The 136,408-nt window shown below is 57.1% G+C and overlaps 12 protein-coding genes across 17 annotated transcripts in view; 4 read left to right on the top strand and 8 right to left on the bottom strand.

The window, feature by feature from the left end:
* Positions 1 to 2,283, bottom strand: part of LOC309678609 (acyl-CoA dehydrogenase family member 11-like) — an 18,111-nt gene extending 15,828 nt beyond the window's left edge. For 3 of the 4 annotated variants that reach the window (XM_082491693.1, XM_082491694.1, XM_082491695.1), the window contains exon 1: positions 1,881 to 2,282. In XM_082491693.1, the coding sequence (XP_082347819.1) occupies positions 1,881 to 2,180 (300 nt within the window). In that variant the 5' untranslated portion in view covers positions 2,181 to 2,282. Of the gene's footprint in view, positions 1 to 1,880 lie in introns of all 4 variants that reach the window. The other variant, XM_082491692.1, reaches the window with a different exon arrangement.
* An 875-nt stretch (positions 2,284 to 3,158) lies between these two features.
* Positions 3,159 to 28,040, top strand: HORMAD2 (HORMA domain containing 2; the record flags this gene model as incomplete). Its single annotated transcript, XM_082491906.1, has 13 exons — positions 3,159 to 3,196; positions 3,764 to 3,836; positions 6,553 to 6,697; positions 8,065 to 8,128; positions 9,151 to 9,187; positions 10,483 to 10,503; positions 11,243 to 11,269; positions 12,640 to 12,707; positions 15,635 to 15,789; positions 16,379 to 16,632; positions 17,500 to 17,608; positions 18,674 to 18,738; positions 27,936 to 28,040. 13 exons carry the CDS (start codon positions 3,159 to 3,161, stop codon positions 28,038 to 28,040), a joined length of 1,161 nt encoding a protein of 386 aa, XP_082348032.1.
* Positions 28,041 to 49,656: 21,616 nt separating this feature from the next.
* Positions 49,657 to 52,325, bottom strand: LOC309678633 (leukemia inhibitory factor-like; the record flags this gene model as incomplete). The annotated part of the gene is made up of 3 exons (XM_082491737.1): positions 49,657 to 50,160; positions 50,316 to 50,494; positions 52,307 to 52,325. 3 exons carry the CDS (start codon positions 52,323 to 52,325, stop codon positions 49,726 to 49,728), a joined length of 633 nt encoding a protein of 210 aa, XP_082347863.1. The 3' UTR covers positions 49,657 to 49,725.
* A 6,141-nt stretch (positions 52,326 to 58,466) lies between these two features.
* OSM (oncostatin M) lies at positions 58,467 to 60,202 on the bottom strand (the record flags this gene model as incomplete). Its single annotated transcript, XM_082491663.1, has 3 exons — positions 58,467 to 58,931; positions 59,061 to 59,197; positions 60,166 to 60,202. The coding sequence occupies 3 exons, from the start codon at positions 60,200 to 60,202 to the stop codon at positions 58,467 to 58,469; spliced, it is 639 nt and encodes a 212-aa protein (XP_082347789.1).
* A 3,537-nt stretch (positions 60,203 to 63,739) lies between these two features.
* CASTOR1 (cytosolic arginine sensor for mTORC1 subunit 1) lies at positions 63,740 to 69,308 on the bottom strand. 2 transcript variants are annotated; one of them, XM_082491451.1, is made up of 9 exons: positions 69,069 to 69,308; positions 68,872 to 68,942; positions 66,132 to 66,325; positions 65,862 to 65,994; positions 65,519 to 65,642; positions 64,717 to 64,830; positions 64,524 to 64,606; positions 64,189 to 64,279; positions 63,740 to 64,084 (listed from the first exon to the last, which is right to left on the bottom strand). In XM_082491451.1, the coding sequence occupies exons 1-9, from the start codon at positions 69,179 to 69,181 to the stop codon at positions 63,877 to 63,879; spliced, it is 1,131 nt and encodes a 376-aa protein (XP_082347577.1). In that variant the 5' UTR covers positions 69,182 to 69,308; the 3' UTR covers positions 63,740 to 63,876. The 2 variants fall into 2 exon arrangements, with proteins under 2 accessions (XP_082347577.1, XP_082347576.1); XM_082491450.1 differs by having other exon boundaries at positions 63,874 to 64,084; positions 64,185 to 64,279.
* A 2,736-nt stretch (positions 69,309 to 72,044) lies between these two features.
* TBC1D10A (TBC1 domain family member 10A) lies at positions 72,045 to 81,679 on the bottom strand. Of its 2 annotated transcripts, none has more exons than XM_082491440.1 (9): positions 81,415 to 81,679; positions 78,336 to 78,435; positions 75,223 to 75,330; positions 74,822 to 74,928; positions 74,120 to 74,234; positions 73,811 to 73,876; positions 73,273 to 73,462; positions 72,788 to 72,942; positions 72,045 to 72,537 (listed from the first exon to the last, which is right to left on the bottom strand). In XM_082491440.1, the coding sequence occupies exons 1-9, from the start codon at positions 81,621 to 81,623 to the stop codon at positions 72,142 to 72,144; spliced, it is 1,446 nt and encodes a 481-aa protein (XP_082347566.1). In that variant the 5' UTR covers positions 81,624 to 81,679; the 3' UTR covers positions 72,045 to 72,141. The 2 variants fall into 2 exon arrangements, with proteins under 2 accessions (XP_082347566.1, XP_082347567.1); XM_082491441.1 differs by having other exon boundaries at positions 74,120 to 74,159; positions 74,915 to 74,928.
* A 2,397-nt stretch (positions 81,680 to 84,076) lies between these two features.
* Positions 84,077 to 98,277, bottom strand: SF3A1 (splicing factor 3a subunit 1). Its single transcript, XM_082491736.1, has 16 exons — positions 98,118 to 98,277; positions 96,272 to 96,384; positions 94,301 to 94,505; positions 93,221 to 93,478; positions 92,716 to 92,790; positions 91,852 to 92,002; positions 91,177 to 91,370; positions 90,406 to 90,523; positions 90,109 to 90,294; positions 89,634 to 89,755; positions 89,213 to 89,455; positions 88,339 to 88,549; positions 87,394 to 87,548; positions 86,043 to 86,144; positions 85,742 to 85,813; positions 84,077 to 84,810 (listed from the first exon to the last, which is right to left on the bottom strand). Exons 1-16 carry the CDS (start codon positions 98,181 to 98,183, stop codon positions 84,709 to 84,711), a joined length of 2,373 nt encoding a protein of 790 aa, XP_082347862.1. The 5' UTR covers positions 98,184 to 98,277; the 3' UTR covers positions 84,077 to 84,708.
* A 458-nt stretch (positions 98,278 to 98,735) lies between these two features.
* Positions 98,736 to 104,797, top strand: CCDC157 (coiled-coil domain containing 157; the record flags this gene model as incomplete). The annotated part of the gene is made up of 10 exons (XM_082491795.1): positions 98,736 to 98,983; positions 99,829 to 100,000; positions 100,944 to 101,649; positions 101,977 to 102,054; positions 102,388 to 102,578; positions 102,729 to 102,896; positions 103,181 to 103,349; positions 103,812 to 103,951; positions 104,433 to 104,482; positions 104,560 to 104,797. The coding sequence occupies 10 exons, from the start codon at positions 98,736 to 98,738 to the stop codon at positions 104,795 to 104,797; spliced, it is 2,160 nt and encodes a 719-aa protein (XP_082347921.1).
* Positions 104,798 to 106,259: 1,462 nt separating this feature from the next.
* RNF215 (ring finger protein 215) lies at positions 106,260 to 110,776 on the bottom strand (the record flags this gene model as incomplete). The annotated part of the gene is made up of 10 exons (XM_082491439.1): positions 106,260 to 106,484; positions 106,598 to 106,700; positions 106,960 to 107,097; positions 107,175 to 107,291; positions 107,442 to 107,546; positions 107,858 to 107,912; positions 108,573 to 108,658; positions 108,736 to 108,807; positions 109,141 to 109,269; positions 110,468 to 110,776. The coding sequence occupies 10 exons, from the start codon at positions 110,774 to 110,776 to the stop codon at positions 106,462 to 106,464; spliced, it is 1,137 nt and encodes a 378-aa protein (XP_082347565.1). The 3' UTR covers positions 106,260 to 106,461.
* Positions 110,777 to 116,633: 5,857 nt separating this feature from the next.
* SEC14L2 (SEC14 like lipid binding 2) lies at positions 116,634 to 121,559 on the top strand. The gene is made up of 12 exons (XM_082491849.1): positions 116,634 to 116,702; positions 118,070 to 118,145; positions 118,278 to 118,321; positions 118,538 to 118,597; positions 118,703 to 118,891; positions 119,653 to 119,748; positions 120,011 to 120,071; positions 120,156 to 120,239; positions 120,412 to 120,518; positions 120,611 to 120,750; positions 120,837 to 121,006; positions 121,118 to 121,559. The coding sequence occupies exons 1-12, from the start codon at positions 116,649 to 116,651 to the stop codon at positions 121,267 to 121,269; spliced, it is 1,233 nt and encodes a 410-aa protein (XP_082347975.1). The 5' UTR covers positions 116,634 to 116,648; the 3' UTR covers positions 121,270 to 121,559.
* A 654-nt stretch (positions 121,560 to 122,213) lies between these two features.
* Positions 122,214 to 123,998, top strand: MTFP1 (mitochondrial fission process 1). Its single transcript, XM_082491764.1, has 4 exons — positions 122,214 to 122,313; positions 122,825 to 122,952; positions 123,039 to 123,271; positions 123,795 to 123,998. The coding sequence occupies exons 1-4, from the start codon at positions 122,262 to 122,264 to the stop codon at positions 123,868 to 123,870; spliced, it is 489 nt and encodes a 162-aa protein (XP_082347890.1). The 5' UTR covers positions 122,214 to 122,261; the 3' UTR covers positions 123,871 to 123,998.
* A 6,535-nt stretch (positions 123,999 to 130,533) lies between these two features.
* On the bottom strand, positions 130,534 to 133,234 carry GAL3ST1 (galactose-3-O-sulfotransferase 1; the record flags this gene model as incomplete). The annotated part of the gene is made up of 2 exons (XM_082491735.1): positions 130,534 to 131,683; positions 133,110 to 133,234. The coding sequence occupies 2 exons, from the start codon at positions 133,232 to 133,234 to the stop codon at positions 130,534 to 130,536; spliced, it is 1,275 nt and encodes a 424-aa protein (XP_082347861.1).
* Between the last annotated feature and the right edge of the window lie 3,174 nt (positions 133,235 to 136,408).

The following is a 136,408-nucleotide window of genomic DNA, read 5'->3' as shown; positions in this document are numbered from 1 at the left end:
AAAAAAACAACCCCAAACCCCAACTGCTTAGCTGTGAGCTCATGCCCTGACCACAGGCAGCCTTACAAACCACCGTGTGTGCCCAAGTGAACGTGTTTATTTCCAAGGTAAAAGAACAAAATCAGAGCTCCTACGTTTCTGACTGCTGAATGTAACAGACATCAGCCTGCACGCTCCAAAAAAGATACACCAAGCGATGGAGGGGGCAGCTGTAAACCATCAGGGGCAGGGCTGAAGTCGCAACCCAGCAGTATCTGCCGGGTGGTCTCATTCACCCTAATAAGTCCTTTGATTCTCCACGGATGAATCTATTGGAAATGTGCAAATTATTGCACATTAAGAGTGCAAACAGATGGTCCTTTATATTAAAGGACATATTTTCGGGGGGATCAAAGACCAACAGATACCTCTCCACAATGGTGCCCAGAAAAAACAGGTGCTTTCTTCTGTGTTCTCTGCAGAAATCACCTTCAAACAAAGAAACCTTTTGCCCCATTCCAGGAAAATCTTTGTGTTCACCACTGAACACGGGGTGAATAGTACAACAGGAATGAACCTCCAGCATGGTGTCCACTTCAGTGGGACACACACAGCTTCATCTGCTGCTGCTCTCCTGGAGAGGAAGGTGTTCATATGGAGAGCCAGCTCTCGGGCTGCAGACAAGCGGGTGCTGCCTGAAGCAGCCAGCAGACTGGGCTCTCCCTTTCAGCGGTGAGGCAACACTGCCCCGCTGGGACCAAGCACAGAAACGTAAGGGAGATGCTGCTGATTCTCTGGTAGATTTCGCAGCCGCTTTGTCTCTTTTGGGAAGGAGTGGGGAGCAGCGCTCAGCCTTGGTGAAAGACACCACTGATCTTTTTATTCTTCCAGAGATCTGAATTGTGCTTCTTCCAAAGGTGCAGATTAGGAGCAAGGTCTTCATGGATGCCTTCTCCCCCATCTTCTCTTCTGGCAGCAAGGCCACAGTGGTGTTTAGGGAGGCTTCATTCCCATCTTTTGGGATGGCGGTGACAAAAGCAACCACGCTCTTACTACCCCATGTCTGCAAGGCTTCACAGACCTGGAGAGCAAGCAGTGGCGGGAAGAGCATCACCAAAAGCCAGGTTCTGCCCCTCTGCTCACCCAGTGACTTTATAGGTCATTGCATTGCTTCTGCTAGAATAACTTGGGGAGAGAGGTCACACTCTGCTCCACGAGACCCGGTCCTTGAAAAGTGGGAAACAGTTGAGGTCCTTGGGGTGACAGCAGAGGACAATGAGATGAGCTGCCTCCTCCCAGGGGTTGCTGTAGGACTGGACCTCATGGAACAGAGACGCACAGCTCAGGGTCTTACCCCACCTCTCTGCACCCCTGCGTCCGTACAGAGCCTTGCCCGTCTGAAAATCAACCCAGAAAAGCCAACAACCCGTGCTGAGAACAAGCAAACCCCAAAGGGCCTTTGCATCCTCATGACTGCTCAGCTGAGAGCAGCCCCGCTCCTTTGGAAAGGAATTTCCTTAAAAGCCCCTCTTTCCCAGGTGGAAAGAAGTGGAAAAGCACAGCAGAATTTGGAAGCACCTTAGTTTTTTCCCTTTTTGTGAAATTTCTTACTCTGGATGACCAGACAACAAATGCCCAGCTGACAATCCCAAAACAACAATCGTGTTGCAACACCCAGGGGTCTACCAAGCCCTTTCTATTTCTGTTTATGTCCTGGCAGTATTTTTCAACCCTGCACTGATTCAAAGAAAACAAGTTTTAAGAACACAGATAAATTCCCCCCAGTTAAACGCCTGAAGGCACAAAAGGGCTCAGAGAAATGTTCAATTCACAGTCTTAAAAGAGTGACCTAGCCAGAATTGGAGTGTGTACACACAGAAAGACAAAGATGCACACCAGACCTTGGGAGGAAGGTGCGTTTTCAGGTAACTCTGAAGCAAAGCATCTTCCAGATACTGGTTCCCAGTCTCGGGCTGCTCTTGGAAGAGGGTCTCAGTTTCTCTCCTTGCAAGAGGCATTTCCAGATCTTCTAATACGTGTTTCTCCTGCGCGCCGACCTGTTGCCCCTGCCCCGCGGTTGTGTTGATCCCTTTGCCACTCGGCGGTTGGCACCTCTCCCAGACGCGGGGCAGAAAGCGACCCGACTGCCACGGCTTGCAGGTAGCACTGGATCTCCACCAAGGCAGGCGACAGGTAAACATGATCCCGCAAAGCCCTTTAGTGTGTCACGCCAACGGCTCTCACCTCCAGACCCTTCCTTGGTTGACAGCAGCACCAATCCCGTTTTGTTCTAATGTTGTGAAGTTATTCTTGAAAAAAAAAAAAAAAAAAAATCAATGCTGTCTTCTCTCCTCCCTCGGGGAGGAGCTTTCCAGCAGCTGTTGTCAACTGAACTAGGGAAAAGGTCTTTGGAAAGAGATCAAAAAACGGCCTGGAAAAACACAAGGGCTCGGAAAACACTGTGTCTTCCCCTACCAGTCAGGCAAACCATCGTAACCAGCCAGACCGACATTTCCAGTACTGGGGGAGCTTGGGGGGGTACGTGCTCCCACCAGCATCCCCCTGAATGGCCTGGGATGGTAATGGGGTAGAGATGAGAAGGTAAAAACCCAACATTTCCTCATCTGCAGAATGACAAAATGCCTGGAAATGGGAAGGAATGGTTTGGGGGGGTTATTCTGTACATAAGGTACTGGTGAAATAGGGACCTCATCCTCCTTGCCTGCGTTGTGACGCTAGCTGCGGAATAATCTGCTGCTTATGAAGTCCCTGATGCCTTTGAGTTGGGACGATACTAAAACTCTCCCTTTCCCCAGGGAAGTACCAGAATATTCCGAAAACGTGCCTTCTGGCTTTGAGTAATTTACAACCTGTACCTAATTTTGGGCCATATGCTGCTAATAAAAACAGTATTTTACTTTAAAGCCGTTTTAAACGGACATGACACCACACCACCACCCCCGGCTATGACCGCACTGCTATTTCTCCCTTGGGGTCACCTTGTTCGGCCTGAACTGGTGAGGTGTGCGCCATTAAACCACAGGGCAGGGCCCGGGAACACCCCACCGGGGCCGGGCAGGGGGTGCACCGACCCTGAGAATCACCGGCAGCCCCGTCTCAGCGCTGCCGGCCGGGAGCCGCTGCCCCCCGCCTCCCGCTTCTCCTCAGGCGGGACCGCCATGGCGGAGGCCTCGGCGGGAAGCGGGGGAGGGGGGAGGTGAAGCCTCCGCCTCGCAGCGCCGCTGCCACCGGGCCGCCCCCGCCCTCCGCCCGCCCCCAGCGCCGCGCAGGCCCGGGGGGACCGAGGCACCGTGCCCAGCCGAGCTCAGGGCGGCGGGGGGAGCCCGTGGGGACGGGGACAGCGGTGCAGGTACTCCAACAGGGCGGAGGCTGCGCCTCAGGGACCCCCCTGCCTCGGGGGACACCCCCCTCCGCCTCAAGGACCCCCTGCACCTCAGGGACCCCCCGCCTCAGGGGACCCTCCCCCGCCTCAAGGACCCCCTGCACCTCAGAGACCCCCCGCCTCAGGGGACCCCCTGCCTCAAGGACCCCCTGTCTCAGGAACACCCTGCCTCCGGGGACCCCTCCTCTGCCTCAGGGGACCCGACATCTTCAGGGACACCCCCCCCCGCCTCAGGGACCTTCTGCCCCTTAGGCACCCCCCTGCCTCAGGGGACCCCTCCGCCGCTCAGGGGACCACCCGCCTCAGGGACATCCCCCTGTCTCAAGGACCCCCTGCGCCTCAGGATACCCCGTGCTGGCTCAGGGACCCTCCACCCCTCAGGGACACCCCTGGCCACAGGGACGCCCCCGGCCTCAAGGGACCCCCCACCTCAGGGGGCAGCGGGTGCCACCAGGTGAGGGGCAGGTTGCACCTGCTCCGGGCTTAATCTTCAACTCTTAAAAAAAAAAAAAAAAAAGAAAGAAAAACAAACAAAAAAGGCTTTTAAAAGGACATGTGGCACCAGGGCTGCCTTTTTTTAGGGCCTGCTGTTGCCTCACATCGCCCGAAGTCGGGCGCGGGGCTGGGGGGTGAAATCCCAGGGGGAGGTGGAGGTTGCAAGAGGTTTGTTTTCTACCGGTTCGTCCTAATTTGCCGATAGTGGGTAATTAATTGGCTTGAGGGCGGGTGGTCTCGGGGCTGGGGGAGGGGGGAGCTAGGGCACCTTCCTTCTCCCTCAGAGTGCGGGTTTGGCCCAGGTGATGGTGGAGCTCTGGAGGACCCCCCATACCCACCACCCGGGGCCCAGGAGAGGAGCTCGGTGTAACTGGTGCTTCCTTTGCACACTAAATCAATTATAGATGTAGCATGTTAGAGAAAACATGTCTTCTTATCTCTCTGGCGCGCTTAAATCAGCTTTATTTAGCTAATAACCTCACGTTGGAACAATGCCTTTGTCTGCTTTAATCACATTCTGGTCCTGTTCACAGTGCTTCGCCAATCGTGAGTGAAAAAAAAAAAACAACCTTTCCTAAAATATTTAACATATTAAAAATTTTGCAGGTGTATATTTGTTTAAATACGCTTTTATAGCTGTAATCTGTCCTCATTACTAAATGAAGTGCTAAATTTAGCATAAAAGCTGTCAACATGTTCCAATCAACATGTCTTAATGACTGCCAACAAATGGAAATGAGGCTTTCATGGAAAAAAGCTGAAAAGGTACAAATGCAGAACAAGATTAGATCAACTGTTTTGATAAAAGTCCCCCGCTGGCTGCTTTAGGTCACGATTTTAAATCAACCTACCGTGTTTGCGCTATTATTTTAATTGTTAATAGAAATATTGACTAGCTGCGGACAAAGCACCGCTGTTCGGGGGACCTGTTTGTGGGGTTTCCTTTCATTAACGTCTCCCTGTTAGCTGCTGCGCGTTGGGATCTCCCAGGCAAGCCGTTCTTCAAACTGGTTAATGCGTTCCTTGTTAATTCCATCTAATGGAAGTTTTTAATCAAGGTGTCAGACGGTGCTAAATCAAGCACCTCACCAAAGTGTGATACATGTAATGTCCCTATTATTGCCTTTATCACTCAGCTTTCCATTCTTGTAAAGATTTTCCTCTTTCATCCAGGTTTGTCTAACAAGGCCCACTTTCACTGAAGCAATGTGGATTTCTCTCCACTCCCCCCCCCCCCCTTCTTTTTTTTAATTTCAAGGTATCCCAGAAGAATCATTCCTTTATTCAGGCCAAGATTGATGTTGGTGCACTTCCTGCTTACCCTTGCTAAAATACTGGCTGCTGTTGGCAGACTTCCAGTTCTTTCACATTCCCCCTTCACACTTTTTAATGGTTGTAGGAATTAACGTTTGTGGTTTGGAATATGAGAAATGCACTTTGAAGTGACCAGCTGACAGCAGGTACGGTTGTGGCCCTGAATTTCAAATACTATTGATCATTTACTGGTGAATAAGGAGTTTTCTTGCCCTGCAAACTCCCAGACAGTGCCATGGAATATTCTTGGTTTGCTTTGCTTTAGCTGTCCTGACTGGCAATTAGCTTTTAGACCTGAAAAAGGCTGAAGAATCTCATTCTCAGCTTAAGGAAGATAAGAAATAGCAATGACTGTGTATTTTCCAGGTGTTTCATGTCTTTTTTTTTTTTTTTTCCCCAGGTTTTAATTGCAAGTGGAAAGCAGGTCTTTGAAATACAGGATGGCTACTACTCATCAGCTTTTACAGACTAGGCAAAAGAAAAAGTCCTCCAAGGTAAAAACCTTGAAATGTGATGGCACTGGCAATCTTAGCTCTCAGTTTTGGACCTGGCACGTCTGTGGCTGCTGAGGTGGGAGCACTTTCTGTTGTCTGCACTCTTCTCGGTTGGATCATTTCCACTTTAGTGAGTCCAGGAAAATACGGCATGGGGCTTTGACATGTGACTAAATAAATGTAGGCTCATTAGGTGTGCACAGAGCTTTATAAGCAGGAGGAAAAGCGACAAACTGATAGAGAAACTAAATTTAGTATACTTTCCGTTGAGATTGTTCATGTTAAAATCACACTGTGTTCGGTATTTACATTAGCTCCAATGGTAGATATGTACTGTTTACAGCTCCACGGTTAAATCACTCTGAAAACTTAAGTCTGCGTACAGTGTTGACAGGTTCAGTCAAAAGCTGTGGCAGGCAGTGAACTTTGGTACGGCAGTGAACGCCACACCAGCACTGGCACTGGTTTGACTCCACAATTAACTCTGTAGAGCTAAACTGGCAGAAAACTATATGCCTTTTTTTTTTTTTTTTTTTTTTTTTTTAGGGGTGGTTCTCTTTTAAGTGTCAGCATTGCACCGGTGCAGTGGACGGGGTGGGAACGTTTAGCTGTGATAAAAGGGAAGGGAATGACCAATGGAGTCTGCTTCTGAGTAAATCATGCCAGATCTAACAATAACTATCCTTAAAACATTTAATCCCACCCATGTAAGACATTAGCCTTCTTTGTGTAGCATGAAGACCAGAGAAATGTTAAAATTACATTTCTAAGTTACCTTCTTTTCCCACCTGCTGAGAGTTGTTTCTAAATATAATTCCTGTGTTACCCTAAAGTGGTGCTATTTTGGGCTCTGCCCTTCTTTTTCAGGAATCGGTGTTGTTCCCCAACCAAATTGCTACTGAGCAGCAGTCTGTGGTGCTGGTGAAAAGACTTCTGGCCATCTCTGTGTCCTGTATAACATACATGAGAGGGCTGTTCCCAGAGAGCTCGTACGGAACTCGCTATTTAGATGGTAACACATTCGAACTGTGCTGAATTCTTATTTCTGCTTGCTATATTTTAGCTACAATCTGCTTTACGTGGTAGCTTCCAGCTGCTCCTATTTGTATGAGTTCAGTTTATTAGGAAGTTAGCTAACAGGCCTTCTCACGTCTGGGTGCAGACAGAGCTTCTGTGTCAGACAGAGAGTGAGCGTAGAAGACAACCTAGTGCTGTTGGCTACTCATGGCTTTTCTCTTAGTGTTTCTTTTGGTTTATAAACATTCCTTGGCGTGGGCAGCCCCATGAATCAGGTCTCACAGTCAGGAGATTGACTTAAAAATCAGTACGTTTTAAAAAATTAACTCTGCCTGGTGTGTTTTATTTTCCTTTGGATTTTTGAGCCCTTACGTTCACAATTGCAGCTTTCCTTGTGAGATTGAAAGTAGATTTGTTAGTTTCTTTTAGTTTTGTTTGGGTATTTTTTTTTCTGTGAAAAGTATCTCCCATAACAGCACGGGCTTGGGAATCGGAACTTTAAGAAAAAGAAGAACTTTAAGAATCAAAGTCTTGTCATAGGATCACAAGAATTAGTGATGCTTTGTTCCAGCAAGGTCTTCGTGTTCATTTGAGATGTGTTAGTAGGGTGTGAAATGTCTCCATGCATTCCAGTCTGTTTCCGTGTTTTCACTTGGGCAGTTAGTTGTCCTGAAACAGGGTCACATGCACCTTGTGGACTTGGTTGAGGGCACAGGAAATCCCAAATTGGGTCTTGATCACCTAACCCTGAAAAGCCACGAGTCTTTCTAATCAAACGTCAGGTCTTTTAAGTGCCTTTTTGATTAAGAATGTTAATGTCTGGCCTGCTCATGCCTTTGAGGGCTCCTTGGTTGAAACCAAAGGCGTTATTAATTCACCTCTTCATTTGCAGGATGGTTTCCTCCTGCCATTCTGAATGCCTGAAAACAGAGGGAGAAGGGACTGTGTAGAAAAGCTTAACAGAAACAGTTTATTCTGAGCACAGTCGTTTACCTCATGTGGGTGTCGCTGAAGTCTGAATGCAGAAGTGAAGGTGTTGTTAGGGAATGGCAGAATAGATGGGAGTGGAGAAGAGGAGGGAGGAGAGGACAGAAGCTGCTGGTGTTTCAAAATTAAGCTATAACTCTAGTACTTTGTCTGGGAGAGCCCAGACCATCTGAGGAAAGTCTTGACATTTGAAAATGCAGCAATAAGCTTGTGTCAGCCCACCTGGGACTCAGTGGAAAACCAACATTTCCGCTCAGGAAGGACCTCCAGATAACACATTTTATCCAAAAAAAGGGAGGGTGACAGGCTTAGTTTCAGTGTTTGCCCAACAGCTGTGATAAGGGTTGTAACTATGCGCTAAATCTGGTTTTGCAGACCTCTGTCTAAAAATTCTCCGAGAAGATAAAAGCTGTCTGGGATCATTGCAGATAGTCAAGTGGTAAGTGAGTAACAGCGAAACTAAGACAAGATTGTGCTGAATAGCAAGACATCTACCCCTCACATTCTTCTTCTTCCTGCGTTTGAAAATATTGTGCCCAGTAGCGCTACTGACTGTGCCAGTGCAACTCCCACTGCCGCAGCGGGTGTGCTTGGCCCTGTGTGTAAGCGAGACAGAATTAGCTGACCAGAATCATGTGAGTTCAAGGTCTGTCGAAGAGTTGACTGCGGTGAGGTCATGGTCAGGCCCCAGAGCACACACATGGGCAGCGTAGGGACGGAGAGAGGGTAAAGAAAATCATGGGATTGATTCTGTTGTTGTTTCGTCTTTTCTACTTTCACTTTTATAGGGATTCTTGTAGCTTGTTTTTTAGTATGCACATTATTTTATCTCCCTGGATATTGTTTGTCTAACTACTCTGCAACTTTAGGATGTATTTCAGAGTTGGCATGTTCCCAACAAGCAGGGAGTTTGACTTTGATGTGCTAAGGAGATACCTAGCTGCACGTCCTTTGACTCAAAGAGTAAATATCTGACCATTGCTACCTCAAATAATATTTACTGCTTTGAGAAAGTCCATAACTGTAAACTATGCATCAGATAACAAAAAATTTACAAGACTAGACATGTCAGGCCATGTTTCAGATTGCAGTTTCAGCCGAGCTCTGTACACTGCCAGTGGGAAAAGAGCCACTGGAGAGCAAGCTGGGGAGCCAAAATAGAGCACTGAGCAGACAACCACGCACAGCCAGCCTTAGGCCTCGAATCTTTGCCAGGGTTTAAGTGGGCTCTAGGCTGACGGGATATGGCCCTAGAATTATAAACAATGCGCAAATGCAGAAGGGAGGACAGCGCCTTTGTGATGGTTGACCTGAAAAGGACTTTACAAGCTCAAAATGTTGCTAGCTGTGTTTTCTTAATTCCAGAAAAAAGATGCACTTTAAACTGTATCTAATGAGTATGTGTTTACAGATCAGGAGATAAGTACTGCTGGTTAGTATTAACGTGTTTTTCCCTGGCAGGATTCAAGGTTGTTTTGATGCTTTGGAGAGGCAGTATGTAAGTTTTTTTCACGTTTTTTAATGGAGTTTCCTATTTCTTCATCACGTATGGGCAAAACTATCTTTCCATTCCTGCTTTATAGTTTTGTAGTGATCTTGCATGCGTACAACACACATTCACAGCGGTGGGATAGGGGGAACACCCTGCCCTGAGTATATACATGGGAGACATGGGATTTTATTCCTTGGGCCCAACTGTTGACCGCTGTTGCTCTCTAAACTTGCCTGTACATGGTGTGTGAACTAATTTGCAGCCTGAGAGGGATTTCCCTTAGTTCTGTGTTCTATGTTGGCGTTCTCCAATATCTGGAGAGAGACACTGCCAGTCAGAACTCAGATCTTGACCTCCATGCCTGTTTTCCTGACAAAGGTTAGTTTGTGCTTCTGCTTTCCTTGACCTTTTCCCTAGTCTTTTCCCTTCTTCTCATCTTCTCTAAGCCTCCTAGCTTTTCTTTTGGCTTCAGAATTTAATACTTCTTTTTTGTTTGGAAATTAATTCCTCAATTAAGGTATATAACTGGTTCCAGGACAAAATCAGCTAGTAAGTAATCATATTCCTTGCTGATTCTCACACAAAAACTGCTTTGCACAGGAAAAAGCACCAACTGCTGTCATCTCTGTCAGCACTGTTCATCAAACCACCTCTCATCTAGATCAGATGAAGTGGTGTTAGTTTCGGCACTGATGATCAGATGGGCTCTTATACATCAGTACAACTGTTGGTGCGCATAAGATAATTCAAAATGTTGTGAACTCAGTTTATTGCTTGCTGACAGTTCTAGGAGGTATTTAGTTCTCTGCTGTTTATGAGAGATATAAATTAATTGTTGTTTGACAAGGATTAAGGAAAAAACAGAGACATTTAAAGCATGTTCTAGGATTGTTTTCAAGAGTAGTCCATGTATGTTTTCTTGCTATAGCATAAATTAAATACCTTTGGGGAGTTTCGTAGCATAGAGCAAATATTAGTGTTCAGAAGCTATGGGTGCTCTTGTAGAAGAGTTTTAAGTCGGCATAGCCTTTGGAGGTTTGTTTAGGGAGAGTCTCGAGAGAGAAGTCTGAGCATGCAGTTGTTTTCTTGGGAAACTGCAAGTAAAGCCAAGCAAGCTGGCCACTAGGTGTTGCTGATGCTGTGCTGTGAAGAGTCTGCATAGAGGTTTTTAACTCGCTGTTTGTTAAACGTATCTATTCCTTCACTGCATGTAGGCAGTTAGATTTTGATAGGTCTTTCTTTTCCTTGCCCACTAAGATTAGATTTTGATTTTGTGTTTTGTTTTGTTTTTCCCTCTTTAGTTACACATTGCTGTCCTCGCAGTAAGTAAATTAATGTAAGGCGTTTTTCTTCCCTCACCCTGCTTGAAAGAGAGATGGAGTCAAGGTTGTGTCAACCCATTTATGCCTTTTTTAAGGGGAAGTCAAAATGTATGTGTTTTTTAATAGAGCAGTGACCTTTCTGAAATATGGTAAATACGAACTTCCTAGGCTGCGTGGGAATATTTTGCTCTTGTGTCAGACTTCTGACTCTGAGGCCTTACATGGATCCTTAAACTCCTAGAAGCACTTTCATGTGCTTCATATCGTTGCTTCCTTTAAACTCTTACCTCCGCCCTTGGAAGCTGCTGTGTCTTCTCCATTTCCCCCTGCGGAAGACTCCTCCTTATTAGTCTGATATTGAAGAAACCACACACCAGCGGTTACATAGCAAGTCTTTTGCACTGGTCCTTTGTAAAGCACCAAGAGCTATGCTATGCATCTATTCCGTGCATCATCTGAGTAGTTAAATCTCAGGCATCAATAGTTGCCTGTGAGGGTTGGAATGGGAATTAACCTCATTCCTCCACAATTACACAGATGAGTGTCTTCTACCTGTCTTTGAAGTGGTAAGTATTGACTGCTGATAGAGGAAGGCTATTTCTCAGCCATTCCTTTCTCTGATCCCATGCTGAAGATAGTACAATCTCTTCTGTAAAATGAAAATATCATTGTTTAGTCACTTTTCACTGTTTCAAGTTATCCAAGAGGAGAATGCCCTCACTGTGTTTTCTTATAACAGATTTACACCAATCCCAAGGAACCGGAGGTAAGAAAGAGTCTTAATTAATCTTTGAGACAACTGAAGGCATGGGTGAGTAAATTTGTATTCAGAGTGGACTTGGAGGCTTCAGTTCTACCCTGACATAGCTGCTTGGTGACCCCGTTTCTCTTCTTCTGCCTTCACTCAAGAATGACAGCTCAGTGAGCTGGATTGTGATCAAACGCTCCTACCATGCGCTAGGCTGTGGGCCCATCTAGGGCCTCAGGCAGGGGTGTTAACAGGCAACTGATGGGCACGATGGCGATTTTGTTTTAGTTTTCCTGAGGAGAAGAAATGGGAAATTCAAAATAATTCTTTTACGAACCATCTTTTTAACAGCAATGTTGAAAAGAGAGCTGTTTTTTCATGCAGAGAGGTTGTGAATCTCTTCAGACCTGGGATGTGTGTGTCGCATAGTGCCTGTACTTATCATTTCAGCGTTCTCTGTTGCATTTCTATGTTGTCTACATTTAGCTGGTGGAGACAGACTGGGTAGCGTGATAAATAAGCGAGGTGCTGTATCCGTGCTGTCTCCGCAGAGTAGGTGCAGCGAACGGCTGCAGAATCTTTGCTCACCCGATTACAGTTCTGCTGCGTCACACCTCAGCATCTGGGGAGCGAGCAAGAGTTTCATCCGTACCAAGGCTGGGATTTGTAAGGAAGGCTCAGAGTTAAGGGCTCAGCTCAGCTCCTAATAAACGACCTCATTGCCTCTGGAAATAGTGAATTATAGGCATGGAATTGGACTACAATAGATCCTTTCTTTTGTGGTGAAGTAGTCTATTCTTCCTAATTATTTTATTCTCTAAAATCATGGCAAATCTGTTCCTTTAAAATGGAAAATCATCTAGTTTTTTTTTTATCTCCCTCAGAAAACTCTGAGAGCACTGAAATTCAGAAACTTTTGTCCATGCAGTATTGTTTGTATTTCCCAGTAGGAAGCATCCCTCAGGCTCTTGTCTCCATATGGAACTCTGGGCCAGGCTTCCTCATGACACTGCAACACCTGTGAAGGCTCACATTTTTCCTTTTAGTAAGGGAGGACGTACATATGTACGTTGTGGTGCAGGCTAGCCCCTGTGTTTCATTAGAGATTTAGGCTGGGGAGTCAGGCCCACAGAGGAAGTGGAAGGAGGAAGCAGGAAGTTTGTCATTTTTTTGTGATTCTTTCAGTGCTAGGTAAGCTGTGTTGCTAATAAAATTTGCCAAAGCCGGTGCAAGCAATAACAGAGTTAAAGCTGTCATCGTGTCATTAAATTAACGCTGTGCTCTGGCATAAAGTTGTGAAAGGACGCTGCTGACTTCAGTACACTTCTTTACCCTTGTTATTGAAAGAGAACTATTTCTTCTTTTCCCCTCTCTTGTTAAATATCTAGACAGTGACTGAACTGTATCAATTCAAATTCAAGTACAAAAAGGAGGTGCCCCAGATGGACATCATCAGGTAATGGTTTGGTTTTATTTCTCAGAATTACACTGTGAAAACTGTGTTCTTGAAGCATTAAGCAGAAACTGCACTTTATGATTAGAGCAGGTCTGGGTCGCTAAGCAGCTGTAAATATCATCAGAGATGAGGATATTCACCCTACAGGATATAAACTGCTGAGCTGATGAGTAGAAGTGTTGTTACGTAGCACAGTGAGGCGCTTAAAGTGCCCCAGAACTGAATTAAGGACGATTTATAGAAATGGTGCCTAATCAGGGTAGCGATGCAGAAACTGGCACCGTTGTTGAGCTTGCTACCGTCTCAACTAATAATGAGTGTTCTTCCACTTTCACAAGACAGCCTTGCGCTTTCAAATGAAGCTTTTTCAGGTCTGATCCCTTTCACCATGATCCTGCACCCGGGATATTTTTACCTTGGGCATTTGCATACATGTATTCTGCTTGACCGGTCTTGCGTGGGTGACCTGAGAGAACTTTCGCTTATGACGCCTGAGTTGATGCTGCAAAATGTGTGGCAGGAAGCAGCAGCTTTTTGCATCTTTTTGACTCTCTCTGTCTGTTAGATATTTTAAAGCTGTGTTTAGTAGGCCATAATCCTATGTAGTTTAAAATAAATACTATCACAGGCTGTTGGCTGTAACCAAAGCAAAACAAAAAAAAATTAACCTGGTTTTAGTTTGCTTCTGCAGTTGCCATTGATGAAAGATGGATCTTTGGGCCTTGGAACCTGCCTGAGCAGCAAGAGAGCTCTGCTGTCTCGTATGCTCCTCAGGAAACCCTTCTGCAGCGCTCCTGTAGTGTTCCATTTGCTGCTCTTTCTCTGAACACATCCAAATAATTTGTAGTACGTGGCAAAATGATTTTCTGTTGGGAAAATCTGAACTATGTCTGAGTCTAGAGTGTCCTGTTGACTGTACCCTCTGTTTCTGCTTTGAAGCTGATGTCTGTTGTCCTCACTACACTGAGGATAAGAGGAGACCTTTGGGATCTGAAAGATAATAGATAGCTCTTGAGTACTTTGATTTTTTAATCAGTCTTACTCAGATCAGTCATTAGTTCCTAGAAATAACAACAGTCCCCAAAAGGAACTCAGCATCCCTTGCTGTCCATCATACTGGCCGAGAAGAGCCTAAGTAATCTTGCTGTTGTGTTTATATTTGCTCTGTTGAAATCTCATCACTGCTCTGAGGCTTCAAAGCCCGTGGCATCAGATTCCTGGGCTCTGTTCTCTTTCCTCAGTGACTGACACTGCTATCGCAGGATCATGTTTGTACCTGCAGTCGTTAGTAAACTGACGTTCTGGCATTGATCAGAGTATTGCGTCATCTTTGCTGTCAGCTCCTTCAGCTGATAAAACTGCTTTTATACACCTGCAAGGTTTATTGTCATGTGCAAACTCTGAGTTAATCATTCCGTGGGAGATGTTTTGTAGGTCTACATCATCGTATCTAAGTGATATAGGGAAACTTTCTCCTAAATGGTCTCCACCTTATTTTAGATGAATTTTGGAGGATTCCTTGCTGAGGACTCCTGTTCTTCAGAGAGGTTCAGTTCCTCAGCTTCTACCTTTTGACACATTCCTGCATCAAATTCACAATGTTATTCCCATATTGAACCAGTATTTGACTTGTTAATTCCTACCGAAGTCTCATCTCTTTTTTTTTTGCTTGTACTCTTCCCCTTACTGTTTCTGTTCCGCTAATCCCAAGACTTGTAAAGGTGATGTGTAAGAGAAGGCCTCCCTTCTCTTCGCTCCACCTTAGGCACTACCAGCATTTGTCTTCTCACTTGATGTATGTTTCGAAACATACAGGATTTAATCTGATAGCACTGTTGGTAGTTTGGAGCCCAGCAAACCATACCCTATATAGGAATATTCCCATACCCTGGGAATTCAAGCTGTTCGACAGCCACTCAGTTTTCATGAGGAGCCAAGACGCTTCAACTGGAAGGGGAAATGAGTCTTGATGAAGCTGTTCCTCCCAGTGGTTTTGTCAGTCAAATTCAGTCCTGGGTTTCTCTCCGCTCTCTTAGGTTACTTACTGCTTTTTGCAGTAATTTGGGATAATTGTGTTAGAGATGATCCAGCCTGTGTACAGTGTCATCCACATGCCGGTGGGATTCCAAAGACATAATTCTGTAATGGAGGAGCTACATTTTTTTAAGGCCCCTTCTCATTGAAAGCTGGGGAAGTTTAGGTTCCTTAGTCACATAGTGATTCATCTAGTCCATCTTCAACCGTCTAAAGTTAGCTGGCTGATCTAAGCTGCTCGTCTCATCTACCTCTGTAGTCAAGAGAAACAAACTCCTCCAGAGGGCGATTCATCCCACTTCTGTTAGACGTTTATCTCAGTCTAGACTGCTTGCTTAGCTAGCCAGATGACATTTGGATGGGTGAAGGAGGTGAGAGGAATGCCCCTTAGTCACTTTTGAAAAATGTGCTTCTGAGCTAGTTTTTCTTACATGGAATTGAAGTGAGAACATGCAATTCACTTCTCTTCAAACTGCAAAATAGACTTGAAAATAGCCCCTGTGATGAATCGACTTTATATGGGATTCTTACCTCATTCCTCTCATTCCTGAAATTGCTTAGGTGAAAGGCACTTGCTTTATGCTCCTTTGATCCGATTTAATCATGTTCAAACAAGTGAGTCATGACATTTGTATAATGGGGTCCCTTGCCCCAGCTACAAAGTCTGTTCAAATGTAAATGGCGTGCCTCTTAGTTTAGAGCTGTTGTTTTGCTGATGCCACCCCATCCCTGGAGTCTGTTTCACTTCCCTGCTTATCTGGAAATGACATAAAGGCATTGTAGCTTTGTTGCTGCTGGTTTCAGACAAGTCAGTGGGTGCACTGTATTTGTAATTAGATCGTGAATATTCATGACTGAGGAAAACAAATCTGTTATTCTTCTTCCAATTGTAGCAACCAAATGAAGTTTGTGAATGGAGTGTGCAGCAAGGAGGACATTAAACAGGCCAGCAGGCTCCTGATCCGTAAACTGTACCTGTTAATGCAAAACCTCGGGCCGCTTCCCAATGACATTACCCTGACCATGAAACTCCTTTACTACAATGATGGTAGGTGGAGAACAGTGTGTGCTGTCAGGGAAAATTCCCTTTCCATCAGTTCCTATGCTAATGGTGGGCCCCTGGAAAGTAAAAAAAAGGTGAAATGGTATAAGCTGTTAACTGATAACAGTGAGAAATGGTGTAAAACATAGTAAAAGCCTGAGAAGGCTTTTACTATGGCACTCGGGGATGGCAGACGCTTTTTAAGAAAAGATGGAACATCCATGTAAGAAGTACAGCCATGCAGTGTGAAAGGAGACATCCTTCTCCTTCATGTTTGTTTTATGTTTGTTTTTTTTTTAACGAACAGGCATCCTGCGTTTGTCAGGTTCTGCTCCAGAAAGTTGAGCTCATTAATGGTATCTCAGCATCCTAAAGTCATTATTTCTTTGAGCTCCCTGATAGCATTTGCTCAGCTCATTTTTTCCTTTGCATTCTCTCCCTTCTTCCTGAAAAAAAAAAACAAACCCCAACCAGAATATTTTTAGTAGTTGATGTTGTTACTTGAGGCTGGTGTACACTTGTTCTTTACAAATCAGATTAAGGAGAGATGGAATTTGATTTCTCTGACATCAGCAGGTTCTTTCTCCCTGTGTAGTAACTCCCAAAGATTACCAGCCTCCAGGCTTTAAGGAAGATGGCAGCCCTGGTGACCTGTTTTTTGATGGCGAACCTGTCAACCTGAGAGTAGGGTCAGTCTCCACTGGGTTTCACCTCATGAAAGTGAGAGTGACAACTGAAAAGAAAAGAATGAGGACAGTTGAAAGCAACCTGATCCAAGAGAATGGACCTACTGAGATCTCCCATCAAGGGTTAGACTGTGATGAAGAGGAAGAGGAGTGGAGCACAAAGGTATAGAAACAGCTCTATTTGGTTCTCGCTGAAGGAATGGAGGCTAACTAGCAAAACTCTCCTTCGAAAGCGTTTTCTTGGAATCCTAGTTTAATACAGGGTTCAGCTTGTGTAGGGCAGCGGTGCTACAGCAGATTGAATACTGAGGCTGGAATTCCATAGGTGTAAAGTGAATTTCACTCCGGCATATCCACTGACTTACTGAGGCTAGTATGTTCTCCCAGAAGAGGGCAGTGATTGTACAGAGACACACAGCACATGCGTGTGCACACACACAACACATGAGTGCGCACACACACACATGCTTATACACAGACGTGCACAAAATGGAGAAAATTGCAAAGAATTTTGCATTTCCGCTTGGCATTTCTCAAGACTAATCCATGTCCCCCTGTGTAATTAGGTGGGATTCTTCCCACTGGCCTCTAGCCATCTGAAAGTTGTATACTGTGTCTGTCTCTAGCTCCCCCTCTGCGCTTAGTGGAGAAGAAGGCATCTTTAGCAGGTGATTCAGATAATTTCCTTGGGCACCAAGGTTGGCTGGAATGAATGGTCCTCTGGTGGTGCCTCCCCAAAATGACAGAAGGGGCAGCCTGGACCGGTAGCTCAGACTTGACGATTTAACTTTAGGTGGTCAGTGTCAGGGAATAAACTCCAACGTACCTCCTGAAGACAGAAAGGCATTTAGGCTGGAATTCTGTCTTTTCTTAGAAAATTTCTCTCTTGAAAGACCTGTAGGCTTGGGAGAAGGAAGGCCTGGGCACTGAGGAGAAAATCTCATCCCTATTAGTGCTGGGTTTATGGATTTACCACCTGAGCATATTTTTTAGGTTATGCTATTAAGTCAAAGCATCATTTGCTTTACAGAATCACCCTGTCCCTGTCAGAGCAGATTCAAGTGAGTGTGGAGAGCACAGAAGTGACACCCATCCAGGCTTGAAAACGGAAGCACCTTCTTTTTACCTTCAAGATGCAGGTAAATGCCCAGTATCAAAACCAAAGGAGCTTGTGCTGGCATAATATTTAGGTTTTCTCACTTATGTGAAACGGATGAACAGAGTTTTTCAGGCTGTTTGAATTTTGTGTCAGATCAGATTAAACTGTAATAAGGGGCTTGTTGTATATGCTTGGTTTGTTGACAGAAACATTCAATTTTTTATCAATATCTTTCCACCTCTTTATTTCAGCAGTTTTTTTCAGATATGGAGGAAATACACAGTTCATGAATACCGAGTTACATTATCTACATTTTCACCAAAGCTCTTTTCTTTCAGCTGTTCCAGTTTGATTTTGCTAATGACTTCCATATGTGAAAACATACAGGAAAATACATGAGAAAAAAAGCCTTTTCTCACACTTCACTCAACCTAGCTTCTGATATACCATGCTGTATTTGACCTTTAAGGCTCTCAGCTATAGCCTGTGGAACAATACCATCTAGTGACAAAATGGTAAATAGCATTCCTGAGATCCCCAAGCAGTGGAATAAAGAGGCTTCTCTGCCTATGAAGTCACCTTTTCAGGTCTTTCTCCTGCAGATTCTCCGATGACTAATAAGGGGTGAACTCATACTGCCACCTTTTTCACTGTGGGGATATTAACAGGATCTTCCTCTTCTAACCAGTTACCTGTTTTGATGAACTGAGGTGCTTTGGGACCCCTCATCAAATTTTATTGAAACTGTCTAATAAGGTCAATAGTTATTAGTCGACTCTCCTCCTTCCCCATATACACACACTTGAACAGACCATTCGCAGGCGTAAGCTTTGTTTTCTTAGGAAACCAGGCTAAAATGGACTTTAAGTATAATTGATAGGAGCTGCTGCAAGTAGTTGCATTGCATGTTCAGATGACGCTTTATTCCAAAATCTGTTTCCAGGAATAAACGGCCAGTGTTGGCACTACCAAAGGTTACACAGTTTCAGATCAGGCATGGGATTTTGCTACAGTGGTTTAGTCAGGCTTCTGGATTATTTTTTTTTTAAATTAAATTTAGGGTTTTAACTTCGGAGCTAATTTTGATACGATGTTTGGATTGTAGGTGGAGAGAAGATGACAGGAATAAAGGAGACAGGCAGGATACCTTGCTCAAGGGCATCTCAGCAGGTGAGCAAATTTTAGTGGCTCTAAGATACACCAGGCAAGGTGGAATTTATTTCCACGGAATGTTATGTCATCTGGGATGGCACAAGATTTAACTAACATTGATGGATTGATTGTGTGGTATTGAAATACATAGAGGCTACAAAGTATTAGGGCATAGGGATATAAGCATGAAGGAAGAAACTTTCCGTGGTCAGCTTATTTCATACACCCAGTACAAGAATTTGTACTCTTCTCTGGATTTGGCACTCATGAATTACACACGCAGACTAAACTATCAGTGTCCCAACCAGGCTGGTTTACCTGTGTGTGTTTGTGGATTAAGGTTCTGAAATCACCACCCCGTGTTAGGTTTGAAGGGTGTGTTTGCCTGTTGCCTAAGATGGTCTTCACCTCTCCTTTCTTGCTTCCAGACTGTCTTTACACGTGAGTCACAGGTACTTACTGGATCCTATCCCTTTTTGGCTACCTCTCTAGGACAGGAAGAATTATCCCCTGGAGGTGCTGATCTCTTTTTCAGTGGTTGTTGGGGCAACTCGGAGAACTAGGGTAGACCAGACATGTAATTTTAGATAAGTAAAGTTATGTGAAATTAATTCCATCCTGAAGGCTGCCCAGGCCAAACCCTGAGTCAGAATCAGGACTCAAATTCATGGTCTTGTGCAGAGGATTTTTCAGTGACAGGGCAAATCTCTGAATACCACCAGATTTGCCATTTGATCTCCCTCCCATTCAAATTAGTTGAAAATCGTGTGAGCTTGAATGTTTAGGAATTGCATCTTTACAGGAGAAGTTAATGAGAGTAGGAAATTGCTACTAAAATTTTCCCCGCCTCTGTTGAAAAGAATCCTGGGGTGTCTAACCCAGACAGCAACTGGAGACTACAACTTAACGTGTCATTCAAAAGGCATCTGTGAAGTATTTGCCTTGACTCTGGATCTTAGAAGTGAACTTCTGTGCATAGGCTGGTATTTTTCAAACTTTAACCACATTTTTTTTTTTGTGTCACATCCTCCAGTTTCCTTCTGATCATTGTTTATTCTGTCGTCTGTGTGAAAACAGGAGCCTTTTTTGTTTGTAACTCGTGGTTGTCCTACTGATTCATGCTTTGACATTCCTTCGGGTCTGTCACGATTGTAAGCAGAACACCAGACACCTCTCTCTTGCAGCATGTGCATTTCATTAGAATACGGTAGCAATAGTGAGAGTGTCTGAAGGTGGTGGAAACAGCGTTAGTTGCTGAAAAATGGAAGAGTCACTTTATCCGTTGTATGCTTCCAAAGGCTTAAAAAAAAATAGTCTCAACTCTGCCTGGTAGATTCTGCATGGCAGAGGGTTTTTTTGCATGTATTCTTTGATACTATTTTTCAAACCATCCTAACTTAGAAGTTGGCTAATATTGCAGTCAGTTTAGGGAAAAACAAAGTCAAGTCACTAGTTAAAAAGTGCAGATCATCATTGTAAAGCCAGTGCTAATAAAAATTTGACACTATTTTCCATATGAGAGGGACTTTCCCTTCTTTTCTGAGGGAAGTGGTTAAGACAAATGACCATTGTGTATTCCACTTGAATCAGGAAGCCAAACTGGTGAGTGAAGTTTGTCTTAAAAAATGAGGACAAGCTTGGGTGGATGGGGAGTCTGAGTTAGGTATTATCTAACGGGGTCAAGTATAGGTAAGATGGGTAGGAGTAGTGCTGTTGGGGTGTGAATGCAAACACTTTGTTGCTATCCAGACTACAGTACAGTCAAGTAGTAGTGTTTTCCAACTGTTAGGTGTGTTTGGAGAAGCTCTCTGCTTTAAGGAGCTATAAGGTCTCATTGTGACCTTATTGTGACAGTGATTTATTTCCTCCTGGATTTTGTAGTTTAATCAGCTTGGTGTGGCCTTGGGGAACCACCTAGCCTGGGCCATGGAGGTCTGCTTTTGTTTCGCCAGACATGAGCCCTTAGACTCGCGGTGCTAGTGTGTGACTTCAAGTGTTAGGTTTCCACCAGAAGAAGATCCCCTTGAACTATCTGACAGAATGATTGCTCACATACCAGCGCTACCATAAGGGAGAGGGCAAGACTGGACAGCGAGGAATGGGCAAAGAGGGTCCAGGAAGGAGACCTGCCCTTCTGGTGGCAGCGCAGTGTTAGCTGGTCAGCTGTCCATGGAGCAGTGCTTCAGGATTTAAAGGTACTCTCTGTACAGTTAAACATTCAGACCCACATTTTCAGAACTAACTAAAACAATTTGAGGTGCCCCAGAATTTTATATCTGTACAAGAATTTGATATTCAAGAAGTGCTGAGTTCAAAAATGTGGTACCCACAGTCACGAGTTGCTTTTGGAAATGTGGACAACCCCATTACTGTTCTTCATCTGAAGTCAACTGCTTTATTCTTCCCGGTTCCTTTGGTTATCAGAAATAAAAACTGTGCTGTTGGAACTGAATTTATTGGTCATTATCTTCCTGACCTATAGCTCTTCAGGAAAACCAGGAATGAAAGTATTAAAGGCTTATTTTTATCTAATCGACATGGGAGAGGCAAAGGATGCAGAGCTGCCAAAAGAGCAGCAGCTATTCCTGTCCAGTTAGAACTGTCACTGCCCTTCAGTAATGGCCACAGAGCGCCTCTGACAGAGGGCTTTTCAGATTGGAGAAAAATTTACATGTACTCAACTGGCTTGTTATCTGCAATCTCATGATTGATGATACTTAGGATCAAATGAGAGATTGCCCTTTCCCAGCAAAGCATCTCTGTACTTAATCATCCCAAGTTAGACACCAGCATGTAAATTAGCCTACCTCTGCTGACTTCAGGAGAGTTTTTCTGATTGCATCAGCCAAGGATTTGGCCCAGTGTGCTATCTTTATGTGTCTTGCTACTTTCCACTGGCGCTCTAGGAGTTGTGAAGAGTTGGGTAAAATGGGGAGTTGCTGCCCATTGGTTTAGCTCATAGAAAACTGCTGATGAGAAGGGGGTCCTGCACTGAACTTAAGGTAACTTCTTGAATTCTTCAGCATACTCCTTGATCTTTTCGTGAATCCTTTAATGTTCTTGTCCTGCAAATTGATTTTGCTAAGCTTTGTCTTCGTGTAAGGAAACATGTTGCAGTGGAATGAGTTTGGAATGAAACAGAACTAGAAGATGAGTAAAATCTGACCATGTGGACGCCTCTGCAGGCTTTTATCTCCCATCAGGAAGCTGTGGGCTGAAGTTCTGGGGTGGTCCTTAGAGCACAGTCTCACTGCACAGTGAAGCAGCCGTGCAGAGAGCCCTGAATTGCCCCTGACCGAGCCTGCGCCAGAGCTGGAAATGGTGTGGCCGTATCAGCACAGCACAAGTCAGTTCTGCCTCCCAAGTTTCTGGCTTCATTAGCTACTACCAGACGCTGCTTATGCTACTAGACCGCTGTGGGACATGAGGAAGTGTGTTGACACTTGGCCTTGTGTGGACATAATCAGTTTGGATCAATAGTAGCTCAGGGGTCCCTGCACTGTGATTCGCTGCCTGCTGTAGGCATATTCCTGCCATGCAGATTAGCTCTCTTAACTGGAGCTGTCTGAAAGTTGGGTGTCTAGGGAGAGCTTCATACCTAAATGTTCTTAATCAGTGCTGTTTTAGACCTCAGAGGATAGCCTGTCTAGCCTCCAGCTGCTGCTCCCATGCAGAAGACTTGGCTACCTGGCCTCGTCCTAGCTCTCCAAGGGACTGTGTCAGCGGTGGAAGCCAGTGTGGACAGTCTTTCACGGATGACACATTATGAGTAATATCTGCCGGGTTTGCCAGTGATCAGTGTCTTGTTGGTGCCCAGGGCCATGGTCGTCCCGATTTGTGTGCCTTTGCTGAGCTTCCATGTTGTACGCAGCTTCTGTCTGAAAGTGAAGGTCAGTGCAAGTGGATTCGATAGCAGAATAACAGCTTGGAGATCAAGACCTTTGTTGTCTGATTTTTCCCAGGCAAACCACTTTTAAAATTGCCATGACACAAAGCAGTTGAAGGGTGAAGCCTGCCATTTGCAGAGCAATAGGAAAGCATTTTTCTGTGGCAATGTCATTATCTTGAACTTTTGCAGAAAAGAAAAAAAAAAAAAGAAAGAAAGGTTTATCTCTAACTGTCTATCAAGAGAGCTGTATCTGATGAGAAGTTCCCAGAACATTTTCTCCTCCAAACCAGCTGAGGCTACACAGACCCAAACAATGAAGAGAGAAAGATTCAGAGATGAGCTTGCCTCTCTCCTTCCTGTGAGCTCAGGCCATTCTGGGAGGAGTGAGACAGGGAGGTCAGGAAATTCCTGGCTTCTCTCAATTCACGTCAGATCCTTAGCTGTATCTTGGGGCCATTCATCCCTTGCATGAGTTATCCCTGTCTAGTGTGCAGGAAACAGTTTCCGAGTGATCTCTTCATTCAGAGGTGAGGCACATCACCCCGCAGATCTGGGGAGATTTAACCCTTGCCCCCTCAGATTCCCTGACAGCTACCCCAGGGACATCTGCGGGAAGACGTGGAGCTTCTGCGCTGGCTGCCTTTATATATGTTCATAACGTACATGCTAGCAACCAGACCCTCTAGAGAAACACGCATAAATTAAGGTTGGACAGATCTAATATCCCGTGAGGGACTAAGCTGGGTAGCAGCCTACTAGGCAGAAGAAGTGTCCATTGCTTTTCGCCTCCTCAGTTACAACACTGATTTTACAGGAGGAAGGCTTCCAGTTTCGGGAGGCATATTAGGTTGTGATCCTGCAGTCAGAGTGGCCAGCACAGCAGCGTACAGTGTGACTGAGGGCCCTGGAAGAGGTTATAAGGAGAAGGACTGATAATTTTTTTTTCATCGGGTATTTTTGAAGATTTTTTTTTTTTACACTCTGGAAAAATCTCTTCATCCTTTAAACACTACAAGATACATGAGGTACAGAGTAGGCCTGTGAGACTTCCAGTTTGCGAAAAAGAAATTGCGTTGAATGTCAGAGACTTTAACAGTGAGCTATGGAAAAAGAAGAGGACTAGTGGTAGTCAGTGATGTGTTGGCATGGCTTCCTGGGGAGAAAAATGTGGCAAGTTTCCACAGAAGCACCACAGTGAGTGTCTTTCATTCTTCCACCTGCGTAAATTGGCTTTCATGCTAACCAGCGTGATTCTCCTCCACTTGTACAGATGAAAATCAGGATTGATTCCACTGATGTCAGTGCAATCGCTTTACTGGAAACTGATATGAGACCAGTGCTGAGCCCTGCGTTGAGCGTTTAACCACTGTGCTGCCTTCACAGGATCACTGAGGTCAGGCGGAACAATTGGAGATCATGGTGTCCAGCCTACCTTCTCAAAGCAGGGTGAAGTGGAGCAGGTTTCTCAGCACCTTGTCCAGTCAGGTGTTGAATATCTCCAAGGATGGAGACTCCACAACCTCTCTGGGCAACTTGTGCCAGTATTTGATCGCCCTCACAGTAAAAACAAAGTTTGTCCTTGTGTTTAAATGGAATTTCCTGTATTGCAGTTTGTTTCCTCTTGTCCTTTCACTGGACACCATGACATACCTTGTGAATCTTGATTTTTGCTGTGCTTGGAGAGCATGGAGCAGCCAACTGTCAGTGAGTAGATGGGAATTATTGCCATCAACCTGAGAGAAGTGGCTGTTCACTAGGGATGCTTCAGGTCTTAGGAGATCAATTTAAAGAGTCACTGGCTTGATTTCTGAAAGTGGCAAGCATTTGCTGTGCTCTCGAGTCAATGTTAGCTGCAGCTGAAATCACAGGGTACATCAGGCACTGGCGCTCTCTGATTAAAGTTTCCTGGTGATGACAGATGTCCCCAGACACCTGAGGATCATTTTGCCTTATTTCAGCAGTTAAATCTTGTATCTTAGTCCTTATTCTTCTGGCTCGCTTGATGGAACTGGACTTCTTTTGACATTAATGTGCTTCTGATAGTTACAAGGTACCAAACTAAACGCTCTGTGTCCCTGACAAAGGGAACTCTTCTGAGGGCATAAAATTTGCCAAGTGCCAAACCTCAGCATGGGGCAGGCCAGGGACAAAGAGGGACACAGTCGAATGCTCTTGTGCAATTTTAGCTTTTCTACATAGGATGCCTTGGGAAGCAAAACACATGTCAGAAGAGCTGTAAATTTGCTTCGATTTATGCTGGGAATTTTTGGCCGGAATAAGTGGGGACACTAGGGATTGAAAATTGCAGAGCACAAAACTAGGTCCTGATTTTGTCTATCTAAGAATAGCAGTGTATCTGTGGTCTGCTCATTCCGTTTCATCCACCAGTCTGCCTTGGGAAGGCTTTAATCTAAGTCTAATCTATTTTTAGCCTGATATCTTCTCCAGACAATGTGCAGCTGTCCTGTTAGTTTTATGCCAGAAATTAGTAACACTTGTATGATTCACAAGTTAGCTGTATTTTTACAGAAAAATTCTGCGGCAACACATCACTTTTTTACACGTAGTGCAGTATTGTAAAACAGGAGATTCAGACTCACTGTGTGTTCATGGTATGACCTAGACCCTGAACTGCACCTCGGACTCAGAGTCAGGAGGTCACGGCTCTGTTCCTCTCTTTGCTACTTCATCTGGACTTGTCCCACCTGTCCTGTTGTCAGCACGGTCCCTTTGCAGGCCAAGCAAGGGCTTTGTACTATGTGCTTTTATAGCACCTGGCTCATCAGGGTGCCAAGGGCCTGTAGTGGTTGTGTAAGACAAAAAAAAACCAGCATTCATACAGCACAAGCTCTCCCATCAGTTATTCTAAGTCAGGCATCCCAGTACATGGGAAAAATTAGAATTAATCAACTTCTGGAGGCTTTGATTGTATGTTTAGTCAATGGGAGGGATTTCCTGCTTTTCACCACACCGTTTAAGAGGTTTACTTTCTGGTTACAGTCAAATAAACATATGTAGGATCTCATTTAATCCCATTTAGAGCAGCATTTCTGGGGAAGAAACTTGAGTGTTTGGTTAAGGATGGGACCTGGAAGTTGGACTTGGGGTCTGTTCCTGGCTCTGAGTTCCTACGTGAACTTGTAGCTGGGCAGGGGCAGGACAGGACACGTTGGTTTTGGTGAAATACCTCACACAGTTGACAACTTATTCATTCAATAGATGAATAGTGCTTGTCTAGAGCACTTGATGGCTTGTATAGATGTTTTTACTCTTCTCATCTCGGGTTCCTGTTAGGTGGTCATGCTGCCTGGGGTAAAGGGGAGGAAAACTGTCGGAGAGTTGCAGTGGACTCTGTGTGAGCAGCTGCTTTGTTGTGGCTATTTCTCCCACCTCAAAAGTATCCCGTCCATGCTGAACATTTAGGAAGGAATAGCAAAAACTTTACTGAGTAGTTGCCTGTGCTGCAGAAGATCCGTTCCTCAAGAGAGGAAATAAAAGCACCAACCCTAGCTGATGCTCTCTTTATGCGGTTTAGGCTAAAATAGAAGCAGAGCGGCCTTATTCAGGTGACTGGGGGCCAGGAGACTGGGGATCATGGCTTTGCTTTATTGTGTGGCCAGCAGGACAAGGTACAAACCCTGCAGCTGTGTTAGCACTGGAGAGTTTTTGGATGCAGCGTTTCCCCCCTCTGGGCCTTTTACTTCAAAAAAGGAAGCAGACAGGTTAAAACGATGCCAGGGAGAGAAAAGTAAATAACTGCCTAAAATGCCAGTTTGAGCAGCTGGATATCAGGTCAGGAGCTGTAACAGAGGGATCCACTCATCACTCTTTCCTCAAGCAAATATGCCTTGGGCAGCGTTGGAAGTTTTGTCAGCCTGAGTGTGCAGGATGAAGGAGAACCTGCCCATCCCACTTTGGCAGATTCTTGTTTTCTCTGTTTTTGTGGAAAGGAAATTGTACATTAAGCAATATTGTGTTGCTCATAATGAAGAGGAGGGAAGAGGGGAGGAAAAACAATTTGAAACATGATAGAGAGGCAAAGTGAGGTTGTTTCAAACTATTTTGCTGTTAATCCATAATCAGAGTTATTTCACACATTAGAAAGACCATTGCTATGTAGAGATTACCGAAGCCTCATACCAAGGTCAGATAGAAAACAAGCCTTGATGACGTGAGTGGGGAATTCTATAATGACCACATCTTATAATCTGGAGACCTTGTGCTTGTCTCCAGGATGCGTTCTGGAGTAGCTCTTCATTAACTCCTTATGTTTATCCTGCTTCAGTTACAGGATTCCTCATGTTTTACGGTGAAAGTGGAGTAAAGTACTCCTATTTTGGAGCAGGAACTCGGTTAACACTATTTTCTGTCTCCATTCACCTTATTTTCATCCAAATGAACTTTCTTTTGGAGGCAGAGTTGACATGGTGTGCTGTGGTGTGTCCCTTCAGCTCAATTCCAGTGGGAGCAAGAGAGGTTACATTGCCAGACTGTGTGCTTTGTCCCTTCTGGGTGGGCAACAACACGTGTTACTCTCTAGATTATTATTGTAAAAATGCAAATATGCTATGTGATAACGAGAATAAGTGAGTTTGTCACTTGGCACAGCCAACACTTCAACTGTTGTTCTGGCTGTCCGTCTTTCTGTGGTCTGTCTGAATTGCCAGTACCATTGACCCATTTATATTCTAACACACATTTATCCGTGTTTTTTAACATTTTGGTTTGTAGGCTCCTAAGTGTTTTTGAGGGAGGTTTTTGTCTTTCTAGAGGGAAGTTAAGCCTCTTGGAAAAAAGCTTGCTTTGCTTAGTTATTTTTTGCACGACTCACAGGCAGTCTTTGAAGTCTGAAATTGACCAACTTGTGTTGAATTTCCCTGATGTACAAATAGAGATACTGTATGTCTCCTCCTGTAAGGCTGTTTCCAAATTTGACATGTACCCCCCTTCTTTTGCGTATTTTTATGATTATCTGAGGTTGGTGAAAAAGGCTATGTCCTGTAAGCTATTATATTTCTTAAAGGTCTCTTTGCTCCTGGTGTTTTCTGTCAGCAATGAGGAGATCGGTACTGTTCCTTATGCCACCAAAACCATTCTCTGTCCCTGAAGCCAAACCTGTTGCTTTCACAAATCTCACAGTCCCGATTCCATCCAGTATTCCACTTTTGATTCCTTGCCTAATTGCTTTTCTGGAGAACAGGATCACGCTGAACAAACCCAAGAGGATCCAAGAAAACACATTGTAGTTTTGGAAGTTGTGTTACTTGACTCATCTAGCAGGAGCCTTTACCGTGAGAATGATCACTGTTTCTGATGGTTCTTACAGATAAGCTGCCTGAACCTTGCGTTTAGCCAGGAAGAGGTAATAGGACCCAAGAAGAAAAGGAAGGTCAGTGAACCAGAGAAGCTGCTTCTGGAAGGCAGGAAATGATGTTCGTTCTGACACAGAATACATTTTGGAAGGTGTGAGTTTGCATTGTCATCTGACTAGTAAAGACCTTTACTGTCTTCCAGTATTTAACTCTTCCACATACTGCATGTATTTCTGTGTGTTTATCTGTCTAGTGCAAACTTTGGATTGCAAAGAGACAGGCAGCACCATAATTGTCATGACAACCTCCACCAACAGCACTTGTTTTGATGTTCTGAATTTGAGGATTTGTGATTTCATGTGAAGAGTGTCTGTGTGCTTCTTTCTCTCCATCTCTCTTACCCCTCTCTACCCCAACTCCCTGGTTAAATTTCCTCCTCTGTGGCTGGACTGTGCTTTACCAATATGTCATCAATATTTTATGGCACTATTTCAAGATGAACTCTCTAAGCTATCAGTCCCAGCAAGCAACAAGTCGCATGATTCACTAGATTATGCTTAATTTCATCCTATCTACTGTTTCCGGAGCATAGATTTCTTTTCAGAGAAGGGTTTTTATCTATATTGAATACAGAGATAAAGTAATCTATACACATTTTCTGCTGGTGCTGAGTGTTTTTTTTTTTCTGACTCTGCAAGTAGTGTTGCTATGACTGTATTATCAGTTTATTTCTAAAACAGCAGCCCACCATGTGCCAAGAGGCTTAGACAGTTGTATGATATAAACTGTGTTGAAATATACCACATTTAAAACCTAACTTTAATAAAGGTGCCTTGTGGTTTCCAATAGAGGTAAGGAGAACAACAGCAACAAAAGAAAAAATCTCTGTGTCCCTTGAAGCAAAGGCGCTGTGCTTTGCGTCATGCAGATTGCCTGGCAAGCACTCTGTCAAGACCTAATGGCTGTTACTGGAGTAGGAGCAGCAAAATGGTCTTAATTGGTCTTAGACATTTTAAAAAAGGTGTCCAAGGAACAGTATTTGCATTACTTTATGCACATTGCAAAAGAGACACTGAAATATGAAACAATGAGGAAGGGAATGTAATGCACTCTCTTCCTAACGTAATGTTGGTTGCCTGAAGTGCTCGAATCTTACGGTGATGAGGAAATAAAAGCACTAGAGTACAACAGAGTAATGCACCCAGCAGTGGGGCAGCATCCCTCATGTTTCAGATATGCAGCAAAGATATTTCAGAACAGGACTTGAAGAGCAGCAGTGGTTTTGGATGTGTTTGTTTCATAGTGTATGCCAGACAGCTCTGTAGAAAGCAGTGAGGATCACTTGACAAATATCTGACCTGTAGAGTCTAGGGCATCTGATTGATGGACCTCGGCCACCAGTGCCATGGCTTGACACACCAGGTTCCCTATCGCCATTAATATGGTGATGTCTTCTGTGGCAGTGCTTGAGGTTGGCTCCAGACATCAGGAATCTTCCTCACTGCTGAAACAGTGATCTTTCCTTGACTGGATAAAAGGTGGGGATTGATGCATCTCGCTTGTGCTTTTACTCTGGTTGGCCAGCTGAAAGAGTTGAAAGCCAGACTAGGACTGGCTGAGTGGATAGAGATAACTCTGCAGCTGAACACCCCTGGATGTTCAGTTGACCTCCTTCTCCAGGTAGCTGAGTAATGCGTTGCAAGCCTAATGCTAATACCACAGCTGTCCTTACTCGGCCTAAGGCAGACAGACCACTGACTGTCCCGGAGCCTGCAGCAGTGTCTGGCAGGTTTCGTGGCTTGATGCCTATTTCACAAAACTTGTAGAACATGAGAGTTCTCCATTTTATCCTCACTTTCAGTCCTGTGTTCTCATTTTTACACCTGTGGCCTAATAAGCCAGTTTGTTCACATGCCAGAGCAAAGCAGAAATCTCCCTTCTGCCCAGATTTTGTAATGATATTTGCTCTCACGCCTGCACATCCACAGGAGGCCTGCGTTCTTCACAGGACAGCTACAGCTCAGGACCTGCCTTGACCTGAAAGCTCTGCCCTGGCATTGCTAGACTGTGTGGCTTCCATATTCCTCCAGCCCACTGACTCCTGCCTGCACCCAAAACCTTGTCATGTTCCCCAACATAGGAAAGACATGGACCTGTTGGAGTGGGTCCAGCGGAGGGCCGCAAAGACGATCCAAGGGCTGGAGCACCTCTGCTGAGAGGACAGGCTGAGAGAATTGGGCTTTTTCAGCCCCGAGAAAAGAAGGCTCTGGGGAGACCTTATTGCAGCCTTCCAGTCCCTAAAGGGTCTACAGGAGAACTGTGGAAGGACTTTTACAAGGGCACGTAGTGATAGGACGAGGGGGAATGGCTTTACACTGAAAGAGGGGAGATTTAGATGAAATATGAGGAAGAAATTTTTCACTGTGAGGGTGGTGCAGGTTGCCCAGAGAAGCTGTGGCTGCCCCATCCCTGGAGGTGTTCAAGGCCAGGTTGGACGGGGCTTTGAGCAACCTGGGCTGGTGGGAGGTGTCCCTGCCCATGGCAGGGGGGGTGAAACTGGATGGTTGTCAAGGTCCCTTCCAACCTAAACCATTCTATGATTCTATGTTATCGTGTTGTGCATATAGGAGAAAGTCAAATGTGTCTATGATGATGGCTACTCAGACAGCTTGGTCTTTCTCCTGATACCACATGGCCTGGGGGCATGCTGGCTTGCTTGGTGCGCGCTGGAAGATGCAAAGTGTCTTGTCCCACAGTGAAGGTGAAGTAAGCTGTCTTGCCTTACCATACAGTAAGAGTGTGCACACAGACACCACCAAGTGAATCCATGGCTTAGTTGACTGCACGATGGTCTTGTAGCCATGGCCAGAGACTCACTGTCTCAGTTCACGTTGGCTTCTAATCAGCTATTTTACGGTAATGACTTTTAGTCATTTTCATTTCAGGCTTGGTTAGAAATAAAGTACCTTGTGATGAACTGCCACAGTAAGCGTCTGATTTTTCTTTCCCACAAACTTGTGGTTACCATCAGATTCTAAGAAAAGTCTTTCCACTGCAGATTGGAATCATATAAGCCACTTACACATATCCTTTTATTTATTAGCAATTCTGCTTGGCTAGCTAAAGGTAAAAAAACCTTTTTCTTGTGTTTCAGTCGCATTTCTAGTTAATACTCATTAACTGACTTAATGTATGTTACACATCATCAACCTGATTCACTACTGACATAAAACAGAAGCAATTCGTTAGTAAGTCCCTTGCCAATTAGTGAACTAAATTACGTTTGAACAATTTTCTTCAAAGATTCTCCTCCTCCCCCATGCATCATTTGGCAAGTGCCCTGAATGCTTACAGTAATTATGTGCGTGCAGTGAAAGGAGACTGTTACCTCTTAAACCAAAATAAATGAATATGTGATCTTTGTGCTAATGTAGCAGTGAGTAATACAAAGAATCAGACATCCTCCCTTTGATCTCCCAAAGATACGAACAGCAATTAAGATTACAAGCCGCTTTAAAAACCCGAATATTGGGAACATTCTGTAAGGGGAAAGTGAATGCTTCACAGGGTTTTTCAGAAAATCAGTGAAGAAGGGGAACCCTTTCTCATTTATCGTGACCACAGGCTTTTTAATAGATGTAATGTGGATATCCTTAACCTGCCGAGCCGCAAACAGGTTGGCGGCGCTTCTAAAAATCGTTCCTTGTTTCTGGGATAGTGTTTAACAAGAAGAGTAGTATCTCTGTTTCAAACTGAAAGTCAAACTGAAGTCAAACGGAAAATGCTTTGTCTCAACCACATCCTTAAATACACTGTCCTCAACAAGAAAATAACCCCAGCCCCTGGTACTGCACAGTAATCTGGTGGACAGGTGTCAACATTCGTTTTTCACCTGAAAGCTGAGAGGATTCTTTTGGGATTTCCACTGCCGCGTGCGATCTAGGAAATCATTTGATCTGATTGCTGCTACTTTCAGTTTTGGAAGGAGGGCAGAGAGAAGAAATGAAACACGAGGCAGGAGTAGGAGAAATTAAGATTCTTTCATGCTTAAAACAGGAGAGTTCAGAGTTTGGCCGTTGATTTCAATGGAGGGGCCTCTATCCATGGGGGTAATACAAAAATCATATTGTAACACTGCCCGAATGAGATAAGCATTTTATTCCTCTTTTGGATTTCTGAAGTGATACCAGTGAAATGCCTTGGATATGCCTTGCTATAAATGCGATTAGAAATCAGCTAGTATTTTCACAAGTAAATCATAATCATAAATCTTTACCTGAAGAACTGTTCTGTGAGATTACCATCTCGGGATTTTGGCTGGAACTTTAATTTTTGCATTCTTCCTCTTGAGTCAGCAGGTAAAGTATGTGGTTGTGGCCTGCTGTAGTGGAGTGCCTGCATTTGTCATGCCACAGGGTTGCCATTCTTGGGGGCCAAGGTCCTCGTGCCAAAAGCATAATGTCACCCTACTGGAATCCCACCCACGTGTGTCGCTGGGCAAAGTCTTTTTTGTTAATGGATGAGTAAAATTTCATCAGGCTTTTATTGTCATCACGAGGTAAGTAAGAGGGATTTGCATCTGAGCTGGCACATTTTCCATAAGCAGTTTCCAAGGCTAATTTAAGTCAGGTTGGCACGCAGATCTTTCCTTGAAGCGGAGCCTGAGATTCCGAAGCCTCACAGGAGTTTTCCTATGGAAAACTCCTGGTATCTGTGTGCCAGACATGCATGTATGGCATTTCCCAGAGCATCAATGACCCAGTGTTCTAATCCAGGATCCATTGGCCGTCTTGTGACGTCTTCTAAATACCCTGCTGTGGAGTTTGTCATTTATATGCTACAAAAATTAAGAATTAAGACACTCTAGCTGTAAAATATCCGTGGATTCAACACGGTGATCGTTTGGTCAGGTTGTAACAGAAATAATACAACTGTCCCCGTTTACTTTGCATGGTTTGTTTTGGAAGGGCTGATTCCCTGTGCAAGCCTCTTGATGTTTTCTTGTCTGATTAGCGGATGGTTTAGCTCTGCATTTAACACCTTCTTAAGGAGGGCATCTCTGTTGTGGGGAAGACATACCCTCAAGCACAGTTCAGGAAGGTTGGAGGCCTTGTTGCTGCTATTTACAGGAAAGCACCCAAGACCTGCCCTGGAGAACTTCGAGAAAGCACTTACCAGTGGGAGAAGGGGGATGTGGTAGGCAAATACAAGGTACCGTTTCTTTTACAAGCATGTCATGATATATTCTGTTCATATTACTTGCATTTCTTCACAGGACGTGCAGAGAGGGGATGTTTATTCTGATGAAAGTCTAGGCTTGATAACAGGAAACCAAGTCCTTTGTGCAGTAAATTGACCTTGAATCACACACAGACCTTTTTTCAGTAACAGAGGGTAAGACTGTCTAAAACACAGGAAAATGGTGTCTCTAGAAAACAAAGTGGCATTTTGAGTTGGCTAGAATCTGCCCAAGCCTTTGCCAGCCTCAGAACCGTGAATGTCAGCCCGAGCAGGTGGTAGAGATGCAGCCGCGGGTCAGGGACTTGTCAGGAGAGCCGGCGGGGGGGGACACGGTTGCTTTTTGTCCCTGAATACTTTTTCTTAAAAGGTCAGTCTCACCAGCAAATTGAAACGGCATGTCCCTGCGGGGGAGGCACAGCACTGGGATGCGGAGACCTCTCTGCGTGCCCTAGTGGGGGTGTTCAGCGATTTGTTGAAGGACTCCTTCCCTTCCACTCTTCCCCCACTGTAGAGAGCACTGGCCTCTGGGGGCAGGAACCACATCTCGTGAGCCCTTGCAGGGAGATGGCTTTGATCTTGTCAGATGTTTCTGGATGCTTCCTCAGCTTTAATAAAACAGCATAATGGGATGCAATTTTATTAATGACCAGTATTTCCAGAGTGAAGGAGCTCAGCTTACACACAAAAAAAGGTTATTTTTTTCTCTCTGCTGTCCCACCTTGGCATCTGAGACACATCACACATGGCCAGCTGTCCTCTGCTACAGCTCTCCAGTCCCAGCATCTTTCCCTCCATTTATTGAGGACTGGATCTTATTCATTGGAGGCAATTACTTGCCATTGATCATTCCTACAAGGCTGTAAAATTGGGCATCAGCAGGGCTTTGGCGATTCCTAGCTGTGTCCCCTAAGCAGAGGGCTGGGAAGGGACAGCACGGGTAGCTTACGACTGCTGCATCCCCTGTCTGTTCTCCTAAAAGCTGAGGTCATCTACCTGTTTGTTGGGTTACTTTTCAGCCAGAACCTTTGCCTGATCTGGCTCACCCTGTGGCCAACAGACTAATGATGGTGCAAGGGGAAGGGTGAAAACAAGCTCAGGGGCTGTGGGGCTGGGGACAAGGACCTCTGGTTTTGTCACCAACCTCCATGTAGGCCAACTTGAAGAGCAGCAGGAGACGGTAGCACAGCAGAAGGCAAAACTCCCGCGAAACAATCTTGGTCTTATTCCATGGTAAACTGAATCAGTGCAGACTTCAGACGGGTGGAAGGTATTGGTAAGCACAACATCTAGACAAAGCGTAGTTGGCTGTACACAACCAAATATTTCCTTTGGCTTGTGGTTGTTTGGCTTTTACCTGGTTTCCCTGCCCATGCAGTGGAATTACACCGAAGTAAAAAAAGAATTGGGCCAGTCGCCTGACAGCATTTACTTTCTATTTTCAAAGTATTGCAAAGGGAGCTTAACCTGAGGCTTTGGGGCAAGAACATCCCCCAAAAGCCCCCAAACACTCTCAGCATCTCTATACATTTTGGATGAGGCTAGATGGGCCCATCCAAAGATGCTTGCTGCTTGTGTAAACTTTGGGCAAGCTTTATGTGCTTAAAAGCTTTGGGTGACTTGGAAATCGGACCCACAGTCAACCCACAATGTTTCTGCGAAGGAGGTCCAAGCATGAGCAAGGATTTGACATGGATGTGTCAATTTTCTGCTTTAAAAGAGACATCAGTTTGCAAGTAAATTTGCCATGTTGGTGGTGTTCCGGAGGGCCATTACCTACTTATTTTCAGAAATTATTTAGCCGATTGGCTGGCCGGCTTTCCTTTTCCCAGGCTGTTTGAGAGCATGTAAGAGCTGAGCTACTTGGCTACAAGAGATTTTCTTCTCTGAAATTGGCAGCTGCTCATTCCGGAAGAGAATCAGCATATTTGGCCACTGATTGCAAAGGAAAAGGAAAAACCATTATTTTTCCATTTCACTTATTTAACTATCCAGTGGGAGACATTGACTGTATTTGGGTGACCCTTATTACTAAGGCATTGCTAAGGCTTCCCTCCTCTGCCCTTTGCTTAAAAGTAGAAAATAAAAATATTCAGTTCTCAAAAATGCATAGATTCTCCCTGGCTGGATTAGGAGTTATCTGGTGCCAAGTATCTAATTGTATCAGGTCTTACACAGCAGTATATTCAACGTCACGGCTTCATGAGTCAGGATTTTCTGTCTGAAAAGGATCACGTCAAGAAGCCCGGGACAAAAATTCCCTATAGCCCAGCAACAGAGCTTGCTGTGTAAGAAGCTCTGTTAGGAAAGAGAGTGAGATGTGAAAGTCAGATATTTTTGCCTGGGCATCCTTCCACGTTGGACAAAGGAAGTACTCAGTAGCGGTCAATGAGGCTTCTCATGACTCAAGTGCTTTGATAATTGCTCCTGGAGCACAGTGTGTGAAACTCCACAAACCTGCGAGGCAGCCGGCCATGCCGGTGGAAACACGAAGGGTGGGTTTGCTTGATGTCAGGATGTCTTTGAAGTCACTCCACCAGTGCCTTGACGCTGGGGTTTCTCGAGCCGAGGAAACCGTGTTGGGCCGAAGCGTTGTGGCTGTTGTTCAGACTTGCTGTGATCTCATGGTAGCGTGCCGGATCTGGTTCTTTGTCATTACGTCACAAGGGTTTTGCTTGTGTCGTAGTCAGCCCCGCATGCATCACCGTGGCAGGAAATGCTGCTCGTGGGCAGACTTGGATTTTTCAGTGTCTTGCAATTGGTATTTCCTCCACTTTCTAACAGTAATTCCATTAATCCATTAGTGCTGATTTCATCCGCAGATCGCAAGGTTCTTTGCAAAAGAGGTTGAACACAGAATCATCGAATCATCGAATCATAGAATGGTTTAGGTTGGAAGGGACCTTGAAGATCATCTAGTTCCAACCCCTCTGCCATGGGCAGGGACACCTCCTACCAGCCCAGGTTGCTCCAAACCCCGTCCAACCTGGCCTTGAACACCTCCTAGGATGGAGCTTCCACAGTTTCTCTGGGCAGAGACTGGCTGGATGGGCTTTAGGTCTGATCCAGCCATTCCTGGCTTCCTTTGATCTAAAAAAAGGTTTAGCCATCACTTACTGGTGCAGCAAGGATGAGAATTTTGCTTCCTTCAGTATTTCTTCAGCCTTTTGAGAAACAAAGAGTCACTTTCTTTGGGTTTGGTGATCCCAGAGATTAGAGTTGATCCCCATAAAACCTACAGTGTATACAGCACTCCCGGGAGGTGTGTATGGACAAGCCTGCGCTGCCCGGCACCGTGCGAGCACAGCCTGCCTTGGTCAGGCTCATCGGGGTGGATGGGAGGTTGGGGAGAGGTGGGCAAGAAGAGCATTTGGCATATGACAGCAGAGCAAAGATGAAGTGAAAATGTATGAGAATCATTTAGCCTTGGGTCATCTTCAGGTGGTTTTGGTGATGGTTTTCTGCTGAAAAACCTGACTCATGGAGAATTTGTGGGAGGACACTCCCATGAGGCACTTTAGGAGCCATGCTGCACTTGGGGGACTGGTTTTTGAGCCTTCTCTGCTGGTATTTTCTGAAGAAGATGGTGATAATGTTCCCCTGGGTCCAGCCTCCTGCTTCCAGGACGCGGCGAGGGCTGCGCTGACCTACTTAAGCTGAGGAAGGAAGGAAAAACGTTCTTCATTCTTGGGGGCCCACCTGCTCTTTCGCTGCTGTTCCCGCAGCCAAGGAACATACCTTTGCTAAGGAAACGCATGAACAGGCAGCTCTTTGCAAGGAACTAAACCCATCTGCGTGGGCCGGGAGGAAGAGGGAGGCCAGCCACAACAGCTGCCCCTCTGGTAGGCAGGAGGTTACAAAGAAGCCTTGATGCCTTCTGAGTAAGAGCAAATTCTTAAGCAAAGCGAGGGTGCAGATTCCCCTTCTCTGGGAGCAAGGCAAGTCTGTTCTTGGTGGGAAGTTCCTTCTTGGAGACTCACCTGGGGAAGAAGAAGGGGAATATGGAAATCGTTGGGCTGCGTGGGACCGTGGGGCCGCAGCCTGCTCTATTGGTGGGGCACAGCAGGTCCAGCCCTGTGGCAGGCAGCGGTGGAGTGGCTTCCCTGGTATGTTGGGACCCTGGTGGCTCTGTGCCCTTGGGCTTTTGGGCTAGACGTTTAACCCAGGGACATAAATGCACAGCCAGCTTAGCAAAGAAGGAGGAGGACCTCGGATTTCCCCTTGCCCAGGTGCACAGGCTGCTCTGCTTCCTGGTGCTATCCCATCTAGAATCAAAAACAAGAAGCTGCCTTGCTCTTCCCATCCTCCTCCCGGTGTGGCACGCTGCCAGGAGGGAGCCGTCCTTATGGACCCGGGTACTTGGCTGTGTCCCTGTATAGAGGATGGGCAAGCACCAAACAGCCTCCTCCACTCTTTTCATAGAATCATAGAATGGTTTGGGTTGGAAGGGACCTTGAAGATCACCTCGTTCCAACCCACCTGCCCTGGGCAGGGACACCTCCCACCAGCCCAGGTTGCTCCAAGCCCCGTCCAACCTGGCCTTGAACACCTCCAGGGCTGTGGCAGCCACAGCTTCTCTGGACAACCTGGGCCAGTGTCTCACCGCCCTCACAGTCAAGAATTTCTTCCTAATATCTCATCTCAATCTCCCCTCTTTCTGTGTAAAACCGTTCCCCCTCATCTCAGTGCTCCCCTCCCTGATCAAGAGTCCCTCCCCAGCTCTCCTGTAGCCCCTTTAGGGGACTGGAAGGGGTTCTGAGGTCCCCCCCGAGCCTTCTCTTCTCCAGGCTGAACAGCCCCAACTCTCTCAGCCTGTCCTCACAGCAGAGGGGCTCCAGCCCAAAAGCAACCACAGTTCAGGGCCAAGAGATGCCCGAGCTCCAGGGAACAGCAGGGTTTCACACGCATCCTCCTTCCCGCCCTGCTCCTCCGGGTTGCCGCTTGCTCGATGTTGACGTGCTTCATGCTTAGACCAAAATCCTGGGCTGTACACCAGGCTGAGGGCCTGAAAGCTAATTGTGCCAGCACCAGCTCGTGAGCAGCTCTGGATGTCTCCCAGCACATTGCTTTGAGGGCTGCGGGCTGACCCCACGGGACTGCGCTTGCATCTGGCATCCACACATCCTGGCGTGGACGGCTGGTGGCCACTGGCTGGCGTTTCGGGCTGGGGTGGAGCGTCCGCCTCCTGCCCGTGCGCGGTGGCTTGTCCCTCCCTGCCAGCTGCCCGCCGGCGCCCCGAGGAAGCGGCTTCGCAATGCGGAGCAGAGGAAGTGGCTGCCGGCACATCGAACCGCTCCTGGTAGCGGCGCGGGCCACTGCCAGCCCTGGGTGGCCGCATTTCCTTCCCCTCCGGCTCCCGGGAAGGGAAGCTGCAGCGCCTTTGCCCTCCGATGCTGCCCCAGCAATGTGCCCATCAGCAAAAAGGTTTCGGGTCCTTCGGGGTCACCCCGGCTGCCTCGCTGCCTTTTGGGCCAGCTCTGAAGTAATTCAGTAGAAATTGCCCCAAAAAGGGGTGAGCAGGAGGGTCAGGAGAGCAAGGGGATTTGGGAGATAAAAGTGGGATGAATCCAGCGAGCCAGCCGGGTGCGCACGGGGCTGGGGAGGGCCGGGTGGGAAGAGTTATTACTTCAGGTTATTTTTTGGAGGGGTTTGGATATTTCTAGGGAACTGCCCTGCTTGTGTTTTCTGCCCAGCTGGCTCCCTCCTCCCCTGTGGTTACAAAAAGATGTTTTTTCAGCCAAAACCGACTTGGTTCCTCAGCCCTTCTCTGCGAGCCTTGTGACACTGCCTTCAGCGGAGGCAAAGCGGTGATCGGTGCTCAGTGCTTTCCCACAATAGCCCGGACACCGCTGTAAGGGAGCCAAAAAAACCTTCCGGCTCCAGAAGGGATTTAGACCAGCAAAACCCATTCTGCTGCCTGAATTCAACCCCTCGCCCTGGACGTCTCCAAGTGGCTCCTGCCTCCTTCCGCTCTCAACCAAACCAGTTGCGCATCCCGGCCTCCCGGGTTGAGGTTGGGAGAAGGTCCGTGGAATTGGGGAGCCGATGGTTGGAGATGCTGCGGCGAGCGGCTCCTCCGCGGCAGCGAGCTGGCCGCTCCGCATCCCCATCCTGCCTCTTCCTGGGGCTCTCCAGCAGGCAGCAATCCCAGTGCACCCCCAATGTGGACATGGGAAAAACTCCCCTAAATGTCTCTTGCTGTGGTTGAAGCCCAGAGTTTCTTGTCCCACCCTCCACCAGTGGATAACAGATTGCTCTGCCCTGCTCCGCCGCAACCCCTGCGACTCCCACCCCACCTTTTCCAGGCTCTTCCATCCTTTCTGGCAGGCTGTTTCCCGTGCCGTGCTGGCTCAGAGCTTTCTTGAAGTCTTCAAGTCATCCCACGAGCTGGCAGCTGGGGGAAGAGGGGTTCCCGTGCCCTGCCGGCTGCTGCCGCTGTCGCTGCCAGGTCACGCTCATCCCTGCCTGCCCCAGCCCTGCTTCCCACAGCTCTCCCATCCTCCAGCACCATTTCAGTGGTCCCCATCTGGCTCAGACCCTACACCTGCGCTAACACCTCGGCGTTCCCCCAGCTTCACCGGTCACCGAACCTGTGCCCAGCAGTTACCTACAGCTGGATGCCGCCGGCCGCGCGCCTGCTGGGACAAGGGCGGCCGCTCTCCTCCCCAGCTCGCTCTGGGCGTTTGCTGCGCAGTGCTCGCGTGCAGGCAGCTGGAGGAAATCAGAGGAGCTGGTTAGAGAAAATCTGGGCAACGGCAAGGGAAAAAAAAAAAAATAATCCTGGGACCTGGCAAGTTCCGACGCAAGTTTCCATGAGAAATCCAACGTGGCCATTGCCGGCCTGCGCCTGTGCTGGAGCCCTCCCAGGCCTCTCCCGGGGTCAGCAGTGCTGCCAATGCCCACCCAACTTTTGCCGAATCCCAGCCAAGCCTGATCCCGTGCCCGCGGTGCGGGCGGCTCCGCAAGCCCCTTCTCCCACTGCCGCCGGGAGGGGACGGTTCCCAGACGCCTGGGGAGCCGACAACCTCTTGTTGCTCCCGTGACATATTTATTGCTATCACTATAGTCTTTAATTTCCTTTGTTTCAGAATATCTGACGGCGCAATTAAGAAGGCCTGAAGGGAAACGTGTGTGCTCGGTCATCAGCCCTGCGGTTACTGTCTGTCTGGAAGCGGCGCTGGAGCCGGGCTCGGGGAACAGCTGCCAGGCTTCCAGGCTTGTTTTCATTTTCTAAGAGGTTAGCTGAAAGCCCGATGCGAAAAGACACCCATACACGCCCAGAAACCCCGCCACACACACGGAGCCACACGCACACATACGGAAACACACACATAAACACAGATGCGGGCCGACACGCAGAGACATAAACAGACCCCTGCGCGAAAGCGGCCCCGGGGACATGGGACGGGACCTGCGCTATCTATTTTAACGGGTCGCGGCGCAGTGGGATGGTGATGCCGCCGGCTCAGGGTGGGGAGCACGGAGCCCATTGCTCTTTGCACCTCCGAGCCGTGAAGTGCAGCTTGTTCTGCCCCGGCTCAGGGGTGATGGGGCAAATCCCTCCCACTGCTCGTCCGAGACCTTTTTGGGGGAAGAGCTCGGTCACGGTAGCTGCGAAGAGGCACAGCTGGGGCTTGTTTCCTCCTGGGCTTGGCCGCGAGGCGAGCATGCGAGGATGCGCACAAGGATGCGCCCGGGGTCGGGGCTGCGCAGCACTCCCCGCCGGCACCGGGAACCAGGCTGGTCCCCTCTGCCTGGGCGCACTGGAAGGGGGGAAGGAAGGTTTAATATTAAATCGCAGCAGGGTTAGAAAAAGAGACTTTCACTTTGTCCCCAGGGGATGGAAAAACACGGTCCTGGAGGGTCTGTGGCTCCTGGTGCCCTGGGAACCGGTGGTGCCAGGCTGATGGGTGGTGAAGCGATGGGGACCAGTGGTGGTGGGGAGATGGGGACCAGTAGTCGAGGGGAGTGGGGACCAGTGGTGCTGCAGTGATGGGGACCATTGGTGCTGTGGTGATGGGGACCAGTGGTGGCAGGGGGATGGGGACCAGTGGTGCTGGGGTGATGGGGACCAGTGGTGCTGCTGTGATGGGGACCAGTGGTAGCAGGGGGATGGGGACCAGTTGTGCTGGGGTGATGGGGACCAGTGGTGGCGGGGGGCTGGGGACCAGTGGTGCTGGCAGTGATGGGGACCAGTGATGGGGACCAGTGGTGGCAGGGTGATGGGGACGAGTTTTGCTGGGGTGATGGGGACCAGTGGTGGCAGGGGAATGGGGACCAGTGGTGCTGGCAGTGATGGGGACCAGTGGTGGCAGGGTCATGGGGACCAGAGGTGCTGAGGTGATGGGGACCAGTGGTGGCAGGGGAATGGAGACCAGTTGTGCTGGCAGTGATGGGGACCAGTGGTGGGGACTAGTGGCAGTGGGCTGATGGGGACCAGTGGTGCTGTCAGTGATGGGGACCAGTGGTGGCAGGGGAATGGGGACCAGTTGTGCTGCAGTGATGGGGACCAGTTGTGGCAGGGGGCTGGGGACCAGTGGTGCTGGCAGTGATGGGGACCAGTGGTGGCAGGGGAATGGGGACCAGTTGTGCTGCAGTGATGGGGACCAGTGTTGCCTGGGTGTTGAGCACTGGGGAGAGCCACTGCTGCCCCACAGGAAGCTCACGTACAGCAGCACTGAGGTGGAGTGTTTGGCTGCAGAGTTTGGCAGCACCAAGGTGGGGTGACTGCAGCTTCCATGTGGAAAGCCCCATCCCGGAGCCTGGTGGGCGTCTCGCCACGGATGCCAGGAGGAGACAGACTTCACCTACCCGGCACTGCCCTCCCTGCCCCACAGCCATGTGCAGAGCCCGGGTGGGAAATGCCAGGCCGGGAAAAAAGTGAGCAGAAATCTTTCTAGGAGCAGACGAATGAGTCAGGCACATCGTTACCGGCAGGTTCGTGCCTCGCGGCGCTCCAGCTGTGGAGGAGGAGAGTCTCCGGTGGCTTGTAAAGGCTGGGTTCACGCTGCAGCTTCCGTGCTGCCGTGGGGGCTCGTTTGGGGCTTGCTCCTCTCTGGCTCCTGTCTTCACAAGACGTGTAGGAACCTCCTATCTCTGGAGCCTCGGGCCCTTAGTCAAATTTGGTTGGCAGCCGCAGGCGCGCACACGCTCGCCCGGCGGGATTGCACGCACACCTTGTTTTCTTAGGGAACGACACTCAAAGAGCCAGTTGCTGGGGAGAGGAGAGCGTGACCTGTGCTGTCAATGCACTTCATTTTGTTGCAATAAGTAAACATGTCAACTGTTGTGGCCCTACAGAGTATCCCAGATGCAGCTAAAGCCAGGGGACGTGCTTGGCATCCCTGCGGCGAGCTCAGCACCTGGGTGAAGGAGGTGCAGCCGAGCTCAGCAGGGATGGCAGGGCGCCCGGTGGGGTTGAACTGCTGCCCTGCTGCTGCCGCAGGCTGGGGGTCCCCAGCGGTGGGGTCCTGCTGGGGTTGGGTGTGATGCGATGGAGGTGGTGAGCAAGGTGCTATAGGGTCCAGGCATCCCCCAGTTTTAGCTGGGAGCATCTGCCTCTCTCCTGGCAGTGCTGTTGGGCTGGAGGAGCTGCTGCTCCCTGAGGTCGGAGAGCTCAGAGAGAGCAAAGAGCAGCTGGAAACTTCGGATGTGGGAAGATTTGGTCTCAGTCATGGCAGTTCTCTTCTGCCATCTCCCTTTAACATCGAAGAAATCTCTGTTTTCTGTTTTCTCTGTTTCTCTGGGAACCTCCAATACTTTTGCTAATTTTCTGAGGTTTTCTCTGCTTCAGTGGGAAAAATGATGGCAGGGGCTCATCTCCTGTCTCCTATGAGGACAGGCTGAGAGAGTTGGGGGTGTTCAGCCTGGAGAAGAGAAGGCTCTGGGGGGACCTCAGAACCCCTTCCAGTCCCTAAAGGGGCTACAGGAGAGCTGGGGAGGGACTCTTGATCAGGGAGGGGAGCAATAAGATGAGAAGGAATGGCTTTACACTGAAAGAGGGGAGATTGAGATGAGATATTAGGAAGAAATTCTTGACTGTGAGGGCAGTGAGACACTGGCCCAGGTTGCCCAGAGAAGCTGTGGCTGCCCCATCCCTGGAGGTGTTCAAGGCCAGGTTGGACAGGGCTTGGAGCAACCTGGGCTGGTGAGAGGTGTCCCTGTCCATGGCAGGGGGTTTGGAATGAGGTGATCTTCAAGGTCCCTTCCAACCTAAACCATTCTATGAGTCTGATTCCCACAGAGACATGCCGATGCCAAAGATGGCACAACCCCCTTTGCTCTCCAGGGCCAGGGACCACAAGCTGTGGCAACAGGAGGGGTACAGGGGACTTCAGTGGCATGTGCCCGCTTGGCCGTGCCGTGCCGCCCTGGCTCTGGGCTCCCTGGGCGGCTGTTGCGGCTTAGTCCCAGGGCTGGTCCTTCCTCACCGTACCCACCGTGCTGGTGTGTCTCTCCAGTGATGCCCGCTCCTCTGGGAGCCTGCTCGGGGCTTGGTTCCCAACTCTTCACCCTTGCCAGCCCTCTGCCTCTTCCCCAAGTGATGATCCCACCCTTTCCTTGGGTGGGATCATCCCCTTGAGCCTTGATTTGTCCCCCCTCCCCAGCCAGGGGCTACATAGGTTCAGCCCATCTTAAATGCCTTGGTTAAGCAGATGCACCTCAAATAGCTTCAGCCTTGTAGGTCCTGCCACATTTGAGGCTCACGGTCTGCAAGGGAGACTCAAGTTGCATGAAACCCTGAGCAGAGCCGGGATGGAAGAGCTGGGGTGTTCACCTCCTTTCCGACCCCACCGGCTGGGTGCTCTGCGTGCTACGATGTCTTATCAGACGGTCAGGGCCAGGGTGCTGAGCGCTTTATCGAGGCTCCTCCATCGGTGGCGAGAGCACCCGGGGCTGCGGAAGTTTCCCCGTCTTCTGTTTGAGGGCGATAGCTGTGCTGAGATAACCTCCTCCATCAGATACCTGGGACCATCCCTTCTGCATCACTCCTGGCAAAAGAAGAGGCAGCACGTCCCGTTCTGGACGGAGGGTGATGGAGAAGGGTCCCTTCAGCCCTGTGCAAAGCGCCATGAGGGGGGGGGGATTTCCGCAGCCAGCCCCAAATTGGGGTGCAGCAAGGAGAGGCCTCTCCAGCAGCTCCGCCGGGGCTGGATTTGACCAAGATCCCTCACTGCGAGACTAAACACTTGCTTAGCAAAGCTGCCGACAAGAGTCTCTGGGGACCGCTGGGGATGTGTCATCCAGCTCCTGAGCCAGCCCCAGAGTTCCAGCAGTGTCACACAGCGAGTGGCTCCGCCGGGGGGGTCCGGATCTGGCCCCCACCCTCCCCCTGGCTCTTGCCGGCCCGTGCCAAGTCCCCCGCCGGGCACGGAGGCGACTCTCGGAGCCGGGTCCTGCGACAGAAGTTGCGTTCATCTCGCCTCCAGCCCATTGTCTTGTTTATTTGTTACGGTTGGTCTCCAATTAGGAGTTTGAGCCGTTCGGGGCAAGGGCTGTTTCTTCCCATGCGAACGTGCGGTTCCCGCGCCGCCGAGCTGTGATGTGGTCGGGGACCCGCAGGAGCATCTGCTATTGCAGCAACAGTGCCCGGGGACGAATGCGTTTCAGATGGGCTCGGCTCTTCTTTCCATGCTCGGGCCAGCGGCCAGCCCGAGACGGTGAGGAAGAGCCGCCAGCCGGCCCTTTGGACGCGATGTTCCCCTCCTCGGGGACCCTCTGGGACCTGGCTTGGGCTCGGGGGCATGCCAGGGGAGATCATTACTGGCCAAAAGTGTCTCCCAAATACTTGGGGGGAACCTCCCGGATGGGGAAGGGGCTCTGCCGCAGGTCTGACCCCAGCCTGGGTGGACACAGGGGCAGGTGGGATGCTCCAACCGGGATCTTTCATGGAACAGCCCAACCGCCAGCCCCGTCTTTGCCCGCGGGGTCAGCCCCGGTTGGGATGCTCGTGCCGGTTCATGGCCCGGGGATGCAGCACAGCGCACTCGCCTCCTGCCCTGTGGCAGGACGCGGAGTTGATGGTGCCCCAGCACCGCACCTGCAGCCCGCAGACGGCAAGTCCGGTCTGGCTGGTGGCCCCAGGGCAGAGGCATGGACCCGTCCGGCTGGGTTGCGCGCGGCGTCAGTTAGCACATGATCCACGCCGCGGGGCCAAGGTCTGAGGTCAGTTAGTCACACCCAGGCAGCGGCACTGACTTCACCGCGGGCAGGAGCAGCTCCTCACGTACCGCGCTCCCCGAAGGCAGCGCTGACCCACCGCTCGGGGCCGCGCGCCGATGGTCAGACCGCTCCGTTATCAGGGCGCAGGCATCGCTCCCATCGCAACGAACGGCTCCCCGGAGCCCCCCCTGGCTCTCACCCCAGCCAAAATAGTTTCTCTGGTCCTGAGGCCGGAGGGGAACCGCTAACGGGGTCCTGCTGATCCCTCTGGGGAAGCCGCAGTGCCGGTTCCCCCCGGGTGCTCACGGTCCGGCTCGCGGGGCTGGCCCAGTTCCCCCGAGCGCCGGCTGGGTGGGATCGGCCGCTGGCTGAGGTCATTGGAAGCCCTTTCCATCTCCCCTGAGTTTGGGATGTCCGCTGAGCGTGGGGCGACGCGTCCTGGCTCACAGGAGCCAGGGTGATGGCACAAGCCGGGGCCGCCTCCAGCCCCAACCCCGAAACCCCGCTGCAGGGTGAGTGCTTTTGGGGGGGGGGGGGGTGTTGGAATTTTAGGGTCTTGTCCACGCTTCGGCCGGAGCCACGTTTCCAGGGAAGGAAGAGTTAATCCCCCGCCCGCCGCTAATGAGCCTTAACTGGGAATGACCCGACACCGGGGAGAAGTGAACCCATTGTCCTCGCCTGCGTTTGACTGTCTTCCAGGGAGACTCATGAAACGCAGAGCCCGGGCGTGAGTTCCCAATTTATGTCAGGAGGCTCTGATTTATTCTATTTATTTATTTTTGCCATCTGGTTGAGGAGGGACGTTGAACGCAAGCGTGAGAAATCCAGATGTGCACAGCTCCTTGCCGCTGCGCTCGCTGCGCAGGACCTCGTCCCCAGCCCAGCTCCCGGCCCCTCTGAGCTCGACCCAACCCCCCCAGCCCGCTGCCACCCCTCCAGCCCCAGGGGACAGGTCGGTGGCACCCCCGGACACCTGCCACATCCCCGGCAAGGGTGAGGTGTGGATATTTACACACAGATGGGGTCAGCCTGGATGTCCAGCCCTAGACTTCCAGCGTGTGAGATGTTGGCCATATGGTAAACGATAGCCATGGGGACACTTGGCTGTCCCCAGCTGTGGGGATGCAGTGACCCTGGCAGCCCTCATGGTGCTGGTGTGCGCTGCAGGACCTGGCCCCGTTGCATGATGCCCATCCCAAATGGATCGTCCCTCCACGGCTGCCGCCATGCCCTGCCCCATCCCTACATTTTGGGGGGGATTTGTATTGGTTTGAGGACACCTTATCTGTTGGTGCAGGCTGGGAATGGGCCCCACAAATGGGCTGCCATCCCAGGCACCCTCCAGGGCGGTGGCACAGGGGACACCCAGGGTCCTTCCCCTGGTGGCAGGATGAAATGATGGGATGATGGAAGAAAGCCACACCATGACCAGGGGGATCAACTGCAACACCGAGGGATGTCCCTCAGGTTCCTCCGCCATGGGGTGGGGAAGACTGTGCCATTTTGGGGCTCATCCCCCACCATGAAGGGACAGCGGGATGGAGCTGGGCACCACTCCCCGTGCCGCCACTGCTGGTGTGGCACAAGGCTACTGGCAGCGCCAGGCTGCCGGTGGCGGTGATGCCATTTTGGGGGGAAAAACCCATGCTGTGAAAACTCCCCTAGGAGCTGGGGGACACAACCAGGCAGCGGGACCTGGCGAGGCAGAGAAAGAGGGGTTCGGGGAGGGGGGGGGGGACGGGGACGGGGCTGACTTTTGAATTTTTGCGATGATTTTTTGGTTGGGGCTCCTCCGAGACACGAGAGATGATCACACAGGATCTTAGCTCATCCGCTTGCTGTCTCATGCCTGGGAGGTTTGGCCGGAGGCCCGAGGGCTCCGGAGAGGAGGAAAATTTCATCATCCTGCTCCAACGTCTCCTGTATAATCAGCCTCTTGTTAACCGATACGGCCCCATGCGAGACGCTCGCGAGGACCAGGGCGCTGGTGGAGCCTTAGGTGGTCTTGGCCCCGGCGAAGCTTTGCTCAGCCTCTCCCAGGGCTGCCTGGGAAGCGGCTGCGATTTTATCTGCCCCCCCCCCGCCCCGCACACGCTTGCTCGCCTCTCTCTGCCTCTTCCCAGCCTGGGCTTTGGGGTTTCCCCGTACCCCCAGGCACCGCCAGCGTGGGGCTGCCTGCACCACCATGCTCCCTGCACTGCGATGGTCCCCATGCCACCATGCTCCCTGCACCACGATGGTCCCCACACCACCGTGCCCCCTGCACTATGTTGGTCTCCATGCCACCGTGCTCCCTGCACCATGATGGTCCCCGTGCCACCGTGCCCCCTGCACCACATTGGTCCCCATGCCACCGTGCTCCCTGCACCGCAATGGTCCCCACACCACCGTGCCCCCTGCACTATGTTGGTCTCCATGCCACCGTGCTCCCTGCACCATGATGGTCCCCGTGCCACCGTGCCCCCTGCACCACATTGGTCCCCATGCCACCGTGCTCCCTGCACCGCAATGGTCCCCACACCACCGTGCCCCCTGCACTATGTTGGTCTCCATGCCACCGTGCTCCCTGCACCATGATGGTCCCCGTGCCACCGTGCCCCCTGCACCACATTGGTCCCCATGCCACCGTGCTCCCTGCACCGCAATGGTCCCCACACCACCGTGTCCCCTGCACTATGTTGGTCTCCGTGCCATCGTGCTCCCTGAACCGTGATGGTCCCCATGCCACCATGCCCCCTGCACCACGCAGATCCCCATGCCACCATGCCCCCTGCACTACGTTGGTCCCCATGCCACCATGCTCCCTGCACCGTGATGGTCCCTACACCACCGGGCTCCCTGCACCACACTGGTCCCCATGCTACCGTGCCCCCTGCACCGCGTTGATCCCCATGCCACCATGCTGCGTGCACTGCAATGGTCCCCATGCCACCATGCTCCCTGCACCATGATGGTCCCCATGCCACCATGCTCCCTGCACCACGATGGTCCCCATGCCACCATGCTCCCTGCACCGCGATGGTCCCCATGCCACCGTGCTCCCTGCACCATGATGGTCCCCACACCTTCCCAGTGCTGCTGAGCAGCCGGAGAGTGTTGATTGAAGCGTTCCCCAAGGAAAATGCCTTCGTAATCAGCCATCCCATAGGACATGGGAAGGCGAGAAGGACCAAGGAGACAGGGGACAGTGACCCCCAAGCCTGCAGCGATGCCTGGGGGGGGGCTTTGGGGCAGCCCCGAGGTGTTTTTGGGGAGAAACAGGGGCGTTTGAGGGTGAGCGCAAAGGGAACCCAGAAAAAGGAGCCAAATAAATTTCTGTTGGTTTATTTAAAAAAAGGGGGGAAAGAAGTATAAAAAAATAAATATTTAAATAGAATTCTATATATATATATTACCACAAATCTTATTATTAATTATTAATTATTATTATTATTAATAACATTACTAAAAGTCAGGTCAGAGCACTCGGTGCACGCTGGGCTTTCCACCGAGGCAATAAATAACCCTCGCAGCCCGCTCCGGTGCCAGGAGCGAGCCAGCGCCTCCTGCCACCGGCCTGGGGCCCGTCCCTGCGTCCCCATGTCCCTGTGTCCCCGCGTCCCCGCGCCGGGGCCGCATTCAGTCATGCGAAGCCCAGCCCTTGGCCGGGCCGCTAGTACATTCAAAGCCCTTCCGATGGGAAAAGCACTTTTCCGAAGGGGAGGGATGGGCCCTCCGCACCCCGCTGTGCCCGCGCGGGGGGGGACGATGCTCCCCGGTGGGGCGGCCGCCGGCTCCGTCCCCAGTGGGTGGCTTTGTCCAAGACGGTGGGACCCAGCCCCGGCCACCCCAGTACCCCCAGTTCGACTCCTTGTGGGGGAACTCAGCCCCAAAATGTGCAGGGGGAGTGTGTCCCTGTGTCCCCACATCCCCGCCAGGCGCAGCATCCCAGAGTCCTTCGTCCCAATCCTTTTCCCGGGGACGTGGAGGCTTTCGGATGATGCTCAAGGATGTCCACTGGGTTCCTCTCCATGATGGAGGAGACCGGTCATGGGGGACAGAGTCCGGTCCCGCTGCCAGCCCCTCGCAGCACCCACAGCTCCCCGCACCCCGTGGGAGGACACGGACAGCCGAGGCGCATCCCGGGACCAGCCCGCACCCCAGCATCACCTCGGGGATGCGCCGCCTTGTCCCACTGGATGCTGGCCCCGGCTCTTCTCCGCCCGGGACACACCAGGCTGTGACGTTCACCCCCTAAGGGGCAAATAAATTACCGGAGGGCTGACGGGGCCAGCGCAGGGTCCGGGGTAATAAATAGGAAGGCAGGAGGTCAGGAGGCAGCAGTGGCAGGGTGGGGGGGGCATGGCTGGCACGGCCGTCCTCACCGGTTGCTGGTGGGGGGGGCGGAGGAGCCGGGGCGGGCGCTCACGGGGGGCTGAGATGAGGTAGGAGGACGCGGGCCGCCTGGGCGATGACCTGCACGTACTTCCTGAGCACCTGGCAGCCCTGCTGCTTCTTCTTGAAGGCGCTCTTGCCCTTGGAGCTCTCCCCGTAGCTGACGTCCACCTGGAAGATGTTGTAGTTCTTGCAGAGGAGGCAGGTGAGGTTGGATATGAGGCCCCGGGTGGTTTTGGTGGTGTTGTGGAGCCGGTCGAGGAGCTCCTTGGCTGTGGGGTTGAGCTCCTCCTGGTCGCGCGTGATGTTCCCCAGCGAGGCGTTGAGGAAGGCGAAGAGCTTGTACATGGCCACCATGACCTCCTTCTCGCTCGTCCGGTTGACACGGAAAGCGGGGAAGAAGACGCCGCTGGGGTTGCAGAGCTTGTCGCTCTCGCTGCTGAACGGCTCTCCCTGGCACTTCAGCTGGGAGGAGAGGCGAGCGTCACCCCCGTGTCCCCTGTCGCCCCTGGCCACCTTCTGCCACCGTCCCCACAGTGTCCCCATCCCTCCCCCTTCGTGGGCATGCAAACAGCCCCGGGGTTCCCCGTGGGGACCATCCATCCCCGAGCGCCACTTACGTAGAGGCTGAAGAGGTCCTGGGCGGTGGCGTTGAGCAGCGCGACCTGCCTGCGGGTCTGCTCCTGGACGTTGGAGCGGCACAAGCTGTGACCGGGGCAGCCAGAACCCGTCACCAGCAGTGCCCGGCCGGCCACCGGCCGCCGCTGCAGCAGGAGGAGGGCCACGAAGGGCACGACACCTGTGCGGGGAGAGAGGTGGGCATCATGGTGGGCACTGACCCCGTGGTGGTCCATGGGGACCGTGCCGCCGCTGGCACGGCCTGGGCAGGTCCAGCATCGCCCAAGGATGTCCCCAGCACCGGGCACCCAAGGGGAGGACGTCCAGCCAGAGCGGGGAGCCATCCCGCTCAGGGGAAGTCCATCTCAGTCCCCAGACTTTCCCGGCCATGACAATGTGTCCATCCCGCTCCCGTCCCCCTCACCTGCCCCCCGGCAGGCGGTCCCCCGCCTCCCTTCCCGGTGGGGCGCCCCGCGGCATTCCCACATTTCGCAACCGGCCCGGTGACGACCTGTCGGGTTTAATCAAATATGCAAAGCGCTTTCCCCTCCGTTATCCCCGGCCGGGCGCTGCGGGAGCGAGGCCCCACCCCGGCCCCGGCTGACTCAGCGGGGGCGCCTGCAAGGAAACCTGCCTTCGGCATCCCCCTCTGCTCCCTCCCGCCTCCGGCCCCACTGCCTGCCTCAGTTTCCCTGTCTGCGAAGTGGGCGCAGCGCCGAGGAACCCCGGGGAGAGACGCCGCAGCTGCCGGAGATGCCGGCCAGGAAATCCCTGGACGCAGAACAAGGGGACCCTTGAGCAGCTGGCAGCTGGGTCGACCCGGCGTCCCCCTCCTGCCGGTGGGGTGAGAATGGGGTGCTACAACCCCCCCATCCCTGGGGACGCCCCCCCCAAAACAGCATCCCTGCTCGGGGAGGCCGAACCGCCTGCGGAGCCCTGCCACTGCGTCCTGCATCCTCTGGGCAGGGTATCCCGGGGGGTCCCTGGGGGATCCCCACCGCCGGGTGACCTGGCTGCCACCGGCGGTGTCCCCGCAGGGTGGGGGCCCCGTGCGATGCCACGGGAGGGTGCTGCCAGGAGAAGTCCCTGGGCCGTGACGAGCGCCGAAGCTGCCCGCACTTGTCAGCGCCTCCGACGTGCCGCCGGTGCCGGGTAATCCAAAACTTGCTTTATTTACCCTGCCCAGGTGGGAAAGGACTTACCAGGGCGTGTTGCGATCCCTGACCCGCCGCCGCTCCCCTCCTGCGTGGGATGGGGATGAGGGGGGGGACCCTTCCTCCCCACACCCCCCGGGTGCTCCCATGGGACGCGGATGCCCTGACCCCCCCCACAAGCCCCTCGCTGTGTTCCCCCCTCCCCGGCCACTGCCTTCTGCCCATTTCACAGCTGGGCAGAGTGAGGCTCAGCACCCACGTGTGCCAGGGGCCGGGTGGGTGGGTGGGGTCCCGGGTGGGTGCTGCCCCGTGGGACCCCCCAGCACCGCTGCTGGGGTGACAGCTGCTCCCTCCAGCCCCCCGCTCCTGCACTTGGCAGCTTCCCCATCCCTCCGGTGCTCCCGACCCAGCGGCAGCTCACAGCTTCGTGAGACCCAGAAGGAGGAAAAGTAGGATGGCGGGGGGGAAATGTTAAAAAAAGCCAAAAAAGCCCAAAGGAAAAATAAAAAAAAAAAAAAAATTCCCCCCCCCCCTTGCTTTTTTTTTTTTTTTTTTTTTTGGAAGCATTTCCAGTTATATAAGTGTCCAGATGTTGGCTGCACCGCGCCAGCGCCGCGCTTCGCTCCCCGCTGCCAATTCCCAGAGATGCTCATCCCGGGGGGAACGCGGCGCGGCGGGAGCCCTCACTCCGGCGAACCGGGACCCGCCTGCACCCGGGCATCACCGGGAAAAAGAAGGGGGGGGGGGGGGGGGATGAGGAGGGAGGGGTTGGGGAGGAGGAAAAAAAAGGGGGAGAAGGGGAAATAATTTCCCCAAAGTTGATTTTTTTTTTTTTTTACCTGCCGGCACGAACTTCATTGTGAGCCGCGTCCCGGGAGCGACTTAATAGAGATTGGTGTTGGCAGAGGAAGTTTTCAGAAATTCATGTTCATACTGGGGGACTTCTCGGGGTTTATATACCGGTCCGGCAGCCAGCCTGTGTTGTAAGAAAGGGGAGGAGGGGGGGACGCGGGGGGGAGCAGCACCACTATCGTTGCTTCTATTGAAACTGGAAATCAGGAAGTCGAGGGCTTTGGAAATCCTGAATGATTCTTAGAAATAAACTTCTGATAAAGTTGATGTCACCGGGATTGTGGGTTTTGTGTTTTTTTTTTTTTTTTTTTTTTTCACGCACGGGGTCGGGGAGGTGCTGGGGAAGTGGGTGGGAAGAGGGGGGGGGGGGGGATATGAATTAAACCCCCCCCCCCCCCCCCCCCCTTTCCCCTCCAAGGGAGGCGAGCGGCAGCACGTGGGGTTTGGGGGCGTCGCGGGGGGCAGCGGGGGGCGGCGAAGCGTGATGGCGAACGCGCCGTGTCGTGACTCATGGAGCCGCAAGCACTTTCACCCCAGGGTCCCCCTCCCCGGGCCAGGGCTTCCCCGCCGGCTGTCGGAGCAGTCAATAAAATAAGGGTGGGAGATAGAAAAAAAAATATATTTTTTTTTTTTTGGGGGGGGGGGGGCCGGGTTGGAAGGATAAAAGTTGCGGGGAGGTGGTGGCGGGGTGCCCCGAGGGTTGCGGGACCCCCAGGTCACGGTGGGATGGCGGCGGTGGCATCGATGTCCCCGGCCCCCCCCAGGCCCCGCCAGCGGCTCGTCCCTTTGGGTGAAAATATTAAAAAGGTTAAAGGGTGGGTTTTCTCTAGGAAAAAGGACAAACCCACCCAGTGGGGAGAGGCTGGACCTGCCCCCCCCCCCCACCACACACACACACTCCCCCAAGGTTAACCCTTCCATTGGTGGGGCTGGCCCGCTGCCCGGAGCAGGCAGGGCGCAGGCAGGGCGCAGGCAGGGCGCAGGCAGGGGGGTGCTGGGCTGGTTGGCAGAACGCTCCAAGCAGGGTGGGAGCGAACACCCGAGCGAGGGGTGGGGGGGGGTGGGGGGTGGTGTCAACACCTCCCGGGGGTCCCGTGGGACCAGGATGCTGTGGGGCCGTCTGCCCGATTTGGGTGAAAAACAGGTTAAAGGGATTTTTTGGGGTTGTGGTTTTTTTTGTTTTTTTTTTGTTTTGTTTTGTTTGTTTTTCTTGTAGATCTATTTTTCTCACCGGGGGTACGGCCGAGCTGAAACTTTTTAATCAGGTTTAACAAGTTTGTGCCCTGGTTGCGCTGGCAGCGGGAACCCGCCGGGGTGACAGTCGAGGACCGGTGACGCAAGAGCCACCGCGACCCCGGCCGTCCCCCGTGGCAGAGGGTGGCACGCCGGAGGGGGGGGACGCGAGGACCCCTTACGTTGGGGTGGGGGGGGGTCACCTAGCCGCTGCCTGCCTCAGTTTCCCCATGTGGGAACCAAGCCCGCCCGCTTTGCCAGGCGGCATTGATGCCAAAGCCCATTTCAGCCCAGTCTGGCCTTACTGGGATGCCGGGCAGCGAGCGGGGATGGGGCTGGGCAGCGAGGGGGGTGGCAAAAGCCGGGGAGGACGAGCCCCACCTCCCCCCCCCCTCCCCCAGCCCCACGCCTGGTTTTATTGGGGTGCAGTGAGCAGCGCATCACGTATCAGCGGACATCTGATGGCACTTAATTAACTGAAAAATCGGTGTTTCTTAATTAATAGCACTAGGGAACATGCTGGCGGGGGGGTGAGGGGGGTGTTGCAGTTTTGCCATTTTCTGCCCTTTCCCTGAATTTCCCAGGGCTGCCCGGGGCCAGGCCGGTGCCCCGGGGCTGGGCAGGGTTTGGGGGTTTCATTTATAATAGGTTTTCTGGGGGGGATAGAAGCGGGGGGGGGGGCACGTTTCCCCTCTGCAGGGGAGGATGCTCCAGCGGGAAAAGCCAAATCCCAGGTCCGGGCAGGCTGGATGGGGGGCGATTTCCCAATGATGCCCGGGAAAAAAAAAAAAAAAAATCCTTTTTTTCCCAAGCGTTTGGGTAGCAGGAATGCCCTGTAGGAATCCTGCACGGATGCCCCATGGGGGACGGGCAGCAGGAAAGGTGCGACGCAGGAGCGTGGCGAGATGGTGACATGGAGGGGGGGCAGTGTCCCGGTGGGTCCCAAGGAGGGAGTGGGAAGGGGTTGGGGGGGTGGGGAGCCAGCCCTCCCCATGGCTGCGGGGCTGGGAGCTGGGGGGGGGCGGGGGGGGGAGGTTGTCCCCACTTTGGGCACCCCAGGAGCTGCCTGGCCCAACACTGCTGCCTGCTGTCCCCGCTGTCCCCACCGCCAGCCTGGACAGGGACATGGGGACAAGCTCAGGGCTTTCCCAAGGCCACCGCTGCCATGCTGCTGCTCCGTTCCCCCCACAGCTGCCCCCCGCCCTATATCCATCCCATCACTGCCCCCACTGCCCCCTCCCCATCCCAGAACTGTCACCCCCCCCCCGCCCCATCCCTGTCCCCATGCTGCCCCCTGCTGCCCCAGCCCAGAACTATCAACTCCCCATCCCATAATTGCCCCCCCCCGCCCCATCCCCACCTTAGAACTGCCCCCCTTCCCCACCCCCGTCCCACAATTGCCCCCCCCACCCCGCCCCAGAACTGCCCCCTCCTGCCCCATCCCCACCCCATAATTGCCCCACCCCACCCCCCAATCCGCATCCCAAAACTGCCCCAGCTCAGAACTGCCCCACCCCCCCCCCAATCCATCCCAAAGTCCCCCTCTGGGTCCTTGTCCCTTGCTGTCCCCATGCAGAGGGGCTGACACTGAGATTTCAGCCATCACCCACAGATGTGGTTCCCACAGATTTGGGACTGGGGCTGGCCGGGGGGGGGGGGATAAGGAAGGGGGGAGCTGAGAAAGGGGGGGGGGGGTAAGGTCGGCGCCCCCGTGCCCTCGCCCCTTGGAAGGCCGGGGCCGAGTGACGGCGGCGACCGAATTGCCCTTTGCCTCACGACATTTCCCTGCCCGGGCTGCCTCTGTGCCCCACCAGTGTCACCCCACTCACCGGTGTCACCCCACCGGTGTCACCCCACTGGTGTCACCCCCTGGGTGGCCCTGCAAGGAGGGAGCCTGCTCTGGTGGCGACACGGGGGCCACCAGCATCCCTCCGGTGACACTCAGCCCAGGGTGTGTCCCCCCCCCGTTTGGGGGTCCCCCCACCCCCCCACGCCAATCCCGGGGGGGACACACACGTACCTGCACCCTCCCCTCCGCAGCCCATGCACGCTGCCTCCTCTTCGGAGCCGGGCGGGTGGCTTGGCGGGGGACAGCAGCCGGCAGGCGGTGGCACGGTGACGGTCACCCACGGCGCAGCAAGCCAGCCCGGGCTGCTTCATGGTGACATCGTCCCCCACCCTATGTGTCCCCAAATGGCAGCGGGTGCCAGCGCGGTGGTGGCCGTCCCGGTGGCGATGCTCCCCGCGACTGACTCAGGCGGCGGTGCCGGCGGCAGTGCCGGGCAGCCCGGCGGGCATCGGCACACGGCGAGGAACGAGTGACTCCGCGGTGCCACATGACCGGGTCTTAGGATTTTTGACTCAGCGAGACCAGTGGCAGTGGGGTGGTCTGGTCCCAGCGGTGGCCCCGGCCAGGCGGCGGGGACATGGTGGCTCCGGCTTGGCTGCGGTGGTGGCCCAGCCTGTGCCGGCGGCTGTGCCGGGCCACGCGGCACAGGGCTGTGTGACATATGGCATACGGTGCCGTGCGGTGCTATGCCACACCGTGGCATGGCACATGCCTGGCCAGTGCCAGCCCATGCCACGGGGTGCCACGTCACACGCCGGGTGCCACACTGTGCCATGTGCTCCACCGTGCAGTGCCGCGTGCCACGGTCTGTACCGCGCCGGGTGCCACATCCCAGCGGGTGCCGCATCCCACTGTGCTGTGCCACATCCCACGCCGTGCCCCGTGCCACACCGTGCCGTGCCACATCCCACGCCGTGCCACGCCACGTGCCGTACCAGGCCGGGTCCCATCCCACCCCATGCTGCCATCCCACGCTGTGCCACGTGGCCTGGCGAGGACAACGGGCACAGCCTGGCCACCGGAATACAGCCCCTCTCTGCCCACAGACACCGGGACACGGGGACACGGGGACACCACCGCTCAGCGGCCCACGGGCCGAGGTCGACGCTTTATTTCCGTCTGCCGTTATACAAAAATACGGGGGTGCCACGAGCCCGTGGTGGGCACCGCCCTTCTCACAGTACCAAAAAAAATATTGACATTCATAAATAAAACCTTGTGACAGCCACAGTTTAACACGATACAAAAAAAAAAAAAAAAAAAAAAGTTATCACAAAAATAGATATTTATATATTAAAAACATGTCCTTAAATATTTCTTCCCACTGCAGGGACGTATTAAATTAACCCCGATATTCAATAAATACCATAACCACCCAAATATTAATGTATAAATTAGTGGGGAGGGGGTGGGTGCCACCACCCACCGTCACAGTGCGGTGGCCAGAGCCGAGCCCGGCACAGGCAGGGCTGCGGTGGCACGGCCCGAGGGGCTTGGGGACGCAGGGGACACTGAGGGTACGGGGACGCTGAGCACAAAGGGAAGAGCACGGTGTCCCTGGGGACACAGGGGTGCCGAGAGCACGGGGACACAGAGGGCATGGGGTCACCAAGCGTGCAAGAGTGAGCATGGGGACACCGCACGGGGACACCGAGCACAGGGGGACACCGAGAACACAGGGACGCTGATGGCTTGGGGACACTGAGCGCGCAGGGATGGAGAGAGGGATGAGCACAGGGACGTTGAGCTTGTGGGGACACTGAGCTTGTAGGGACACCAAGCTCATGGGGACACCAAGCTGACGGGGACACCAAGGTCATGGGGACATCGAACTGACAGGGACACCGAGCTCATGGGGACCCCGAACTGATGGGGACACCGAGCTGATGGGGACACCGAGCTGATGGGGACACTGAAGTGATGGGGACACCGAACTGATGGGGACATCGAGCTCATGGGGACACCGAGCTCATGGGGACACCGAGCTCACAGGATTCCAGTCCCAGACACTCTCTGGGGTCAGCAAACCCAGCGCAGGGCAGGGAGGGATGGGCAGGCAGCAGGTGACAACGCCGGTGACACTCTCCGGTGCCGGCAGCGCTCTCCGTGGGCCAGGGCCGCACCCTGCCGGCAGCATGGAGGGTGCTGGGCGAGCGGCTCTTAGTCAGGCTGGGTCACCGGACCCATTGAATCACTGGAAAATCCGGCAGGGCTGGGTGACAAGGGACGGCTCCATCCCGCAGCGCTGGGCACCCAGGGGACATCCAAGCGCGCCCGAGCGCGCGGCTCCCCACGGCACCGGGGCTGCCGGAACGTGGGGGAGCTGCCAGGAGCGGGGCTGTCCTGCAGCCAAGCGGTGGCGCGGGGACAGCGTGGTCCCCCCGGCAAGCCGAAGTGATGGGAGCTGCTTTGAGCACGCTTGTGTCCTCACCCGTGCGAGCTTAGAGGGTCTCCGTGGTGCATCCCGGCTGGTTGGAGAGTCTCTATCCCAAGGATAGGGGTGGGGATCAGGAGGGAGATGGAGATGAGGATGGAGATGAGAATGGAGATTGGAGGTGGAGATGGAAATGGAGCCAGAGCTGGAGATGGAGCCAGAGCCAGAGCTGGAGATGAGGATGGAGATGGAGAAGGAGATGGAGATGGAGATGAAGATGAGGATGGAGAGGAGGGTGGAGCTGGAGATGAGGATGGAGATGGAGATGAAGATGAGGATGGAGAGGAGGGTGGAGCTGGAGATGAGGATGGAGATGGAGAAGGAGACGGAGATGGAGATGGAGATGAGGATGGAGCTGGAGATGAGGATGGAGATGGAGAAGGAGACGGAGATAGAGATGGAGATGGAGATGGAGATGGAGATGGAGATGGAGATGGAGATGGAGATGGAGATGAGGATGGAGCTGGAGATGAGGATAGAGATGAGGGTGGAGATGAGGGTGGAGATGAGGACAGAGACGGAGATGAGGATAGAGATGAGGGTGGAGATGAGGATGGAGATGAGGATGAAGATGGGAATCGGATAGGATGGAGATGGAGACAAGGACAACTCTGTTGGCAGCAGGGCTACACTAGGAGCATGCGGGCAGGTGTGAGCCCCGGCATGATCTCCGCTTCTCCCGGTGCGCTCGGCGGCTCCTGGCCTCCAGCTGGGCGTTGAGTTTGGCCATGAAGCGGGAGTAGCTCCAGAGGATCCGGCACCCCTCTAGCTTCTGCCGGAAGACCTTGGTGGGTGCTGTGGGGCCGGGTGGGTGCCGGCGGCGGGGGCGGGGGCTGGGGGCTGGGAAGACCCCCTCCAGGTTGCTGAGGAGCCCCCGCACTTTCAGGTGGGTGCTGGCCAAGCGGCGAAAAATTTCGGCGCCTGGGGGATTGAGGTCATGCTGGTGCCGGGTGATGTCCTGCAGCGCCTGGGCCATGCGGACCATGGTCTCCTGCAGCCCCCGCAGCCCCCTGGTCCCTGCCACTGGTCCCCGCAGCCACTCGGGCGGGCGGTTGGTGCGGCAGATGTGGTTGATGGCCAGGCCCTGGTTCTCCTCCTGTCCAGGGATGGGGAAAGGTCAGGGATGTGGGACAGGAGCAGCACGGTGACCCCTCCCCCCCACCAGCCCCGTGTCCCCCTGCGGAGGGGACAGGAGCAACCCCTCGCCCCAGGGAAGGAGACTCACGTAGAAGGTGAAAAGCTCCTGTGCGTCCTCGGCCATGTGCCTCACCAGCGCCTGGATCTGCTGCAGGGTGGGGGGCTGCAGGGGCCGCCCCCCCTGGCCCGGCACCGCCCAGAGGATGAAGAGCCCTTTGGTGACAGCTGGGGAGGAAGAGGAGGAAGATGGAGGACATCGAAGCACAGCTGGGTGCAGGGAGGCAGCCCCCTCTCCGCGCTGGAAAGGCTCAAGCTCGTCGGTCCCCCACCACAGGGACGGCAGCCATGGGGAGAGCTCAGCCCCGCGGGCCCATCACCCCGGCGTCAGGCCTGGAGGCGAGAACGGTGTGTGCCGGGGACGTGCATCCCCTGCGCCGAAGTCCCCGGTCCTGCCACAGGGACGAACCAGCCCCTGTGCCAAAAGCCTGCAGGGGACCGGGTAGGGAGGAGGAGGAGGAGGAGGAGGAGGAGGAGGAGGAGGAGGACGATGATGAAGACAATGGCATTGAGCAGCCAGGGAGCACAGCCCAGCTGCAGCGGTTGTCCCAGCAGCTCCCCCTGTCAGTGTGGGACACCGCGAAGGAGGGGACAGCGGTGACATTCCCATATCTGGCCCCTTGGCTCTGGCTGGATGTTGTCCCAGCCCTGCTGTCACCCATGGTGGTGACTTTGGATGCGGCGCTGGACCAGCACACAGCATCCATTCCTGCCGCGCTGGGGGTGGTGGGGTTGAAGGGCTTTGGGCAGGGTGCAGGATCTGTGCCAGCAAGCTGACCCCTGACCCTCTGCCATCGGTCCCCAAACTGACCCCAAAGTGTGTTCCCTCCTGCCCTCCCCCTCCCAGCATCTCTTCTCCCCCAGGGAAAAAGGGAACCCTATGGGGGTGTCCATCCCTGGTGCTCCTCATCCCGTGTGCCATGGGGCAAAAATGACCCCGTCCCCCTCTGGCGCCCTTGGGAGTTGACACCGCCACGGCACAGGGAGGGACAGCCTTGGCGACACCATCTGCCGCGGCACGCCGCCTCACCCCCCATGCGGCTCTGCCACCACGCTCCCTCCCGCGGCTCCCCGCTGGCTCAGTACGGCTGGTGCGCAAGCGAGAGGGTAGTTGCGGGACGTCAGCAGACACCTACCTGCCAGCACACCCAGGGGCCGCCCGTTGCACCGCATGGCCGGGGCAGGGTGTTTCGGCGCGGGGCTGCCGGACGCGCGAGCGACTTCCTTACTGCTCGGCGATGGGGAAGCTCGCCTTTTAAAGTGCACCCATTCGCCCCCACCTCCGAAGGAGGCACCCGGACCCAACGGAAAGCCAGCGAGAAGTGAAGCCGTGCCCCGGGGGCCAATGAGCGGGGTGAGCCGCCCCGGCGGGAGGAAATGATGCCGGCCGGCCGATGGGGTTGTTCTTCGATTCAGTTCCTCGAGGGAGTCCCGGCGGGTCCAGCCCGGAGAGTCCGCGGTCCCACTGCTCCTCCCGGGTCCGGCCACACTGGCACCGCTGGACCCCTGTGGCTTGGCTTCTTGGGAACGGGCTACTTTGAGTCACCCCGGTTTCGCTGCTCAGCGCCCAATGGGCTGGTTGAACTGAAAACGCCCTCGGCTGCCCCGAAACCCAAATGCAAAAGAGGGCAGCGGCAGTGGCAGTAGCAAGGCTGGCACCCGGGGATGGGGACATCAGCCATGTGGGGACACCACTGTCCCATCACGGGGCGGGGGGGAGCTTCGCATCCCCAGTCCAGCCATGGGAGCCAAAAATCCAGCCTGGGAAGGAGGGAGGTGGAAGCCCGGGAAGCATGGAGCATCCCGGCATGGCTGGGGACCGCACCTGGACGTGGCGCTTGGCGACGCTCCGGAGGATGCTCTGTCCATCTGCACACACCCGCCCGCCCCTCTGGGTGACGAATTCGGGTGCTGACCAAGTTGGGGACACCAGGCAGCACAGCTCAGCCCCTCTGCCCAGCAGCACCCGTGGGTGACCCCGGGGAGGAAACGCAACCGCCCGGTGCCAAACGGCCGCGGCGGGACCTGCGCGGGGCCCTGGGTGTTGCCCAAGGGCGCGGGGGCCGAGGGCAGCGGAAGCCGGCGCGGGCAGCAGTGCTGGCAGCGCTGCCCTCACTGCCGCGTCAGGCTTATGCAATACCGCCGCGGGAGAGCCCGGCTTCCACCGCCCCCGCCGGCATTGCCACGGGGCCCGGCGCAGCCTCGGCACTGCCGGCAGCACCTGGTGCGAACGCCCGTGCATCCCTCAGCTCGCCTTTCCCGGTGGATGGAGCCCGGCAGGAGACCGGCACCCACGGGGGCTTCTTCCACCGATTATAAAATTAATATATTTTATCAGGTTTTTTTGAGAGTCGTTGCAATCCGGTTGATTTTGGTGACCATCAAAAAGTTGCCGGCACGAGCAGAGGGATCCACCCCGTGCTGGATTTGCACGTTCAGAGGGTTCGGTGGCGGTGAAGGGGGACAACCGAGAAATAACATCTCCCCTGGGCTGTAAGAACGTGGCCATGACTCACTTCCAGAATAAGTGTTTTCTTTTCCCAAAATCTCCCCTCCCCGGCCGCCGCACAACCTGCAGGACTCCCTGCTGCCGGAGCAGGACCTGCACTACTTCCTCCACCAGCTGCCTCCTCCTCCTCAGTTGTCCCCCAGCAGAGGTGGTGGCTGGGCTGGTTTCGGTGGGGCCGGGGTGGGCAGGGCTGTGCCTAGGGCAGCCCTGGAGGGGTGGAGGAGCCAGGAGAACGTCCTCTCTCCGCATCTATTTGAAGTAGTTTGTCCATCTGTCTGTCCGTCTAGACTGTCTGTTAGCCATCTGTCCATACGTCTGCCTGTCCATCCATCCAACCATCTGCCCATCCACCCGTACATCCCTCCACCTATCCATCAACCTGTCTATCCATCTGTCTGTCATCCATACAATGAACCAACCATCCAACCATCAGTACATCCATCCACTCATCCAGCCACCTGTCTGTCCGTCTGTTCATCCGTCCATCCACTTGTCCATCCATCCACCTGTCCACCCATCCCCACCCTCCATCTATCCACCTGCCCATCCGTCCACCCACCCACCCACCCACCCACAGGAATGTTCAACCATTTATTCATCCATCCATCCACCCACCCAGAGGAACATCCATCCATCCATCCATCCATCCACCCACCCATCTACCCACCTGTCCACTTGTACATCCATCCATCTGCCCATCCATCCTTCCATCAATCCATCCATCTGTCCATTCATCCATCCCTCCGTCCCTGACCCCGTGTGCCCTCCAGCGTGTGCAATGCCATGGCAGGACCCCCGGGCACCCTGGCCGGGTGAGCAGGACCATGTGGGCAGAGCTCACCCACCCTCAGATCCTCACAGCCACAGACACCTCTGTCCCCTCCGTGTGGCACCGTCACCTCCCAGGGCTCCCCACGGTGTCCCTGTCGTGCCGGGAGGAAGCCACCATGGGCTGCCCCACCAGAGGAAAGCGGGTGGCGGAGGAGTGTGCAATACCCAACGGGGACAAAAATAGTGCCGCTGACCGCATGGGACGGCTGCAATTTCTTCATCACTTCGGCGCGCGTCACCAGCGTCTCATGACTCTGGACAAGAGAGCGAGACAGGAAAGAAAGCGCCTGGGGATGTTGCAGGAACCCGACAGCTTGCAATAGTGCGGGAGCTGACGCAGGAAAGATGCGGCCGGGACCTGGGCACACTCCCACTTGGTGCCCTGGAGAGCAGGCACCAGTTTTTGGCGACAGGACGGGAGCAGAGCTGCATTCACCCAGTGGCCCAAGCACCAATCGGCTGAAAAGACCCCAAAGAGGTTTCCACCGTGCTCGCGCTCCCGCCAAGTCGCGCTTGTTGACCAGGTGCGGCCCCTGGGGGCACCCAGGGGTTGGAGGGCCCACCTGCACGGCCACCGCTGGACCCCAAGGGGGTCACAGCACCCCCCAAGCACCCCAGGAGGGGACAGCCCCCACCCCGCGCACCCCACTTTGCCGGGGGGTACCGTGCTGCTGGCAACGGGAGAAGACATGGGGGCGCTCAGCTTCCCCAGTGACTTGATGGGGGCCGCAGCCTTCACCCTTTTTTTCACCCCAAAAACACGGTAGGTGAGCTGGCCCCGTCCTGGTCACCTCACAGCAGGGACACGGGGAGTGCCACGTCCCCCTGGCGCATCCCAGCCGCTCCCATGCCACCCGGTGCCACCACGCCGGGGACCAGCTCTGGGTCACCCCCCCAAGCGCCGTGGTCCACGTGGAAATAAAAATAATAAGACTTTTATTGACTTATTATAAAAACTATGAAAATACAGCTTGGGAGGAGTTGGGGGGGGGTGTCTCCATCATCCCCCCCACGATATGCGATGGCCCAGGCAGGGGCATGGGGCCACCCCTGAGGGGACACAGAGCTGGGGCTGAACTGAAGCCCCCCCCTCCCCACCTTTGAGATTTTTGGGGTTCAGGAGGGCATCGCAGCTCAGGGGATGCTTTCACCCCCCATAGGGCCAGTCCAGGGGTGCCCCACAGCATCACGGCCACCCCCCCTCACCCGTGGGGACACACACAGGGTGTGGGGACACATCCCACCAGCCCCAGGCTGTCACCCCCAGCACCGCGGTGCCACACCACCACTCCCTGACACGTGTGTCGTCCCCCCCCCATGTCCCCTCTTCCAGCAGATCCCCCGGGACACCCACTCCCCTCCCGAGCCCCCCTTCGGCCTCACCCGGGGGGTGACATGGTGGGGACTGCTCCCTCCCCCTTCCCACAAGACACTGTCCCACCACCACGAGGCCACCGTGTCCCCGAAGCCACCGTGTCCCCACATCCCCGGCAGGCAGGGAGCGACGCTACACCTGGCTCTGCCCCACAGCGGGGGGAGCCTTAAAATTAAGAAATAACAAATATTGGGGGATGGGGGGGGGGGGGGGGGGGGAAGGGGAGCCCACCGTGCCACCGCGCTGGGCCACCCGGCGTGGGGACAACCGGCTGCTATCTGCCACTCTCCTGGCGCTGCTGCAGCAGCTGGATGACCTCGGCGATGCCCTCCTCGGGGACCTGTGTGTGTGTCGGGGAGGGGGGGGGGGACAAAGCGGGTGTCAGCCCCGGGGAGGACACCCCCAGCGTGGTGGGTCCCCGGGGAGGGACAGGGTCTCACCAAGGCGTGATCGAAGTTGAAGGTGCTGATGTAATACGCCGATATGTCGGCGGCGGCCAGCGGCTCGGCGATCTGCGCCACGATGCCACACTCATCTGGGGGGGGGACACACACACAGGGACGTCCAGGGTGAGCGGTGACCCCAGTGGCGCAGCCGTGGGGACACGCAGGGAGAGCGTCACCCTCCCCCACCCAAGCATCTCGACCCTGGGTTGGGGTTGGGGGGGGAGGATGGGTGGTGGTGGCACATGGCGGGGGGGGGGAGGATGGGCGGTGGTGGCACATGGAGGGGGGGGAGGATGGGTGGTGGTGGCACATGGCCACCGCGGCCACACTCACCGAAGCCGAGGGGCTGCCCGCCGATCCGCACCATGCGCCACAGCTCCCCCGTCGAACTGGTCAGCAGCAGGTCACTGGGGAACCTGAGAGAGAAGGGGGGGACACGACACACGAGTGTGACCCCCACCTCCTCCCCGAGCCGCCAGCCCCAGGGATGGGCAGACGGATGGACAGCCACGCAGACGGCACCTACCGCTTCTGGGTTTCGGCGTCCATCACGATGGAGATGTAGCCCTCGATGAGGGAGAAGGCGAAGAAGGTGATGGAGTCGAGGTCCTGGCTGCCGGCGCCAGCCTCCCTCGGGGGGCTGCGGAGAGAAGGGGGGGGATGTCGAGAGAGCCAGAGCGAGGGGTCATGACCCCCGAAACTGGGAGAAGAAGGGCTTGGTGGTGGCACTGGTTGCCTTCGAGCATCATGTTGGGATGGTGCGGGGTGAGGCGGTGGGTGGGGAGGAGAAGGGGGAGGGGAGCGGGTGCTACCCGCAGGGTCTGCAGCTCGGTCAGCCGCCAGGTTGGGGGGCAGCAGGTGTCAGCCACGCATAGGACAGGGGTGACGCTGGGTTTTGGGGCGTTCTCAAAGCACCATGATGCCTCCGGAGCAGGAAGGTCCCACCAGAAGGGACCTCATCCCAGGGGCCACGGGATGTCCTGGCCAGGAGCATCCCCGCACCCCAGCGCTGTTCCCACCAGCCTTTTGCAACCCACCCTCTCCTGTTTTGCAATACCCCTTCCCCGGGCTTTGCTGCAGTGGGGGGACTTGTCCCCTGGGTCACCTCAGGGCTCCCGTGTCCATGGTGGCAGCGGGACCCATAGCACCCACCATGGCTGCAGCCCCCCCGCACGCTGGGGAGGGCGAAACCAGTTTGCAAAACACACCCAGAGCTTGAAAACCCACCGGGAGCAAGGGGAGAAGGCGGGGGGGGGGGAAACATGTCACCGTGGTTCAGGTGGCACCGGGCGAGGGGCCACCACCGTGTCCCCATCCCTGGGACCCACCTGTGGGAGTAGAAGAGGACGTCAATGAGCATGGTGGCGATGGCGGGCAGCGTGTCGGGGGCCACGGTCAGGACGCAGAAGCGGGTCTGGGGGCTCTGGACGGGGTGTAGCGTGGGGCTGGCGGCTGGCAGGGGGGACAGCCACCCGTCAGGCTTGGGGACAGTGCCACAGTGCCACCCCGTGGCCACCACAGCCTGGCATCCCTCAGGGCACCCAGGGGTGGCCCTGGGGGGTCCCCCAAGGATGCGGGTACCACCGGTGGGAGCTGGAGCATCTCGGCAGGGATGGGGTGGCCCTGGGGATGGGGTGGCCCTGGGGGGACATGGGACTTGGCGTCACTCACCCGGCTTGGGCTTGAGGAAGCCGTTGCTCACTTCGTCGCAGGTGACGGGGACACACTCGCCACTCTCCTCCTTGTAGATGTCAAACTCCCCCGCCAGCGTGTGGATCACCACCGGTAGGTCCCGCTCCCGTACCTGGCCGGGGGGGGGAGGGGGGGGCAGGATCGGGAGCTGTCACCCCTCCCCGCAGCCCATCGGGGACAGCGGGTGTCCCCACGCAGCTCGGTGGGACCCGGCACCGGCGTCCCCGTCCTCGCCCAGCGCTCACTCACCAGGATGAAGTCTGTCTGGTAGGTGGAGAGCATCAGCACCGAGACGTGATGCTCGGCCAGCGGCGCGATGACCGACCTGGCGATCTTGGTGACGCCGGTGGCCTGGCAGCCGGAGGGCGCCCGGCCATTGGAGACGACGCTGAGCACCAGCCACGTCGAATCCGCCACCTGCATGAACTCGGAGGGGGGCAGCTCTGCGAGGGATACAGGGAAACTGAGGCACGAGGCTCCCTGGGGCTCGGCACAGCCAAACGGCACCCGATACCGCCTGTCACCGGGCTCGCACCGGCTCAGGCACCGCGTGTCACACTGTCCCCTGGGAGACAAGCTGGTCCATCACAGCCGGGACATGCTCATCTCCAGGCGTGAGGCTGGAGATGCTGATTTGGGGGCGCAGACCAGCCCCGTCCACAAGCGGAACGAGCCAGACAGGGCTCAGCCGCTCCAGGCACTGAGACGGCATCTGAATTTGGCCGTGGGGGTGAGGGGGGACCGAGGCTGTGACCCCCCCCTTAAGCTTGGGATGCGTCTCTCCTCCCCGCTGGGTGCAAGGGGGTGTCGGGGTGCGCCGCACCCCAAAACCAGCACCGCCATGGCCCCGGGGCTGCCTGGGTCAACCCCTGGGAGCCCCCAGGGATGCTTGGGGGGGGGACGGACGGAGGGACATGACACACATAGAGCGCTGGAGGGGACGAAGGAAGGGCCACCCCACTGTCCCAGGGGTGCCAGCACCTCGTCCCAGCCCGGCGGGGAGAGGCCGAGCCCAGGCTGGCGGGGGGCCAGGGCTGCCTCCCAAAAAACTGCTTTTGTTGGCAGGGAGGGCGCCCGCCGGCTGGGCCCTTCCTGCCGCGGGACCGGGGGTGAGGGGACGTGGGGGGGACACGGGCTGCTCTTGCTCATCCCCCGTCCCCCCCCCAACTGCTCCCACCCTCCTGCCCGGGAGAGGAGCAACATCCCCCTGCCCCCGTCCCCGGGCATCCCTTCCCCACCCCACAGCGCTTTCTGGAAGGGACAGCGAGGGGTGGGCAGCCAAGGGGGCTCCAAACGCCCACCCCCCTCAACAAAGGTGGGATGCAGCACCCATGGGAGACGGCCCCCAGCCCTTCGGGGGGCACACGGCATCCCAGTCCCAGCCCAGCTGAGAAGGCAAACTCATCACACCAGTGGCGGAGGAGAGGTCGCCCCAGGGAGGGGTCCAGCACCCATGGAGGGAGGGGGGAGAAGGGGGGGGAACAGGGTCTGCATCCCACTCCCGAACCATGGCTCGGGGCAGGGCGGGAGCGGGGACCGGATCCGGGGGCCCCGGCGGGTGTTTCCAGCGCCTGTTCCTGCGCAGGAAGCGCAAGAACGGCCTCAGCTCCGGCCCAGGGACGAGCTTCAGGGCCGGGACACACACACACTCACACACACACACACACACACACTCGGGGACACGGGGACCTGTCCCAGCGCTCACCGCTTAATCGCTTTTCAACACCACCCTCGGCGAGGACGTAAATGCGCAGTGGGGGGACCCCACTGTCCCCAGGGCCACCCGCCATGGGGGCTTAAGACGGATCCCCAAGGGAAGAGTTTGGGGTGCAGCTCTCCTCTGCTGGGGTCCCCGTCCCATCCCCGCAGCAGGGGGATGCTGGCACCCCCCCAGCCCCGGGGGTGGGGGTACAGACGGCGCAGCGGGGCCACCGGCTCGCAGGACCATTGTTCGGCACTTCCCGCCCTCCCCTCGGGATTGAGGAATATTTGTCCGCAGGCCCCGAAATAAAACAATACGTGGGGAACGGCTCCAGCTCTGGGGAGTTGGGGGGGGCGGGGGGAGCCCAGCCCCACGGCCCCTTCCCCCAGCAAAAAATGGCTGGGGAGGAGAGGTGGGAGCTGGATGCGGCCGGCGAGCACCCCGTGGCCGGAGCACTGACCCTTGCTCCTTGGGGCATGTCCAAGGTGATAAGCCGCGGCCGGCTCCCCGCGGCCTCGCCAGGAAGGTTTGGGCGTGGGAAGCCGGGACAGGATCCGGCCCCTCCGGCACAGCCCGTTGGGCCGGTACCCGCGGCAGCACCGGCAGTGAGGCAGATGCACGGCACGCGCTGGGTCATCGGCAGCGGGGATGCCACCGAATGACACCTCCCAGGGAGGAGGACCGACCTGGAAGGGCTCAACCCATCCCAAGACACCCCAAAACTTGGTCCCCGCTGCCGGGCAGCACCCCCAGGGAGGGCTCACCCCCACCAGCCTGGCCAGGCGCAGAATCGGCCCCGCTCTGCCGAAGCACCGGGCAGGGGGATGAGATGAAAGCGGCCAAGGGAATGCCGGCGGGGAGGCCTGGCGGCAGCACCCAGCGCAGGCAGGGAGTCGGGGCGCTGCCCGCGGGCAACCCCGGGAGGTACCAGCCAGCCCCCTCCCCGCAAACCGTCCCCACCGGTTTCCCAGCCCGGTCCCATGCGGCGGCGGAGAGGCGGCTCTGCCTGGGAGGGGGTTATTAGGGCAAAGGCAGCCGCGCTCGGAGAGCCTCGGCCGGGCAAGCTGGTACATCCCCAGCGCAGGCGTCGGGAGCTCCGTGGCCAGGAGCCCCGGGGATGGGCACGTACCGAAGGCGCCTCCTTACAAGCCGAGACTCGTTCCCTGCAGCCCAGGCCCGGAGAGTCGGTGCGTTCGGGTGGGCTGAGAACGCGCGCAACTCGTGTCGGCGGTGCGCCAGCCCACCCCGCGAGGAGACGGGGTGGCCGCGGAAGCCACCCCACGGTACCTTTGAAGCCTTCCTCGTCCAGCATGATGGTGTAGTCCTCGGGGGTCTCCGTCAGGCTGAAGAACTTGCACCTGAAGAAGAAACCAGCGCTGCCCACCTCAGCACCGCCGCCCCCGGGGTCGGGCACTGGGGCGGAGGGGGGGGGGGGGGAGGCTGGAGGGGTACCGGAGGAGGATGAGGAGGATGAAGGGCGGTACCTGCAGCGCTGGGGCAAGAAGAGGAGCTTGAGCAGCGGGTGGGTGTAGAGCCAGAGCCCGCGGCGGGCCAGGCTCAGCACCCGCACCCGGTGCTCCAGGATGTGCAGGTCCATGGCGGCCGCACCGGACCCCGCCACCGTCGTCGCCGCCACCGCCGCCGCCGCCGCTCCGAGCGCGGCCCCGGCCCGCCCCGCGCCGCGGGAGGGACAAACCGACCGCCCCGCCCCGGTCACCGCCCCGGTCACCGCCCCGGTCACCGCCCCGCCGCGGGAACCGGCCGCGGGGTACCGGGATGCTCCCATCGGATCCGACCCGCAGCCCCGGGATGGCTGGTCCAGCCCCGGCCCGGAGCTCCGGGACACCCGAATTAGCCCCGATTCAGTGCCCGTATCGGACCCGACCCGACCCGGGACACCCAAACCGGACCCGGTCCAGAGCCCCGGGTTGAACGGAGCAGCTCCGGTCCGGAGTCCCAGAGCACCCAAACTAGCCCCAAATCAAAGCCCCGGGGTACCCGCACCGGACAGGACCCGACCCGGAATCCCGGGGCACCCAAACCGGCCCCAGTCCAGAGTCCCAGGGTGACCGGAGCAGCTCCGGGGTGCCCACACCGGATCCAACCCGGCCTGGACCCCCGGGATGCCTGGTCCAGCCCCGGGGCACCCAAATTAGCCCCAAATCAGAGCCCCGGGGTACCCGCACCGGATCGGACCCGATCCGGAGCCCCGAGGTGCCTGGACAGGACCCGACCCGGAGTCCCGGGGCACCCAAACCAGCCCCGGTCCGGAGCCCTGGGGTGACTGGAGCAGCTCTGGGGTGCCCACACCGGATCCAACCCAACCTGGTTCCCCGGGGTGCCTGGTCCAGCCCCGGTCTGGAGCCCCAGAGCACCCAAATTAGCCCCAATTCAGAGCCCTGGGGTGCCTGCCAGGACCCGACCCAGAGCCCCGGGGCACCCAAACCAGTCCCGGTCCAGAGCCCCGATGTGCTTGGAGCATCTCCAGGGTGCCATGGTCTGGAGTCCCAGGGTGACCGGAGCAGCTCCATCCCGCATCCCCGGGATGCCCACACCGGACCCAACCCAGAGCCCCCAAACCAGCCCCAATTTACAGCCCGACCCGGGGTCTCAACCCTCCCACTGCCATCCCTGCCCCACTCAGCCCCCACCAGCACCAGTCAGGCTGGGACTGGACCCACTGGGAACCCAAATGCTGACCCCACCATACCTTCTCCACCCCAACACCCAGATGGCTCCTCCAGGCTCAGTCCCAGCCCCAAATCCGGTGGCTCGGGGAGGATGAGCCCCACAAGGCACCCCGGCAGCGGGGATTTACCAAAATCGGGGCAGCAGCCCCAGAGCTGAGGTTGGCAGGGATGGGGGGGGGCAACAGCACCACAAACAGGCACTGTCCTGCAGCCACCCCCTGGGAAAAGGGAGTTTAGGGGGGTTAGGGGCGAAGAATGGCGGTTTGGGCAGAATTCCTGCCTGCAGGAAGCACGGGGAGGGAAGGAGAGAGGGCCTGGGCACCATTTTGTGCGTGGAAAGCTGAGTTCTGGGGCGCCATGGGAGAAATTTGGGGTCTCCTGGCTCTGTTTGGCCACAGGAGCTATGACACTGGAGAGAAGGGGGGACAGGTCTGGGTGCTGGGAAGGGTGCCCACCCCACGGCAGCCCTCCTCTCCCCCCTCCCCCCCTCCCTCCAAGAGCCCTCCCAGGGCCTGGCAGCCACCATAGCTGTCACAAGTTGGGGCAGGTCTCAGCATCCTCCCATTTACACTTCAAACCGGGGCAGCCCCGGGGCTGGGTGAGACGGGGTGGCCCGGTCGGGACTTGGCCACCCTGGGTGGCTCCACCAGGGTGGTGACAGAGGGGTGACAGCAGCAGGACCCTCTCCAGGAGCAGAGCACCCACGGGGACAGGGGACAGCGTGATGCCCCAAAGCTGGCGCTGGCACAGCAGGAGGTGGGAGGTGACGGGGAGCACCCCCACCCCGTGCCACCCCGTTACCCCGCGGCACCAAAGGGCGACGGGAAGACACGGTGGGAGCCGCAGGCGCTGCGCCTTTACACAATCCTGCTTTATTTACCCCTTTGTACAAAACCGTTTTGCCCCACTTTATTTTACAAAGCCGCCCCTGGCCCTCGGGAAGGGAAGAGGCGGGGGGGAAACCCCGCAACCGGGGAGCACCCGGCCACTCGCCCACCCCTTCTCGCCTCCGTCGGGGCGGGGGGCAGGCGTGGGGAGAGCCCCCCCGGCAGGGCGAACGCTCCCCTCCCTGCCCCGAGATGTGGGGAGCCCGGAGACGGGGCGGAGGGGGGGTGTGTGTGTGTGTTGGGGGGGGGGGGGGGGATTTAGCCCCACGGTGGTGGTCTGGCCTGAAATCCCGCTGCCTCCGGCACGTCCTGCATCCCTGTCCTGCGACGGTTACTGCCACGGAGGAATAATAAATAGGCTCAGTGAGTAGGTAAATTCAGTACTACATATAGGGCTACAGCTTGATATATCCTCACTAGATAAAGAGGGGGGGGTGTCCCCCCCAGCTCCTCGCATACCTGCACTCCCCCTGCGCCGGGCGCGAGTGCTCAGGAACTGGGTCCGGCTCTGCCCGGCCACCGCAAGGGTGGGCAGAGGGGTGGGGGACATGGGGACAGGGCTCTGGGACAGGGAGAAGGGCTCGAAGGGCAGCCCGGACATCCCCCATCCCCCCAAGCTGTGGGGAGGGAGGTGGGATGGCTCAGCCACCCCTTGCCCAGGGCTCCCACCGCTCGCGGTGCCAGCACCCTGCCGGGGTGGGCACCCATGGTGTCCCCTTTTGGTCACCACCCCTGGCCAAGCACCTGCGGATGCCCCCCCAGCTCCCAGCAGGCATCCCTACGCACGAGGACCGTGGTGTCCCTCTGGAGCCACACCGGCCAGCCTGTCCCCCCATCCCTCCAAGCCCAGAGCCCCCCCCCCCGAAGCACCCCCCTGTGTCCCCTGCACGGCCCCCCAGCAGTGTCCTTGAGCCCGGGTCCGTGCGCAGCCCAGCTGAGCCCGGCTGCCCGGGGTATACGGACCCAGCGCCGCGCCGGCCCTACAAGTACGTGTCCTCGCTCTCCCGGGAGCTCAGGCTCTCCTTGGACTGGTGGTGGGGGGAGACCTGGGGGTGCAGCAGCTCCCGGGCCGAGGCGGGCGCCCCGTTGCCCTCGGCGGCCCCGGGGCCGTTGGCAGGACCGGCCGAACCCTTTTCTTTGCTCTTCTCCTTGCTCTTGCGGGCCTTGGGGACGGGGGCAGGCCCAGGGGGAACGATGATAGAGGGGACGGGCTCCAGCGCCTTGCGGGTGGGGGGCTCGGCCTCGCTGATGGCCTTGGCGCCGTGCAAGCGCGGGGGGGACTTGCACTGCAGCTCCCCGTGCGTCTCCCGCCACTTCTTCAGCTGGATCAGGTGCTCCCGCTCGATCTGACGCTCCGTCACCGGCAGCTCGATGACCTGTGTGAGGAGGGGGGGACACACAAACTCGTGCCATCAGCGTCTCCCCCAACAGCGCCAGCGCCAGCTCTACACCCGAGCCACCGGGGCAGGGTGGGGGACACACACACACCCCCCCTCCCAGGGCAGGGGCAACCCCAAATCCCAGCATTTTGGGGATGCCAGCTCTGCCCACGCAGGGGCAGCCCAGTCCAGCAGCGGTGGCCAACTGGGTGGCACTGGGGCCCCAGACTCTTTCCCAGCACCTCACCTCCTGCACCAGGAAGGTCTCCTGCATGATCTTGGGGCTGAGGGCCCTCAGCCTCTCCATGGTCTCGTACTGGCCCTGGCAGGACTTGAGCTTGTCCGAGGAGCCCAGAGTGTGTTTGAGGAGCACGAGGCCCACGCGGAAGATGATCTTCACCCCTGCAAGGGGAGAGGTGAGGCAGCGAGCGCCAGGCAGGACAGGGTGACGCTGCCACCACGTCCCTCGGATGCTGTGGGGTGCCGGTCCGGCTAGCAGTCAGGACATGCAAGAGGGTGGATTTGGGATGCACGTGTCCCCTAACCCCCAGGAAAACAGCCCACCACAGGCACACGGCTGCCCCAAACCTGCCCTACAACGGCTCCCACGTGCCAGGCACAGGCAAGCGGCCATGGCAGCGCTCCTGCTGCAGCCCTGGATGCCATCCACGTGCCGCTGGGGCTCCAGCCGGTCACCCCAGGAGGAAGAGGAGGATGGTAGGGAGCTTCTACCTTCACAGAAGAACATGTCCCAGACACGCAGGACGGAGCTCCAGGGCAGCGTGCGGGAGAAGGCGCACATGAACCACTCGGTCATGTAGAGGATGGGGTCGATCTTCTGCTTGCTCAGGTGTTTGTAGGCCACGGGCGAGACCTTGTGCAACAGCGAGAAGAGGATCTGCCCGTCCAGCTGAATGGCCTCCTGCAGGGAGAACATCGAGAGCGCCGGTGAGCCCCTTAACCCCAACCCGGCCTTGGGATCAGCTCCGCAGTGCCCGTCCCCAGCAGAGGAGCAGCCCACCCTCCAGACCTGGCTGTGGGAGCCGAGCTGTGCCCCACGGACGCCGGCAGCAAAGCTACGCCGAACCCCCCCCCCCCCCCCCCCCCAACCCTGACTGTGGGATGCTCCTGGGGACCCTGGCACAACACGGAGACCGCGGAAGCACCCAGGATCTCCCCGAGCTCCCTTCTTTCTCCGGGGTGAGGAGCTGGGGGAGCTTTTGGGCTGGAGACATCACAGTGCTGAAGGCACCGCGGGCCCTTCACTCACCAGCTTCTCGCTGTAGTAGCCGGGGAGGTACTTCTCGCAGATCTGCACCAGGCACCAGAACGCTTGCTGCAAGCCAAGGGACAGGGGGTGAGCACCCAGGTGTCCCCAGGGGACGTCCCCGCAGCCCCCACCCTGCTCCCAGGGACCAGGAGCAGGCAAGCACACCTGGAGCGAAGGGCATCTCCTTGCACCAGCCGAGATTTGGGGAAAATGCCCCCCAGCACCACCCCCGAAGCGACCCACACCCTCCCACCGGTCCCAGCTCTCCGACCGCCGGGTCTCCCTGCCCTCCCGGCTGCGTGCTCATACCTCGGCCGGCATGTGCATGAGCAGGACGGCAGCGATGGGGGCCTGGGCCTGGCAGTAGCCCTCCTCCGGGCGGTACAACGTGTACGCCTTCAGCACCCGAAATAGGTCCTGCTGCCTGCGGAGACACCCCGGGGAGGGAGAGGTGGAGAGAGGGCTCTTCCCCCACAAGCCCACCTCGGTCCCTCGGCTGGGATCCTTCTTCCACGCAAACCCAGGGCTACGGGACACGATAGCCACCGTTCTGCTCTGGGAAGCTCTGCCCACAGAGCATCCCGCCTGGATCCAAGAGGCGAGACAGGGAACCCACCATCTCCCGGGGATGCTGGCTCGGGGTGAGCCGTGGCCGGGCAGTGACCCGGCTGCAACATAGCAGCACAGACGCTCCCCAACACGTGGGGAATGGCATTTCCCTGGTGAAACGGAGGCCGCAGCTGGCCACCTCCTCCTTACACCCTCCTGCCACCACAATTCCCACCCCGCTGGCTGTCAGAGCTGGTGCCGAGGGCTGTGAGCCGCACACCGAGCTCCTAGGAAGCCGTCCTGTTTTCAGCTGGTGCCTGGATGCCCTGAGAGCTTCAGCGTGTAAAGACAGCGGGAGACACTGCAGGGGATGAGTGCAAGTTGGGATAGACAGTGCCCACCCCACGGCGCTGGTCCAGCTCGGTGGCTGCTGAGGACTGGACACACAGCAGCTCTACTTACCCATGGCCTCCGCGTGAGACGAACATCTCGTGAAAGGGGAACTGCCGATGGAGATCCCGCTCGATCACATCCAGCCACTTCGGGTCCCCCGGGAGGAGATCCAGTTCCTGGGGAGGAGAGGATCGGGGTGAGCAGCCACTCCGACACGTGGGGCCCACAGCGAGTGGGCAGAGCAGCCACGGGGCTCTGCCCCAAACACAAGCCCCATCAGGTGGTGGGTTAGCCCACGCTGGCTGGGATGTGAGCCCCCTTAACCTCCCCCCACAGCCGGAACAAGCAACGTCTGGGAGCCCGACAGGTGCCCCAAGCCCTGGAGGGAGCAGAAGCCACCCTAGCACGGCCCCCCTCCACCAGCACCCCCTCCCCGGCGGCACGGGAAGGTCCCCCCCGGCTGCACTCACGTCAAACTTGCCCATGTTCTGCTCCAGCTTGACCTTGCTCCCGGAGAGGTACTGCCAGGCTCGGCCCCGCAGCGAGGGTGGGATCCCCTTCTGGCACCGCAGCCGGATCTGTGGGGAGAGACGCAGCCATCACAGGGGGGGACGGCAGAGCAGCGGGCAGTGAAGAGGCCCCCAGGGGCAAGATGGGAACCAGAGCCAGCACCGTGGTCGCAGGCTGGTCCCCGGCTGCCTCCTTGTACGAGGGGACGTGTTCCTGCTCCCCTGGGGACAGGGTGCCCGGCCACACGTCCCCTGATGGGGGCTGGCATCGTGCAGAGCTACGGGATAGCGTGGGGAGCTGCAGCCAGAGACCCCGAGGATCTCAGGAGGGATCTTGCTCACCCCCTTCTCCCCAGCATTGCTCTTAACGTGCCAGGCAGAGCTACACCAGCACGAGGGAGCTGCCGACGGCTGCCAGGAGCCCGGCCAAGGCTTTGCGGCTTGCAAACAGCTCCAAACAAGCCCAGCTCTGCCTCAAAGCAGGATCCTGCTGGGAGCTGGAAAGGCAAACACCAGAGCCAAGGCAGGGAGTGGGTGGCTCCCTCCCATCCCGGCACGGCCCATGGGCAGCAGTGGGAAAGCAAAGGAGGGCTCTCTGGCCCCCCGGCTGGCCCTCCTGCTCACCCACGGGGCCACGGAGAGCATGGAGGCGCACCCTGGTGAGCGGCTCAGCCTTCCCGCCTGCTCACCCCGGGCAGAAGGGCAAGCCTGGCCCCGGCTCCATGCATGGCCGGCTCCCGAGGCCGGCTCCGTGCCCACAGTTGGCCCCCGGTTTCCTTGGCACAGGGCACCAGCCAAGACCAAAGTCCAGGCGAGGCAGTGACCGCCGGTACCTATGCCGCGGCAGGGAGCTGGCTTAACCCTGCCGCTGCCAGCACCCCAGCCGGGACCACGACCGGAGACCCCCATGCATTCCGCTCCGGCTCCCGGGAAAGCAGCAGCACCACCTCCCCAAGGTCCTCGGCCAGGGCTCGCAGCGAGGTGGGGCACATGAGACCGGTGCTTTCAGCACAGTTACTCCGCATAAAGCCCTGCAAATACCCAGCGTGGCCTCCACACCTCATTTCCCCACTTGGGTGGCACACGCCAAGTGCCAGAGACGTGCCAAGGCTCCGTGAGCCCCGGCCGACAGCTCCCAAAGCCTCCCTGGGCCTCCCCTGCTTGCCCAGAGCTCCTTTCCCCCGTTTACCGGCATAACTGGGGAGCGGTTGTGCTTCCAAGCAGCCCAGCCCAGCGCGGTGGCAACGCCATGTCCCCAGGAGGGTTTGCTGCTCCCTCGCCGCAGCGCTGCTTGTTTACCCCGGGCAGGTCCCGAGCCCTGCGAAGCCTTTGTGCTCGCAGGAAACGCGGCGGGCGATGCCCAGGGCGGCTGCAGGGCAGCTCTGCCGCTGCTGACAGCTCCCTTTTCGAGCCGGCTCCCTTTCCTGCCGGCTAAGCCGCCAGGAAGGAAGCAAACCGCCTTGCTGGGTTTCGGTTCGGCAGCCCCTCCAGCTGGCCAGGCTCAGCGCCGCCGGGGCCAAAGCGGCTGAGCATCTCATCGCCTCGCCTCCGCACGGGGTCCTGCCGTCGCCCCCCGGGTTCCCGGGATTCCGCCATGTCCTTCCAGGGACAAGGGAGCACGTCTGGGCTGAGGGATGCTGAAAGCAAAGAGCAGTCGGAGCGCTGCCCATCCCCGGAGAGCAGCGGGAGCTGCCCACGCGTCTGCCCTCCTTCGGGATGGTTGGAAAGGGCAAGGGCCGGCACGCGGCGATGGCACGGCTCGGCGCCATGAAGGACGCGGGGCCGCTGGGATCTGAGCCAGGCAGGCGAGGGAGGGAGCGTTTCGGGCTCCCGGAGCGGTGCAGGTGTGAGTGAGCCCGGCAGGAGCCGACCCAAGAGATCCCCGGGCCGTCAGCCAACCCCGGTGAGGCAGCCAGAAAAGTACCGGGGTTTTTTCAGAGGCACGGGGAGCTCCTGCAAAGCAGCAGGGCCGGAGCCACGTGGCGTGGCCCCGTACCAAAGCAGCCAGGCTCCTGCCAGAGCTGGGACGGTCGACAGCATCCCTGGCACGCTTCCCCGCGCAGCCCCAGGGCTCTGGACGCGGAGCAGCTCTCTGGAGGCTCTGGGCATGGATTTTTTTTGCTGCAGGACAGACTATATAGCACATCAGCCCCATGGAGATCAGCCCGAGCACAAGGGAGCTCCTCTGCCAGGCATACGGCTGCCGGAGCATTCGCCCGAGCCCGGAGGCCATGCTGCGGCACGGCCGGAGAGCAGCGGAAACCGCCCGCAGAACAAAGCGCCCGCCTGCCGCGTCCTGAAAAGCTCTCCCGAATCCTTTGCGAGCGGCCAAGAAACAGATGAGGGATTCCTGCGTCGTTCACCAGGCACCGAGCGGGGATGGCGCTCCGGGAGCACAGCACACGGAGCGCTGCCAGGAGGCTCTGCCAGCTAGCGGGGAGAGGAGGAGGAGGATGCGGTGGCCCTTCAGCCACTCTCAGGCACTGCTGACCCTTGCCAGCAGCCTCATCGCGTTCAGCGGACCCATGACAGGAACTCGGGACTTGCTGCAGCCCATTGCTGCCTCGTTCACAGGCTCAGGAGGTCAGGGAGCACCAACGGACCAAGCCACAGAGCCACCCAGCACACACCGCCACGAGTCTCCTGGGGACCCCAGCTTGCAGACCAGTCTCATGCATATCGGGCTCAAACATTTCCTACCCGGAGCTTTTTTTGGTCTACAAGATGCTCAGAACAGAAGTTTCCATGACCAAACAATTCCCCTGGCTGCCTGCAGGCAGCCAAAGAAGCCCTAGGAAGGCTCCAGCCCGGCGGGGAGCAGACGGGGGCAGGAGCGGGCTGGCTGGGGGACCTCAGGCTCAGCCCTCCAAGCTCCAGCTTCCCTCCCGCGATGAGAAGCGTCACGGGGAGGGAACAGCCCATTCAAGCCAACGGCATCATCCAAAGGCAACACAGCTGTCTGCGGGGACCCGGTGACACACAGGCTGCCCCAAAGCCTCAAGGGCACCCTGCTGTCCCTCCCTGCCGCCTCCCCTGTCCTGGGGGCAGCCCCAGGTGACCAGGCCATCACTTACCTTCTTGTGTTTCTTGGCCATCCACTTGTCCCAGTTGTTGAGCATGTCCAGCCACTTGGACTCCCGCTGCCGTAGCACCTCCAGGGGCACCTCCTCCAGCCTGCGGGATGGGGGGGGACACAAGAGGCCGGTCAGCATGGTGCCGAGCCCTCCTCGCCTCACAGAGCCCCCCCCCATCCCCTCCAGCACCCTGCGTGCCCCCCACGGCTGGCTGGTTGCGCCCCCCACCCCACCAGCACAGAGCCCGGCTGGGCCACGCTCGAGAGCACCGGCGTTTCGGCAGCTGCCGGAAGCGCTCACCGCCCGTGAAATCACCGCGCCGGCACAGCCCCAACTCCCCAACAGTACCAAACCTCTGGGGAGCAGCCTGCGCTGCACCCACCGGGTGCCCGAGCATCCCTGGGGACCTGTGCCCAGAGAGAAGGGCACGCCAGGAAGGCGAAGAACCGGGGAGCGCAGCCAGAGCCCTTAGCTGAGCTGAGCGAGGTCCGATCCCCCCCAGCCCCCGTAGGAGGGGGCTGGCTGCAGACGGAGAAAGCCGAGGCCATAAGCATCATGTCATCTGCACGGCCCCAATCAGGCTCGCACCCCAAAAGCCTGGCGCTGCTCCAGGCCCGGCGCTGAGCCCGGCCGAGGGTCCCTCAGGAGGGAGGGGAGTGTTTTCCAGACGCGGCTTAGCCCAGCCGGAGAATCCGATTTAACCCTGCCGTGCCATGACACCAAAGCCAGCGAGGGGGAAGCCGGCACCGTGGCCTCCAACCCCCACCCCAGGCACTCTCTGCTTTTCATCGGCGAGGACACGGGGTGACACACAGCTCAGCCAGGCCCTGGGTGCGCGCATCCTGAGGACAGCGGAAGCTCCTTCAAGCCATCAGTGAAGAAGGGCCAATGTCAGCAGACCCGATGCCCTCCTGGGCTCAGCTCTGCACTGCCCCGTGGCGGGGTCAATCCCAGGAGCGGCCAAATTCTTTCTGAGGACGGCGGTCCAGGTGCCGAGCATCCCTCAGGGAGGTGCAGAGCCCCCAGCCCCGCTGCAGGACGCACAGGCCCTGCCTCTTCCCAGACCTCTCCACATTAGGAGCCGGAAAACAAGCGGCACAGAGAGCCCAGGGCCGCATCCAGCTGGCAGCGCTGCCCCGCTCCCTGCCCAGCCCTTCCCCGCCACGTCCCACCCACCGCAATGGGTCAGATGGGGCTGAGCACGATTGTTTCGGAGAGCAAACCCTCTCCGAAGGGATCCGCTTTCCTCGGTGCGGCCACCCCACCCTCCCTAGCGTGGGCTGGGCACGGCCAGCAGCTCCCTGGCTAGCAGCGCAGCCCGGCACAGGGACGGAGGGAGCGCTGGCCCCAAGCCGGGGAGGGAGCCCGGGCTGCTGGGGGAGCTGGGGCTCTGCGAGGCGTGGGAAGCTCGGGAGCGCTGGACGTTGGATACAGGAGCTGGCCGCAGGCCTGCTGGAGCCCAGCCAGCCCAGACTGGAAGCTGTTACCAGCTGATGGCTGCTTGGCAGCGGGCACAGAGCGAGGACCGGAGGCATTTCAGATGGCCGAGGCGAGGAAGATGGGGTGGGGGTACCCCAGGTCAGATGGCAGCGAGATGCTCCTCCGTCCCCACACTGTGGGTGACAGCCCTTCCTGGTGCCCCCAGACCCTCCACAGATGCTGGGACACCCCACTGGTCCTCCCTGTGCTTCCCCAAAACCCATCCAGCTAGAGGGACCCCAACTCTGCTGGCCACGGAGGGAGGCCATGCACTCCTGTCTATCCACACGGAGAGCAGATAAAAGCCATGGAGGAGGGCAGGATTGGGCCCCAGCGCATCCGCAGGGCACAGGAGGAAGGCTCAGTCCCCAGTGACCACAGCCACCATGCTGTCAGCACCTGCGCTCCAGCCGGGGGAGCCGCTGCCTGCTGAGCCCCAGGGACAGTGACATCCACCCCAAGCACGCAGGGACAGCCATAGGGACAACAACCGGGACACCAAACCGCGGTGTGTGGCCGGGACGGAGTGCAGCGCCCCGAGAGAGGAGAGGCCACCCCCCTCCTACGATGCTGAGCCACGAGCCAGGGACGGGGTTTATCACCCAGAGCGATGCACCTTGCCCAGCGCCGGCAATCAAACATCCGCTGCCTCCTCTCCCCGCAGACCGGCCGAGTAACGCCCACAGGCTTACGAGGGGCGAACGCTTTGCTGCTCGTAGACGGGGGACACTGAGGCACGGAGCCCGGCTGACAGCAGAGCACGCAGGCGGGTGAACCGCAGGGGAAGCCGCTCCAGGCAACATCCCAGCCAGAGAGGAGCGGGGCTGGGCTGCCACCCATCGTCCCCGCTGCGTTCTCCGGGCGTCACCGCGAAACCAGGGCCAGGAAGGCAAACACCAAACACGCTGCCGAACCAGCTCGCCGGCAGCCCGGAGCGCATTCCTGGGTGCCGGCACCACCCCGGGGCCCAACGCCTTGGCTTGGCGTGGCCGTAGGGTCGCCCATGGCTGGTTTTGGCCGCCGGTGGCTGATGTCGCCCGCTCCCGTGGCCGATTTCGCCTGCCCCGCTTCCTTCCCGGGCTTCCTCCGCCGACGGGGGCGGCCGGCCAGCACCTCCTCGCCAAGGGGCTACCGGTTCCCTTGGCAGCCCACCGAGCAACGGCCTGGCCTCCCCTCATCCGACGGCAGCCAAAAACGCCGCCGGAATCCGGGGTTTGGAGGAGAAGAGGCCTGGAGGGAACCGGACCCTGAGAGGGGGCGAGGAGGCCTCGCTCCCGGCCACCCCTCCCGCTCTCCGTGGAGGCGGGAGAGACGGGGAGAGGGGATGGAACAGCTTTCGGGGCTCTCCTTCGCACCCCCCGGCTGCTGCGGCCTCCTCGGCGGGCAGCGGAACCCGGGGCCGGCGGCGGCGCTGAAGGCCGGGGCACGGCCACCCGCAGCCCGCCCGGGGGGCGCAGAGCCGGGCCCGCCGGAGGACAACCCCCCAACCCCCGTCTCCGCCTCCCCGGGGCGGGAAGAGCCGCTGACGGCCTCCGCCGGGCCCAGGGCGGCTCCCCGGTCCCGACCCCCCCCCCCCGGCCCCGGCCCCGGCCCCACTCACGGCCCCTCAGCGCTGCGGCTGCCCACGATGAAGCCGAACTTGTCGACGCGCCGCTCCTCAGGGCCGCCGCCGCCGTTAATCTCGGAGTCGGAGCCGAGGGAGCTGAGCTCGTCGCCGCCGGGCTCGGCCAGGCTCTCGCGGGTACCGGCCAGGCTGTGGTGGCGGCTGCCGGGCGAGCCGGGCCCGCCGCCCCCGCGGCTCTTGGCCATGGCGGCGCGGCTCAGCGGCGGCCCGGCCGCTCCTCCATGCCGCGGCCACGGCGGCGGCCACGCCCCCCACCGCCCTCCGGGCCACGCCTCCGCGCCGGCACGCTATTGGGCGGGAGAGGGCCTCCCGCCAATCAGCCGCACGGATGGCGACGAGGAACCCGCCCGAAGAGGGAGGGGATTGGTCAAGCAGCCCGGAGGGAGCTGTCCGTCAGGTCTTGTCGTCCCAGCCCGCGGCGGTGTCAGCGAGGGGGCGGGGCCACGTGAGCCGGAGGGCGGGGCCAGGACTGGCAGCAGGAGCGGGTCCGTACTGGGACCAGGCTGAGTCCACAGCGGGGCTGTACTGGGATGGTACTGAGATGGCACAGAGGCTGTACTGGGATGGTACTGAGGCTGTACTGAGCTGGCACCGGGGCTGTACTGGGACAGTCCTGGGATGGTACTGAGGCTGTACTAGTACTAGGACGTGCCCTGAGATGGCACAAAGGCTGTACTGGAATGGTCCTGGGGCTGTACTGGGATGGGCCTGAGAGGGCACAGAGGCTTTACTGGGATGGCACTGGGAGTCCAGGGAGGCTGGATGTGCGCATAACTGGGACTGAGGGCGGGTAGTGCTGGGACATCCCTGGGGCTGAACTGGGTACATACTGGGAGAGGGCACTGGGAGGATCCGTTGGCAGCCAACGGCACCCATTGATCCCTTGGCAAGCATGGCTCGCCCTGAAACAGCCCCAGGCCCCAGAACACCCCAGGGCTCCCAGCCTTCAGCCCAGACAGGTCCAACTGGCCCAGTTCTTCTAAAAATAAAGCACAAAAGGATGAACGAGAGACGGGGTGGTGGTGCCGGCTGGGGGATCTGCTGGGACCTGCCCCGGGGTGCAGCCTGCCGCACTCCATCCCACCCCCGAGAGGCTTCACGCTGCCCTGAGCTCCGTTTTCTCCCTCCAACGGCAAAGCAGCGGCATTCCTCGGGGCCAAAGCAGCAGAGACGCTGCTGAAATTGCCCAAGGACTGAAGCTTATTCAAGTCAGCAACAACTCACCCGACTCCCGGCTTTTTCGGGCAGCACAAGCCCTGCGGATCCTCCCGGCCGAAGTGGAAGGCTCCAAGATAACGGTTGTTTTCTGCTAGATATACACACACACCGCCTGTTACGACATTTATCGGTGATATTTAGATAGAAAGGGGCCGGCGAGGCTCCACGTGAGCTATTCCTAGCGGGAAGTTTTCCTGTGGGAGCACCGGGAGCTCAGCCCCACCGGGCTGGTAGAAGGGGTTTGGGTGAGAACAGCCCCCGAGCACCAGCGCAGCACGTGGAGGAAACACACGTGGGGGGAGCTCGCGCCACCGAGCACAGCTGGAGAAGAACAGCTGGCTGACCTTAAGCCCAGTCCCATCGCGTTTGGGCCCCGCACCGGATGCAAAAGTGCGACTTCTCCATTTCAGAGCTTGCTTAGCAATTTGGTGTTTTGTTTTGTTTTTCAGTCAGCTCTAGAAAACACCACTCCCTGCCCAGTTTTGTTTTCTCCAAGACTGTAGAATCACGGAACGGTTTGGGTGGGAAGGGACCTTTGGAGGCCATCCAGTCCAACCCCCCCTGCCAGGAGCAGGGACACCTTCGACTCCAGCAGGTTGTACCTATCCTCTAGTTTTCAAAAGCAAAAGTGAAGTCATTATCGCACCCTTCTTCAGGGCACCAAACACTCTGCCCACATGTGAATACAGCAACAGGAGCGAGCTGCCTTCGTGTGACACAGAGGCAATCCGTCAGGGGCAGCAGCTGGCCACCGCGGCCGGGGGGGCCACCGGCCACCTGGGCTGGGCCAGTGCCAGGCTCCTTCCCTGCAGCACAAGGACAGCAGGAGGATGCCGGCTCTTCCCTCCCGCTTCATCCCTCTCTCCCCTACGCGCTGAACGAGGTAAACAGGATGTTGCCATAACGCCTGACCACCACTAGAAAATAATCATAAATAAATCCATGGCTTTGGATGACCCCAAAAGAAGAGCAGCGGTACCCAAATCACAGGCAACCGCCTCTTCCTTGGCACATACATCTCTGTCGATTGACTTTGCTCTACGCACAGCATTTGCCGGACCTGTGTGCTCTCCAGAGCCCAGAAGCACCAGTTGCACCATCTACAGCGTAAAACACCTTTTCTGATAAAACTCCCACCAAGTTCAAAGCAGTCTTTCTGTCCCCACCCCCCGCCATAAAGCGTTCACACGTGCACGTTTTATATTCAGGAGTAACTGTGTAGCACTAGGGAAATTTTAACAACCCCCTTTCCTAGAAAACAAAAGGATTTCCTGTAATAAACTGCTTAGTTACAAAACCCCAATGTATCTCCCCGCAACCCACCTGAGTGCTCTGAAGCCAGGCACATCAGCACCTAAACCCCCCCCCCCTCCCCCCCCCAAAAAAAAACCCCAAGGAAGGGGAGACGTGGCAGAGAGAATCCTGCTCGGAGACGCGTGTTTATTAAACAAATCACAGGCTGTACAGAAGCAGCACGAAGCTGTTTTAAGTGCGCAGAGACCCAGATCTGCATTATCGCAGGGAACAGCCACGTACGCTCATGCTGAGGGAGGATAAATTTCCAAGCCAGGGTCAGCGCGAGAGGCTCGTGCAGATAGATCAGAGATGGAGAAAGAACAAGGGGCTTAATAAGCGCGTCGAGAAGGAAGACGTTTTCAATTAGAAAAAAGCTTAAACGAAGCAGCAAGCACTGTAGTCGGACAGATGATGTTCTTGGTCAGCGTAAATCCTTTAAAGATGGATCTAGGCTAAGCTGGGCATGACCTCAATGCCGCTTCACGGGGGAACTCAACGCGGAGCCAGCACTCAAGCAAAGCACCCGTCACTAATAAACCACTGCGGTTAGGTACTAGGTCACTACACTGACACATTTCAGGGCTCTACCAACCTCCCCCCCTCTCCTCAGCCACCCAAACACAGGGTTCACAGTCTCTCTTTTCAAACCAGAGCTGGCAGGCAGTCGCAGTAGCCCCGAAAAGGCTGGAGGATTGGAAGGGTTGGGGTTACACAAAAGGCAACGCAGCCGCGTTATGTCTCTGGGCTCCAGGGCTCCTATTTCTTTCTGCCTCCTCTTTCTTTGAGCGCCAGGTGAATCAGGGAGCCGCTTGTCATGTTGTAATAAGCCAGGGAGTTCGAATCCTTGATGAAGATGCCCTGAGGGAAGGAGAAAAGAAAAAAAATATAAAATATCAAAACCTCAGTCACGGCAGAAATCTTCATGCTGCTTTCCCACAGACCCGCTTCCCCCCCGAGATGGAGCCCTCCCAGCCCTAATCCCGGAACAGGGTGACGACAGAATGCTGCTGGCTTTGAAAAACCCCGGAGAGAGCCCAGTGTCTCAGAAGGTGGACACGCTGGGAACGACGCAAGAGTACAAACAGACAATATACACTATAAACCTCTACAAAAATATCTATAGTCACCACCACAAGGGAAGTTATTTAGGCTCCATTCCCCCCATTTTTCTTTTCCCCCTTAAAAACCCCATCAGTTAAGCTTCCCTTCTTGCTAAGGGTTAACACATTATCTGCCCGTAGCTGAACTCCTGAGGAGGTAAGTGCACAAAGTTCAATGCTTAGGCAGCAGGTTGTGCCCGTGCACATGCATGACTGGAAACAAGTTATTCAATAGGAACTGTGCCTTTCTAACAGCTCCGGTCTCACGAGGAAGAGAGAGAGAGAGATCTCTTCCCTTCAGACGTCTTTTCAGACCCGCCAGAGTTTCAGGGTAGTCTCGCCCACCATCCAGAGCACAGATGACAGATCAGCGGAACCAGACCGCTGTATTTAAATGTCAAAAAACCTCCAATAAAATAATAGGCTGATTTGAGAGAAAGCCATCAAGCTTCGAGGACCCATCTGCAGCAGCAACAACGTGAAGATCCACTGATGCCACCTACTAAAGGCCTGTCCTGCTGTAACAGCGCACGGTTCTATAACCAAGTGTGCTGTACAGACAGGAGAAACATTCCCGGTGCTCTTCCCAGTACCTCTGTAGATACATCACAACTTCTTCTTGTAAAAAGGCAGTTTGCATGTGAGAAAGCACCGAGGTAACAAAGAGCATCTGAAGGGCTTATACCCACCTCGTACTGCAGCTTCTGTTTCCCAGCCGGCATCCCTGTGGCCTCGTGGATCTTAACCTTTATAACAGACACCTAGGAAGAACCAAAGAGCTTGCTCAGGCTTTTTCTCCTCCCCTCCCCCGCTGTACGGATGGGCAGTACCGCTCCCCCAGTCACCCAACCCTGCTGGGAAAGAGGCTGCAGCGTGGGGAACATCCAGGGTTTTATAGCTCCTGCCATGCAGGTCAACCGCTCTTCTCAAAGCGAAGAAACTGGGCAGGAAAACAGGAAGGGGTAGAAGCCAGGTTAATAAACTACATGCCTGGTCTGACAGCGGCAGGGTGAACACCAACACTTGGCCGTTCAGTTTCCATTCTGTCTTGTCCTGCATGTTGGGAACCTGGACTTTGACCGTGACCGGACCCTGGAGGAAACAAAGATAACGTCTCTTACAGGCAAGGAGACTCAGGACTATGATAAAAGAGCGGCAGACAAATTATTTATAAACACACAGCGGCAGACAAATTATTTATTTCCAAAACTAGCCACATATCTGGACTTCTCAGTGAACATGCAGAAATGTATTTGCCTCAATGCTGAGAAAATTACTTCACTGCTACCAAAATAAAACACTTAGCTGGATTTCTCCTTCTGCGTGCCATTCCCCAAGCATCACACGCACTACTGGTACTGCAGAGTGAACGTATGAAGCATTCAACAGGAGACGGCTCTGTGCAGATGTCCAGGAAAACCACAGAGCCGCCTTAAAGGACTTAAAACCCAACGCGCGATGATGGTACTCCTCAGGGAGAAATTCAGTCCAACATTTAGTTCATGTTTTTACAGAATATACCACGTTACCATACTGTCACGCTGACATTGATATATTCAATCTCCTTGCACCTCCAGCTTAGCACTCCTCTGCTTAAAAGCTTATTAGCAGCATTAGTTCTTCTTTACATTATTATAAACCTGCCTCTCGCTGCCCTTAATTGCGGAAGGCTCATCGTGCTGCCTTCGCATCTGCATGTAGTGCTGCACTGCTCTTTCCAGTGAAATATAAAGCAGTTCAGTTTGCTCGGGAATGACAGCAGGAAGGAGCCACCTCAGCAAGTCACCCCCTTGCAAAGATGATCAGAGGGCTGGAGCACCTCTCCTATGAGGACAGGCTGAGAGAGTTGGGGGAGTTCAGCCTGGAGAAGAGAAGGCTCTGGGGAGACCTTAAAAGCCCCTTCCAGTACCTAAAGGGGCTCCAGGAAAGCTGGGGAGGGACTCTGGATCAGGGAGTGGAGCAATAGGATGAGAAGGAATGGGTTTACACTGATAGAGGGGAGATTTAGATGAGATATTAGGAGGAAATTCTCTCCTGTGAGGGTGGTGAGCCCCTGGCGCAGGTTGCCCCGAGAAGCTGTGGCTGCCCCATCCCTGGAGGTGTTCAAGGCCAGGTTGGACAGGGCTTGGAGCAAGCTGGGCTGGTGGGAGGTGTCCCTGCCCAGGGCAGGGGGATGGAATGAGGTGGTCTTTAAGGTCCCTTCCAACTCTAACCATCCTATGATTCTACGAAGTACTCCTGCACATCGGCTCCCCTCAGTGCAGTGAGCTGGCGTTCCAGCCCCGTCGGTGAGAAGAGGCCAAACAGCCCAGCAGCGTCAGGAGCCAGCCCGCACAAGTACCTTGTTCCTGCGCAGAAACTCCTCCTCTGGAATGAGGCTGTCTTCGCTCTTCAGTTTCTTTGAGACTGGCTCATCTTCCATGGGTGGTGGTGGGTGAACAGGAGGCATCGGTGCCGGGGAGGGAACCGGAGCCACGGGAGGCGCAGGGACAAAGGCTGAAATGGGATGGGGAGACACCACACAACCTGCCGTCATCCACTGAGTACAACACAGACACTCCCTTACACAAAGTCTCTTTTAGCAGAGCAGTAAAGGCTGAAAATAAATGCTACGATATGCGGAGGAAGTTAACACAACCGACAGTAACATGCAAACTTCAAACGTTCGGAGATCTATTATATTGGGAAACAGTCCAGGAAAAGACAACAAGCGGCCTAAGAGCTTCCTGCAGATCTCCGCAAAAAAAGAAAACGCTCTCAGTTTGGCATGCAGCGGTGCCAGCACCTCGATTTAAAAAAGGAAAAGAAAGGGAAGAATTGTTTTTTACATTGTGCTTTTCAACTTAAAAGCACCTAACGCTATGAAGCCACTATGAGGAAAGAGGGCAGCCAACAGCTTTTCCTCTCACAGCAGCAACTTCTGTAACAAGCTGTAACATCCAGTGAGGTGCTGGCGGTTCCTCTTTGCTATGGTTCCTTTTGGAAAGCAATGTGGGTTCTTAACCTTCACCTGGGCATGCTCCTGGGGACACAGGCATAAAATAGGCGAGAGAGAATTCTCTCTACTTCATGCTGAAGGAGGAGCCTTGACCCCAAAAGCAGTACTGCTAGGTAAGTCATATCAAACACCCCAAAATTCTTAACGATGGGAGTTAGGCTCTGCAATCCCAACTACATGCCAGTATCAGAGGCACAGAAGGAAAAAAAAAAAAAAAGAATCAAAGCTCAAGCCCACATTATAGAGAAATCAGCTGACAATTAACAAGAAAGAGCAGAAGTTACTGACCTGTCGGTACTATCATGGGAGGTGGGCGGGGGCTCATGATGGGAGGAGCAGAGGGCGGCATGGGGACCACGTTGATGCGCGGGGTATGGATTATTGGTGGCATTGGGGTGGCTATGACAGATCCTGGAGGCAAACGGACCACAGAAGTCATCGGGGGACGCGGCATGACTGGAACTGCAGAAACAACTGCGGCGCGAACGGGAGGGGGCATCTGGAGAGAGAAGGTAATTTTTCTCAGCAGGTTCATGCAGGAATGGTCGGTGCCGTTCACAATCCTGACTCAAATAACCAGGGAAACACACCACCGATTTCTGCTGGCCAAAGACCAGACCCTCAGCAATCCCACCATACGGCCAGCCCGAGCTGCCTGTAAACAGGCACAGAAGCTTCATTAACAGATTAAACGGTTCTTCCTTCCCTCATTGCTTGGGTAGCGGAACACAAGCCACTCCGTGGTCTTAAAGAAGGAGCTATTTCAGAGTCAGGCAGCAGAACCCCTGGGAGAGGAACACTGACAGTGAGTCACCTGCGAACGTTTCTTACCTACAGCTACTTGTGCACTGCATCATGCCTTTAACACCTAATAAAAGGTGCTCTCTCCCTCCGAGATCTCACTGCCCAGGTTCTTCCTCTGCCCTGCTGACCAAGTCTTTTTGATACCTCTAAGGACAAAAAAACTCCTCCTATTTTCCATTTTTAACAGCAAATTCAATAGGGTTACTTTGACATTTCCAAATTACTCCTAAACCATCTTCTTCACGCAAAATCTGCTTCTAGACCAGCACCCTGCTGTCATAACCCTTGACCTTCGTCAGGACTCCCTTCTAATTAACTATGGCCACAGTAATTTGCTTTTGGAAGCCCAAACACTCACTGTGGGTGGACGAGGCACGGATGTGATAGGCTGAGCGCTAGCCGGGGGATTTGATGCCGATGAAGGAGGGGGCGGCTGCGGCATTTCATTGGGTTTGCTGGGACCTATCTTCTCCTTGCTGTCATCTTCTGGCACCAGTCCCTTGGCCTTATGGATAGCTTCAATTTGCTCTTGGAGAGTAATATTGGCCTGAGCAGCCTGCTGTGTGCGGGCCATGCTGCCTGAGTGGCCATCCCAGGTCACCTGAGAGGATAAAATAAAATCAGAATAACCCCAGCCTGTCCAGACTGCAGTGCGAGCCACAAATAAGTCGAGAGAGCAGCTTTACAGCAAGAACAGAGTTCAAAAGACTCCCGCCTCTCGGAGCATTCATACTACTACAGGAACCTGTTAAAAAAACCAAAACCAGTTTCCACTCTACCTTTTCCTCCGGTTTCTGGATTTCTTCTTCACCAATCTTTTTACCAATGGCAGTTTCTTCTACACCGAAGATATCAGTACGGCGCTCTGCCAGCTGCTTCAAGCTGCTTTCAATATCCAAACCTGCAAGCAAAAAGAGAAATTCTTATCTTAAGTGATATAATCAAAGTCAAACACGATCAAACCTCTGTTGACGATCTTTAAACTGTTTGGTACCTAATGGCCACGTGCTGCTCTTTCTAAAAAGAGAATGCAACTGAAAACAGCAGCTAATGCCCTTTAACTTTATAGAAAGGCTTCAATGTACTGACGACAAATGTATCCACAGAATCAGCACATTAAGGACATGATGCAGAAAGCTACACTGAAGATGGTCCTTATTGGTGGGACATGGGAGAGTGAGGAGGCATGCTAGGAGGTCACAAAACTCATCTAGCAACTGGGTTTTGCAAGCCACCTCAGATGCTGGAGCTGACCTGGGGCATAGACCTCATCATCACTCTGCTTTTCACGGATGGATCGATCACGCTGCTCCAGCCACCGAGGATCCAGGAGACCAATTCGCATGTGTTCTTGCATTTTACTGGCAGGAATTTTCTCTCCAGTGATAGGGGAAACAAGATACTCATCCGGAGCTGGGGCGGGTGGTAATGGTTTTGAGGCTAGAAAAACAAAACCACACTGTTAAAAAACACATCAGAGGATGCAGCCTAGAAATAAATGCTTTCAGTGATTATTCAAGAATACAGCTTTCCTTCACAAGCCGGATTTACCTTTGGGATCGTAATCTTTCCGCACAATGACCTGATCTGGTGTGGGAGGAAGAGGTGGTGGCATCGGGGTTTCTGGAGGAGGAGGAACCTTCTGACCTTCATCTTCATCATCTGAGCCCTTATTAAAAAAATATATTTAAATAATAAAATAACCATGACCAAGTTCCAGTGGTCAAATACCCACACATAAAATTTGAGAAAGGCATAAAAATCCTATGCAACACTGGAAGAACCGATTATGCAGCTTCAAAGCAATGGAGCTATTTTGCCTCTGGACATCTATGCTACAGTGGTTCCTCTGCATAATTACGATTCAAAAATTCAGCTGACCCAGAAGAGGAAGCAAATGCTCCTCAGCTTCCACATTACCACACCATGGCAAGCAGGGGCTTATGGTTAACCATGCTCTTGTTCCTTGTTACCAGAAAAACAGCTTACATACAGTGGGTAGAGGAAGAGCCTAAAATGAGTCATCTTTTTACAGTGTTTCAGACTCTGTGCAGGAGAAAGTCCAAAAGGCTTGATCACAGGAATATAAGATCTACACCATTAGATGACAAAAATACCGGATATCTCTCTTGGAAATTGTACTGTCATGGAAAACATTAAAAATACCATATTCCAGAAGAAACAGGTTGTTCTGAAATTCCATCATAAGGAAATCTCATTTCCTCAAGAAACTGGGGAACTTCTTACAGTGAAAATGAAGAGCATCATAAACCACACAAACTTTATGGGACAAGAATAACGCTGATTCTATTGGCTCATTACCTCATCCATATCCTGCACTTGTGTGTCTTGATCCAGCTGGGCTGGGGGCTCATCTGTTTTCTCTTGCTTTTCATCTTCCTCATCTGACTCCACCTCCATCTCTACCTCCTCACTTTCTCCAAACTTCTCATAACGCTCCTGGATCAGGATTCGAGCTCCCAACTCTTCTGGAGTGGTGGGAGGAGGAAAATTCCCTACAATGCAGAAAACAGAGCTTCTGTTACTCTATCCCATTTCATTGGTCAATGCACAGACAGAAATGTCAATTTATTGAATGAAAAGTCGTTTCTTTACAAAGCAGTGGCATCAAAATATCCTGGGAGCCAAGGTATATAGAAGAGAATGGATGGAGGCTGTACAGACCAACATCAGCATGACACCTGAAGATGAAGGTAGTTACAGGTGAAAGTACCACTAGAAAGTGGGACAAGTTCTACTGCCCTGGTGGAAGTGGAAAAGCAGACACTAGTGCAGTCGTGAACTTTGTGCAAGGAGAACACTACCAACTCCAGAAAAAAAGCAGCCCTGCACACTGTCACTACAAAGCCTTCCCCTTCATCTTGAAGGATATGCAGCTGCAAAACCCAGTGTATGTCTAAAACCAGCATTTCAGGACGCACTCCCTACTCAAAGGGAGCAGAGTTTCATAGAGGTTACAACGCTTAACTTCATTACCTTGCTCGTTGGGCTGAAAGTCAACTGTTTCCACGACCACAAAGTCATGCCAATCAATCTGGGCATAAGCAACACGCTCCTTTTCCTTCTCCTCCTCTTCCTTCTTTCTCTCTCGCTCCTGGAACTTTGCCCACTCCACTCTGTAATACACCTGCACAGGCAGACGTAAAGCAAGCACGAAATGTCAGTCAAGAAACACATCAGTGTCATCTCTACAGCATCTGGAAGTTTACGGTACCAATCCTTTCAGGGCAGTTAAACAAGCGCTACTTTAGAGGCCTGGCACAACAAAGAAATATTTCTACGTCATTTAGAAACTACAGTTTTGCCTGTTGAGCAATGTACTGCACCAGCTTTGTAAAGCGGTGTTCTAAAGCTGGAACTGCAGACTTCTTGAGCCAAGACCAAGCCATCCAGGTATGACACGACTCGGGTATCGCTGAAGATTCACAGCCAGCAAAGAATTCCGAGACTTTATCACAACCTTCCCAAAGCAAAAGCAGTCTTTGTGATGAAGACAGAAGTAAAAGTAACAAAGAACAGCTTGGAAAGACTGTAAGTGACTGACGTGTCACAGTGAAGTTGTCAGAGGAAAACATTTTACTTTGTAAAGTCCTTGGACGTGGTGTTGTGCAGTATCTATGCCTCTGTGCTGCCACAAGTAAAATACCCCCAATATAAACACTAGCTAGCAGTTTAAAGGCAAGCTTGGGTACGCTGTATTCAAATGGCTACAGGGGACACGTCCATTTTATTCTCTGTATATTTGTATTTGCTGCCAATAAGTCAGAAACACGCAAAGAGAAAGAATTCACAACATAACCAAAATGCTTCAGGAATTGTACAAAATTTCTCATGCAATACCTGATCTAGGACTTCCTTGGGATTTTCGGCCTCTTTCTTGAGTTTGAGGAGCAAGCCTTTTGGTGGGATCAAGATCTGAAACACATTTTGCATGACAGTTGGTGAAAATTCTTTTTGCCAATGCCTCCTTAAAAGCAATTGATCACTTTCCACACCAATAATATCAGCAGCCCTCTGGGGCTACGCTCCATTTATTCTATTGCAATCCTCTTATTGCTCACACTTGCACTTTAAAATATTCACTCTTGGCCTTCTAATTACCCTCCATATTTAAAAAACACAAATTTTACTTATATTGCAATAGTGTCTGATATATTTAAGTAACAGCCTGCTGTGTTCAGCGCTGCATGTTGCCAACAATGTACAAGATATCCACCCAAATACTTAAAGGGCAAGACTTAAAGGATGGGTTCCTGGGCCCGCACATATTTCTAGTCTGGCTGTTTTGTAGGGCTTCAGTAGTCTTCAAAAATCAAACTTGTTGCAAGTAAAGTGCCAAAAGTACCTTTGTGTACTGTTCAACCAGTTTAGTGAAGTAGTTAAAGAGACTGTGCTGGGGGCGAAGGAAATCAAACTGGTAGTTCCTCTGCTCTTTCTGCATCAGCTGAGTCAAGAACTGCCGCCCGTTCCGAGCCACGAACTGTGCTGTGAGCTTCACCACGTCCAAGTCAAAGGCTGAGATTGAGGGAGGATCTGCAATGAACTCAAACTCTGGAGGTGGCTCTTTTGGAACAACTGTCTCCTGGATCACCTGGGCCTGCACCTGCAGAGCAGAATGGAGATGACTCAGTCACTAAAGAAAGAAATTGTTACCAAACGCTTGGGAGAGCCCATTTTCCCTTCAGCTGCTGCGGGAAAGCAACGTCAGTATAGATATCCTGGCAGCTGCAAGGATGAGGAAAATTAGTACCACAGGGTATATCTGGACACCTGTATTTAGGCCTACTATAAAAAAAAAAAAAAGGTTGCTCCAACAGCTAACAAAACTGGAAACTATCAGGACTTCACTATAATTCTCCAGGACTGTCAATACCCCACAGCATGACTGCTGGCCATACAAAGCATGTAAAAGACTCAGATTCAGTCAGTGTGCTTTTTCCACCCAGAATGTATAAAGGCACAACTAAATAAGATTAGCAACATTTTGTACTCCACTTTTTAAGGGGAAGTTGATCCTTCCGGCAGAAAAAAGGGAAACATTTCTACAAAACAGTGCACGCAGCAAGCTCAAACTGAACTCCAAGGGATTCTAAAGACTTGCCTATGGCAGGAGTCCTAAACTCATACAGTCCAAGCCATCACTAATGCAAGCACTGTACCAGTCAATACACAACTAAACATAATTAAAACAAACAAGTAGAACAACATAGTGGCTCTTTCACACACAACTTTTGAGTTACCAGCAACTGAGGGATGCACACCTGCACCAAAACAAAGTCCCAGGCACTAAACTCCAAGCCTCTTTTTGCAAATGTATAAACACCTCCTTCATTTGCCTTGTCTTTCAGACCTCCTGCTTAACATAAGGATGGGACACAACCAGTTAGAAGCCAAGTTTTCGACCAAAGCGAAAAGGAATACTCACCTTCTGTGGAAGCTGCTGCTGAGCACTTTGCTGCTGTTGCATGACTTTGGGAATAGCAGCCGAGGGCTCCTGTGCTTTACCCTCTTTGAACTCGCTGACTTTGTGCCGGTAGTATGCATGGTAAGGATCATTGGGGTTCAAGAAATTGAACTTAGGGTTATTTATTTCATTCTGACGAATTCGAGCTTCAAATTCTGGACCATTTCTGGGGAGAAAAAAGATTATTTAGATAAATGGGCATCAACTCAAGTGCAAACGTTCCCTTCACAGTAAGATACGTTGATGCATCAGCCCCTCAGAAGACAATTTTCTCTCCTACATGGAAGGAGTTTACGTCTCTCGAAGTAACTCATACCCGATGTAGCAGCCAGCTGTACGCTGACAAGTTAAAGGCATTTGTTCTGATTTAGGCTATAAAGCTTCACAGTTAAAAACTCACACTCACAAGTGTTCCACAATTTCATTTGATATAGACAAACATAAGATGACTGACTGGAGTAGACAATTTATGGGATGAAGTTTACAAGTTACTTACTAGACTAATTTTATTTGCTCTATTAAGAGGCTTTTAAAGACTTTTCCCAGAAAGTTCATATAGGGAAAATGTAGGTAACCATCAGCCTGTGCAGAGATTGACCACACCGGAGCGCTGCATTTAGGACAGCCCTAAGTTTTAGTTCAGGTAACATCCACTCCTCCCATGAAAAGTGCACAACCATTTATTTCAGGGTAGTTTGAGAAAGTTAACAGCTGTTGTAGTGTGTTTCTCTTTATAGTCTCTTGATGCTTCCAAGTCTTGTTTAGACACTCCGCCTCTTCCAAAAGGAGGTCTGTACAATACCAAAGGATAAACACAGCCCTTTCCTTATCCTCAAAGGAAGCCAACACTCCTTGGCAGCGTTTTAGAGATCAGTTACACAATAAGTGCCTTTGACAAGACCAGCATTTAGTAATTGTCTCAAACTCACAGCAACAACCATCCATTTTAGCGAGGCAAAAGCACGCAGCATTCAGCCTGTCTGGATGCCATGGAGGTAAAGAATTCGCACAGCCAACTGAGGGCTATTTACCTTCCGTGCTACTCGTACACTGCAGGAAGACCAGGATCCAGTCCCCTGAGACCTCATGCAGAGATGAGACAGTCAGAAATACTCCAGCATTAAAAAACAACAGAGGAAGATGGCCTACATAGCACTAACAGCTTGCACTTGCAGAATGATGACATTAGGAAAATGGAATAAGCCCAAGCGAGTAAAATTTATTCAACTTTTAGGCTCCTTTCCTAAATTTGTCATCTATACTCATGCTAATTGATCTGCTACAGTCAACAGGGGATAAAATACCATACACGTCACGAGCTGATTATCTATCCTAAGAGAGGCTCAGACTGCTCTCTGGAGGCACGCGCTTCTCTCCCTCTGGCTATCAAGGGAGAGAGAGAGGACTGAGGCTTGGATGAACACACGTCCCAGCCGCTGGCGCAGCTTACCAAGCTGTACACAAACAGGGATGGGACTTAACCTCAGGGCTCAACAAGCAAATGAGCACCCTTGTAGCAGAAAGTTCATCACCTACCATTTGCCTACACACCATAAAACAGTCACGACTCCTCTTGGCTTCATCGCTCAACGGAGCACCTGTAACGAAGATCCCTTTCTACCTGGAATTTTGTTTCCTCTTCAGATCATTCACAACATGAACTGTTACCTGGTTATTGCTGCACATGCTATAGATTTTGCCAACGACTTTATTCTACTTAAGACACCCTTTGCTAGAAAAACTGTGGTAGTAAATAAAATATTGTCCTTTCTTTCCCACAGTCTCACTAGTGCCGACTCAATCCTTAAAATTCTTCACACAAAGTCACAGGACTGTGACCTGCTTCGGTGTCTGGAGCTGCGCAGACATTAGCACTGAAGAGGAGAAGCATGAAAATCCCAGGAAACACAAGGCAACACCAGTGTCATTTACCTGGCTACAAAGCTGGCAGTCTTGTCCACAATATTCCTCACCTCTGGAGGAGGGTAAATAATTCCTACCACAGGCTTGGCTGGTGCTGCTTCCTCTTTTGGTTCCTCTTCTGGCTGTAATAAAAGCGTATATATACACATATATACAGTCCACTGTACTACTGCCTCACAACTATAGCAACTATTCAAAAGGTGACAAGGTGGTGGCACAGGAGGATACCTTTCATTGTGGTGTTCGCAATAAGTCAAGATACTAAATTCAAATAGCCCAAATCAAAACTGAAAACAAACGAAGGAACTAATAATAATAATTACTAAGTAATATTGAGTAAATGTGCTATATTCCAGCATCAGGGGGTAAAAAATAGCACATTAGGCTGCAAACCCAGACTAGGTTTATTTTCAGGTGACTGAGTTGGAAAATTCATCTCCCTTTTCTCTCAGCTTCCTCATCTACATTGGGAGTAACAATCCTAACACACCTTAACAAGTTGTTCTGCAATCCCATGCTTAATGAATGCCGTGTAAGAATTAAGTATTCCAAACAGCAATCCAAATGGCACACAGGACCGTCTATCCTCCTCCTCAGTGTGCGATTTATTGAATTTTTCCTGACACAAAGATCTGGTTTAACAGTCTGAATCACCCGTCCCACAAACAAATTCCTCGGCTTCTCAGGGTGGGAGACGACGTTTGTCTGCTTGTCAAGGGCACCGCTGCAGGGGCGGGCACAACAAGGCAACAAGACTCCTCCATGGGAACCAAAACAAGTCCTCCTGGCATTTTTACTATCTCAGCCTTGACCCTGAGTAGGTTTATAAACACCGAGCCAACAGGCAGCGTAAGGGAATGGCTGTAACAACACATGTAGGAATACTCTGCATTGCTAAACAGGTTTAGAAGTTATGAACGTTCATAGAAGCCTGTGGGACTGCAAGAAACTAGAATCTGAATTATTAACTCCACATTAAATAAAACATAGCTTTTAATCCTATTACAGTTACATCAAAAGCTGTTTCATAGAGAAAAGCTTTGCAGGGCATTTTTCTCACTGATATTATAGGAGGACTGAAACAAGTCCCAGAACCCTCCCTGTGGATGGTTTTGTCTTCCAATAAGACCAGAAGCTGCTCTTTGCGAGATACTAAAGATGTTGCTCCTCCTGCCTCACCAAGTAAGTTTGAACAAGAAAAGCCGTTATAAAAGAGAACAGGTCTATAGGAAATATTTTTAATCTTAACAGGGACAGTCAGGGAAACTTTTAAATACTACTAACTCTACTAGCTCTGCAAAATCCATAGGAGCTCCAAGGCAGAAAATGCTTTCAAGTCAAATACGGTCTTAATAAAGTGTTAAGAGAAAAGCACTATAAATATTTCTAGTTTTCATTCCCACTACCTCCGAACAATATAATCTTGAGGAGCTAAACGATAAGGCAACGCCACGCCTGAGAGATGTTTTCATTTAACCGCGATGCTGAGTTGCCTTGCTAACTTCTGTGCAGGAAAGTCACCGGGGTTTTGGGGAGGGGGGGACACCAGTTTTCCTCCTAATTATGTTAGCTACACCAAACCACCCAAGACTGTCAGTCAGATCACCCCCTACACCGGCTGGCTGACGCTGGTGTGGTAAAGCCGCTGAAGGTGCGCTCAGGACAGCAGCTCCAGCTACACCCCAGCGGCCAGGAAAGCTGGGAAAAGGCTCCTGCGGAGGCCAGTATGTCCAAGACACAACAGAACGGGGGAAGGAAGAGTAAAAAGCCAGAGACCGACATAGCCCCAGTGAGCCCCACTCCCCCTCCCCCCCGCCTCAGCGCGGCCTCCCCCCCTCGCCCGCGCGGCCCGCACCGGTTTGCTCTCCGCGGGGGGCGCTGGTTGCGCCGGAGGCATGGCTTGCACGGGTCCGGCCGGCATGGTGCTCCCTCAGGACAGGCGGGGAGCGCTTCCCCGCCGGTGCCGCCCCCGGGCCGAGACGAGCAAGAGCCGGAGGAAAGCGACGAGGCAGCGAACGAAATGGCGGCCGCACGTCAGGCGCTGCGCACGCGCGCCGGAAGTGACGGAGAGGGCAGAGGCTCAGGCGCAGGCGCAGCCCGCGGAGCGGCGGACGGGGCAGGGCGCATGCGCCGTGGGAAGTGCCATTAGCGCGGCACACAGGGGGGCGGATCAGGAGGAGCGTACCATTACTGGGGGCGTGGTCTCCGCGGAGGGGGCGTGGCCTGCGCGGTTGCCATAGCAGCAGGCGGCGGGTGGGCCCCTGTCGCTGCGTCCTCTCCCAGGCTCCGGCCCGGTGCCACCTCTCCCGGGATACCCCCGGTCCCTCTGGAGCTGCCCGTCCCCCCTGGGGTCCCCCAGCCCCGGGAGCCCCTGTGCTGGTCCAGCGACCTGTTCCCCCGTAGGGCTGTCCCTCCGTCCCAGGCCTGGTGGCCCTGTCCCAGCTCACAGGCCTGGTCCCATCGCCTCAGTGACATGGCGCACCTCCTGGGCCACCCCGGCTGCATGGAGAGCCTGCGGGCCGACCTGAGGGACCTGCAGGCAGCCATCGCCGACGTCTCCTCCCGGGCCGGGGCCGTGCGTTTCCCCTCTTGGAAATTCCCCGATAAAGTGTCCTGCGACCTGGACCTGGCGGCGCTGCTGGAGCACTACAGCTATGCCGAGAACGACCCCGAATTCACCCAGCACTCCCACGTGGTGCTGCTGGAGCTGGTGATAGACAGGTGAGATGGCAAAACCAGCCCCAACCACCCCTCTGAAAAGAAGCTCAGCTGAGAGAGCAGTGCCTTCCCCTCAGAGGGAAAGGGACCATTGTGCATCCAGCCCATCGAATGAGGCTGAGTGTTTTGGATGCTTTTTGTTCCCCGTGCAGTTCCATGATGAACCGTGTGTCGGCACTTTGGCCTCGTGCTCTGCAGCTCTACGCTGAGTTTTAAAACCCCACTCTTTTCCCTGCAGAGAGCTCAGGGCTACCAGCACAAATGCTGGCCACAAAGGAGCAGAGCAAGCCGCTGCTCCGCCTGGGTGCTCAGAGCATCTGGGCAGATGGGGGCAGGCTCGTTAAATTGCCCCCCCAAAACCTTGGGAACACTCAGACACAGCTGCACCTACAGGCCTAGGAGGCAAAAGCGCCTTTTGCAATCTGGGTGAAATAAATACGACTCCGTTTTGAAAGATGAGCCATTCCCATGGACCTGTTTACCCTAGCAATTAGGGTTTGATACTGGCAGCGTGGGTGCCCCAAATCTGTCGGGAAAGCCTAACTGCAGCCTCTCAGTAGTGGCTGGCTGCACGCAGCGCGTGCACCCTGCGTCCCAGCAGCTGCAGGAGGATTTTCATCCCACCAAATACTGCTCTGTGGAATGATTCAGGCTGGGGGTAGTGACAGGAACACTATCCACCCTCCTTTGCCAAACTTGCTCTGTCCAGTGGATGGGGAGGAGTGACTGCCTCCCTCACCTCAGCACTGGCCCTTCAAGCTCACTGTGCTAATCTTAAACGCCAAGAGCCCTTTCCCCATTACAAATACTCTGTTGCTCTAAGCTGTGTTTTGTTTCTGTTGAAAAAGGCTACTGCTTCTGCTTCAGAGCTTCACGGGCTACGCAGAAAACCTGCTCAGCAACCAAGCCGTCCCCCCGGCGCAGGCAGTGGGACCCTGCATGTCCGCGGGGCTGACAGTGAGGAGGTACTGGTGCAGCATGCTGAAACTGGGGGCCTTCTACCAGCGGCTCCTGGCTGAGGTGGGACATTTGGGGGGCCCTGACACCCCACGAGCTGAGTGCAGGGTTCACGGAAATAGCTCTTGCCTCACCCCAAACGATTTGGACTGTGCTGAGGTCACGGTCCTTCTTGGGGACGCCCTGTGACACACGCAGTGGCCGTGCCAGATGTGCTTCTGGCTCATGACCCTCCGAGTGCTGACCCATGTGTTGGACAGGACACATCTGTCCCGCACTGTCCGCTGCTGGCCTGAGTCCCTTTCCCTCCTCTAACCACTGCTCCAAGCTGTGCTGCTGGATCCACCCTCCTCCACCAGCATCTCAGGATGGGCAAGCCTGGCTGCCCTTATTGCTTGGAAGAATATTCTCCTGCCCCTGCAGCTCTGCCCACCGCACTGTTTGTAGGCTGAGCTGGCTCAAATCACTGAAATAATTTGTGGTAAAAGCACTACACCACCCCCTGCATTTTTTCCCCCCCAAATGATCCCTTTTGCGGCAAAGTCTCACAATAATTCATCCAATAGAACCAGGAGACAGCGCGGGAGGTGGGAAAGAAGGGACGGTCACAAGAAGGGGAGACGGGGAGCAGGTTTCAATGCTGATGCTTCCCATCATGAACCCACAGCTCTGGTAGCAGTGGCTGGAAAGCTGTCTGGCAGCTTGGAAAAATCCAATTTTCCTGTGCCCTGCATCAGAGAGTGGGAAACAATTCATTTTACTTGTTAGCCGTGTGCTTTGCTTGTGATGGAGCACCGTGAACATGGAACCTGAGTGCTTGGTAGCTGTCCTCTTCCAAGCTCTGGGGACTTCTCCCAAGAAAAGGGCTTGCTGCCCTCGTCACCCCTTGGCTGCACTGGTGTCCTGTCCCCACGCTTCACACCTCTGTATTTGGGCTCTTACGGATCATTTGCAGCTGACTCTGTTTGATCTGAGCCCTGGTTTTGTTCTCTGCTCTCTCCACCAGAAGAAGGCATGCAGGAAGGAGAACCCCACGCTGCAATCCACCCCCAAGGCTGAGAAACCGAAGAAGGAACACCTGAAACACTGCTCGCCTGTTGCTTTGGAGTTGAAAACTTCCACAGAAGTTGCTCAGTCTGCCTCTCCGCGCCCATCATCGGGTGTCTGTGTGCCAGATGGCAATGCCTTGCGCAGCTCCCCGCCCAGGGCTGCCTGCAGTGTGGCCGAGAGCAGCCGCAGCATCCCCGCACAGACCGCTGTGTCATCTCTGGAACCCTGCGACACCTGTGCCAGCGCCCAGGCCAGCCTCCGCGAGATCGGCAAAACCATCACCGGCATCTGCCAGAGCCAGAACATCCCCTCGGCTCTGAGCAGGTTCCAGGCCATGGTGGAGGACACCACAGGGAGAAGGACCCTCTCTGCAAAGGACATAAGCTACTGGGCCTTGGAGCAGAGCAAGGACCTCTCCCGGATCAGCAAACACCTCCAGATGTTACTGCAGCAGGTCAACCCTCTGAAGTCTGAGCTGGAAGAGTCAGAGAAACAGAAGGACAAGCTGCGGAAACAGATTGAGGACATTTCCCGGTTGCTTCAGGCGGAGGAGACCCAAGCGCAGCAGAGGAAGGAGGCTGAGCAGAGCCTGGAAGTAAAGAACAAAGAGTACTTAGAGGCTGTAGCCAGGCTGGAGCGGGACAAGGATGACCTACGGAGAGGTACAGTGCTGTTCTCAGCATCCCGTCCCAGGCCCATGGGTATTTGCAGGAGAAGTGTAGAGTCCGTGCTCAAATTTTGATCCCATCAGCAGCAGCAGGGCTTCTGCTGCTGATTTTGGTAGGCGCCAGGGCTGTTCCCCGCTGTGACACTAACCCCAGACAGCGGGAGCTGGTTGTCCACGTCCTCTCACTGCCTCCTCCCTGCTGAAGCACAGCACGATACAATCACTGGATGAAAAATGCTGTGGTGCGGCCGTTCGCTGCCTCCTTGTTTTAGTTTCTTTGAGGAGCTGTTTAATGTTTAATAGTGGTTTTGTGCCGATTTAGGAGCTGCTCTGCTGGAAGAGCGACTCTCTGCCTTAAAGGAGGAGCTGGCTGCGAAGCAGGCTGCTGTGCAGGAGCTGGGTAAGGACCCCTGGGGCTCACCCAGCTGGCGCATCGCTCCCCCAGTCTCCTGAGTGTTTTACACCCACGTAATGCCCAGCTCCCCCAGAATCGGTCGGGTATAGCGCTGGTGGGAATGGGGGGAGGATAAGCCTCCTTTGTTACAATGCCCAAACATCACCCAGCACCTTTGTGGGCTTGTGCTGGTGGAAATTTGGGGGGTCGCAGCCCTCCCGTCAGACCTGCCTCCCCCTCGCCAGGCCCTGTGGAGGGTGTAGGGCCCCTTCAAACCACCTTATCTGGAAGCTTCTCCCGCTCTTGCCCAGCCTGGCCAAAGGTGCTGTCTCTCCCCAGAGGTGACTAAGACGACCTTGCTGGAGGAGATGAGGACCACGATGGTGGCCAAGAGCCAGGTGCTGGAGCTGGAGGAGAAGGTGCAGCTGCTCACCAGCCAGCGGGAAAGCCTGGGCCAGGAGCTGAGCACCACCACCACCCAGCTGGAGAAGGAGAAGGCCAAAGTGGAGAGCATGCTGAGGCACGAGGAGGTATGGCTGGGCGTGCTCTCTCCCTGCTCTGCAGCCCCACAGCGTGCTGTGGGAGTGGGCTGAGCCCGTGGGTGCTGCTGCCCGGCGTAAGGTGAATTTGGGTGAATGGGGGCAGCAGCAGCCCCAGGCAGGCTCACCTGCCCCGTACAGTCCCTGCAGGCCAAGCAGAGGGCCCTGCTGCAGCAGCTTGACAGCCTGGACCAGGAGCGCGAGGAGCTGCAAGCCAGCCTGGGAGAGGCCGAGGAGGACAAGGCCAGGCTGGCAGAGCAGCTGGAGGAGAGCCAGCAGCAGAGCGGGCAACAGCTACGGGCGCAGCAGGTCAGTGCTGGCAGCCAGCGCACATGCGGGGCCTGCCAGGAGCGGGGCTTCCTGGGGAGCAGCTAGTGTGGGACACGGTTGTGCCATGGGGGTGTCAGGAGCCACCCACTGCCCCGTCCCCCACCCATAGTCAGTTTTCCCAGGAGAGGGACTCTGGGACTTGGTGTGACATTACCATGTGGCCATCTCCTCCCGGGATCCCCTGGGGAAGACCTCTCTCCTGCTTGGACAAGTCTCTGCAGGGCACTCCGCAAACCTCACCACCTCTCTGCTGTGCCCTGCAGGAGCTGCTGGACGCCCTGCAGCAGGAGAAGCTGAACCTGGAGCAGTCTGTCTCAGAGCTGCAGGCCAACGTGTCCAGGCTGGAGGAGCAGGCACGGGAGCTGAAGGAGCGGGAGAGGCTCCTGGTGTTCTTTCCCGAGCTCCACATCCCCACCGAGACGGAGTTTCAGAGTAAGGGAGAGGGCAGCAGCGCCGGCTTTCCCCGCAGTGGGCTTGTGCCCTCAGGGTGTCCCAGAGCTTGCAGGGGATTCTGCCAACCCCGGACGCACCAGCATTATTTGTACAACACCGTTTCTCCCACTAATAGCCAGGAAGAGCTATGCTAAGCTGCTTCCATCTTTACATGCCTCCCTACATGGGTGCTGTTTGTCCCACCTCTGGGCCAGGAAGCAAAGCAGTGCCAGGACATGGGCAGAGCTTTGTTTGCCCTCATAGCTTCAGCTGGCAGAGTTTTGGGTCCCAGCTGCCACCTCCCAGGCTGCACTGGTGCTCCCCAATTGGGGCAAGCTCCTTTCCAGTGGGCAGCCACCCTGCTCGGGAGGGAGGAGGGCTGCTGCCAACACCTCCGAGCAGGCAGGCAGCAGCGGGCTGAGCTCCGGCTCCTGCCGCAAGGACATTGTATTTTGTTTGCAGGCACCGGGAACTTGATGGAGGACATGGAGAAGCAGCTGCAGGCCAACAGCATCCGGATCGGCGTGCTGGAGGAGGAGAACGCACGGCTCAGGTCTGCGCTTGCCAAGGTGAAGGCGGCTGCTGAACAGGGTGTGCTGAAGGTGAGGCCGCACTCAAGGCAGGGCGAGCTGGGTACCACCAGGGAGAGGGGCGCACATGCCAGCGGGGTGCTTAGTACCCTAAGACCACCCCATGTCCCCTGGCACTGTCCCACATCCTCTGGGGACCGGTTCCCTTGCGGGGAAGGCTCTGGGGAGCAAAAGGCCGTGGGGCTCCTCACACAATGTTCCCCACGAGTCAAGCAGCTGCTCTCCCAGCCTGTGCGGGGCTGAGCTCCAGGGCCTGGGCTCCTGTGCAACTGGGAGATCAGTCTGGTTTAACTGGTGTTGGCAGGGAAAGCTGCTTGGCCGAGGTGCCCAGGGTTGGCTCCCAGCTCCTTTACATCAGCCCCATTGGGGCTGTTGTGCCACCAATGCCACTGCCACCAGTTCAGCGGTGAAAGCCACCAACGGCAGAGACTGAGGTGTGTGGCTGGAGCTGAGCGCAGAGACGGGAAATTTCATGCTCTCTTCTCTTCCCCAGCTCGTCCCGCAGACCCAGCTGTGGTCTCAGCTCAGCAGCCAGGACACAGGGTGAGTAGGAACCCAGAGGAAGTGGCTGGGGAGCTTCCCTCTTCTTCCTCCCCTCTCACCACTCCCACCACCCGCAGGCGGCCGAGCAGCCGAGGCAGCAGGGACAGCGCAGGGATGCACGGAGCTGCAGGCGAGCCCCGGCAGCGAGCTCCCAGCAGCCAGCGGTCAAAGCCGCCCTCAGCAGAGCCCACAGGCAAAGCCGGACCCTGCCTCTCGCTCCCAGCTGAGGGACTGGTGCTTAGCCGCCCCGAGCCAAGGAGGAGAGGCAGGACACTGCCCCTCTCCTCTCACCCCACCGGTGGCCACCGCAAATAAACGCTCATGAGACCAACGCAAAAATGAAGAGCTCAACAAGCAGCCACCTGCCCTGCCCCGTGGGACCTCGTTACCCGTTCTTTACGCACCGTGAAGGCACCTTCCCTTGGGAAACCCGGTCTGCCCGTCCCATCAAGCCCGCACGCCGTGGGCGTAGGAAGCCCAGGGAGACGGTCCCCACAGTGGCTTTGTCACGGCTCAGCTACCAGCCAGCCTCCGGCTGTTGCTTTGTTTTGTTTTCTGCAGGACTGCAGCACCGAACAGAAGTTTCCCCTGTTGGCTCTTTCCATTGGGCAACGCTGTGGTTTGTGGTAACAACCGAGAGTGAGGGCGCAGAGGGCTGGGCTGGCTGGCTGGGAGAAGCCCCGATGCAGGGACCAGGCCGGGGCTGGCTTTCCCCAGCTGGCAGCGAGAGGAGGGACCCGCAGCGGGCAAGGAAACCGCTTCCTGGGCATGCAGAGCTGCCCCTGCACAGTCAGCTGAGCGGGGCCAGGGACATTCCTGGACACTGGAGCTCGGTTACCCACAGCTAAGCTGCCGCTGGAGTCCCTGGCACAGGTCTGACCATGCCGTCAGCTGGACAACACCTGAGCGCTGCGCCATTTCGCTCACGCCAGGAAATGCGACTGTGATATGGTCACGCTGCTTTTGAAGAGGAAGACAGAACTGGGCTGGGGATGAGGAGTCTGAGCCGCCCTTAGCTCACCGGCACAGCCACAGCCTGGGAAAGTGGCTCTCCCTGCGCTGCCGGCAGCCATGGGCACCCAGAAGGGCCAGGGACCACTGAGCCACCCACGCAGGCTGGCCGTGAACCGCCGAGCAACCTCGCAAGCCTCAGAGGGCGGCAGGAGTGACACGACCCCAACACACAACACGGCAGCCCCTCCTTGCTCTGTATTTAATAGAGATGGACACGTGCGATGCTGCAGCCCAGCAGACTCCAGCCATTGCATGGAACAGGAGCCCGTCAGGGCTCATGGCGAGTCCCCGGTCACCGCAGCGCACACCCGTGTTTGGTCAAACAAGCCCTATGTTCAGTCCCTGCAGCTGACTCATGCTGTCCTTTCTATTAAGTTAGTATAAATAAAGCGTTCAAACCCCCCCTGCCCTCCCGCAGCGAGGCGGCGGGTTGCGTGGCAGCCCTGCCAGCTCTGTCCCCGGCAGAGATGCCACCCAAGGCACCCGCGGTGCAGATGGGCTCATCCCGCAGCCAGGCTGCCCCCACCGGGCTCGGGCACAAGCTGGGCTCTGCCCACTCTGCCGTGGCCACCAGCAAATAGAAAAGAAAAAAAAAAAAAAAAAAAAGTGACTTAGAAAAATCCCTATGAGTAGGGAAAGAGTGCAGCCAGGCCAGGGCTCTCCCTGCCTGCAGCCTGCAAGCCCCCACCCCGTTACACCCATGGGTGCTCCCGTAGGTTCCTTGCCCAGCCCCACTCCCCCAGCCCCCCCGGCACTGGCCATCTGGACCCCCCCCACCCCTCTACACGTGCCCAGCAGGGAGAGCCCCGAGATCCTTCAATCTCCGAATGGCTGGGTGCTGCGACGGGCACGGCCACGCCGTAGCCGCTCCAGCAGCGAGCGCCGCTTGCCGAGCACCCCCTGCCCCCCTCCCTCTCCCCGGAGCGGCGATGGAGTCTGTCCCTGGAGTGCGTTTGTCGCGGCAGCTAGCTCTCCATGCAGCAGTTCCCTGGAAGGGAGAAGGATGGAGGGTCATTGCACGGGGAGCCTGAGAGGGGGCTCCGATTCCTCCCCAGCCCTCACCCCGGCACAAACGCGCTCCCTGGTCGCTGCGGCTCTCACCCAGGATGTTGCGCTTGCAGAGAGGGCACGTCTGCTGCAGGAGGAGCCAGGGATCCACGCAGTCCCGGTGAAACTCGTGGGAGCAGGGCAGAACCCGAAGCCACTGTGGGGAGGAAAGCGGATGGCAGACGTGAGCCAAACCGGGCTGGGGTACGGTAATGGCAGCGGCTGTGTCACAGCCCTGCCACCATCGTGCTGCCCTGCGAGGGGGACGATCCCCTGCCACACAGCTCCCTGGCAGGGACACCCTGGCGCTGGCAAGCTGAGCCTCAGGCAGCAAAGGGATAGCACAGGTGGCCCCAAATGGTGACCAGGAGGGGCTCTGGGCCTCCCAGCGCAGTGCCAGTCCCCCCAGTACCTACCTGGCTCTTGTGGAACTGGTCCAAGCAGACAGCACAGCTATCGATCTCGCAGGCCCGGTTCTGGAGCGGTTTGCCGGGATGGTACCGCCGGGTTTTCAGTGCCGACAGCCGCCGCCGAATGTGCTGCTTCAGGTCCAGCTGTGAAGGCAGAGCAGAGGGTCAGAGACCATGGCCGCGGGTCTCCCTGGCGAGAAGCAGAGCCGAGATGTTCTCACCTCAGCATCCTGCTCCGACGGGTCTTGCCGCGACTGCCGCTGGGCTTGCACGATCACCCCGGTGCAGAGGAGCAGGGCGATGAGGAGGATGGTGTTCCAAAGCTGCTGGAGGTACTTCTGCAGGAACAGTGCCGGCAGGCAGTCAGGGATCAGGGCAGGGGGATGAACTGGAGACCCCCGCTCTGCTCCCAGCCCCGCCAGCGCCACTGCCCCCATGCCAGGAACTCTGGCTACGTGAGGAGCCCTCACCAGCACTGGAGCACGTACCTGAACCTGCGAGCTGTTCTCCCCTGTGCAGATGACCCCCTGCCACTCGCCGTAGAGACCCCCTCGGGAGAGGCCACAGGTCGACCACAGGGTGAGGGTCACTCCCTGCAAGGCAGAAGAGGGCATTGCTGATGGCCGCGACAGCTCGCGGCGCTGCCCAAGGCCGGGGGGGGCCCGGCACACCGGGTAGATCACACGTGTCGAGGGGAGGAGGAACCGCTGGCGGCTGCCAGCTGCCCCGCTCCCACGGAGCGAGTCTCTGGGGAAACCGAGGCACCGACAGCGTCAACAACCTTCGTGGATCTGGCTCCTGCTTCCTTATCGGTTGGGGAAGTCTGGCTGGACACAGCCATGCCCATGCCCTCCCACGAGGAGGAAGAGGAGGAGGAGGAAGAGGAAGAAGAGGACCTACGTACCAGGTTCTCCAGCAGCACCGCCTGGTATGTGATCTTCGCCGTAGCCCGGAGCCCCCTGTGAGCAAAAGGTGAGATGAGTGTTAATCCCGTGGGCACAGCAGGATCCAGCCCGCAGCACCCCAGTGCCAAGGAGCACCCCTGTCCCCACTGAGCCACAAGTGAGGAGGGCCACCAGGGACAAAGGAACACACAGGGGATGCGACAGCGAGACTCCCCGTGCCCAGTCCTCCGAGCGACCCTGCACAGGTCTCTTCCTCCCAGCACCGTGCCTCAGTTTCCCCATCTGCGACACCAATTTACCATGTGTAAGAAGGACAGAAGGGGTCCTAAAACTGTAGGCGGTGGGGACAACCACTGCCAAAGGCAGTGGAGATGCCGGTGTCATGCTGATAACCAGCCGGTCTGGCTAATTTGTACTGAAAGTCCTAAAGACCTTGGCCGAGACCACTATCAGCCCCTGCCGCTGCGTGGGGACCCGCGGAAGGGCTCAAGCCCTGAGGAAGGGCTGGATCTGACTCAAACTCTCCCTGAAAACACGTGTCTCAGCCCCAGCTGGCCTCCGCACAGCGCAAGCTCGACACCAGCCCAGAAAACGCGATGCGCTGTGTGAGAGACCCCCCCACCTCAGGGCAGCCCCTGGCTGTCACAGCCCAGCAGGGGACCAGGCGCAGAGCTACGGCTCTCGCCCAGCCTCTCCCGCTGCCCCAGCCCGTACCGCAGCAGCGCTCCCAGCAGCTTGGTGACGTTGTCCGAAGACTGGATCACGATCACAGGCTTGGCAAGAAGCTGGGAAACATCCAGCTGCACCGGAGAAGAAAGCAACAGCGGTCAGCGGGGCACGAGAGCGGCTCAGGGACCCGCTGCTGGGACTCTCCTACCTCCCGGATGGCGTTCTGGTTCAGCGCCAGGATGAGCAGGGCTGATGCCCCCAGCACCAGGGCTCGCTTCATCTGCGGGGGCAGAGAGCACAGGCTCAGAGGGCAGGACAGGCAGGAGGACAGGCAGCTGGAACGTGCCCTTGCTCAGCTCCCATCTGTCCTGGTTTGAGGACACCGTCCCACTGCAAAGAGCAGGCAGCACCCAGTGCCTCCTTGCCCTGGCTGAAGGGCCCCAGGGACCCAAAAGGAGCTGGTACTGCCTGGGAGCCCTATCAGGGACCCCCCCGCCACCAAGCACACCGCAGGACCCCCCCCCGCATCTGGCGAGCAGACACCCCAGGAGGTGCCCTGCGGGCTTGTGACTAGCAAACACCATGGCAGTCCCTGCTCCAGGAGAAGAGTCACCTTGCTGACGACGGTGGCAGTGAATGACTCCTCCTTGGCTCCCCGGGGGACCTCGGCCGGCTCCTCGCCCACGGGCACCACGCCGATCCAGCTGTCAGCAGCGCCCAGCTCGGGCTCCGCGTCTCCCACCTGGGGGACACGGCAGCGTCAGCGGGGGCAGGAGCCGGGGCGGATGCCCGAGGCTCAGGGCACCCCCATAGCACCCCCACACCCCCGGGGAGCCGGGCACTGCATGGCCACAGGGACAGCAGCTGGGGTGGCACAGGGGACAGGATCCGGCCCCCACTATGCCCCATTCTTCCCTGCACCCCTTCTCTGCCACTGGGCACCCCCGGCCACTGGCACCCCCTCCCTGCTTGCCCCACTGCCTCCCGGAGCCCCCCATGACCCCAGTCTCGATGGCCTCCCTGCCAACCCCCAGTGCTCCCCAGTTCCCACTGCTTCTCCCCCCCCCATTCCCTCCCCAGTGCCCAAAGCCCCCTCCCAGTGCCCCCCAGTTCCCACTGCTCCTCCCCCACTCCTCCCCAGTGCCCACAGCCTCCCCTCCAGTGTCTCCCAGTGCCCCCCCACAGTTCCCTCCACTCCCCGCATCGTTTCCCACCAGTGCCCACAGCATCCCCCCGGTGCCTACTGCCCCCCCAATGCCCATTAGCCCCCTCCAGTGTCTCCCAGTGCCCACCAGTTCCCACTGCTCCCCCCCCATTCCCTCCCAGTGCCCACAGCTCCCCCCAATGCCCATTAGCCCCCTCCAGTGTCTCCCAGTGCCCACTAGTTCCCACTGCTCCCCCCCCATTCCCTCCCAGTGCCCACAGCCTACTCTCCAGTGTCTCCCAGTGCCCCCCTCAGTTCCCTCCGCTCCCCCCATCGTTCCCCACCAGTGCCCACTGCCCCCTCAGTGCCCACTGCCCCCCCAGTGTCTCCCAGTGCCCACCAGTTCCTGCTGCCCCCCCCACCATTCCTCCCCAGTGCTCCCAGCCTCCCCTCCAGTGTCTCCCAGTGCCCCCCTCAGTTCCCTCCGCTCCCCCCATCGTTCCCCACCAGTGCCCACTGCCCCCCCAGTGACTCCCAGTGCCCACCAGTTCCTGCTGTCCCCCCCCACTCCTCCCCAGTGCCCACAGCCTCCTCTCCAGTGTCTCCCAGTGCCCCCCTCAGTTCCCTCCGCTCCCCTCATCGTTCCCCACCAGTGCCCACTGCCCCCCCAGTGTCTCCCAGTGCCCACCAGTTCCCATTGCTACCCCCCCACCATTCCCTCCCCAGTCCCCTCCGGTGCCCGCCCCCCCGGTACCCGCCTCCCCCCGCTGACCCCCCTCCCGGTGCCGGTGCTCACCAGCAGCAGGCGGCCGCGGATCATCATCTCCTCCTCCTCCTCCTCCTCCTCCCCCCCCCCTCCCACCCGCGGCCCCCCTCGGCCCGGCCCGGCCCGGCCGCCCCCCGCCCCCAGCACGGCCCCGCGCAGCGTGTAGGAGCCTCCGGCCCCCGCGGCCGCCCCCGCTCCGCTCCCGGCTCCGGCTCCGTCCCCGTCCCTCGGGTCCGGCCCGGCCACCGCCACCTCGACGCGGGCGGCGGGCGCCGGTCCCGGCCCGCCCCGGCAGAGCGCCAGCAGCGGCGCCAGCAGCGCGGCCCGCAGAGCCGCCATCGCCCCGCGCCGCCCCGCAGCGCCCCCGGCCCGGCCCGCAGCGCCCCCTGCCGCCGCGGAGGACCCGCCGCCCCGCCCAGCGCTGCCAGGGGGAGCCCGAGAGCGCGAACCGGGAACGGGACGGGGAGGGGGACGGGGAGGGGGACGGGGATGGGGATGGGGATGGGGACAGGGATGGGGACAAGGACAGGGATAGGAACAGGGATGGGAACGGGGATGAGGATGGGGACAGGGATGGGGATGGGGACACGGATGGGAACGGGGACAGGGATGGGGACGGGGATGGGGACAGGGATGGGGACACGGATGGGGACACGGATGAGGACAAGGACAGGGATAGGAACAGGGATGGGAACGGGGACAGGGATGGGGACAGGGATGGGGATGGGGACACGGATGGGAACGGGGACAGGGATGGGGATGGGGACACGATGAGGACAGGGATGAGGACAAGGACAGGGATAGGAACAGGGATGGGAACGGGGACAGGGATGGGGACAGGGATGGGGATGGGGACAGGGATGGGAACGGGGACAGGGATGGGGATGGGGATGGGGACAAGGATGAGGACAGGGACAGGGATGAGGACAAGGACAGGGATGGGGACAGGGAGCAGGATGGGGTCAGGGATGGGGACAGGGATGGGAACAGGGACAGGGATGGGAAAAAGGGATGGGAACAGGGATGGGAACAGGGACAAGGATGGGGACAGGGATGGGGGCAGGGACAAGGATGGGGACAGGGATGGGGACAGGGATGGGGGCAGGGAAAGAGGACAGGCACCAGGATGGGGACAAGGAGTGGGATGGGGACAGGAATGGGGACAGGCACCGGGACAGGGAGAGGGATGGGGACAGGGACAAGGGCTGGGACCAGGATGGGAACTTGCACTGAGACAGGAACAGGGAGCAGGACAGTGACAAGGGCCAGGACCAGGACAGGAATGGGCACCGGGACAGGTACAGTGACAGGGACAGAGACAAGGACAGGGATAGGGACAGGGATAGGGATAGGGATAGGGATAGGGATAGGGATAGGGATAGGGATAGGGATAGGGATAGGGATAGGGATAGGGATAGGGGCAGAGACCAGGACCAGGATCAAGATGGGGATGGGGACAGGGATGAGGATAGGGGCTGGGAGAGGGATAGGGAACAGGAACCAAGATGGGAACAGGGACAGGGAGCGGGACAGGGACAGGGACAGGGACAAGGGCTGGGAATGGGTTGGGAATGGGTGCCGGCACAGGGACAGGGACCGTGGACTGGGTTGGGGATGAGGATAGGGACAGGGATCGGGACAAAGATAGGGACTGGGATAGGCACCAGGAGAGGGACAGGGAGCAGGGATCGGGATGGGGACAGGCAGAGGGAGCAGAGACCGGGATGGGGACAGGGAGCAGGACAGGCACAAGGGCCGGGACAGGGACAGGTACAGGGACCAGGACTGGGATAGGGACGGGAAACAGGGCCAAGACAGGGACAGGGACCAGAACAGGGACCAGCAGTGACACAGCCACTGGGACTGACAGCGGGACAGGAATGGGGACAGGGACCAGGACAGGAACCGTGACCGGGAGGGGGCCTGGGACACAGCCAGGCACTGGGACAGGGACCACACACTGGGACCCAGACAGGGACTGGCACCAGGAGAGGGACTGGGACAGGGACAGCACCAGGCCTGGGGACACGGCCCCCCACAGCCCAGGGGCACGTGGTGGTACCATGAGGACACGGGGACACGTGCGCACACGGGGACACAGCCACGGGTGCACGGGGACACGCGCAGCCCTGCACACACGGGCACCCCACATCCCAGGGGCACGTGGTGGTACCATGAGGACACGGGGACACGTGCGCACACGGGGACACAGCCACGGGTGCACGGGGACACGCGCAGCCCTGCACACACGGGCACCCCACATCCGTGCACCCCACAGCCACAGCACACACGTGGTGACACGGGCACACACTGACACCGGAATACCCCCAAATCCGACTGCCCCCCCCTTCACCCAACACCCCTCGACTGTCCCCGTCCCGGCGGGTGCCAGGCAGCCTCGCCGGTGCCACCGTCCCAGCCCCGCTCCGGCCACGTGTGCGCGGCACATGTGCCGGCGGCGGGGAGGGGGATTTGCCGGGAGGATTAGCCGCCGCACGGGCCCCGGGGCTGACCTGCTTTTGGCAGGGGCCACACTGGGGACAGGGACTCGGTGCTGCTGCAGGACGGGTCTGGGTGTGTCCCCCAGTGTCCCCCCGTGTCCCCAACCCTGTTGCAACTGTGGGGGTTTAATTGCAGGGCGGGCAGAGCCCCGCCGCCCACGGCCGGCAACCGGAGCCGGTTTAACCGCATGGCAAAACATCCCTATTGTCGTGGGTTCGGCTGTGCCATCAACAGCCTGGAAGCCCATCCGGCTGCGGGGCCGGGCCGGGAAAGGCGGTCACCTATGTGGGATCCTGTGCGGCTTTGGTGGAGGAGCCCAAAATGGGAGCCTTGGGGGGGGGGCTGCTGCTGTGAGTGCTGCCCCACGGAGGGGACACAAACGTGGGACCTGCGTTGTGGGACACGCACGGGATGGGAACAGCTCTGTGGGACATCCAGAGGTTCATGGGATATGGATGGCTCCATAGGACATCCATGGCTCCACGGGACATGGATGGCTCCATGGGACTCTCTTAGCTCCATGGGACCTGGATGGCTCCATGGGACTCTTTTAGTTCCACAGGACCTGGATGGCTCCATGGGACATCCATAGGGCCACGGGACACAGATGGCTGTGTGGAACATGTATGACTTTATGGGACATCCATGGTTCCAAGGGACACATGGCACACTTATGATTCCATGGGACATCCATAGGGCCATGGGACATGTATGGCTTCATGGGACATCAATGGTTCCATGGGATATGGACATCTCCATGGGGTGTCCATGGCTTCAAGGGACATGTGTGGCTCCATGGGACATCCATAGGGCCATGGGACACAAATGGCTCTATGGGACATGTCAGGCTCCATGGGACATGCACAACTCCATGGCACATGTTGCTTCATGGGACATCCATGGGTCCAGGGGGGACACATGGCTCCACAGGACACGCAGAGCTCCATGGGACACCCATGGCTCCATGGGACACGCACAGCCCCATGGGCCACACACAACGCTCCTGGGAGGGGACAGTGGGGACGGGGGAACCTTCCCCTGCTCAGGACCCCCACCGGAGCAGGTCTGTGGGTGTCAGGCCCGGGGCCGTGGGCCCCCTGCAGGGACCCCTTCTCCTGGCCAGGCCCTCCTCCCTGGCCGGGGTCCCCCTCTCCGGGAGGTCCCCTCTCCCCAGGGAGCTGAGGACCACAGTATGTGAACTGGCAGTGGGAGGGTGAGCCCAGTGCCTCTGCCCTGTCCCTGTCCCCTCTCCCTGGCACCCTGCCCCTGTCCCTTACCCCTGTCCAGCCCCCGCGCCTGAGCCATCACCCTGTCCCCATCTCTGTCCCCTGCACTGCTTTCCATCCCCATTCCCACATCTGTCCCCATCTCCCATCTCTGCCACCGTCCCCATCCCTGTCCCCTCTCCCTGTCACCTGTCCCCCTTATCATCATTTCCCACCCCGGCCCCATGTCCCCATGCCCCCTACAGCCCTGCGTCCTCCCATATCCCCCATACCCTCCAGTACCCCCCATACCCCTCCATCCCCCCCATACCCCTTAAGACCCCCTGTTCCCTGTATCCTCCATAGCCCCCATAACCTGCCATGTCCCCCATACTCCCCTATAGCCCCCATGTCCCCCATACCCCACTATAGCCCTCATACCTCTCCATGCCCCCCATATTTCCCTATAGCCTCCATTTCCCCCCCTGCCCCCCATATTCCCCATACTCCCCTATAGGCCCCATGCACCCTATAGGCCCCATGTGCCCCCATGCCTCCATACCCCCCTATAGCCCTGTACTCCCCCATATCCCCCATACTCCTCCATAGCCACCATGTCCCCCCACGCCCTCTACAGCCCCCATACCCCCATGTTCCCCCATGCCCCCATACCCCCCTATAGCCCCCATCCCCCCCTATAGCTCCATACCCCCCCATATCCCCCATACTCCTCCATTTCCCCCATGTCCCCTCATGCCCCCATACCCCCCCAAACCCCCCATTTACTCCCCTGCCCCCATACACCCCTATAGCCCTATACCCCCCCATATCCCTTATACTCCTCCATAGCCACCATGTCCCCCCATACCCTCCTATAACCCCATACCCCCGTATATCCCCCCATATACCCCATACTCCCCTATAGCCCCCATGTGCCCCCCATGCCCCCATACCCCCCTGTAGCCCCATACCCCCCCCATATCCTCCATACTCCCCCATAGCCCCCATGTCCCCTCATGCCCCCATACCCCCTTACAGCCCCATACCCCCCCATAGCCCCCATACCCTCCCATAGCCTCCATTTTCCCCCATACCCCCCATATCTCCCATACCCCCATAGCCCTCGTGTCCCCATACCCCCTTATAGCCCCCATACCCCCCATAGTCTCCATACCCCCCCATAGACCCCATACCCCCCATAGCCTCCATTTCCCCCCATACCCCCTATATCTCCCATAGCCCCCATGTCCCCCCATGCCCCCATACCCCCTTATAGCCCCATACCCCCCTATAGCTTTCATATCCCCCCATAGCCCCCATACCCCCCCATAACCTCCATTTCCCCCCATACCCCTCATATCCCCCATACTCCCCCATAGCCCCCGTGTCCCCTCATGCCCCCATACCCCCTTATAGCCCCCATACCCCCCATAGTCTCCATACCCCCCCCAGACCCCATATCCCCCCATAGCCTCCATTTCCCCCCATACCCCCTATATCTCCCATAGCCCCCATAGCCCCCATGTCCCCCCATGCCCCCATACCCCCTTATAGCCCCATACCCCCCCATAGCTTTCATAGCCCCCCATAGCCCCCATACCCCCCATAACCTCCATTTCCCCCCATACCCCTCATATCCCCCATACTCCCCCATAGCCCCCGTGTCCCCTCATGCCCCCATACCCCCTTATAGCCCCCATACCCCCCATAGTCTCCATACCCCCCCCAGACCCCATATCCCCCCATAGCCTCCATTTCCCCCCATACCCCCTATATCTCCCATAGCCCCCATAGCCCCCATGTCCCCCCATGCCTCCATACCCCCTTATAGCCCCATACCCCCCTATAGCTTTCATATCCCCCCATAGCCCCCATACCCTCCATTTCCCCCCATACCCCTCATATCCCCCATACTCCCCCATAGCCCCCGTGTCCCCTCATGCCCCCATACCCCCTTATAGCCCCCATACCCCCCATAGTCTCCATACCTCCCCATAGTCCCCATACCCCCCATAGCCTCCATTTCCCCCCATACCCCTCATATCCCCCATACTCCCCCATAGCCCCCATGTCCCCTCATGCCCCCATACCCCCTTATAGCCCCGTACCCCCCCATAGTCTCCATACCCCCCCCAGACCCCATATCCCCCCATAGCCTCCATTTCCCCCCATACCCCCTATATCTCCCATACCCCCCATAGCCCTCATGCCCCCATACCCCCTATAGCCCCCATACCCCCCGTGACCCCCCTCCCATCCCTCGGGGGGAGGGGGCGGCGGGCTCTGACCGGGCGGGCGCGGGGAGGTGGGAGGGGGGTTATCCCGGGCAGGGTCCAAGGCCGGCGGGGCGTTGCGGGGCGTTGCGGGGCGTTGCGGGGCGTTCCGGGCCGGGCGGGGCGGGGCGGGCGGCGGGGAAGGGAGGCGGCGCTCCGGGACTCCGCAACCTGCCGCCGCCCCGACGGCCCGGCAGAAGGCGGCGCATCCCCCGCCGGGGCCGGGGCACCATGAGCGGCCGCGTCGGGGATCTCAGCCCGCGGCAGGCGGAGGCGCTGACCCAGGTGAGCCCGGTACCGGCGGCCCGCAGCGGGGCGGGGAGGGGAAGCGGAGACGGTGTCCCCCCCTCCCTCTCTGCGGTGCCGCCCCGTTGCGCTCCTGCATCCGCGGCGATGGGCATCACCCCCCGCCGCCGGGGGGGCTCCCGCTGCCCCGTCCCCCCCACTCCACCGAACCCACGGGGTGACCCCCCCACACACACAGAGGAAGGACCCTCCCGGGTGGGCCCCGGGGGTTTCGCCACCCCAACCGGCACATCGGGACCATGGCACCGGCGAGCCCCCCTCGCTCCCTCCCGCTGGCCCCACCGCTGGTTGGGCAACCTCCCGCTTCGCCATGGCGCTCCCGGGGCCGAGGATGCCCGGTGGACAGTGGCCGTGCCACCACGGCAGCCAACGCCACCCAAGGCCACCTCCGATGCCTTCCACCGGCACCTCGCCGGGGTGCCAGGCTTTATCCGCGGTTATTCCACCCCCACTCGAGGGGATGAGTTCAATTCCGCCCCACCGGCTTTTATCTTATCACTGCCCTTCCGACCCCAACCAAACTCCAGCCGCGGGCGATGACCCCGCGGGCCCGGAGGGGGTGGGGGGCACAGCGGGCACCGGGGCACGGAGCCGAAACCCTGCCGGTGCCAAGGGGGTGACGGGAGGGCGAGGGAGGCGAGCGGCGAAACCCGTCCGCCGGCACCTTGTTTTTCTCAGGGCGAAGGAGCTAATCCCGGGTTTAATTACACCTAAATTCAGCGGGAGATAATCTAATCAGCCTCATTAAGGGGAGGTCTCGGGCTGGTACGGAGATTTGGGCCGTAGCCTGGTTGGGGTGAGCGGGGCCACGTGCTGAGGGTGCCCCGGTTCCCCCAAACCATCCCTCCCCCCAGTTCTGCCCCCCCTCCCGTCCACTGGCCGTGACTCGCTGGGGTGTCACTGGAGCAGGGGGACACGCGGTGGCCGCCTCCATCTCGAAGGATGCCACCAGTGATGGCAGAGGAGGGGACCGGTCCGCTTGGTCCCTGCAGGGTGACGGTGGCCACGAGACCCTCCCTGGGGGCAGCCAGGCGGGTGGCAGCCCCCACTCACACCCTTGCGCAAGGGGACCGGCTTGGGGACACCCGGTGCTTGGTGGCTGGCCTGGGGACGGTCCCCTGCCGAGGGGGAGAGCAGAGACCAGCCGCTCATCACGGCTGCATGCGGTGGGGGGGACGGGGTGTGGGGTGTCCCTTCTCTCCTAGGACAGTCCCAGTCCTGGATAGGACTTTTTTTTTGGGGGGGGGGGGGGGGGGGGCAATGACAGGGAGGGTACAAACTCGGCCTTGGGGCTTTTGGGGTGGGAGCGGGGACTCCTCCACCAACGGTCCTTCTTCTCCCCGCAGTTTCGGGAGAACCTGCAGGACGTGCTGCCCTCCCTGCCCTCCCAGGACGACTATTTCCTCCTGAAATGGCTCCGAGGTAACCCCAGGTTGGGGGGGGACGGGGAGGACACAGCCTGGGGGGGGAGAGGGAGTGGGCTGGAAGACCCCACGAGGTGGCCGTGGAGCCGGAGCTGCTGGTGATGGGGCTGAGCTCTCTGCTCTCTTGCAGCGCGCTGCTTCGACCTGCCCAAATCGGAGGCGATGCTCCGCAAGGTGAGGGCACCCCACTTTTTGGGACCCCCCCCCCCCATACTGCTGCCAAGCTCCCAATCGTCACCTGGGGAAGGAAGAGTGCGCCATGGACCACCAGCCCTTCTCTCCCAACAAGGGTGACCTGCCCATGGGGTGCACCCCATGCCATGGGATGTGGGTCCCAAAATCCCCTCACCCCGTCTCGCTCTGTCCTTTCACCCCCCCGTCCCCCCGCAGCACATCGAGGTCCGCAAGCACATGGACGCTGACAACATCATTGCCTGGGAGGCCCCCGAGGTGGGTGTCCCCAGCCCCAGGGCGGGTGTCCCTGGAGGGGACTGTCCCCGTCCCCCCTCCCTGGGGGGGTGCGTGGTCCCCCTGAGCCCCCCTGTGTTCCTGCAGGTGATCAGGAAGTACATGTCTGGGGGGATGTGCGGCTACGACCGAGAGGGCAGCCCCATCTGGTATGAGATCATCGGGCCGCTGGATGCCAAGGGGCTGCTCTTCTCCGCCTCCAAGCAGGACCTGCTCAAGAACAAGTTCCGTGACTGCGAGGTGCTGCGTCACGAGTGCGAGAAACAGAGCCAGAAGGTGGGCATCTGCCTGCCCGTGCCCTGTCCCCACCAGCCCCACAAGACCACCTTCTTGCTGTCCCCACCAGCCCACATCCCTGCCAGCCCCATAAATCCATGTCTGGTCCATCTCCACAAGCCAATGTTCTACCCAACCCTGTAGGTCCACGTCCAGTCCATCCCCACCAGGCCATGTCCCTGCCAGACCCACAAGTCCACGTTCCATCCGTCCCACCACAGACTGTGTCCCTGCCAGACCCACAAGTCCACGTTCCATCCATCCCACCAGACCATGTCCCTGCAACCCCCATAAGTCCATGTCCTGTCCACCACCCCCAGCCTGTGTCCTTGCTGTCCCCACCAGCCCATGTCCCCACCAGCCCCATAAGTCCCCATCCAGTCCATCCCCACAACCCAATGTCCTCCCCAGCCCCATAAGTCCCCATCCAGTCCATCCCCACAACCCAATGTCCTCCCCAGCCCCATAAGTCCCCATCCAGTCCATCCCCACCACCCAATGTCCTCCCCAGCCCCATAAGTCCCCATCCAGTCCATCTCCCTAGCCCACACCCCCGCTGTCCCCAACCCGTGTCCCTGTCCACCCACACCAGCCCACGATGCCTCTTCTCCCCACACCAACACTTGGAAGAAGGCTCTGGCTGGGGGAGACCAGCCTATTGGAGACCACCCCCATCCCGGGCTCTGGCCGGGAGCCCCCCTCCCATGGGTCCCCGCAGGGGCTGGGCACCACCTGAGCTCGCCCCTGTTCTCCCATCCCAGCTGGGCAAGAAGATCGAGATGGTGCTGATGGTCTATGACTGCGAGGGCCTGGGCTTGAAGCACCTTTGGAAGCCAGCCGTGGACACGTACGGGGAGGTGAGGGGCTCCCTGCCTGACCCCCCCCTTCCCCGGCCGGGGTCCTCGGCCGAACTGCGGCGGTGACGAGGTGACGCAGGGATCCGGGCTGACTCATGGCCCCGAGGGATGATGCAAGAGCAGGTCCCTGCCGCTGCCCCGCACCCCCCTTCCCCCGCAGCATTTTGGGGTGGGGGTCCCGGCCGGCGCCGTGTTCCTCCCGCCCCGACCCTGGTGGGTACGTGGGATGGGAGGATGAGCCCAAGCTCTCCCCATCCCGCAGCTCCTGTCCATGTTCGAGGAGAACTACCCCGAGTCCCTCAAGCGCCTGTTTATCGTGAAGGGTGAGTTCGGCCCCAGGGTCCCGCTCCTCCCCCCGGCTGAGTGCTGACCCCCACCCTAACACCCCCCATCCTCCCCCCCCCCAGCCCCCAAGATATTCCCTGTGGCCTACAACCTCGTCAAGCACTTCCTGAGCGAGGACACCCGCAAGAAGGTCGTGGTCCTGGGATGTGAGTCCTGACCCCCTCCCCAGGGCGTCCCCAGTTGAAAACGGGGTGCCAACGTCCCCCTCTCTGCTTTTGTTGGATGAGACCCCCAGGGAGGGGGGGGGTCCCTGCCTGGGTTGGGACTCCCCGTGTGGGTCACGGCCCTCCCAAACCCCGCTGTCCTCCACCCCACCAGCCAACTGGAAGGAGGTCCTGCAGAAGTACATTGACCCCGAGCAGATCCCGGTGGAGTATGGGGGCACCCTGACGGATCCCGACGGGGACCCCAAGTGCCCGAGCAAGGTAGGAGAAGTCCTCCCAGGTTCCTCAGGGGTGGTGTCCCATCTCCCCCCCCCCGCCATACCATACCCACATCCATCTCCATCCCCTTCCAGATCAACTATGGGGGGGATGTGCCCCAGCGCTACTACGTGCGGGACCAGCTGGCGCAGCAGTATGAGCACACGGTGGTGGTCAACCGTGGCTCGTCCCACCAGGTCGAGTATGAGATCCTCTTCCCCGGCTGCGTCCTCAGGTGAGGAGGGGGCTCCACGCCACGGGGAGGGACACCCCCACACCGCTGGGTGTCCCCAACCCCACCGCCGTCTCTCTCCGACCCAGATGGCAGTTCAGGTCGGAGGGAGCCGACGTGGGATTCGGGGTGTACCTGAAGACCAAAATCGGGGAGCGGCAGCGGGCAGGCGACATGACGGAGGTCTACCCCAACCAACGCTACAACTCCCACATGGTGCCCGAGGACGGCTCCCTCACCTGCTCCACGCCCGGCATCTGTGAGTGCCCCCCCCTTTCCCCACAGGGACCCCTCCGGGGGGCTGCTCCCCCGTGTCCTGTCCCTGACGCCCACCCCCCTCCAATCTCCCCCTTCCCTTCCCTTCCTGCAGATGTCCTGCGCTTCGACAACACCTACAGCTACCTCCACGCCAAGAAGGTGAGCTACAGCGTGGAGGTGCTGCTGCCCGACGCCGCCTCCGCCCAGCAGATCCAGAAGTTGGGGGACAGGCTCAACGAGGTGGCCCTCAACCACAGCCCCTAGCTGTGGCCCCCCTGTCGTGTCCCCCCCATCCCCAACATGGCAGGGGGACCCCCAGGCCCCACGGCCGGACAGGCGGCTGCTCTGTGCCCATAGGATGGCCGGGTGGCCCCCCTTCGGCGTGGCGGTTGGGAGGACGGAAAAAAGGGGGTGAGCCCCCCCAAGAGCTCACGGACCGAGGCAGGGGGGGCTGAGTGGGGCCAGAGCGCCCGGAGTGTTGTTCCCCCCCCCCATCTCTGTGCCTTATGTGGGTCCCGCGCCCACCCGCTGCTGCGTGGGGTGGGGGGAGTAAAGGGATGGACTGAGATGGGTCTCCTCTGGTGTTTGTGCCCTCCCTCGGCCCCAGCGCTGCCCCTTGCTGCCCCCTCGGCCCCATAACCAGCAGTGCTGCCCCCCCGGCCCCATTACCAGCCCTTGCTGCCCCCTCAGCCCTATAACTGGCCGCTGCTGCCCCCCTTGGCCCCACAACCGGCCCCTACTGCCCCTCTTCAGCCCCATAACTGACCACTGCTGCCCCCCTCGCCCTATAACCGGGCCTACTGCCCCCTCAGCCCTATAACTGGCCCTCGCTGCCCCCCTCACCCCATAACCTGCACTGCTGCCCCCCTCGGCCCCACAACCGGCCCCTACGGCCCCTCTCCAGCCCCATAACCACCCCGCTGCCCCCCTCACCCCATCACCAGCCCTGACTGCTCCCCCGGCAGCCCCATAACCGGCCCTACTGCCCCCCCCACCCCCCCTTCCGCCCACGTGACCGCCGGTGACGCGACGCCGCGCGGCCCGCCCCCGCCTCCGCGGCGAGGTCACGTGCGCCGCCCGGCCCCGCCCCCTTCCGCCGCCCCTTCCCAGCCGGGCGGAAGGCCGCGCGCCCGGCCCCCTCCCGCCCTGCGCCGGCGCGTGCCGCGGGGCGGGGCTTGGTGACGCGCCCTCGGGGGGGGCGGGGCGGGGCGAGCTCGTGCGGCGACGGCGGCGGCGTGAGCGGGAGCGCGCGCGCTATGGGGACGGCGGAGCCCGACCTCTACCGGGACACGTGGGTCCGCTACCTGGGTGAGCGCCGGCACCGCGCACCGACACCGGGCACCGGCACCGGGCACTGACACCCGATACCGCGCACCGGCACCGGGTACTGACACCCGACACCGGGTACTGGTGCCGTACACCGCACCGGGTAACGGCACCGCACTCCAGCACCGGTCGTGCATACCGGCACCACACACCGGGCAATGACACCGGTACCGGATACCAGCGCTGTGCACCGGGCGCTGACACTGGGTACCGGTACCGTACACCGGGCACTGATACCGGGTACCGGCAGCACACACCGGGCACTGACACCAGGTGTCAGCACCGGTCGCTATCACATCCACCAGCACCGATACCGGCACCGGGACCAGTCACTGCCCCCGGTACGGGCACTGGTCACCGACAGCCCAGCCGTGCCGGTGGCAGCGGGGGTCCAAGGTGACCCCCCCCGTGCAGGATGCGTCCCTGCTCCTGGTGGCACGGGGACACCCCGGGGGACACGGCTGTCCCCGCTGACCCCCACCCCGACCCCCAGGTTATGCCAATGAGGTGGGTGAGTCCTTCCGCCCGCTGGTGCCGGTGCCGGTAGTGTGGGCCAGTTACGGCGTGGCCACCGCCTACGTGACCGCCGATGCCATCGACAAGGGCCGGAAAGCCGCCACCGTGAGTGTCACCCCGTCCCCAATCCATCCCCCCAACCGGTCCCCTCACCCCGCGCTGACCCTTCCTTCGTCCCTGCCCCCCCCCAGGCCCACGCGCAGGACCCCGCGCAGACCACGCGGGTGGGGGTGGCCGTGGTGGACACCTTCGTCTGGCAGAGCCTGGCCTCGGTGGCCATCCCCGGCATCACCATCAACCGCCTCTGCGCCGCCTCGCTGGCCCTGCTGGGAGCCCTCACCCGCTGGCCACTGCCCCTCCGCCGGTGGGCCACCACCGCCCTGGGGCTGGCCGCCATCCCCCTCATCATCACCCCCATCGACAGGTATGGTGGGGACGCAAGGACAAGGCGGTGCCACCACCCCATCACCATATAGGGTGGGCATGGGGACAAGCAGGTGCCACCACCCCATCCCCATATAGGGTAGACTTAGGGACACGCAGGTGCTACCACCCCATCCCCATATTGGGTGGACATAGGGACATCACAGTGGGGACAAGCAGGTGCCACCACCCCATCCCTACATCCCAGGCTGGAGCACTTCTCCTCCCAGGGGATCTGGTCCCAGTATGGGGTTGCGGCTCTGGGGGTGGGGTCATGGGATGACACCAAGTGGGGGGGTCCATACCCCAAAGGGGCTTTGCCGGGGTCCAGCCGGGACACAGCTGTATGGGGATGAAGATTAGCAGGAGCTGAGCTGGGGATTAGTGGGGTCAGGCCAGTTTTGGTGGGGCCGGGGGCTCCGGTGACATTAGGGACAGGGTCCTGGGGGGAGGAGGGGGGGTGTGTAGTTAGGGATGGCTCTGGTCAGCCCGCACGACCCCACTGACCCCCTCTCCTGCCGCAGGAGCGTGGATTTCCTGATGGACTCCAGTCTCCGTAAGCTCTACGGGACACCGGGAGAGCCTCCGGCCCCGCACTGACCCCCCCGCTCTGGGGACACTGAGGCACACTGCTGCTGTTGGGGTGCTGTGACCCATCGACTGTGAACCCTCCCTCCGGTGACAGCCCCGGAGTGGCCACCCTGCCCCATGGCTGGTCCTAATAAAATATTTCAAGCTTGACCCCGTGTTGCGTTGATGCTTGGGTCAGAGCTGGTGGGGACCCATTGCCATGTCCCCTCCTGAGGGGGGGCCATATGGGTCAAGGCTGGGTCCCACCCTGGGGTGTGGAGGTCCTTGCAAGCCCAGAACAGCCCTGGTCACCCCACCAGCACCTCCAGGTCCTAGCTGGAACCCCTCCATAGGCACTACCAGCCTCGTGGACCATCTCCAAGGAGGTGCCACTATGTCAAAGATCTTCAGTGGGACCCAAATTCCCCCAAGCCAGGAGCCACCACCCCTAGCACCATGGGCTGGGGTCATGCCACCACACCTGGAAGCCACACCTGGTACTCCTAACAGGTACCACCAGGAGATGGGGCTTCCCGGTGTGGTGGCATGTCCCCCAGCCCATGGTGGCATCCGCACGGTACCACCACGAGAAGCTTTAGAGAAAAGAAAACCACCTTTTATTGGGGAGGAAGAAGGTCACTGGCTCACACCGAGCTCTGCTCCAAGCTGTGGTAGTCTGGAGCCACCATATCCCTTTTCTCCGGCTCCCTGGGGACCAAAGAGCCCACCACACTCTGCAGCTCAGCATGGAAGGGACACTGCCGCCTCAGCCGGCGCCGCCGTTGTCCCTGCCGGCGCCTGCCCAGGCGCCAGACAGCCGAGGCCAGCCCCAGCAGAACCCCCACCAGGATGGCTGCCACCAGGGCGCTGCCCACCAGGGCCAGCCCGGCCAGCAGGAACCTCTTCACCGTGCGGCATGGCCCTGGGGACGGCAAAAAACACCCCACCAAAACAGGGGGGTTCAGAGGTTGCTTCGGCACCTGAGATGTTGGGTTTGAGGCCATGGGGTGATGTTTGGGGTTGTCCACTCACCTTCATACCATGGCACCTTCTCCTTCCGCACCAGCAATGGTCCAACCGTCTCCCAGTGGAATGTCCTCTCTCCCAGGAACCCTGTGGAAGGACACAACCCGTACAGCCTGTCCCAGCCCCAGGATCACAACCCCCCCCCCAAGACCCCAAAACCACATAGGGCCATCACATCCCAGCACCGGTACCTGGCAGCTCTCCGGGGTAGGTGTCACCAGGGGGACAGCGGGTGTCACAGCAGTGGCACAGGGCACTCTGGGAAGGGTCCTCTGCGTTGTGCCAGCTGGGAGGAGAGGGCAGAGCTTGGTTGGGGGTCTAAGAGGCCCCAGCTTCCACCCCAAGACCCACATGGTGCCATGCCAGTAGGTCCCTCCAGCCCTGCAGGTCTCGGCCACCCCAGAGGGATCTTTTGTCTCCCACCACTGAATCCCCGATTCATCTGCACCCAGAGGGACCCACCAGAGCTAAAACATGCAGGGATGCTACCAAGGGAAAGAGGTGGCATCTAGACCATGGTGGGGTGTCTTGGTCCCCCACATGGGTCCCCTTGCCCAATGGTGTCTGGTCCCAAAGCAGCCACGGGTGGTCAGGTACTGGGCCACCATCAGGGAGCCCGTGCCAGGGCTGAGCTTACCTGCCCGTGACTTGGCTGTAGAAGCAGGACCTGGTGCCGTGGCCTTGGGCACCCATGGGTCCCCACACAGTCAGCAGGCAGTGCACGTAGACCTGCCGAGACAACAGCCCCAGGCAGGGCATGTCACCACCATGTCCTTCCTCAAGGACCCTGCTCTTGTCCCACCCAACCCTGTTGGGCTGAGACCACCCCAGCAGGGGGCAGGATGCCCCAGGTCATCCCCAGTAGGGCTTCTGTCCCACCACCAAGGACATCACCCCAACCGTACCTCCTCTTCCTCGACCTCATCTTCCAGGATGGGGGCTGGGATGGTGAGCTGGAGGGCAGACACCCCTCTCCAGTGCTGGACGGACATGGTCCCTAGCTTCTGCCCGTGCAAGCACCTGAGCCAGGAGAGCAACACAGGGACATTTTCCCAGGCTGTCTCCAGGCCCTGGACATCCTTCCCCATCAGGACATCTTGCAGGACCTCAGGGTGCCTGGAGCAGCAGTCCCCACCTCCCACCCAATGGGCACTGACCCATGGCTGTTCACCACCATGAAGACCCTCCTGGAGTGTCCCAGCTGCTCCAGGCTGGTCCCATAGCACTGGTCCACATAGATCTTCAGGGAGATGCCAGGACTGAAGTCAACCCTGGCCTCCAGGTGGATGGCAGAGCCAGGGCTGAGCACCAACGGCTTCTTCATATCACTGGGGTCCCCTGAAGGAGAAGGGAGGGTGGGCACAGTGTGACATCCCTGAGCCTGTCCCACCACAGGTAGGAACATCAGACATCCCAGACCACCAGCCACAGGTATCTGTAAGACAGGTGCCCACCCCCTGTCCCTGGAAGCCAAAAGCTGTCCTGGTTCTGTCACCCACCCTGGCTTCCCTCCCTGCTCTCCAGAGCTACAGCACCTTCCTGGTGTCCCCCCCCCCCCGAAGCTGATAATGACCATGTCACCCATCAGAATGACAAGGGGCAGCTGACCCCCCAAAAGCTGATCATGGGGTCAAGCACAGGATGGGGAACATCTCAAAGCACCACCATTCAAAGCCCTACACCCTCCACAAGACTGGTAGGGACAGTCACCTTCTCCTGGTGGGCCCTCGTGCCGAGGGCACTCATGAGAAAGCTCTGGGTGCTGATGGTCAAGCCCCAGGGTCTTGGCTGGGCCCATCCTGTAGCCTCATCCCCCAGAGTTGGCACCCAACACAAGACCCAGAGCACTCACCATCCAGGAGCCTCAAGGTGAAGTTCACGCTGGGCTCCTCGGAGTGTGGGTGAGCATAAGCCCCACCAGGCACAGTGGCAGTGGCAAGCACTGGGGCTGCAGCCCTTGTCCCCATGCCTGAGGACACCACCGAAGCTGCCACTGTGTGATCAGAGGACGTTGAAGCAGCTGGAGCCATGGTGGTCTCTGCAGCAAGGAGAGAGTTTAGCCAGTGGGGATGAGCAGGCAGCAGCTGGAGCAGCATCTCCCAGGCACAGTGGGGACATTCAGGTCCTCAGATGTTCCTGTGACTCATGGAGGCCAGGTGGCAGCAGCACGAAGAATTGGAGAACACCCAGGTACACACATGAGGATGCTCCTCCATCCCCAGCTTCCCCAGCCAGGACCTCCCTTGGCCTTGGTGGCCAGGCCCTGGGACCACTGTAGTCACTGTGGTGGTGGGTGCTGGAGGAGGCAGTGCTCCACAAGGGTCTCCACAACACTCCCAAAATACCAGGTTAAGTGTCCCCAGCCACCTCAGCACCAGGCACGCCTGGGAGAAGACAGGCTGCACTGGACATTCCCCAGTACCATCCAAGGCTGGGGACAGACCAGGAGCTGCTCATGAGATGGGAGACCATTGCCAGCAACCATGTACCCCACCAGCGGCACTAATTCCCACCCCACCCCCCCCCCAACCCAGGTCCTTACAGGTCTGCAGGGACCTGGGGGCACACAGAGCTCCCAGCAAACCCCCTTGCTCCAACCCAGCATCCCCAGAGCACAGGGTCATTTTAGGAAGGCTCCTCTCCACCAAGACAATCTGCAGCAGCAAGTCCAGGAGGGCACCAGGAACCAGGACCAGGCAAAACCAAGGGGCACCTACCACCCTCCTGCACCTAGACATGGGTGCCACCAGCCACCTCCCCCAGTAGAACCAGTGGGGGGATTGAGGGGAGCAGCCAGAAGGGTCCCAACCTCACTCACCTGCCACCCTCAGCACAGCCCCACACACCAGCATCCACCAGCACAGCCCCATCCTCAGCAAGCAGCAGACCCACCACCTGGGGGGCTTTAAAGACCAGGGCTGGGTGCCAACGGGCCCCAGCTGGTGCTGCCAGGTTTGGGGGATTTGCTTCGTTTTTCTCTGCAACCAATCAGCAGTCCCACGTGCGGGACTGGTCCTACAGACCATCCCAGTCCCATCACAAGGATCTGCACCCATTGCTCAGTTCCCGTTCCACCACATAGTCTCAGTCCCACCACTCAGTCTGGTCCTGCGTGTGGTCCCGGTTCCAAGCAAGGCGCAGGTGCCACTGCATGGTCCCATGTCCACCAGTAGGTCCTGGTCCCTTGCACGGTGCTGGTCCCACCATGTAGTTTTGGCCCTGCGTGCGGTCCTGGTCCAACCAGTTTGCCCTGGTCCCCATTGCACCACACGGTCTGGTGCCACCACTCAGTCTTGGTTCCATGGATGTTCCTGGTCCCACCTCATAGTATAGTCCCACCTCATGGTCCTACACATGGTTCTAGGCCCACCACAGTTTTGATCCCACCACTCAGTGATGGTCCCATGCATGATCCCGGTCCCATGCATGATCCCGGTCCCATCACACAGTCCCAGTCCTCAATGCACCATCCTCGTCCCATTATGGTCCTGCTCTCAGCACCAGTTCCACCACACAGTCCTGGACCCATAGTCCCAGTTTGGTCCCATTTATTGAGAACAGGGACAGGCAGCCCTGGGAGCGCAGCCAGCCCGGTCGGGGGCAGCAGTTTGGCCACAGCCAGGACAGAGACCTGGTGAAGCGCACACATCCGTGGCTCCTGCCTGTCTCAGATGCCCCCCAAACCCCACCACAGCCCCTTGTGTGTAGGTTGACCCGGTGGCCCGGGCACAGATGGACATGGGGCATGTCCCCACAGGGACATCATCACAGGTGGGCTGTGCTGCTGACCTCTTTCCTTGGAAGGGACTTTTCCATCTCCCCATCTGCAGAGGCAACAGGTGGCTGAGGTGGGATTCGGCACTTGCTGCCAGCAGGAGACCTCAGCATGTCATAGGAGACACCTATGGACCTCAGGGAGGTGCCCCAGGCTCTGTGTTCCCAGCGTCTGTGGGCAGTATCATGCACAGTTGAGCTGGTGGCCCCAGCGGTAGCTCCAGTCTGGCCATCAGGGCTCGTGTCCACCCCAGTACCACCAGTGCTGCTGCTTTGGCTGGAGAAGCACCGGCGCAAGTCCTGGGGCCACTCTTGAAAGTAGGGTGCACCCACCAGCAGCAGAGCTGGGACCCAGTGGCACAAGTGAGTTGTGTCCCGTGGGTCTGGTGTCCCTGAGAAACCAGCAGACCTTCCTGGTGGCATCTGCACATTGTGGGAGACCCACGGCAGCACAGGCGGCTCTGCGGGGACAGCGGGGACGGATCCCGGTGCCCCACTCGCCCCGGGGGTCTCGTTCCTCAGCGCTGCCCAGGGGACACGGGGCTCCCCACCCCCAGGACTGACGTGGAGAGCAGAGCCGGCACCCCCAGGGGCTGCCGGGCCACCCCCGTGGCCACAGCAGGATCCGGCCCCCCGGGAGGAGCGGGGACCCACAGAGCACCCCGGAGAAGAAGGAGACAGGTGGAGACCAGCTGGACCCTTCTTATATTAAAAACTGCCAAATACACAGTTATCTTACAAAAGTAGAATTGTTTTTTTTTTATTTCTGGTCTTTACAAAGGGAGCAGAACGCTGGGGGGGAGGGGGGGGCGGCGGGGGTCCCTCTGCCGCGGGAGAGGCTCAGCCGCGGGTGCCACCTCTGTGCCCGGCCAGGGCCGCTCTCAGCGGGACGTGGCATTGCCGATGTCATCCAGCCCGGCCGGGACACCCGAGGGCTGTCCCCCTCTACAGCAGGGGGGGACACAGACTTCATCCTTGGCACCCCCCCTGTGCCCGGGGTGTGGCATCACCGGGATGGCGGCCGCCGGATCCCGCTCCCCATCTCCTCCCCACGCCAGTTCTCACCAGACCCCGTGGGCCTCCAGGGATGTCCCCTGTGTGGACCGGGGCCCCGGGGCCCTCTAACCGGGACGATGTGGGGTTGGGAGGGGACCTGCTGCACGGACACCCTTCGCCCATGGGGACCATGAGCCCGTTGAGAAACGCTGGGGGTTTTGGGGTGGGTTTTCCATTCTCCGAATGGCTCCGGGTGGGTGGCTCCGGGTTGCAGCCTGCCATGGACTGATGGCTGTGGGTGGGCTGAGAATGTGCTGCTCTCATCACACCCATGGGCTGGAACCCGCTGGAGTGGTGCAGCAGAATCCGCCCCGTGACCCCAAAACCTGGACTTGAGGGAAACGGGGTGATTCGAGGAGATCCTCGGGGTTCAGGTTCCCTGCCGGCAGCTCTGCCCACCCCAGGCAAGGAGAACTTCCTGCCACCACCACCCGGGCATGTCCCTGCCCGTGCTGCCCGTGCCTCCAGTGATGTGGTGATGGATGTCCCGCTGTGACGAGGCCACGTCCTTCACAAACACCTCTGGCCTTTCCATGGGGAAGGAAGAAGTGGATCGTGCTGGAAAAAACCCACCCCCAAACCGTCAATCCTTGACCCCTCGGAGGCGGAGGGGGGGAGGCAGAGGCTCTGCTCTCCCTGCGGGAGGGTGACAGCAGTGTCCCCGCAGGCTCCTGAGCAGGTGGAGGCTCAGCAGGATGGTGACGGAGAGTCCTCCAGCGTTCCCGGGTGCCAGAGCCTCCAGCCGGTTCTGCTCATGTCCAACCAAAAGACACCGTGAAGTAAGAAAAAGGAAAGCACCTGGTTCTTCCCCGGGGAAAACGGGGTGCCCGCTGTCCCCTACCACTTCAGGAAGTCCCGCACGTGGCTCCACAGCTTGGTGATCCAGAGGTTGACCCCCAGGTCGGTCAGGTACTGGATTTCGGGCGTCAGCATCTTGCGGCACAGCTTCTGGTGCTTCTTGTTGATCTTCTTCTTCAAGTTGTAGCCCAGGATGGACTTCTCTCCCAGCGGCTGCCAGGGTTGCATGGAGGACTCTTGGATGGCGCTGGCATCCACGGCGTGTCCCCCGTCAATGCAGATGCTCTTCATCTTCTCGTTCTCTCGCTGCAGCTCGGCCACATCCTTGGCCATCCGCTCCCTCCCGTAGGCTTCCACCTTATGCCAGAAGGTGGCATTAAAATAGCGGTAGAGCTTGGCGTCGATGAGGTTCCAGGAGGTGGCCTTCTCATAGAGCTCGGGTGTCAGGCGGGAGATGGTGGAACCTTTCCGGGCATTGAGCTTGAAGTAGAGGACATCCTCCAGTTGCCAGCACAGCAGGTCCTTCAGCAGCACCAGGGACTCGTCGAAGTACTCGAGCAACATGACGAGGTGGAAACGGCGATCTATCTCCTGGATGTGTTCTTCTACCAGCGGGCTGTTGGCGTTCATGTTGTTGTCATAGCCCAAGTCAAAGAAGAGGAGGTTTTGGAGGTAGTGAGCGTTGAACCCGTTGGGATCATAGTAATGCCAGGGGTCCCGGAGGAACTCTGCCAGCTTGTCGTCCCCCGTCAGCTTCCAGGTGAGGGGGATGACACGCCCAAAGTAGTGGAAAGAGGACTCGAAGAGGTAGGCAGGGTCCCGCAGCACCGTCACGAAGGTGGCGTCTGCCGGCAGGAGCTTGCGCACCTCCTCATAGTGGAAGCGCATGTGGTTGCAGATGATGTTGAAGCACGTGCCCGGCCGGTAGTGCTGCACCTGGCTGCGCTCGAAGTAGGAGGGGTAGTAGAAGTCATTGCGGCCGTTGGGGAAGGCAAATTTCAAGCGATGCTTCTCCCCGAAGCGGAAGAGGATGTTGAGGATGGTGCTGCTGGCTGTCTTGTGCGTCTTCATGAACATGATGTTCAGCTTGGGCAGGCAGCTCTGTCCCGAAGGGCTGCCCGTGCCATTGGCCGCTGCCGGCGCCTTGCCGGGGGCTGGGTAGGAGGAGCAGGAGGAGGAGACAGGGATCCTGCTGGGGGGAAGAGACAGGACACCATGGTGAGGGCAGCTCAGCCAACATGGCTCAGCCACCGTGAAGGCTTGGCCATTTTCTTTCCTGGAGGAGCTGAACCTGGGGACAGGTGCTGGACCTGGGGATGGGTTCTGGACCTGGGGACGGGCGCTGGCACCACCCAGGGTCCCTGGCAGAGATGACCCCAGCTTCCAGCAGAGCCCCCTTTCCCTCAGCCACGTGCCCAGTGAGACCAGGACATCCACCCATCACAGGAGCCCCTTGGCAAGCAGGGCAGAGCCCACCACCCCCATGAGTCCCCCGATGTCAGGTGCACCTCCAGGCCACAAAACCAATCTCATTCACCCCCTGGACAACCCCAGCCACCCAAGATGCACCGCTACAGGGGTCTTCACGGTGGCCAGCTCCCACCAGCATTGGCACAGCCTGGGCTGGGGGTCCCCATCCTTCTCCACAGGCATGGCTGTGGTGGCCCTGGTGTAGGGGATGTTGAGACATGCATTGAGATGAGCTCTCCATGACCATAACTCCATGAACAGGAGCCGATAATGTTCTTGCAAGGTCTGGAAGCTCTCAACCCCTTGTTGGAGCCATGAAAGATCCAGCAGCCAAGCAAAGAAGGAAATCATTCTAGAGCTTGGCCCCGCAGATGAGCTCGCGGGCCCTCAGGGAGCACGGAGAACAACTTCGGTGTTATCTGAGATGCCTGGAGCAGGGAACAGAGGCCACAGTGACTTTGGACACCATTAATGAAGTTGCAAAGATGAGCCTTGATAATGCTCCCATCCGGCAGTGTGGGGGAGCGCGGGTCAGCATGTAGCTTATGAAGCACCCGCAGGCAAATCTCTTTTATAAGCCAAGAGATAAACTTAATGCCAGGAGGGACAGCCATACGGAGCACCGGCTTTTGCCGCAACGGGTAGAAGAGAGCTTTGAACCTACCCATGCCGATCTCTGTGGGTGAAGGTTTACATGTGGCAGGGCTCTGGTTACTCCCGAAGGACAAGTCCCTGATAAAGTCCCTGATAAAGAGCGCCTGAATAACTGCCTTGGCTCTGCCCGCTGCTCCTGGCTGCCAGGGAACGTCTCCCGTGGTGCTTTTCCTTCTCCCAGGGGACATGAAGCCACATTGGGCTCCTGCACCTCCTCGTCCCCTCCATCGCCCAGGAGCTGAGCGCCGGCTGCCATTTTGCAGTGGGCTCCCCTGGGGCGAATGTCCCCAGCCCCCCAGGGAGTTGGGGTTCACCTTCCCTCCCACCCATGGGACAGGTGCAGTCTCCAACAGGAGGCTGTAGGAAGGGGACATCTTGGTGTGAAGCCACCAGAGCCTTGAAAGCCCCGGGACCATCTCCGGTTGGGGGTGCCCGGAGTGAAACGGGGTGGCTGAGCTGCTGAGGGACACGCATGGGGACCCCACACTCACTCTGTCACGCTGACTTGCAGTGGGGGGACGGCGTAGGAGTAGAGCAGCAGCATGAAGCTGGTCAGGAGGGTCCCCAGGACGAGCCCCTTGCACATGGACCTCCAGTGCTTTCCATGGTGCAGCATCCTGGTCACCTGTGGATGGTGGAGAAGAGAGCCGTTAGCACCCGGTGACAGGGAAGGGGGACCAAGGGGGACTTTGTGACTCAAAAGAGAAGCGAATAAGGCATGAGGACATCTCATGGGCGTGGAAAGTCCCGGGAAGCCAATGCTGGGCACAATGTGGGCACACACGTGGGCAAAGAGCAGCAGTTCTGCCCACCCTGCGCACCCTTTGCCAACCTTGAGAAAACCCAAAGCGACTCCCCGGCCCAACGCAGGAGCAGCCGGAGAGGCCGTGGGGCTGGAGACGGTGGGGAGAAAGGAGCTGTGCCACCGACATGGGCAGGAGCTTTCCCAGGGAGGCTGGAATCTCTTTTTCCAAGGAAATCTCCATGCTCCCAGATCAGGAGCTGGGGAAGCTCGGGATGTATCAGGCACAATGACACGTGCCCAGCGCAGCTTTGCCCGCGTCTCCTGCCCCCTCCAGCAGCATGGGGGGCTCGGCTTCCCTCCGGACACCCCCTGGGGGCCGGGGGGACGCAGACCTGCCAGGGAAGGGGGTCCGGGGCAGCATGACACCCCCCGACACGTGTACAAATGCACATAGGTACACATATGTGCGTGGGCAATAACACACGTGCACGCACGTGGCCAGAGGGCACACACACACACATGCACACGAACATCCGCGCACGTGCATACGCACACGCGTGTACACATCGGGACACATGCATTGTACACACCTGTGCACACACGCGCACAGCTGGACATGGACACACGTCTCCGCATGTTCATGTGTGTGCACACTTCTGTGCGTGTTCACGCACCCACATGCCTGCATGGGGACACGCACACACATACACACACTTGTGCATTGGTGTGTTGCCCGCATACACAAGGACAGACCCACAAATGCATGCACACGCATGCACACACACACACGGGGACACAAAGACCTCCCTCCTCCCCCCCCATCTCTGCATGCTCGCGCACACAGACACGTATATGTACACACATACACACACACGCATCCACATCCTCACGCGTGCCCACGTATGCACAGGGACACGGACACACGTGCAGCTCTAGACGCGCTCACGCATCCACACGCAGGCACATACACGCACACTCGTGCATACACACACACGCATGCACACCCATGTGCACACGCATGCACACCCACGCACGCACACACACCCTGCAGCCGTGCCCCCCTCCCCGGTGCCACTCTCCCCCCCCCCCCTGCAGCCCCCGTTCCCCGGCAGCACCTGCCCAGCCACCGCCACCGCCGCCGCCTCCGCTCGCCGGGGTGCGGGGGACACCGCCAGCTCCGGCACGCCGGCCACCGCATTGCAGCAGAGCTGTCCTCTACGGCAGGCCAAGGGGATGTGCCAACCGGGCCCGTGGCACCCTCTCTGGCAGAGCCCAGGGGCCGGGAGCACCCCCCCGAGCCGGTGGGCAAAACCCCGGGTGACCTCCCCCAGCCCTGAATCCCCATTTAGCAGCCGCGGGAGCAGCATCGGCTCCCGCTCGCTCCTGCTCGCTCCGGCTGCCCCGCCACCCCTCTGGCACCCGGGCATCCTTCGGCTAAGGCTGGCCGCGCTCCCGGCTGCTCGCTGAATAACCCCCCCGCCAAATAACCCACCAGCACCCCCGTGCCGGCCACGCCATCGCCCCCTTAGAGCCTCGTAACTCCAGCAAATAATTCAGAGAGTGCGAATCCCCGTGGGGAGAGCCGTGGTTTACACCCGGCGGTGTTTTAGACCCCATGGAGGAAAGACCCCCCCCACCCCCCCCCCCACCCCGGGATTTCGACGCTAAACCCCGAGCAGAAAGGTTACCCGGGTGGCGCGAAGGGTGCCCGGGGCACGGCGAGCTCTGCCCGCTGCTCCCGCCTGCCTCCCGCTTCTCTCCAGATATCTCCCCACACCCCACACCCCCCCCCCGCCCCGGCTCGCCTCCTGCCGCTGAGATTTCCAGCTCGATGAATAATGAATGGAAAATGCAACCGGAGCCCCAGGCTGCGGCTGGGTGCTGGGCACAGCTCGGCCTGGCACCCAGCGCGGCAGCCGGGGGATGCCGGTGGGGTGGGGGCACCCCACAAGCGCGCCCAAGCTCGCCCAAGCGCTCCCCCCCACCCCGTACCCCGCAGCAGGGACCGCTGGGTCAGGCAGAGCTGGCCGCATCCAGCCTCTTCCTGGCCGGTTTTCTGCACCGCTGGCAAGCGCGGCAGGGACGGCGGGGGTACGGGGCGGGGGGTGTACGGTGTATCCATGGGGGGAACGGGTGGCTCTGAGCCCACCCCGAAATTGCAGCAGGGGTGTGAAGCCCAGAGGGTTCCGCAAGCCCAAGAGCAGCCAGGGTTTGGTCTTACACCATGACGGCGATTGCGCCACGGTCGCCATCTGCAGCGCCGGCGTTGGCACCACCTGGAAAAAGCGCTCAGGGGGGTGCCGGAGGGGTCACCCACCTGCGTGGGTGCTGCCGGCCGGGAGTGAAGCTGCATCCCACTGGCTCACAGGTTATCCTTGCCGCCGTCCCGTGGAGCACGGCGCTGCCGGCGCTGGCACCCACCCCGCCGAAGCGAGTGAGCCGGCCCCATTAACCCCCATGTCAGCTGCTGGCCCAGCGGGGGTCCCCGCCATCCCCCCGGGGCAGCACAGCACCCCGGCCCCGCGCACCGGGATGCCGAGGGGATGTCTCGCTGCGCCCAGTCTGGCTCCCCCGGGGTCGTTCTGGCAAACAGTTCCCAGCCCAGTCACTCTATTTACTTTGCCTTAAATGAGTGGCTTAATTATTAATAGCTCGCCAGGAGAAATGCGTCCATCGAGGCATTTTTCCTGGGGCTCCCATCAGTGCGGGGCAGCCGCGGCGCCAGCGCTCAGCCGGCTGGTTGAAATTCCCAGCTGGAGGACGCGGTCGCGCCGGCCATTTCCCCACGGGTCACCCCCCCCGCCCCCCCCCCTAAACTCCGCAGCCCCGTCCCCGTGTCCCACAGCAGCTTCCTTGGTCCCTGGGGACACCCAAGAGCCTTCTTTTGGGTTTTCCCCTACAGGAGCCGTTTCCTTTATGGCCAAACCCCTATGGGCACCGTACACAAGGCGCATCCACCTGCCGCTTGCTCCCCCTGCCCCTACAAGCCCACGGGCACGCTCTTTTTATGCCACATGCCCAATTTCACGCAGGCACGGTGCTTCC

This window comes from Vanellus vanellus (genome assembly GCF_965231255.1).
Source record: "Vanellus vanellus genome assembly, chromosome: 16".
NCBI lineage: Eukaryota > Metazoa > Chordata > Aves > Charadriiformes > Charadriidae > Vanellus > Vanellus vanellus.
The sequence above is the reverse complement of the archived record's forward strand: the minus strand, read 5'-3'. Positions and strand labels throughout refer to the sequence as shown.

Bases quoted from the DNA above. Each gene is read 5' to 3' on its own strand.
- CASTOR1 (XM_082491451.1), bottom strand. From the start codon at position 69,181: ATGGACCTGCACATCCTGGAGCACCGGGTGCGGGTGCTGAGCCTGGCC. The intron at 65,643-65,861 runs GTGAGTGACGCC...CCCCCCTGCCAG, and splicing joins CTTCCTCAAGCCCAAGCCGG to CCGCCAGCCCCACGCTACAC. The intron at 64,831-65,518 runs GTGGGTCCCAGG...TTCTCTCCGCAG, and splicing joins GTCCTCTTCTACTCCCACAG to CCCCCCGAGGGAGGCTGGCG.
- TBC1D10A (XM_082491440.1), bottom strand. From the start codon at position 81,623: ATGGCCAAGAGCCGCGGGGGCGGCGGGCCCGGCTCGCCCGGCAGCCGC. The intron at 74,929-75,222 runs GTGAGTGCAGCC...TCTCCTCCCCAG, and splicing joins AGAACATGGGCAAGTTTGAC to GAACTGGATCTCCTCCCGGG. The intron at 72,538-72,787 runs GTGAGGTGCTGG...CTCCTCACACAG, and splicing joins AGACCTTCCTGGTGCAGGAG to GTCATCGAGCTGCCGGTGAC.
- SEC14L2 (XM_082491849.1), top strand. From the start codon at position 116,649: ATGAGCGGCCGCGTCGGGGATCTCAGCCCGCGGCAGGCGGAGGCGCTG. The intron at 118,892-119,652 runs GTGGGCATCTGC...CTCCCATCCCAG, and splicing joins GCGAGAAACAGAGCCAGAAG to CTGGGCAAGAAGATCGAGAT. The intron at 120,751-120,836 runs GTGAGGAGGGGG...TCTCCGACCCAG, and splicing joins TTCCCCGGCTGCGTCCTCAG to ATGGCAGTTCAGGTCGGAGG.
- MTFP1 (XM_082491764.1), top strand. From the start codon at position 122,262: ATGGGGACGGCGGAGCCCGACCTCTACCGGGACACGTGGGTCCGCTAC. The intron at 122,314-122,824 runs GTGAGCGCCGGC...CCCGACCCCCAG, and splicing joins CACGTGGGTCCGCTACCTGG to GTTATGCCAATGAGGTGGGT. The intron at 123,272-123,794 runs GTATGGTGGGGA...CTCCTGCCGCAG, and splicing joins ATCATCACCCCCATCGACAG to GAGCGTGGATTTCCTGATGG.
- SF3A1 (XM_082491736.1), bottom strand. From the start codon at position 98,183: ATGCCGGCCGGACCCGTGCAAGCCATGCCTCCGGCGCAACCAGCGCCC. The intron at 94,506-96,271 runs GTAAATGACACT...TTTTCTCCCCAG, and splicing joins ACTGCCAGCTTTGTAGCCAG to AAATGGTCCAGAATTTGAAG. The intron at 89,456-89,633 runs GTAGAGTGGAAA...TTATCCTCTCAG, and splicing joins TCCAGAAACCGGAGGAAAAG to GTGACCTGGGATGGCCACTC.